Source organism: Gopherus flavomarginatus, chromosome 4 (assembly GCF_025201925.1).
Source record: "Gopherus flavomarginatus isolate rGopFla2 chromosome 4, rGopFla2.mat.asm, whole genome shotgun sequence".
Taxonomy (NCBI): Eukaryota; Metazoa; Chordata; order Testudines; family Testudinidae; genus Gopherus; species Gopherus flavomarginatus.
The window spans coordinates 187,815,088-187,959,266 of record NC_066620.1 but is presented as its reverse complement, the minus strand read 5'-3'; the positions used below and the strand labels follow the sequence as shown (position 1 = coordinate 187,959,266).

Here is a 144,179-nt window from a genome sequence, read left to right as displayed (position 1 = left end):
TGCCACCACTGAGAACAGTCTAGATCCATCCTCTTTGGAATCCTCCTTCAGGTAGTTGAAGGCTGCTATAAAATCCCCATTCACTATTCTTTTCTGCAGACTAAATAAGACCAGTTCCTTCAGCCTCTCCTCCTAAGTCACGTGCCTCAACCTCCTAATCATTTTCATTGCCCTCTGCTGGACTCTCTCCAATTTGTCCACATCCTTTCTGTAGCAGGGGGCCCAAAACTGGATGCAGTACTTCAGATGTTGCCTAACCAGTGCCGAATAGAGGGGAATAATCACTTCACTCGATCTGCTGGCAGTGCTCCTACTAATGCAACCCAATATGCTGTTAGCCTTCTTGGCAAGAAGGGCACCATGTTGACTCATATCCAGCTTCTCGTCCACTGTAATCCTCAGGTCCTTTTCTGCAGAACTGCTGCTTAGCCATTCAGTCCCCAGCCTGTAGCAGGGCATGGGATTCTTCTGTCCTAAGTGCAGGTCTCTGCACCTGGCCTTGTTGAACCTCAGATTTCTTTTGGCCCAATCCTCTAATTTGTCTAGGTGACTCAGGATCCTATCCCTACCCTCCAGCATATCTACCTCTCCCTGCAGCTTAGTGTCATCCATAAACTTTCTGAGGGTGCAATCCATCCCATCATCCAGATCATTAATAAAGATGTTCAACAAAACCAGCCCCAGGACCAGCCTCTGGGGCACTCCACTTGATACTGGCTGCCAAATAGACATCGAGCCATTGATCACTACCCATTGAGCCCAATGATCTAGCCAGCTTTCTATCCACCATATAGACCGTTCTTCCAATCTGTACTTCTTTAACTTGCTGGCAAGAATACTATGGGAGACCATATCAAAAGTTTTGCTAGAGTCAAATTATATCATGTCCACCGCCTTCCCCATATCCACAGAGCCAGTTATCTCATCATAGAAGACAATCAGGTTGGTCAGGCATAAATTCATGTTGACTGTTCCTGATCATCCTCCTCTCCTCTGGACCCTTTAAATCCAGCCCCTTTGTTCAGGCTCCCAAATAAGCCCTACCCTCTTCCTGGGGTTTATGCCACTTTACCTATGCCTGGTAGGGGAACCCAGGCCCACCCACTACTTCAGGTTTCAGGGATCTTCAGGGAACCTCAGGGAACCTCTGCCCAGCAGCCACATATTGCTCACCAAAATCCATCGTTGCTATTTCCCTGGGCCTCTTCCTACTGGGCCCTTGTATCTCCAGCCCTGCCTCAGTGACAGCATACTCAGGTTCTTCTCTCAGCATTTCCTGCAATGTAACGTCAGCCTGCCACATTTCTGTCTGGTTGCCAGGCCCCACTAGCCAGAGAACAGCACCCCTCTGAGTCCAGCCAGGACATCTCTTTTTATCTGTGCCAGCACAGCCCTGCTTGGCTGTTGCTAGCCACTTTAGCCTTGGAGGACCAGGCCTCTTTAGTCTCCAAAATGGCTGCTCTGGAGAATGGTCTCTACACGAGCTTGGAGGACCTACCTTTGCTGCTCTTTCCCTCTCAGCTTGCTGCTTCTTGCAGAGGGACTGTAATAGGACCACAGAGTCCCCAGCTGCAAAGCCTGAATACGCCCCGTCACATACTTACAATGGGGACTGAAGATGAAATCATTTGCCTTCACTGAGTGAGGAAATAAGAGTAAGTATATTCTTTAAAAGAGTGCTGGGCGTTCAGTGTTCAAACATAATAAGCCAATGAGTGTCCTTTAACTGAAGGATACGGAGGCCTTGACAAATCACGGCCATTATTAGAAGCATTGTGGTATTGGTAATGAATTCCAAACTTTTGTGATAGTCTGATTTAAGTATTTCTTCCAGCCCCAATTGCTTGCAAGGGAGTGGACTAATGGACAGATGAGCACTGATTTCTAGGAGAGCTCTCCAGTAAAATGGCTCCATATTTGTTCTACTGAGCTATAAAATAATCCCATGTCCGGCACTAGAGAAAACTTTTCTTACCTGCTCCTGGGTTCACAGATCAGAACAGCACCCCCCCACAGCATTAAAGATTTTTTTAATGATTTTAATGAAATAAACACTACTGGGAATTGTGTGATTATGGGACATGTTAACTTCCCAAATATAGATTGGAAAACAAATGCTACTAATAATTGAAGGGCCTAGATCAGGGGTCTACAACATTTCCGAAGCGCTGTGCCGAGTCTTCATTTATTCACTCTGATTTAAAGTTTTGCGTGCCAGTCATTCATTTTAACGTTTTTAGAAGGTCTCTTTCTATAAGTCTTTAATATATAACTCAACTATTGTTGTATGTAAAGTAAATAAGGTTTTTAAAATGCTTAAGAAGCTTCATTTAAAATTAAATTAAATTAAAATGCAGAGCCCCGCAGACCAGTGGCCAGGACCCGGTTAGTGTGAGTGCCGCTGAAAATCAGCTCGTGTGCTGCCTTCTGCACCCTTGCCATAGGTTGCCTATCCCTGGCCTAGATTTTCCTAGATGTGATAGCTGACAGAATTCTTGACCAAATAGTTGCCAAATCTATAAAAGATGATGCCATTTTAGGTTTGCTATTGATGAGTAGCAAGAACCTCATAGAAGTATTGGTTGTAGGGGATAACTTTGGTTGGAGTGATCATGAGCTCGTTCAGTCTAAACTAAATGGAAAGATAAACAAAAATAGATCTGCAACTGGGGTCCTTGATTTCAAAAGGGCAAACTTTAAAAATTTAAGGAAATTAGGGGATTGGACTGAAGAAATCAAGGATCTGAACATGGAGGAAAGTTGGAATTACTTTAAGTCAAAGATGAAGAAACTTTCTGAAGCCTGCATCCTAAGAAGGGGTAAAAATTCATAGGTAAAGTTTGCAGACCAAGCTAGATGAGCAAGCATCTCAAACAGGTGATTAAGATAAAGTAGAAAGCCTACAATGAATGGAAGATGGATAGATCAGCAAGGAAAGCTACCTCTTGGAGGTCAGAAAGTGTAGGGAAAAAGTGAGAAGTGCCAGAAGCCAAGCAGAGATGGACCTTGCAAGGGAAATTAAAACTAATAGTAAGAGGTTCTATAGCCATATAAATAAAAAGAAAACAAGGAAAGAAGAAATGGGACTGCTAAACATTAAGGATGGGGTTGAGATGAAAGATAAGCTAGGTATGGCCCAACACCTAAACAAATACTTTCTCAGGTTTTAATAAGGGTTATGAGGATCTTAGGGGTAATAGCAGGGTGGCTAATAGGAATGAAAATATGGAGGTGGAAGTCAAACTCAAACTGCTTAATGGAACTAAATCAGATGGCCTGGATTATCGCCATCCAAGAATATTAAAGGAACCAGCATATGAAATTGTGAGCCCAATAGCAAGGTTTTGTAATTAATCTGTAAACTTGGGGATCAGATCCTATGACTGGTAGATTGCTAATATAGTACCTATTTTTAAGAAGGGAGTGGGAAAGGATCCATGAAACTACAGGCCTGTTAGTTTAACCTCAATTGTATGTAAGGTCTCAGAACAAATTTTGAAAGAGAAAGTAGTTAAAGACAGAGCAGTAAACAGTAATTGGGATAAAATACAACATGGCTTTACAAAAGGTAGATTGTGTCAGACCAACCTGATATTTTTCTTTGAGAAGTTAACTGATTTTTAGACAAAAGAAATGCAGTATTAGATTTCAACAAGGCATAAGATACAGTGCCCTATGGGAAACAGTAGCATAGATAGTGGGGTGCAGGGGAAGCAGCTGCTTCCCCTCAGCACATTTTCAAAAAAGCCATGCCTTAGGTGGGGTTACCATGGTGCCAGGGGCAGGGCCCATGCTCTGCTCTGAAGCTTGGCCTGCCTGCTTGCTGCATACCCCTCCCCCGCCGATCAGCTGTGTCTCCCAGCAGGAGGGAAATAGCTGATTGCGTTGCAGGGAGGGGAAGGGAAGAGAAGAACTGAGCTTCAGCAAGCTGGGCTCCTGCAGGCAGGCTTTGCCGGCTTCCCCTAGTGTGCTGCATTGGACAGAGCATGGAGGGGGTGAGGCACACCTGCTGGTCTCCTGTGGGGTGTGGTGTCCCTGCTCGCCCTCCCTGCTCAGGCAGAGATGCCCGCCTCTCTGAGACAGTGGCCATGTAGTGTGCTTGGTTCCCCCTCCCTGGCATCTGGGTGACTGCGTCTTAGGAGGTGAGGGGTGGAAGGGAAAAGGCAGTGGGGAAGGGATGGGGGTGGGGGGATAGTCTCAGTTTTCCTCTCCTATCAGGGGAAATCTTCATAGCAGTACAATCTCTGCCTTGGGGGTGTGGATAGAATTGTCTCCCAAGGGAAGGCTGGAATGAACTATCTGCTGTTGTAGTATGTGTTTAGTTTAGTCCATGTGCTCTGGCAAACACAAGTCCAGGCACCATGTTGAGGGGTAGGGAGAGGTAGCTTGACTTTCCCTCTCCTATCAGGGGAAACTTGAATTGTCTCCTAAGGGAAAGGCTTGTGATCATGTTGGGAGGAGGGAGAGGCATTGCTGAGTCTCACGGTTGAATAATTCTCTGGTGATGGTGGTCATTAAGTTACTAATTGTCATTCACTTGCTGCACACAATGGCTGGGGATGGTTGTTTAACATCCACCCAGCCATTTGGTCAATGCCTTGTTTCTTGAGAGTTGCCTTCTGTAACTTCTCTAATTTCATTTCACTCTCCTGTGAGTACAAATTCTAGTTCTAAGGACCCGGTGCCTGGATCCCATATTGCCTGGCACTGGGATTGGGAATTAGTGCCCTGACATGCAACTCCTCCTATTGTGCCAGTGTAGATCCTGTTGTTAGTACAACTATTTGCAGGTGCCCTTGTGTTTAGCTGAAACTTTGGACTTAGTTTAGTGGGGATGGACTCAGACTGATAGCTAAACTGACACTACTATCCTGCTGTGTGGATCCCAGTGTGCTTGTATTGTGAATTTTTGGCAAGCACATGTGGCTATATTTATCTCATTGTGCTGATAGCGCTACTTCCTTGGTGTGATGATGACATTATGATAAGATGAATCGTGAAAATAGTATCTTGGTGTGATGGTGGTCACTCTGTGCTGTTCATGTGAATCTTGCATTTTTGTATGCTGGGTTGGTGTAGCCCTTTTGTTTCCAGGAAATTAGAGCCGCAAGGTGGGTGAGGTAATATCTTTTATTGAAGAAACTTTTGTTGGTGAGAAAGAAAAAGAGACAAGCTTTGGAGCTTTCATGGAGTTCTTTCTTCTTCCTGAAGAAGAGTTCTGTGAAAGCTCAAAAGCTTGTCTCTCTCACCAACAGAAGCTGGTTCAATAAAATATATTACCTCACCCACCTGCTATATAGTACGCCCCCTCCCCCTCCCCACACACACATATTACCTCATCCAGCTTTCTAGGAGTGAGTTTTCATGATGACATGGGAACTGCTCTGACTGGTCCTGACTTCTCTGTATCAGCCCCTCTAGCTTTCACTGCTGCCCAGTACCTGGGGGCTGGGTGCCTGCAGCGCTGAGACTCTGTGAGATCAGGGACTCACAGACCCAGCTGGGAGGGGAAGGACACTCCACCTCAGCCTCTTTCTCTTGCTGCCTCCTTTTCCCGAGTGCCTCATGATGCACAGAGCCAGCGTGGCTAGGTGCTGCATTGGAGAGTCTCCCAGTGCAGCCCCTCACCCCCTTTCCCCCATGTGAACCCCCAACAGACCCTGCCCACCTCTGTCCAATTGTCTCTCTTATGTGGGGAACTGTGCCCCCCACGCCTGTTTGCTGCCTGCTTCCGGGGGCCACAGATTGCAGAGCAGCCCCCTCAGAAGAGATGTGAGGAGCTGTCCCACTGGCTGTATGCGCAGCCCCACCAGAGCACTGCTTTGTGCCATTATATCCAAATTTGTGTTATATCGGGTCACATTATATCTATGTAGAGGTGTAATTTGATATGTCGGATGGTGCCTTTTTTTATGTGGTCGCTCCCCCTGATGTTAGAACCTGGCTATGCCACTAATGGGAAATCACTAGTTAAATTGGAGAAGATGGGGATTAACATGAGACTTGAAGGTGGATAAGGACCTGGTTAAAAGGGAGACTACAATTGGTCATACTGAAAGGTGAACTGTCAGGCTGGAGGGAAGTTACTAGTGGAGTTCCTGAGGGCTCAGTTTTGGGACCAATCTTATTTAACATTTTTATTAATGATCTTGTCACAAAAAGTGGGAGTGCGCTAATAAAACTTGCAAAATTGTGCGGTATTGCCAATACAGAGGAGGACTGAAATATCATACAAGAAGATTGGAATGACTTTGAACACTGATGTAATAGAAATGGGATGAAATTTATCAGTGCAAGGTCATGCACATAGGGACTAACAAGAAGAATTTTTGCTATAAACTGAGAATATATCAGTTAGAAGCAACAGAGGAGGAGAAAGATCTGGGTGTATTGGTTGATCACAGGATGACTATGAGCCACCAATGTCATGGGACCGTGGAAAAAGCTAATGTAATCTTAGGATGTATCAGATGAGGTATTTCCAGTAAAGACAAGGAAGTGTTAATACTCTAGGCACCGACTCCAGGGAGCACCCATGGGAAAAAAATAGTGGGTGCTTAGAACCCACCAGCAGCTCCCCTATGAATGGCTCTCCCTCCCCGCAGTGCCTTCTGCCCACTGGCAGGCCCCGCCGATCAGTGCCTCCCCCCTCCCTCTCAGTGCCTACTGCCTGCCACTGATCAGCTGTTTCGCGGCATGTGGATGCGCTGGGGAGGAGCAAGAGCACAGCGCGCTTTGAGGAAGAGGTGGAACTGGGTGGGGAAGAGGCAGGGTGGGAAGAGGTGGAGAAAAGCTGGGGTGGGGGCAGAGCAGGGATGGGAAGAGTGGGGCAGAGTGGGGCATCAAGGGAAGGGGTGGAGTGTGGGTGGGGCCTGGGCACAGCTGGGATGAGCTCCCCCCAGCAGATTAGAAACTTTATACAAGGCATTGGTGAGACCTCATCTGGAATCCTGTGTGCAGTTCTGGTCTCCCATGTTTAAGAAAGATGAATTCATACTGGAACAGGTGCAGAGAAGGGCTACTAGGATGATCCAAGGAATGGAAAAACTACCTTATGAGAGGAGATTCAAAGAGCTTGGCTTGTTTAGCCTAACCAAACAAAGGCTGATGGGAGATATGATTGCTCTCTATAAATACATGAGAGGGATAAATACCAGGAGTTATTTAAGTTAAGTACGAGTGTTGACAGAAAAACAAATGGATATAAACTGGCCACCACAAGTTTCGGTTTGAAATTAGATGACTGTTTCTAAGCATCAGAGGAATGAAGTTCTGGAACAGCTTTCCAAGGGGAGCAGTGGAGACAAAAAACCTAACTGGCTTCAAGACTGAGCTTGATACATTTATGGAGAGGATGATATGATTAGACTGCCTACAATGACATGAAGCCCATCGCCAATGGCTGGAGACTGAACACTAGATGGAGAGGGCTTGGAGTTATGACAGAGAATTCTTTCTCGGGTACCTGCCTGTTGGGTTTTGCCCAGATGTGCTCAGGGTCTAACTGATCACCATATTTGGGGTTGGGAAGGAATTTTCCCCCAGGTCAGATTGACGGAGACCCTGGGGGGTTTTCACCTTCCTCTGCCGCATGGGCCATGGATCATTTGCATGTTTAAACTAGTGTAAATGATGGATTCTCTGTAACTTGATGTCTTTAAATCATGATTTGAGGACTTCAGTAACTTAGCCAGAGCTTAGGTGTCTATTACAGGAGTGAGTGCGTGAGGTTCTATGGCCTGCAGTGTGCAGGAGGTCAGACTAGATCATGATGGTCCCTTCTGGCCTTAAAGTCTACGAGCCTAAGGTGAATCTTTGCTCTGGCTTCTCAGGGATCCCCTGGGACCAGCCAGATTTGGGGTGGTCCTTGAAGCATTTTCTGGTAGGAGTGGGAGGGAAAGGGCAAACCTCTTCCAGCACCCGCTTGTTTGGCTTTTATTGAAGGAGAAGATTCTCAGGACCCTAGTGTGACTCAAACTTTTGAGAGCCACATTTGAGCCTTTAGGCTTCAAACACCCTTTTCACCTTCTGAGCTTGAGTTTTAATATCTGAAATATACTGTACAATGGATTAACATTACTGTAAAAATATAGGACCAGATTCTTCCCTCTGCATCATCATGGTAACACCATGTACTCAATATTAAATTTGATACATTAATATATATTTGCATATATCATAAATATATCATTATAGTGATTAGCTGACTTTCCTAATGTCCATAGGCTCAGGGATGCTAATGACAAATGTAACGTGCTAATTTGTCAGAGACCAAAGTGGCATTTACCTATTCATTATACAGTCATTAGCTCATCTCTGTCACTTTGCTCCGTTTGCTGACTTTCTACCTGATTTCTTTCAAGAGCAAAGGAAAATAATATATTTTTATATGAAGAGGTTGAATCTAGGGGGCCAGGTTATCAACTGATGTAAATTGACCTAACTCCACTGCAGTCATTGGAATTTGGCTGATTTATACCATTTAAAGATCTGACTCTGTTTTGTGGTATTCAACCTTGTCCAGCCTAGATTTAGTAGCATCTGGTTTTAAGTATTCTCTGATTTGTAAGAGATTTGTTACCACTTTATCTGAAATGTTTTACTCTTATGTAATAAATGTAGAATTGTATTATCTGAACATAGTTTTTCACTTTAGCCAGTTGCTGTGAAGATGTATTTGTGTAAGCACAGCCGATCTCAGATAACTCTCATATAAAGAGATAATCATAATCAGTTTCATCTGTCGACCTTGGATAATCTAACTACAGGAAACCTTAACAGGTCAGCCCAGCTTCCAACATTCTTCTTACTAGTGTTTGCTTTTCAAGGCCATTATCTCTAATTTCAGAATCATTTAAGACTCTTTAACATCAGCTTGTTCTATTATTTGCAATTGTTGATTTCACTTGTGTTGTGGCTGGTGCTACAGTGGGCTATTGGGTAAATGGCTTTATGTGCTTGACTGTGTAAAAAGGGACTGATAAAATGCTGTGAGCATACATATGCTATTTGTTGTAGACAAAACCTAAGAATAACTTGTAAAGATGAGTACCAGATTGCCAGCATGCCTTAATCATGATTTAGTACCTTTGAAACTCCATTAAATGGCAGTAGAGCAATCTCTCTGCTTAAATAACATGCACAATATGCACATCTGATATGCATTGGCTTTGCTTTTAATTTCATAGATGCTATTAGATGATCCACCTACATGTATCATTCATTACTCCTGTCATAGATGGTACAAATGTCTCATTGTCATTGTACATTTACCCATATTAATAAGAACCTATTTAATGGTTTAATGGATAGGAGCTGTGAATCTCATACTGTGCTTGCAACAAGTCATCTTTATCTGACTTTTTGGTCACTTTCATGGCTTGTACAAAACTCCCATAAATGGATTGATTCTGACATGTGATGAGCCGTCAGCTCATTTCAAGCCCAAAATGGCAGGAAGTGAGAATGAGGGGTCAGAATTTATGACCAGAAAAACTGGCAGTATTGTTATCCCACTGAAAATCTGTTTCATTTTTTTGAACTTGTTGTTAATACTATTGAAACTTGGCATAGGTTATGTAAAGCAATTGTTTCTAATTATTTTGCCAAAGGTTCTAGTATCTCCACTATTATGTCTGATACATTAAAATCATCAACATTGTGGCAGAAGAAAGGAAATCAAACAAGGTCTTGGGAGTTATGGAGGCTGAGTATAAACTGACAAAAGATACTTGGGTTGTATATAAAGCATTAGTAAGTTAGAATTTGGGCAAGCTGATGAGACTAGGAAGGTGTAATTAAAAAGAAAAGATCATCACCACCATGGCAAATCTCAGGGTTGGTCTACACTAGGGGGGGATCGATCTAAGATACGCATCTTCAGCTACGTGAATAGCGTAGCTGAAGTCGAAGTATCTTAGGGTATGGCTACATTTGGAATTTCAAAGCACTGCCGCGGCAGTGCTTTGAAGTGTGAGTGTAGTCAGAGCGGCAGCCCTGGGAGAGAGCTCTCCCAGCACTGCATGTAAACCACATCCCTTTGCTGCTGCCCTGGTTACACTGACGCTTTACAGCACTGTATCTTGCAGCGCTCAGGGGGGTGTTTTTTCACACCCCAGTTGCAGCACTGTAAAGTGTGAGTGTAGCCAAGGCCTTAGATCGATTTACCTCTCGTCCTCATGGAGCAGGATCAACATCCGCGGCTCCCCCTGTCGTCTCCGCTACCACCGTTTGTGCTGGTGGAGTCGACGGGAGCGTGTTCGGGGGTCGATATATCGATCCCCGAGAAATCGATCGCTACCCGCCGATACGGCTGGTAGTCTAGACGTACCCTATAAGTGACATGGCCGCCTAGCAAATCGAGTGCCTTGCAGATTGACCTCTGGCAAGGTGCTTAAAGTAGCTTGATTGTATATTCAGTTTATGTCCATCACTGGCAATCTTGTTATGCCACTGAAGCTTTTGTTGCCGAAGTGATCACCAATCATGTAACAGCATTCCTTGGTATGCACATGTTGGGATTTGTTGGTCTGGCATTCTAATAATAAATCCACACCCAGAAAGCTGCCAAAACTGAATCAGTACTGAAGGATGCTGAATTGACTTTAGAATATCCTCATTTCTGACCTGATCCTGCCACTTAATATAGATCAGCTGACAGAAATAAGGAGAATAAAATTTTTTAATCCAGAGTTCTTCAGCCTTCCTCAGCACCCATGTGTCACTCCTATATGACAGAGTTGGTATAACTAGCTTCATGGCAAGTCTGAGGTCATGATGTCCCCACAGAGGCCACTGAAGGGATGGAAACATGGCAGCAGCTGCTGCTATATACAAATGTTCACAAGTTTCTAGCATCCTCCTGTATTACCTGTGACGCTACCCAAATATTTGGTAGCTGCTACCTGCTCACTGTCTCGTCCAGACAGGTTAATATTGACGTGCTTGTAATCTGGAGCTGAAGGCTGAGAGCCCCAGGCTTCATGGGGTTTGTCTAGATTTGATAATAGGAAACAAAAGAGAATATGATGATTTTTATTTATTTGGTTTATTATTCCTTGATTCATATTTCACTCTTCACAAACCTTAAAGCATCTAACCGAATTACAAACTGCAACCCATACTCATGAGACTAGCTGTCACTCACCAAAGCGATCCCATCAAAGTGAGTGAGACTGCTCATATGAGTGAGTTTTATCGGCATAAAGACCCTTAATTCAAATGGGTGATCTCTTCATGTTACACGCCACTAAAATATAGCCACCTCTGGAGTGGAATGTGGCCAGCGTTATAATGGTAGTACCTATGCTACACAACAGGTTAGAGCCAGGAAGTGACAAAATACCTTAGCCAGGCAACTGAGGGCTATAAAATTCTCGGAGAATGGGCCAGCCAGATATATAGTGTCACAGGATGTTAATATCCATAAATGTCCAGGATTTCCATTTTAACATGACACCTTCACCAGCACATTGTCCCTAGAAATGGGCTACCAAGGTTGGTTCTGGTTTTACTCAGAAGAGTGTTGTGTATAGAACAGCCAATGCTAACTAGTGTTTCCTGCATCACAGTACTTAGATACTGTAAAAATGGTGTGATACATAGCAGCTTTGGTAAAAGATTGCACCATATTTAGTGGATCCCATCTTATGGTAAGTTCTCAGAAGGAATGATAGTCTGATGGCTAAAACACTAGAGTAGGACTTGGTAGATCTAGGTCTATTCCTAACTCTGAGACTTCCTGTGTGACCCTGGGAAAGTCACTTAATCTTTCTCTGCATCAGTTTTCCTATTTTTCAAAATGGGGATAATAATACTTTCCTGCCTCATAAGAGAGGAAAATGAATTAAAGCTTAAGGGTTGATCAGGTAATATGGTGATGGAAGCCCAATGAGCATCTAGGGAGAGGTGGGATGGGTTAGGTCCACAAAAGGTTTTCAGTCTCTATCCGATGACAGGTGTCAAATATTCACTGACTCCAGTGGCTACTGTAATAGGTTCTAATTGTGTTAATTTTTAATTATGTTTCTAATTGTGTTAATAATTTCTAATTATGGTGACTGGCACCATAAAAAAATCCTTGAGTTTCTTTTTTTTTTTCTTGGAGGTCTCCCATCCAAACACTGAACAGGTCCAGCTCTTCTTAGTTGTGAGATCTAATGAGTGCACACCCAGGAAAGATGGCTGTAATCTTTTTATATAAGAATCTTGACGTTTCTGCATATAGGCATGGGTAGGAAACTACCTCAGAAAGTCTGATTTGGGTAAGCAAGGTAGCATTTACAATACATTTCTGTTATATCATTGCCCAATATTAATAATTTTCCACCTTCTTTCTGAGTTGAATTTCACCATGATTAGTAGTTTTGATTGATCTGAACTGGTTGCCTTTACCATGCATGTTCCTCAGTCAGCAGGAGTCACTTTAAAGGGAGCATCTTTGTACCATTGACTATAGCAGTGCTCCTTGAATCAGGGAAGGGAGCAATTTATAGATAAAACACTGACACCCAGCCCAGAACAGAATGAGCAGGGGATGCTTCAGAGATATGTATGTTTGCTGAATTAAAAAGCAAAGGATCACAAGACCTTCAGGAAGAGTATTTTATTGTTGCAAGGCCAGATTTTCAGATGGTTTTAATCGGTGCAGTTCCCTTGAAGTCTGTCTTCTAGATGAGTAAATGTGGATCTAGTAGTTGCTGAAGACAGGTAACCTAATAGAGTTGTTGGTGATTTTTCAGAGGGCTGGATGTTGATCCCTAGTTAAATAATATAACATTTATTGTTGTTAGTTTTTTTTCCCAGTGGTTTAGGTGGGATTCTCCATAGGTGCTGGAACTAGGGATGCTGGTGGTGCTGCTTTATCCCCTGGCTTGAATTGGTTTCCATCATATACAGGATTTACAGCACCCCCACTATACATATTGTTCCAGCACCCTTGGGGTTCTCTAAAGATGACCTGCAAAGGAAAAAGAAACTTGGGCTTGTGCATTAAGTTTGCTTCACTGTGATGTAAAAAAGTCTCTGAGGTAGGGGTTTTAAAAAAATAAGAATTCTGCTGGTTTTTATATTAAAATGTAGGTTTTGTCTTCCTTTCAGCCACTCCTGCTACCATGGCTGCATTCTATTTTTAGCATATTTGCTCAATCAGAGCTAGTGAGAGTATAAGTTGTAGAGCTGGGAATCACACCCCCAGCTTGAATTGTAACTCATGTTTGATTTAAGAACTTCTAACCCACATTGTTACAGCCCCTTAGTGTGGACATTCTTAAACCAGTTTGTCTTAAATCAGTTTCTATGTCAGTTTTTAAATCCATTGATCAGTTCAAAAACTGTGGGTAGAGATCTTGTATCGATTTTAGAGCTGGCTTGCACTGGCTGGCAAGCATATGAAAATCAAGAGTTAGGTGCCAAAAATCATGAGATTTAATAAATTTTCAGTTCTTTTTATTTCAGTTCTTTCTGGTTTATGAGGCTTGAGGGCACCCTCGGGTCAAGTTTCCAAGTTTTTCCTCTGCAAGCACAAGGCCTAGAAACCTCCTTTTAAAGTGTAAATCAAGATTCTCACCTAATCACATGGCTGCAGGGGTTGATGATTTAAGAAATACACCAAATATTGCAACACTTGTGATCAAATTGCAAAAGTTGACAGCATTGCCGGTATAACTGTGTGTGCAAATCAGGCCTAATTTGGCTTAATCTAGCTCATTATAAACCAGGTTGATATTGTTTTAAGAGTGTCCGGATAGCCTTTTGCACCAGTTTAATTAAATTGATTTGAAACTGCACCTCTAATTCAACTGGTGCAACTTTGCATGTAGATAGCCCTAAGCTAAGCAAATAAGAAGACAAAGGAGTGTTCAGGTGTCTTGGAGTACATCTACATTGCAATTAAAAACCTGTAGAGCCTGGGTCGGCTGACTCGGGCTTGCAGACCTTGGGCTGTGGGGCTATAAAATTGCAGTGTAGACATTCATGAGAGGGCCGAAGCCAGTCTCTGAGACTCTTCCTCCCCTTGCTGGGGTCTCAGAGCCCAGGCTCTAGCCCAAGCCCAGCTGTCTACACTGCAATTTTATAGCCGTGCAGCCTGAGTCCTGCAAACCTGAGTCAGCTGACCTGGACCAGCCACAGCCGTGCCATGGGTCTTTTATCACAGTGTAGATGTACCCTTATTTTTTAGCTATTTAATTCCAATGTCTAATGTATATTTTGGACTCTTTGTTAAAAAATTAAATGTTTCATCCCTTTACCTAAGGTGTAAGAGACCACACTGTGTATCTGAGATATCCAAGAAATCCTCTAGCAAAACTATGAATACCAAACTTGACATTGTTGGTATTACCAAGGTAAAAAAATAAGCAGGAAATAAAACTTAAAAAAAAAATTCAACCCTTTTTATATATCCTAAGTCAGCAAAAAGAGCTCAAACGCAATTTTTAAAAATCCTTTGCAAGTCAACATTAAAGCTGTTTACACTGCTCTACAGCCAAAATGCTTCTGAAATAAATGTAGTCCAACTTTACTAATTCTGGGTCACTGAGAACGAAAATGATGCTTAAAATTGTTGATTAGCTCTAGTTTTCAAGATATGCTATTGGGTCAGTATACATGACCCTTCACTTGGGAATGGAGGAGGATAAGTGAGTTATAAAGGGAAGATATCTCAATTTAAACCAGAAATGGCTAAAATACATCTTTGACTGGATCTATGAATAAATCTGACTGGGTTTGGACAGTACTTGCTTTTTAGGCAAAACAATGAATGATGCAATCTGAAGCTGGTATTGTATCATACATGATATGAATTGCATCATGTTATTCCTCGAAGTCATGGATGATGCAATCATAACGAAGCTTACATCACTCTGCTGAAGAAATTGCCCTATATCAGCTCTAGAAATCATACAGTGTGGTGCTCTCTTATTTGTCAGTGTTTGATCTTGCAAAGGGACACATTTCTGTTTAGCCAAAGTGAGCAGAGATGCCTCGTACTTGTGTGAACAGTGCAGATAACTTCTGCTATGTTTGTGGTGAAGTGACTTTTGCATCACAAAAGAGCAGTATAACCACTATGGTTAAGAAAGCCTTTCACCTTTTTTTTGGCGGCAAAATTGGAGATCAGGACAAGAGGTGGGCCCCATACATATGCTGCAACACTTGTGCAACAAATCTTCACCAGTGGTTGAACAGGAAAAGGAAATCTATGCCTTTTGCAGTGCCAATGATTTGGAGCGAGCCAACAGATCATCCCAGCAATTGTTACATCTGCATGGTGCCTCTAGTTGGGAAAGGTGTGTCAAAGAAGAAAAAGTGGACTGTACATTACCCAAACATTCCACCAGCTATATGCCCAGTACCCCACGGAGAAGGACTGCCGGTTCCTGATGCACCAGAATCATTCTCACTTGAGTCAGACGAGGAAGAGGATGAAACTTCTGGTCCTGAACCATCAATGTCACTGGACCCCCATTTTCTCCCACCTTCTTCCTCTGAACCACACCTCATAACACAAGGTGAACTGAATGACCTTGTCAGGGATTTGGAACTACCCAAGAGTAAGGCAGAACTGTTGGACTCCAGACTACAGCAGTGGAATCTCCTGGCAGGCTATCAGGGCAAATGGAGCCCATCAGTGCTTGCAGACGATTGCTGGACAGTGACAGGAGATGCTCCATTTAATGAATACAAGAGACAAGCTAAGAAGCGCCAAGTAGACACTGAATAGGACTAAACTATGTACATAATAGTTTTTTTTGCCTTTTGTTTCATAATAAATTTGATTTATATAACCCTTTTGCTGATTTTTAAAGTGTTATATAAACAGGACAGGTGAAATATTATCTTGTAAAGCAACCATAAACATATGAAAAGACCTAGGTTTACAATTTATGATTAAAACTCTATCTACACAATATACATAGACATAAAATGTAAAAACTTAAATATCTTAGAAACAGTAGCCAATCAGTTGTTTTAATTGTCATATTTGAATTCAGCACATCAAAATACCTAATAAATATCACATTTTATCTCTGAAGCAGACGACTTCTCAAAAATTGTAGACCAGTGTTATCTTTGCCTGAGTGTTTCCGTTCTCTAATCTTCCTATTTTTGTCTCTTTTGAAATGTATTTTGGTTCTGCTCCTTAATGATCTCCCTCCCTTATCCTACACCAAGACTAAATGGGCTGTGATTTTCTCATGGTTCATTTCCACACTTCCTGCTCCTGTTGACACGTACTCACTCATAGTGATTGTGTAGTTTGTAGGCAGAATGGAACTGCGGCCATGATGACTGTGGTTATATGCTATTTCCAGGAAGGGTGGCTGAAGTTAGTTTCCATGGGACTGGATGAACCAGGGGATGGATAATGGGTCCTTCCACCCTCTAGATTGCTGATTAGAGTCTGAATCAGGTCAGTAGAGATCAATATTGCCCATTGGTGGCTTTTTAGTAGTCTATGTGATATGACATTAATTAATCTTAATCCAATTCCATTTGTGGAACCACTACCACAGCTAGGACTCTTGGTACTCATCCTATGGAGCTCAGGTAAGAGGCCATGGATGGCATGGGCTTGTGTCAACTGAGCTACATTCCTCATCCCTAGATGAGTTCAAATCTGAGGCACATTGGTGGGGCAGTGTGAGGAAGCTGGTGCTCCTACTGCCTGTTCCATGGATGCAGCACTTCATATTCCTGGGGAGTCAATTTAGAACCTTTCATCACCATGAAATTCGGTATCAAAAGACAAAGCTGTGTACCTGCTGCAAGTGTTGGCTCTAGTGCTGAGTCTAGTGCATTATACACACTTAGCGTATGGCTACGCTTCAAACTGGGGATGTGATTTCCAGCTCAAGGAGACATACCCAACCTAGCTTTCATCAAGATAGGGCACTAAAAATCGACTGCAGCTGCAGCAGCATGAGCAATGGGAGAGGCCAGCTGCCACGGGTGCATGCCTAGTATCTTGTTTGGGATTGTACTCAGACAGCTAGCTCCTCCTCTTGCTTGCATCATCATGGTACACTCTAGTTTTACCATGCTACCTCAGTCAGTGTTTGCATGGGGATGTCTTCCCAGCTCAACATGTAGTGTATCTATGACTGAAAGCACCTCTGTATTCACACCCTCTGTACTATTGTAATAATCTTGTAACATGCCTTGTGAGGTCTCATTTGAAAACGAATAACTTGCTGGTCAATAATATCATGATGAAATCTATGTATCAACATCATATATCAAGTTATGAAACTCCCTTGTACAATGTTCTTAGCATATGTTCAAAACCACACAGCCCTGCCCAGGCAGAAGTCTCCTGAACAGAGAAATGTGTGTTTACCTCAATTTACATATAAATAGTAAGATCCTCAGGCCATCAGGGAAAAGGGATGGCAGGACATAAAGCAAATTTGCATTTCAGCAAACCCAAGTGAGAAAAAATAACATGTAGCCTCCTTCACCACCAGACTCCATGTCACCTTCTTTGCTGTTTGAATAAACTTTACTTTGAGCTGGTCTACCCTGGTCCGGGGGAGGCCTATGTAAGATATGTAACTTCAGCTATGGGAATAGTGTAACTGAAGTCAATGTATCTTATTTTGACTTACCTCCCGTCCTCACGGTGCAAGATAGATGGCCGTGGCTCCCCCGTTGACTCCACTTCTGCCGCTCGCCCTGGCGGAGTTCCGGAGTAGACGGGAGCGCATTCGGGGATAGATATATTGCTTCTAGATGAGACGTAATATATTGATCCCCGATAGAGCGATCACTACCCGCTGATCCAGTGGGTAGTCTGGATATACCCTTTGAGGGGACACCCTTAGAAGACTTCACTTCAAAGGTTAACTAGATTATAATAGACAGGGGTAGAACACTCCAAGCTATCTCTCTCACTTTCTCCTGAGAAGACAAAGGAGGCAGGCCTTTGATTTTGGGGGAAATCCTGACATGAGAATTTGGCCAGCCACAATTCTGGGAACTTGTGGTAAGGATTTTACCCTGAACCAAGTCTAGCTTATTAAGTTTTAGCTACTAGAAAGTGTTTTATCTTTATTTCTTTTGTAACCATTTCTGACTTAATATCTTATACTTGAATTCACTTAAACTCCTTTCTTTTATTAATAAACTTCTTTTATTTTTTAATCTAAACTGATCCAGTGCTGTGTTTAAACTGAACTGTTTGGTAACTCCAGTTAAAGTAGCAAATTGTTGAATATTGACCCTTTAGGAAAACAGACCTCTAATATCTGAACCATCCAGGAGAGGGCTGGTCAGGGCAGAACTCACATTTTGGGAAAATTTGGAATGGGGAGTGTGCTGGGGTCAGCCTGCAGGTAATAACCCAGGCTGGTGGAAGCTGCAGCGTGACTGGTGCATTGCTGACAGGCTGCTGGGGTCAGAGCTGCTGGACTAGGGCTGCAGCTCTATACCGACACTCGGGATGACCTGCGTGCTGTTAGGCTGTTTGTGAGCAGCCCAGGTTGGGAGCTACAATAGCAAAGCATTGTGAGGCACCCAAGGTTGCAGAGCAAGTGGTGACACAACCCCTCGCTGGTCTGGATTGCACCATGGAATGTGATGCTACCCTTCGGGTCTACACAGCCTGCGGAAGCAAGTCTTCCAGCTGGAGTCAAGAGACTCATCCTAGTGGGGCGCACACTAGCAATCTAATAGCTATGTAGACAGCACTTTGAAGTTGTGGCCCTAAGTTTCAGAGCCTGAGCTCCAGTCTGAGCCACAACTTCAAAGCACAGTTTATACAACTGTTTTTACAACACTAGTGCGAGCCCTTCTAGACCGAGGCTGTTGACCCAGGCTGGGAAGCTCACTTCTACAAGCTGAGTAGACATCTCCTTAGTGACCCCATAGAGAGGTAAGTGTGCTCGAGCAGATGAGGAGCTGGACTGGGAGTCAGGAAGCCTGGATTTTCTTCCTGCCCCTATCACTGACCTCTGTGACGTTCAGCAAGCCACTTCACTGTTCTGGGCTTATATTTCCCTCCCACCCTTTGTCAGCTTGGCCCATTTAAATGGAAAGCTCTTCTAGGGGGACTGTCTATTACTATGTATTTGTACAGCGCCTTACACAGTGGATCCCTGATCATGGTTGGTGCTTCTAGATGCTACAGTAATACAAATAATAAAACAAGAATCACCGTACAGAACTTTGATTTTTTTATTAGCTTTTATTACTGAATTCAAACTCTACTGTTAATAGATTTCTTTTGTGAAGCAACTGAACAGTTGATTCTCACATCCTTCAAGTGTCTTACCAAACCTTAGTTGGCTTGCCTGCCCGACATTATGTGGAGGCCTGACTTTGTTTTCCTGGAGGTGATCATGATCAGGGCCAGTCAGAGGAGGAGTGAGGAGGGCCATTTGTCTTGGGCCTCAAGCTTAAAGGGGGCCTCAAATTTAGACACCTGTTAATTTTTTGGCATTTAATAAGTTTCACAACTTGTTTTAATGCACATCCCTATCAAATGAAAATGTGACACGCTATCTCAGCTTAGAGCTGCAAATTTAAGCAAATAAGAGATGTGATTTGGTTAAAGACATCTTTTTTTGTTAACTGGTATATATTTTGTCATATTAAAGAGTTAAAAATGTTCATAAATATTGTGTATTTTTATCAGTTTGCCTGCATCAGTGGCTTTAGGTGAACGCACTTTCAAAAGCTGGCAGTGGCCCAGGCCTCTCTGGATTTCTGACAGGCCTGATCATGAGGTACTCTGCTCTTATAATCAATTCTTTCCTTTTCCTGGTCATAGTCACTAGTAATTTTATTTATTTATTTTCACTGCGTTCTCTGTGCCTTTGATCTTGTGGTTAAGGCATATGACTGAGAACTGGAAGGTTTGAGTTGTTTACTTGCTGTCACAAACTTGCTGTTTGACCTTGGCCAAATCACGCCATGTCTATTTCCCCATCTTTAAAATAGGTGAAATACTTAACAAACATGGCTTAACAGTTCATTGCTAGTTCCAGACCGTTTTTAAACTCTTGGATGGAAGGTGCCACAAAGTAGTAGTATTTCTTCGCATTATTTCTTTATAAGGCTCCTCTCAGTTCATTAAAAGGTCTCTCTACTTCATTTAACCTATCTGGAATGTGTGGCTAATGATGCTTTGCTATTCACATAGTGGTGCTTCATCTTTGGGTTTAAAAGTCTATTGCAAGCTTGGCCTTGGATATTGTGACCAAGCACATGTGTGACTTGCTGGCTGACTACTGTCTCCTAAGGCACAGGAGTGGGTGTGCCCCCCTGGGGGGGTGCAGAGGAATGTTCAACGAGGCACATCTGGGGCCTGAGGCCAGCCCTCATAGGGAGTGGGGCAGAAGTGCCATCCAGATCCGCTCCTGGCCCTGGTTGCCAGCCCCGCACCTGGGACCCCGGCCGCTGGCCTTGGCCCCCAGCCAAGGCTCCACTCCCACCTCCAGCCTTGGCCCCCTTACCCCATCTGCATTCCCCCCTTCCTGGAACCACAGCCCCTCTCCTGGCCTTGGGTCTGGTGGGTGTGGGGAGCACAGACGGGGTAAAGGGGGGTGTGAGGTAAAAGGTTTGGGGATCGCTGTCCGAAGGGTAATGTGGACAGGCCCAGGGAGTAGCACAGACCCATTAACCCAGTGAAGAGCAGATTCAGCCCCGAGGGCAGCAGAGTAGCTATGTTTGTGCCTGTGCGCTAACCCCAGGCAACGGTGATGACTCCATTTTCTCAAATCCACATATAGGTCTCCCTTGGCATGGGAAATGGGAATTTTTCCCAATATTTGTTCAGATTATTGAGCACAAACCTTGCCCTAAATATTGGTGCTGAGCACTGGCTTCAGCTATAAAATGGTGCTTGATGGAGAGTGTGACATTGCACTCCATATATTTATGGAAATATGATTGAGTGTGAATATAATGTTACTGGAATATGCTTTATGCAAAAGGTATCTTGTAAGGTATCATTACAAAGCTTATAATCTACTGAGTGTGTTCATCCTATTTGTATGAATGTATCATTCTTGTATCTGAAACTAGAAATATGAAGTATTGCTCTGAAGTCCTATTGTAACTATGCAAAGTGTGGGTCATTAATAGTGGTTTAGAATCTTGATTGTGGTTTAGAATCCATTAACCAGGACAATTGGTTGTAAATGGCTCTGTTTACTTGTAAGCCTCCCTGTGTCCATGTGAGTCAGGCTGGAAAGAATGGAGGCTTGGGGTCTCACAGGACATGTGACCATGTCACCTGGTACTGGAATCCATCTTAAACCTGGTGCTTTTCCATTTAGAAGGAGAGGTGGGGACCCAGAGAGACAAAAGATTCCCACTTTGTACCAAAACCATAGAAGGGGATGGAACAGAACAAAAGGGACTACAGTCATGAGAAATCCTCTAGTTATCACCTGAGCTGGAACTAACAAGGACTGTACCAGGGGAAAGGATTGGGCCCAGACTAAGAAGGAGTCTAGTCTGTGAAAGAAGTTTATTGGAACATTTCTGAGGGTGAGATTTACCTGTATTCAGTTTTGTAAATGTTTTAGGCTTAGAATTGTGTGCTTTGTTTTATTTTGCTTGGTAACTTATTTTGTTCTGTCTGTTATTACTTGAAAACACTTAAATTCTACTTTTTATACTCAATAAAATCACTTTTGTTTATTAATTAACCCTGAGTACATGATTAATACCTGGGGAAGCAAACAGCTGTGCATATCTCTCTATCAGTGTTATGGAGGGCAGACAATTTATGAGTTTATCCTGTATAAGCTTTATACAGGGTAAAACGGATTTATTTGGGGTTTGGATCTCACTGGGAGCTGGGTGCTGGAGACAGAAAACCTGCTGAGCAGTTTTGGTTAAAGTCTGCAGCTTTAAGGGTGTGGTTCAGTCCCTGAGTCTGTGTTGCACCAGAGTAGCATGTCTGCCTCTACAAGACAGGGTTCTGGAGTCCCAAGCTGGCAGGGAAAACGGGCTCAGAGGAAGTTTCAGCACATCAGGTGACAGTCCCAAGGGGCTCTCTGTGACTAAACCCATCACAGAGAGTAAATATAAAAATGAATGAACCCATGTCACAATTTTGCAGTATTCAGACCATGCACAAACTTCAATTCCTGGCTTTCTCTAGCAATTACATTTGCTCTCAGCCATTGGTGTTGATTTCTATCATTCTTGTTGCTGATGATGTGGACTTAAATCAACACACTAAAGATTTCTCATTCAAGACTTGATCTGAGTCATGTTCAGCAAATTTCCCTTCAAGAGTGTGGAGGGGGCACAGTTAGAATTTGAGCATTTCTATGGGTTTGTCACTTGCTACCTTTTTTTTTAACACTAGCCTCTCAGATTGTTTCCTTGGTACTGATCCCTTGCTGTCCTCCTTTAACTTGGGTCACCATTTGATGGTCACAGACATTTTGTAACCCAGAAAAACAGAGCCCTGCCTTACTGGGTGTTGCGACAGGCTCCACGTGAGGAGGTTCTCCAGTGTAGTGCCCCGTATTAGCATGCCCCACTTTCAAGCCACTTTGTCACCAGAACAAATATCCCTGATACCGTGAGGATCTTAGGGTATTTAAGGTGGAGAGTTGTTGACTAGAACTGTACTGGCATATACATACCTCCTGATATGTGCAGTCCCATGTCTATCTTTTGTGAAGTCTTTTCCCAGCAGAATGCAATTTTTCTATAGCACTCCATGTAAATATTTTTTGTAATATATTTTATGCTAATAAATTGTTTCATACACCAGATTCTTTAGTAGCCAAATTTCTTCAGTTAAAACAATATTTGAACTGAACAAACAGAGGCATCAAAGACCAAAATAGTGAAATTTAAATTTCAAAGGATACATTGACTGAAACAATCAATGAACAGCACCTTTTTATCTAAGACGTGCACAGAAAAGCAAGTGTTATGCTACTAGGAAATTAATAATCAACCCCAAATGTTGTATAACACTGTATTATTCTTGGCCAGAGGCAAACCAAGAAGTATTTTATATGGTTAGGTTTACGGGAATCAAGTTTGGATGGGCAGTAATATACCTTCATGTTCCAATAGCTCATCTTTGTCCTGCATGCTAAAGGATGATTCTGTCTGTCCACAGGCTGTGCGTAAGCTCCACAAATCTACAAACAGCTGGGCCAGTAATTTTCAATTATACTTAACAACTAATCCTTTGTTGATGCCTTGGCAGCATGCCTAGTATAATGCTGGAGCATCACACAATGACTATGAGATCTCGAGTCTTCACATTTTTAAAGGACTCCAGTGAACAATTATAAAAATGTGTTGTTTCAAGACAAATGAACTGCAATGACTCCAGAATGTAGAAGGCCATTCTGTTTCTCAAGGGAGTGTTCTGGTCCACTTTCGAGCCTGTGTTGTCTATGTCTAGAGCTTAGCAATCAGAGCTCAGACAACTCTGGACATGTACTATGTGTATGCCAGGCACTTCCAGTCACTGTGCATAACACTTCTGCCAGTCAGCACTGGCAGCAATAAGGGCCACGTTCAGCATCTAGGGGTTCCTTTTCAACAATACAACACAAAACAGGCTCAAGCCTCCAACCAGTGACCTGGGACAATTACACACCACCTCCTGGGTGCTAAGAGGCAATACTTCCCCTCTTGCAAGCACAGAGTCTGAGTGTAGCGAAGAAACTTTTAATAAAAAGGGGTGAAGTAACCCGGTACCAAATTGAGGAAACACTGCAAACAGAGTTCATAAACATAAACCATGAGCAAAACACCCACCTCGAAGTCAGTTGGACAGTGTTCTTTTCCCTCGGGTTCTTAAATTCAGCAACCCAAAAGTCCCTTTAACATGCCCATCCTTTCTCTGCACCCCACTCACAGTTGCTGTCCTTAGTCAGTGCAGACCTGGAGGTCAGAGGTGCAACTGCAGAGTTCACCTCCCACCCTGGGTGGAGGGTGTGTGTGTAAAAAGGTACCTTATTTTCTCTGCTGCCCAGGCACTCACTTGCTGCTTCTCTTTGCCAGCCACCCTGCTGGCCGATCACCATGCCTCTCTGTGGGGCTCCATGCTGGTGTCCGCCTTGCCAGTCATTTGCCATGCCTCTTTGTTGGCCACCCTGTCATCTGATCACTGATCCACTGGGATGTCTTCAGGACCCCTCACTTAATATAGCTTGCCATGATTTCAGCTATTAGGGGGAAGCCTCACTGCTGGTGCATACTGGGCAATCTTTTGCATCAGAGGCACTGTCCCAAAGCAGGTCTAACACTTAAACCTAGATATCGGTGATTTCAGCTCTATAATGGGTAATAGGACTCTCAACTGAATCTAAATTAACTCTTTTATTACACAGTGGTATCTAGTACAAGTGCCCATCCCCCACCCTCTCTCAACTCACAGGGCTGCCACTTTGGAACTCATGTTCCCTGCCTAGCGAGTGCCATTTAGTTGAGGGTGAGTCCCTCAATCAGAGCATGCCAAGCACAGTTCTGCTGCCCTTGATTCACACAACATGGATACCCATTTTTTATTACTCCTGCCCCCATAAAAAGGGAACTGGGGATATAACACCAGCCTAAAGTGATCATTTGGGCAAGCAGTCCCATCATGCTGAGCACGTATGTTGTGTGGGAGTGCCCATGCAAACAAGATCAGCTCTTGAAGTCCTCTCCCACAGCTCATCACCAGATGTCAGTGGAGAGCTCATTCAGACTCTGCTTACATATGCAAGATCTAGTGGCTGAGTTAGAAAGTGGCCTGCAGAATAAAGATGAACAGCATGGTCCAACCAGGGCACACTTGGTGGAAAATTATTTTATTTTTTGGTGGGGGAGGGGAAGGAGGAAGGCATCTAGTAAAAAAACAAATGCACGCCCACTTCCAAGTATTGGATAAAAAATGACCTTTCTCTCCCCCATTTTACTCTTCAGGTAGTGTTTGTGGCTTAGCAAGGCAGTGTGGTTCAGTGGCTAGTGCACTGAACAATAGATAGGGCACCGGACCTCTCAATACCAGGGTTCTATTCTCATTTCCACCTGCAGTGACTTCAGGCAAGTCACATCCCTTCTCAGTTTCCTCTGCCAATTCTTTTCAGATTACTAACTCTTTGGGGGTAGGGATCATCTTACTATTTGTTTGAATGGTGTCTAGCCCAATGGGGTCTCAGTTGTGGTTGATAGATCTCTCCTTTAAACATGCTTAACACAGACACACCCCGTTACTTCTGCCTATTAGTTGTTGGATGGAGTTTAACCTATAAAATCCTGAATGCCCTGGGATATGTCTGCCTGCAAGACAGTCTCGTTCGCGGTGCTAAATTGTTGCATGTACAATTGTCAGACGTACTGGGGCCCCTTCTATGTATGAGAGAGGAGGTTGGTGGCAAGGTAGTCTCCCGAGAATTGGAACTTTCTCCCTATTGGCCTGAAAGAGCCAGACTCTGTTCACCTTTAGGGGATACTGCAAAGTTCATATATTATTCTCCCTGGCTTTTGGGGAGGAGGGAGAACTCTGAGGTGCTGAGTGCTGAGAAGAGGAGTGGATTTCCCATTGTTTGTTTCTGTTTGCCTGCCTGTGGTTGGTTTGGCATTTAGGTGAAATCAGTGGACCTGTAAACTCAATTAGTTATTTTTCTAAGCATTTTTGTCCAGGGCACATACAGCCTAAAATAGAGACTTTTTGTTTTATCTTGGTTATAGAGCAAACTCAATCACCACTGTGGCTGTGAAGAATGTTGCACTTTTAGGGTTTTCTTTTCTCATTGTGCAAAAATGGTGCATGGTCTTTAGGAATGTTATATAACCCCAGAATATTAAAGTTAGTAAAGGCATGACCTAGACTGTAAACACTCTGGGGCAGGGACTGTCTGTTCTATCTGTAGAGTTAATCAAATATTTTCCAACTGAACACTTTTACATCGGAAAATACTGATTTGATGGAATTGAAATATTCAGTTGAGAACATGTTGATTCTATCAAAGCTTTCAATGGAAACCAAGCAGCAGGTTGCCTTCCTCACCAATTCCTTGGCAGCCAGCTTGGTGGTTCTCCCCAGCTTCCTGGATTGGCTGACCGGCAGGTGGGGTGCCCTACTCCTTGGATTCCCCAGCAAGTTGGCGAGGAAGTTTGGGGAGGAAGTTTGCCACCTGTCTGAAATTTTAAATAATTAAAGTTTTCAAAAATGTCCATCCCGTGGAAAATTCTGCATTTCCAATTTTTATTCTAATTCAGAACAGAATTACTTCTGAAAATGTGAAATTTTCCAGATGACAGAAATTCTGATTCCTGCATAACTAGTGATGTGTTTGTGCAATTCCTGGTACAACTGGTCTCTAAGTACTACTGAAACAGAATCAACACAAATGTTGGTTTTCTCCATTGTCACTATCTGGATAAAGCTGAACTTTAAAACAACAAACCTTCCTGTAAAAGGCTCATTAGGGCTGAGGTAGGTTAGTTTTGTTATTCAGGCTGACTGTTTCTCATAGCAAGAAATAGGAAAATGCAAAAGAGGCTAAGTCACACCGCAAGATGCCAGTGTGATATAATTTTAGTGTTAATAAAAAAAAAGGAGACTGTTTGTTCTAGGCAGAGGTATCAGTAACTTTTAGTGTTTGTTTAATATTCTAGCAAACAGTCTGATCCAAAACCCACTGAAGTCAGGGGGAATCTTTCCATTGACTTCCATGCTGTCTAGAACCAGCACTTTCTGATTATATGCAATGACAACGTCACATGATTTTTGAGTGCTGTGGAAGGTTTTTTCCCACGGCAGCCAGTTTATCTTCTGTTGAGTGACTTTAGAGCTGTGGAGATAGCTTGCAGGGGCTGTGGAAGGAAATCCATAGCATTTCTGGCTCCAGACTGCATGGAGCTTGCATTTCATCAGCAGACTTGTGGCTTCTAATTTCCATCTCCATTGTGGCTGGCAACTGACCTCAATATTGCAAATGATGTAACCCAGCCTAACAAGCTCTGCCACGTCACTCAGGCAAACAGAGCAAAGCAAGGAGATGATAATCCTTCTGCAAGGGAGTGAAAATTAGAGAGGAAAATGCTCCTTTTTGGTAAATGGCTTTCAAATAACAGCACCATGACAAGATTGTTTAAAGGCCTTTAAATCAGTCAAGTTCCCTTCCACTGTTTCACACTTTTTTTTGCTGCCAAGCTTTTTATTTGCTTTGTGTCTCTCTGGCCATTCACATGGTAGTTGGGCTTTGTGACTCCCAATTTCCACTTCTAGTTTAAGGTATTTAGTGCCATGGTTCGGGACATTAACTGGGGTTAGGGAGTCTGTTAGTGCAGTGGTTCTCAATCTGTGGTTCGCCAAGGGGCTTCCTGAAAATGCCAGCAACCATGGGCAGTGCGTGACTCCTGCATTGGAGGAGGCTGTGTGTGAGTGCTGGAAGCTCCCTAGAAGTGGGGGGACCACCAGTGCCCAGATTGTTGGAGAACAATGCACAGGAACACAAGCCTGATGTGTTTAAATTACTGAAGTAAATGCTGAGGCTCTGCATTTTTTTTTTAATTTATCATGTGCCAATCACACATCTGGTTAGACATTCGTTTAACATGGACCTTGTAATTCAGCGCGGGAAGAAAAATGCTATTTCATGCTATAAAAATGCTATATTTTTCAAAGCTGCAACTGTGAAATATAATTAGTTTGTTTAATTTCTATAATGGATACATTTGTAATTTCTAAGACGACTCCATCTACTCTGGCAGTTCTTGAAGCAGAAAATGTCTCAAATAAAATGGGAGAGAAAAAAAGCTAAATTGAACCCCCTTCAGAAAAACAAAACCTGAGGAAAGATGATGACAGCAACATTCAACTTGGTTTTTGCGTGTGTATGTGTCAGTGGAGAATCAAGACCCCAGTGTGTAACTTGTGGAGTCTTCCTTTCTAATGAAGCACTTAAGACAGCAAAACTTACAAGATATGTGAGCTCTTTGCGTGTGGAAAGCGTTGACAAGGTAGTGGTGTATTTTGAAATGAAGCAGGATTGCTTACTAAAACAAAAAAAGACTATACAAACTGTGTCAATTGTACAAGAAAAGGCTCTCATAGCATTCTACAGGGTTGCAATTAGAATTGGTAAAAACAGAAAGCCACATACAATTGCTGAAACTTTACTGATGCCAGCTGCAATTGATGTGTGCCATGAAATATTAGGGGAGGAAGCTGCTAATAAATTGAGAAATGTGCCAGTAGCAAATGATGCCATGAAAAGGCGAATTACAGATGTTGCAGCTGACATGAAAGACCAGTTGTTACACGGGATTCAAGCAAGTGGGAAATACAGCTTACAACTGGATGAATCTTTGGCTGTGCCGGGTGAGGTTCAGCTGTTGGTTTATTTGTGATACATCTGTGATGGGAAAATAGAAAAACTGCTGTTTTGCAGATCCCTACCAACAAAAATGACAAGTGATGAGATTTTTAAGTGACTGGATAATTTCATGAAGTGCAGCAACGTAGACTAGGGGCAATGGCATGGTGTGTCCACAGACGGTGCTGCTGCAATGACAGGGAGGCATAATGGGATTGTAAAAAAAAGGACATGTTGCACCACTCACAAAAGTGTAATGCACTGCATGCTTCACAAGGAGAACCTAGTCATGAGAACGATGCCAGATGACCTGAAAGATGTACTTGACAAGACAATAAAAGTTAACTACATCAAAGCACACTCATTAAATACATGTATTTTTTGAGAATATGTGCAGAAATGGGTGAATTGCACCACATCTCCTGCACACTGAGGTCAGATAGCTTTCAAGGGAAAGGTTTTGAATCATGGTTTTTGAGCTTTGTGAGTCTCTGAAGGTATTTTTGGAGGAGAAAATGCACAAATCAGCAGGAGATTCTCAGAGGAGAACTGGCTTGCTTGGCTTGCTTATCTTGCTGATATTTTTGATCACCTCAATCAACCTAATATTAGCATGCAAGGACGCCAGTCTGCTCTTGTCACGCTGTCAAACAAAGTGCCTGCGTTCATTGAGAAACTGGATCTACAGCAGAAACGAGTGCACAAAGGGAATGTGAGCATATTTACGCTCCTTCAGGAATGTTTGAACTTTGACAAAGTCAAGGCTGACCACCTGACTTTGTGCTATTATGACAAAACCCAGGGATTCCCTTCTTTACCAGTTCAGAACCTACTTCAGTGACAAGGTAAGCAATACTGAAATGATGTGACTCACAAATCCCTTTTTATCTACTGATGCTTGAAATGATTCCTAAAGAGGAGGAGGGTTTTACTGAGCCAAGAAACATCATTGATATGAAATGTGCCACGAAACCATGCCGGTTTGCTGAATTCTGATTGCACATGTCTGGTGAATTTCCTGAACTGGCTAACCGCACTCTGTGAGTCCTCCTTCCATTTGCTACCACTTACCTTTGTGAAAATGAATTCTCAGCCCTCATCTGCATTAAAAACAAACACCTTTTAAGAATGAATGTTGAAGTTGACCTTTGCACTTGCCTAAGTGAAATTACTCTTCAACTGGACAAGCTGTGTGCTGCCAGACAAGCCCAAGGATCTCATTAGTATCAGGTAAGCTGTCAATATTTTAACTTGATGTGTTTTTGTTGATCTGTTCAAATAATAAAAATTTCTCTACAGTAGCATTTGTGATTATGAAAGAAACAAATTATGAGCAACAAAATAATGAGGAGGGAACTGGGGGTCTGCAGGTTTGTCTTCAGTTTAGGAGTCCCTAGGTTAAAAAAAGGTTGAGAACCACTTTGTAAGTGGGACAGTTCTGTGCAGGATTCTGTAGCAGACTAGCTTGTTGTCAGTTTTGATTTATTCTTCCCAGTAACTCATATCTTAGTATAATAGGCACTGGTCTAGCATCTTGAGTAGTTTGGGTTGGGTTGATTCTTCCCACAATCAGAAAGTGGGAAAGAGCTGGCCAGCAAGATAAGAAGGAGGGTTGAGTGGTTAGGCCACTAGCTTAGCACTTGAGAAACCTGAGTTAAGTCCCTGCTGTACCACAGGCTTCCGGTATGCCCTTGGTCCAGGCAATCTCTGTGCCTCAGTCCCTCATCTGTAAATGGGGAAGATACTGCTCTACCTCACAGAATATCGTGAGTGAGGATAAGTTAATGAAAAGATTGTGAAGTGCTCAGATACTACCATTATGGGGCCATGTAAGTGCCTCAAACAGTAGCTGGCTAGAAAGTTGGACTTGTTAAGCCCAGCAAGTGATGGTATGTAGGACTGGATCATTTGAATTCAGTTTTTGATCCTCTGGTGCTTATCCCTTCTATCCTGTGTACTCTCTCTTTGCAGTGTTGACAACTCATGATATTTGGTGTTTTTCTAAAAGCCCCAGCTCCTGGATTCATATGATTGTATGACCATCTCAGCTTTCATTTTTTAAAAGTGAGCTTTTGCCCTTCACAGTTGCAGGGAAGAACTTGTAAAAGTGAACCCTAAGGGCTGAAAACCCAGGAGGCAAATAAAAAGAATAACTCCTCCTTAAAAAAAAATCATGATTTTTAAAGCCAGTCTCGTGATTTCTGGGGCTTGAATAATAATTTTTTCTCTCTCCTATTGCAGTCAATGGGGTGTATTTATTGATACTCTTTTGGTGTATTTCAGGTTTGAAATATTTTCCCAATGCTTACTATCCTGAGGACTAAATCCCCTTAATGAGAATGCAATATACCTTTGACTCACCCCAGCCCAAAGCCATCGCTGCTGCAGTTTAAAGGGCCAAAACATTTCTTTGACAGTTAGACTTTATTTTTTTTATAGATTTTAAGGCCAGAAGGGATCATGAAGAGCTAGTCTGACCTGCTATATAATACAGGCCACAGAATTTCATCGAGCAATTCCTGTATCAATCCCATATTATTTCAATTCTTATTTTATTTTGTTTGTTTATTTATTACATAGGACCAGCTTTTCAAAGGTATTTAGGAATCTAAAATGCAAAATCCCATAGAGGATTTACAAAAGTCCCTGAACAGGTTAGGCACTTAACTCACTTAGATACTTTTGAAAATCTGGCCCTTATGATGAGTGGATTAGTATAAGTGTGGAATAAACTACAGTGTGGACAAGAATTCTGATGCAAAGAAAAAGTGCAAAAAGAAGAAAAACTTTGAAAGGGACAGTAAGCTGATTTTAACTGACTGATCTTTAAAAATTCCATTTTCTGATATTGCACCCTTTAAATAACAGGTCCCTTAAAAAAATTAAGGGCAGAAAAAAAAGCTAACAGAATATTCGGAACCATTAGGAAAGAAAGAGATAATAAGACAGAAAATATCATAATTCCTCTTTACAAATCTATGGTACACCCACACCTTGAATGCTGCATGCAGTTCTGGTTGCTCCATCTCAAAAAAGATATATTAGAATTGGAAAAGGTACAGAGAAGGGCAACAAAAAATGATTAGGGGTATGGAATAGCTTCAGCATGAAGACATTAAAAAGCAGGGACTGTTCATCTTAGAAAAGTGATGACTCAGAGGGGATATGATAGAGGTCTATTATATCTTGACTGGTGAGACAGTGAATAAGGAAGTGTTATTTCCTCCTTCACATAACACAAAAAGAACTAGAGGTCACCCAATGAATTTAATAGGCAACAGGTTTAAAACAAAAGGAAGTACTTCTTCATACAGTGCACAGTCAACCTGTGGAACTCGTTGCCAGAGGATGTTGTGAAAGCCAAAACTAGAACAGGGTTCAGAAAAAAAGTAGATTAATTCATGGAGGATAGGTCCATCAATAGCTATTAGCCAGTATGGTCAGGGATGCAAAACCATGCTCTGAAGTGTCCCTAGCCTCTGTTTGCCAGAAGCTGGGAATGGGAGAGAGGGGATGGATCACTTGATTACCTGTTCTGTTCATTCCCTCTGAAACACCTGGCTTTGGCTACTGTCAGAAGACAGAATATTGGGCTAGATGGACCATTGGTCTGACCCAGTATGGCCATTCTTGTGCTCTTCTGTTGCCCTGTTTCTGTTAGAATGAGCCCAAGAGCCATGCTACCAACCATGCTCATGCCCATCTTTTCCTGTCTCCTGCTTATTGCCAGTTCACTTTCAGTTTGTACTCTGCTGCTGTTGTATTGGGTAAGCACCTTCCCTCCCCACTGGGAAGAGCATGCACCATCAGTGAAAATAACTATACACAAAGTACTGTCATATACACAAAGTAAGCACACTGGAATGGGGAGTGTAAATTGATAGTAAATTGAGAGGTTGCTTATAATAATAAGTACATTTTCAGACAGAAACGTGACATTCAAGTTGACAGGCTTTCAATATGATGAGTGACTTTGCTGTCAAAATTCCATCAATCAGTGTCCCGTCTGTATCACAGTCCTTGAGAGATGACCCATTAATTGATATCATTATCAATTCATTTATGCTACTGTTTCTAATGATGCCCAAAGCTTGTTTCTGAGTGAGTCCCATCTCACACAAAGCAGTAGATGTCAGCCAAATAGCTATTCTGGATAGCAGTCTGCTGAGCACTTGAAATTTTGAGTTAGAAAATGCCCTTTCCAAAAGGTCACCCAACCTGAAGTGTTGGCTTCCAATTTTAAATACGCATCACTCATTAATTAAGTACTGGCCATGTCATCATCAGAATCATAGGGCAGAGAAGTGTGATCCTAATAAATGAATTTCTTGTTTCCTAAGTTATTCTAATGCTTTGCCAGTTGGCCGTGAAAGTATGTCCAGAACAGAGCAAACATTTGGGACATCACCTTTCAGCAATAAAAACCTGTTACAGATCAGTAGCTGCTGGTATTCTAGTCTATAGGTGGCAGCAGCAGTTGCTGTGGAAGGACTGTATTGCAGTCCAATGGTTTGCTCACGTGTTTGGGAGATAATAGTGACTTCTGCTTAGTATCTTACTCTGGCTTTGTGCTTGTCTTCAGTAAGTTGTCCCTGTAGCTTCCTTTAAGAGATGGGGGCCATACTTATTCACTTGTACAGTATTGAACCTGACACGGTAGTAGATCGTGCCTCTGAAATAACTTGTTAATTGCTTAAAACTTTGCATGCATGGAGAAGGAAGTTACCACAAACCCAAAGTCCTTCATTTTCCTGCAGGAAGATACCTTCATCGCCTTTGACTGTAGTGGATTTGGCCAAGATTTTCAAAAGTGGCTCGTTGAGTGCCCAGCTTTGACTCTTTTAAAGGGGCCTGACTTTCAGCAGGTGGGTTTTCAGCCCTGTCCAAAAAGCAAGCTCCTTTAAGGCTCCTCAAGTTGGAGACCTAAAAGTTGAGGCTCATAAAATGACTAGTGGCTCTTGAAAATCTTGGCTTTAATCGTGTCTCGGAGTGCTGCACAATCCTTCCACTCTATCCACTTCCCCCATCACACATGAGGCAAAAAGCTGAACTTTGATTTCACAGCAGCAAGACTTCCTCCCATTTCCCTAGCTGTCCAAATAGTGATAAAATCTGAAAAACATTGAGGAAATTTGTCAATTTCATTTAAAAATTGAGTGCTTCTTAAGGACATGTAGGTTGAGATTACGAATCACAAAGTGCACATTAATGAGGCACTTAAAATCCATTTTCATTACTGTTACTCAACCAATCTGACATTCCATCGCTGCTGCACTGACAGTACCTATCCCAATGAAGCAGTTGCGGGTCAGCAAAGTCTGTTGTTTCCTAGAAGCCATTATCTGCTGCTTTTTTTAATCACTGTTCACCATGTTTTATTCTTGGGTTTGTAATTAATGAAAGCCAGCAGGGTTTTGTATCTGAAGCCTGTCTCCTCAGTTGGTTAACTTCAGCAATTATTTACAACCGGAGTTCCAAAAAGAGTGTAACCATTTAAAACCCATCCTGTAGCACTGGCCAAAACTGAGCTGCTTTGTCAGTATCTTGCTCTTTCTTTTATTCCCTAGGTTTTTATCAAACACAAAAGCAGAATCCAACAAACCATCATTAGCATTCGCCAAAGTTAAGATGAAGGAAAATAAGAGATTTCAGATCTGTCTTATACGGAATGAGTTCATTTCTTTTCTACACAAAATCTAATTAACAGCACTGCTAAATTTTGAGAAAATCTGAAGGCTTGTCTAGGTGGTAAGTTAGTGCGCACCAGATGGTGTGTAAATCCTAGTGTGCCCCAGTGTGTGTTGTGCACTAACTCTCTGTGAGGACTCTGGTGATGTGCCATAAAAGTTCCCTAGCGCACACTGACGTAGTGCTGTTTGAAATAGTACTGTGTCTCTGAGGTCTCAGCTGCTTCTCCATCTCACCCCTGTACCAAGGTCTGTGCCTTCAGCTCCCACTCTCCTCCATGATACTACTCTACTCTACAGATTTCCACTGACAGAAACAGTAATATGCTCGGCAGGGGAGAAGGAATGCATCAGGCCGGAGGAGCACCATTTGGCACTGCATGCAGGAACTGCATCAGAAGTGTTCCTTAAACCATCAATACAAACGTATTTGGATAGTGTTAGTAAAAGGAAGGCAGAGGTGAAAGTAAGCCAGTACGCCCCGGTACGGCGTACCAGCAAGAGTCGGTTTGCCTTACCCAGGTGGCCCAGCCTCCCCAGGCAGCAATTTAAAGTGCCTGGGGCTCCCAGAAGCAGCTGGAGCCCCAGGCCCTTTGAATTGCCACCAGAGCCCTGCTGCTGGAGCCCTGGGATAGTGGCAGCAGGGCTCTGGGAGTTATTTAAAGGGCCAGGGCTCCCAATGCCTCTACTGCCCTGGGCCCTTTAAATAGCTGCCAGAGCCCCTTCGCTGCTACCCCAGGGCTCCAGGGGCTATTTAAAGGGACCAGGACTCCCCTGCTTCTACTGCCCCGACCCTTTAAATAGCCCCAGAGCCCTGGAGTAGCAGTAAAGGGGCTCTGGGGGCTATTTAAAGGGCTCAGGGCTCCTGCTGCCTCTACAGTCCCAGACCTTTAAATAGCCACAGGAGCCCCGCCGCCACTCTGGCAGGCTCCAGCGGCTATTTAAAGGGCCTGGGGTGGTAGAGGTAGGAAAGGGCCCGGCCCTTTAAATAGCCCCCAGAGCCCTGGGGTAGCAGCGGTAGCTGGGGGCTCCGGCAGCAGTTTAAAGGGACCTGGGCGGTAGCGACAGCCGAGCCCTAGGCCCTTTAAACTGCTGCCAGAGCCCCTGGCTGCTGTTGCTACCCTGGAAGGGGAGGACACTCACTGGTACAGGGGGACCGGGGCTGGCTCTGACCCCCATCCCCGCCCCTTCCGCCTCAGGCCTCACCCCTTCTGGGGGCCAGAGCCGGCCCCAACCCAGCCCCATACCGGTAAGTCCCTATTTCTGCTTTCACCCTGCAGGAAGGCAGCACCTGGGCCTCCTGCTCACCCTTCCAAAAGTTCCCAGATGGTTTTTCAAGCCTTACTCTACAGCTATGTAACACGATAAGTTAGACAATTAGCAAATAGATACAGAAATCTTTATTGCTCTCAGCTCTTTTGATATAGATCAAGTTTAGTACATGCCTGAGATCAATGGAATCCTACAGTTTACCTTTAGTGGCTGTTTCTAGCATATACACCATATCACGTGCCGGGATGATTAATCCAGGTCCTAGATAGCTGGAACTAGCAGTGGTGCGTTAGAAAGTCCTTGTTTACGGTTTTTTCGTTTAACGAGCAGTAACCAAATCCTGAAATGTGTTTACATTCCCTGGAGATATGCAGGTTGGAAATGTCTTGAAATAGGAAACAGTGTCCCCGCTGAATGGGTAAATTGCATGAGATTAAAAAAAAATTGCTATCATCATTTCCGTACAGAGTTGCCAAATTCCTTGGTTTGACCCTGATTTGCACATCCTGCAGATGTGCTTTACTTGAATATCCCTTCTGGTGCTTTCCTGTTACATGGTTTGTTAAGCATACCACAAGTAGATTTACCTGAGTATAGCGTAAGTCCTGTTTTCTTAAAGGATAGCTGAAATAATTGGCTGTCAGAGAAGCAGTAGGAGGAAGTTAATACAGAGAGAGAGAGAGCAAAGCAAAACACTGGCAAAGCATACATTGTGTTCCAACCAAATGCAAACAATTCACTTTTTGACAGGGCAGTTTCAGGGGTTTTGTTGCAAGTGAACAAATCCGGCATGGTATTAAATGCATTCTGGTTGGTGCCAACTGCCTTCAACTTCCATTAAAGTCAGTGAACCCAATTCTAATCCCACACTGGTGTCAATCAGAAGTATGGTAATTCCAAACTGAAGTCAGTGAAGTTAAATATGTGTACATCAGATCAGAGTCTGGTCTAGTGAAGCAGAGGCATTCAGTACCTTGCAGTATTGGATCCCTTTGTAAATAGAATGTGAAATCCTATGTAGGTAGGGAATCAGATGTAACATTATGCTTTGTTGTATCTCAATAAGAAACTAAACCACACCATTAGTGGCACTCTCAATATGGAGACCTTATAAGGGAGCGGAGACATCCTGGGAAAGATTGAAGCTAGTTTTAGGTGTAGGCTGCTTTTAGGTTTGTTTTTGTTTTTTATTTATTTATTTGTATTACCATAGAGCCTAGGGGCCTTAGTCATGGACTGGGACCATGTTGTCCTATGTGTTGCACATACATAATGCCCCGACTCCGACTGGGCCAGACTTAGATATGATGTATGTGCATGTAACTTCATTGACTTTGGTTTGGAATGACTCCAGATTCTCACCCCTGTGAGATCAGATTGTGATGTTGCCAAGGGTGGTTGCTTACGATGCCATAATTAGCAGAGTCATGGCACCATTGCAGTCATTCATCTTTAGGCAAGAGGGACAAGAGGGTTTGCACCTCCCTGGGAGAACTCTGTTATAGCTGCACAAAGGATTCTGGAGTGGAGCTGATTATGGATTTTTTGATAAAATATTTTTTTATTGAAACTGAACCTTTTTGCAGAAATGTACAGTTTTGATAAAAAAAATTTCTGGTGAGGTTTCTTGGGCCCAGGATTTAAGGGGAAGGGAGAGACAGCCAGTGTTTCACCCCAGAATAGCCAATAGCCCAGTCAGTGGTCATAGCACTCCCCAGGACTGTGGAAGACCCAGGTTTAAGTCCTTGCTCTGCATTATTTGCAGCTCTCCCACATCCAGGTGAATTCCCTGACCACTAAAGTATTGGCTATTTTGGGACAACGCTCTCTGTTTCTCACCAAAAAATTCAAAAGGCCTGGTTTTCATTCCAATGTGGAACAAAAGCAACTATTGAAACCTTGACATTTTTCATGAAATGGAATTCTTGTTTTCCAGCCAGCCCAGCTGTGGAGCACAGTCAGCAGCACCAAATCCTGTCTTCACCCGAAACACTGGCATATTTTGAGCCAGTCCTGAGAGAACCAAAAAAAGAATGGTCTTAAAATGTTGCCACATCCCCTCTTTTCTTTTAAATTCTTCTGTTCTTTTCTCACATACTCTAAAAATGAACCTTTGTTTTAGTGAGAGAGAACATGGTACTGTGAAGAGGAGAGGGGGCAGTGTGAGAAGATGAGGGTGGTGAGAGAGCAAAGGGGATCAGGTTAGAATGAGCCAGTTAAACAGAGAGGGGAAAGGCTACTCATAATAATGGGCCCGATTCTGCCTCCCTTATTCATGTTGAGTAGTACCTTAGTCCATGAGTTCCAGTGAGACTATTTGCATAATAAGGGGTCTACTCAGCATGATAGAAGCTCCTAAAATTTCCTCTGTAAGAAGAAGGGAATACGGAGCAGGTATTGCTGCAGCATCAGCATCTAATTCTTTCACTTGGAACAAGAGTTTTCACCTTTCCCTGAAGCATCAGGTATTGGATACTGTCACAGACAAGATACTGAAATCGATGGATCATTGGTCTGATCCACTATGGCAAAGCTAGATTGCATCCGACTGCATGAGGAAAGGAGCGTCTCCATGGGGCTGGCCACTATGCTGAGCAGTGCTGCAATGACAAAGAAATTGGCAAATGGGAAAAGCAGTGATAGAATTGGAGTAGGAGATAAGTTAAGTACTACACACCTCTACCCCGGTATAATGCTGTCCTTGGGAGCCAAAAAATCTTACCGTATTATACGTGAAACTGTATTATATCAGACTTGCTTTGATCCGCTGGAGCATGCAGCCCCACCCCTTCCCGGAGCACTGCTTAAACGCATTGTATCCGAATTTGTGTTATATCGGGTTGTGTTATATCGGAGTAGAGATGTACTTTGTATGTCAAATGCAAGTCTCTAATTTGGATGAATCATGGTTCTAGAAGGCAGAAACTTTCATCATCTCAGGGTATTTGAGTTCAAGTCCTGTTCTGAGCCACAAGTGAGGGGGAGGCATAGCTCAGTGGTTTGAGCATTAGCCCACTAAATGCAGGGTTGTGAGCTCAATCCTTGAGGGGGCCATTTGGGGAACTGGGGTAAAAATCTGGGGATTGGTCCTGTTTTGAGCAGGGAGTTGGACTAGATGACCTCCTGAGGTCCCTTCCAACCCTGATATTCTATGATTGTTCTCCTCTTAGCCCTTAGGAAGCCTATCATAACATACTTTCAGAACTTGCCATGATTAGGATTCTTGGTTGCTAAAAGGTATAGGCCTGGAATAACAACAGCAGTAGGTGTGTGAATGTTAAGATTAAGGTCTTGTCTACCAGGGGGGAAATTGCACCAGTTCATTTAAATGGATTTTAAACTGATCTAGCTGAAGCAGTGCACACACCCAATATGGAGGCATATACCAGTGTAACATGAATTGGTAATTTACTAACTGTACAAATCCATTTAGTTAAACTGGTGAAACTTTTCTCTTATAGACAGGGCCTTAGAAGGCAGCCTGAGAGAGGAAGGATGGTTCAGTGATTAAGACACTATTGTAGACCTTAGGAAACCTAGCTTCAAGCCCCTGCTCTGTCTGCACAGGTTTCCTGTGTGACTTTGGGCCAAAGGTATTTAGGCACCCAAAGATGAATATAGACTTCCAGTGTGTACCTTCCAGCCACACCCTTAGGTTATGTTTACACTGCAGCTGGGAGATGTGATTCCCATCATATGTAGACAAATTTGCACTGGTTTAGCTCAAGCTAGCATGCTAAAAATAGCAGTGCAGACATTATGACACTGGTGATGGTTCTGGCTAGCTATCCATGGCCACCCGATCCCCTGGCTCTGAGCTCAGGTGGCTAGTCTGAGCCGACACTTGTGCTGCAAAATCCACACACTACTTTTAGCAAGCTAGCTTGAGTGAAGCTAGCACAAGTGCGTCTAACCATGTTGGGGATCACGCCTCCCAGCAGCAGTGTAGACATACCCTTAGGCACCTAGTGAATTTTTCAGAAGTGCCTATCTGCATCTTTAGACACCTAAGTGGCTTTGAAAATGTAGCCCTTGGTCTCTCTGAACCTCTATTCCCCATCTATAAAATGGCAATAACAGCACTTCCCTGCCTCACAGAGGTTGTGAGGATAAATACATTAAAGATCATGAGATATTGAGGATCATTAAAGATCATCATTTTGCAGAAGTTCTTCTGATAATACAGATAATACAGCAATCAGAGCCATATGAGAATCTTGAATACACACATAGGTGCATTGGCAAAGCTACATGGAAACATATCCATTGCATCTGCTTGCTCTATAGCTGGCTGTGTCTAGTGCTGTAATGGTCTTTACTCCCATGTCCCCAGATTATGGGGAGAAATGTCAGAAAGCTGGATACTTTGAATCAGGTCACTGGAGTGATGTGGCCCGATCTGAAAAATTGCTGCTGTCGGTGATGTTTTCTCACTTCCACACAGACCTTGATCATAGCTGTAAATGTGCAATATATTAACATGATTAAGGATTAGGTTTGTTTTTTAGGCTTTTGAATTAGTGATTTATCCTCTTAAATTCTGCTTAAGGTGATGATACAGTTCACTTCAAAATCACACACCTCATCTTTTCATTTTCAGCCACTGAGTCTTCTGTGCTGCTTACTTTGTGATGTTATTGTCACTCTGTTTCTGTTGCTCATTTTGCAGTGTAAAAACTCAATGTAAAAGAAAAGAGGTGCGTACATGTCACTGACAGCTTGACCGCAGCTTTCCGTCAGCTCTGAACAGAAACTGTTACTTTGCTTTACCTGTTGTATAGAAAATCCTATTCTCAATGGCCCTGATCCTATCACATGCTGAGGTCCTTGTGTGTGGTGCTGAATATCTGCAACTCTAATTAATAGTGTGGATTAGGGGTGATTAGTATATCACACATGGCATTCTGCATTTTCAGGGTCAGTTTCAATATCCCCAACACACACACATACTCTTTTTTCTTACATCTGAACTATTATTTGTTGTAAGGTGAGTTTTGTTGTACGTCACAGACTTTTGTATCTGACTCACATTGTTAATTTTGTGTGTATGTAAAATTTCACAAATTAATTAAAATGTTTGTATTCCTTACAAAGTGTGATAGACCCAGGCCAGTTGGGTACAGCAGAATAGCAGAAGGCAGATATACTGGCCACTGGAGTAACAGTTTTCTGTTCCGTTACTGACCAGAGCAGGGGCTGTTCTAGGCTAATGAGAACACCTGACTCTAATTAACCTGCAAAGAGTCAGGTAAGGCCATTAAGTTAATGTGACCACCTGACTCTAATTAAGGCCCCGCTGATACTATAAAAAGGGCTCACTCCAATCAGGCAGGGGAGAGCCAGGGGAGATGAAGTGTGGCTGAAGGGCTAGTTAATGAAGACACCCTCAAACCATTGTTAAGGGAGCCCTAAGGTAAAGGTGAAGAAGGGAGAAGCAGGAGAGCTGTGGGGAAATGTAGCAACTCTGGCAGTGCCCAGGGAAATGTAGCAACTCTGGCAGTGAAAGGTCGGCTGCCAACAGCTGCTACCATTAGGGTCCCTGGGCCGGAACCCGGAGTAGAGGGTGGGCCCGGGTTCCCCACAACCCCCACTACAGGAATATCTCCTGGGAGGGGAAGTCAGGCCCCTGTCAGGACAGGAGGCTAAACTGTTCTGAAATAAGCTCCCAGGGACAACAGAGACTGTGGGAGTTCTCTCACCAACCTCCTTGCAGGCCTATGATGAAAAGGGCTCAGTAGACTGTAACCCTGGCCCTAGAGAGAGAAGGGCTACATGGACGGTCACAGTGAACGACTGAGGCTAGCATAAACCGCTTAGAAGCGCAGGACCTACAGGAGCAAGGTCAGAGCTCTGCCACAAAAGATATCACTGCTCCTCACCTAATGGATTATTTGAACAGGTTCACAAACACTTGTATGTACTGAATGAATGTCTGGCTACCCCATGCAAATATTTCAGGCATATATATTTCCCTAAACCTGAGCAAAGACAAAGGACCTAATTCTCACTTGATTTAAATGGACGCCATGCGAGTTTGAAGAAAGTGTAACATTAAGGGGTCTAGTTTATCTTGCTAAAACAAGATGTGATCTCAGCTATTGGAGCTGACTGCAGGGAGTTGGGGGGAGAAAATACATAAAATGATATATAAGGACACTCTGGTTGCCAGGAATTAATGCCAGAATATTCTCAGTGGCTTAACTTCCCTTCTTTTATGGTCACAGAGCTAAGCCCGTGCCAGAGCTAGCTCAGCTCAAGCCATCAGTGACTATTGCCAGCCCCTGGTTATTTTTTGTCACACTGTAGCATTGGTTTCAGAGTGCTGCTTAGTCATGCTATTCTGCCGGAGCCTTTAATGGTGAAGATAATGTATAATATGACAGGAGCGTGGCTCAGTACAGTTCAGTTGCTAAAAATAAAAGCATGAGCATCTTTTACAAGAGCTGATACCATCACTTTGAATAGTGATAACGTCATTAGAATATAATGGGATAAATCAGAAGAACTTCAGCAAAATACTAAAATGGATGTGGGAACACTTTACAGAAAAAATATTTGCCTCACTATAAGTTTTCAGTTTCCAAACTCAAATTTCCATACTCTAAATTTGGAGTCCTCTCTCTCTGTGTCGCTCAACATCTCCTCCCCCTCCCACCTCGCCCCTGTACAATATAACATAAATAAACTAGTGGATCCCATAGAAAATGGCACATCTTAATCTTAAGACAATTTTCCTAAATTAATGTAGTTTGCTTAAAATGTGGTTCTAATATGCCTGTGAAAAAGGCAGCTTCTTATCCAGGATGGCCAACCTGTGGCTCTGGAGCCACATGCGGCTCTTCAGAAGTTAATATGGAGCTCCTTGCATAGGCACCAACTCCAGGGCTGGAGTTACAGGCATCAACTTTCCAGTGTGCTGGGGGGTGCTCAACCCCTGGCTCTGCCATAGGCCCTGCCCCCACTCCACCCCTTTCCACTCCCTCCCCTGCCCTCGCTCCACTCCCACCAGATCCTCTTGCACACCACAAAACAGCTGATCAGGAGGTGCGGGGAGGGAGGTGGAGGCACTGATCGGCAGGGCTGCCGGTGGATGGGAGGCCCTGGGAGGGGGGAGAGCTGATGAGGGGCTGTTGATGTATTACTGTGGCTCTTTGGCAATGTACATTGGTAAATTCTGGTTCCTTCTCAGGCTCCGGTTGGCCACCCCTGTTCTTATCCATCAGAACCCTGTGTATGTTCAGAGTCCTGTCCTACTGCTTTTTTTTTCTTCTTCACTGACATGAGCCCTGGATAATCAGCTGTGAGCTAAAACAGAATTAGTTGGATTCAAATCCTTCTGTGCATCATCCTAAATTTCAATCTGTTTTCCCTGTGCAAAATATTGGAGTTGCACAGGTGTCATGACCTACAGAGCTAGTGATGATGTGTAAGAAAAGAACCAGCTCGACTCTCAGATCTCAGTTGGAGTAGGACAAATGTAGGAAAAACACATATTTTTTTAATTTCACAAACTGGGCTCATTTGATCTGGAGTCACTGAGAGAACAAACAACAAGCCCTGTAATACCATTTTACAGAGTCACTTTTCAGAGTAGACTCACACTTCAACTATTTTCCCAGTATAAATATATTGCAGTCCACTGAAATGCAAAGCTATAATCCAGGTTTACTACCATTCCCTTTTTCCCATTTGAAAGTACCTACCCTCCAAAACACTAACCCACTAACCTGGCTACCCCTCTGATACTTGGTACCTACCCACCAGGGTTCTCATTGTCCCACCACCCCAAAGCAGTTTGGGAGTTTGCAGGACCTCTTCAACTGGGACAACTGGAGGGAGAGCTATTATTAACCGCAAGCTGTAACTCAGACCCTGCCATTTTCCTACAGTGAAGTCCTGCAGAGAAACGTTGTAAGGTATAACCCGCCTTTGTCCTTTCATTAAAACATTTGTTTTCTTCCTTGAATGGTCAATGTGGGGATCCAACTCTGCTCTTTCTTTAGGCCATCCATATAAAACAGTTAATTTCAGATTACGTGAGGGGGATTCTCTTCCCCAGTGGCGCTGGGCCTGCAGAATGGCCCTAGACTGGTCCCTCTCTTGAAAGGGTGGGGGAGGCAGTTCAGTGGATGGAGGAGGCATGGCCCAAGCACACTGCATTCTATATACTATGGACTGATGGAGCTGATGTAGGTGGCATAAAATTAAAACAATCCCAGGAACTGCTCCAGTCCTAGTTGACCTCCAGAATTCAGGAGGTGCCATGCTGATACACACTGACTCTTCCTCCCTCTTTTCCTCCCTCATGGGCTGTACTGAGCTTAGGTTGTTCGCAGTCCAAAACTGGAGCCAACATTATTTTAAACAAACTTTCTAGCTGTTTGTGCACAATCTCTACATGTATCTTTTCTGTACCTTTTGTATATTTGGTGGAATTTAAGCCAATGAAACACAATTGCTAGCACCTCCTCTCCAGTCTAAGTATAGTTTTTTTCTTTTTTGTGTGGGGAACTCAATGTGAGTGCAACTGGCTGCTCTCTCTACATTAGTCATGCACCTAGTCCTTTGAAAAAAACATCTGACAATACAAGTGGCCAGATTACTGCTAAATCACAGTATTTAATAAATGGGTGGTTTTTGTCTGTCTTCCCAAAAGCCAGACAATATCACTTCCCAGATGTGGCCTATCAAACAGATGTTGAATTATTGCATTTATTATGTTGGTTACTTGGATTGTAAACTCTTTGGGACAGACACCATCTTTTTGTTCCGTGTTTTTACAGGGCCTGGTACAATGGGGGGGTCCTGGTCCATGACCAGGCCTCTTAGGCCCTACACCCATAATAATATTCTATCTGAATCAGAAACTTTCCTCAATTTATGGCCAACGGAGTTAACATCCTTAAAGCAAACTTTTGACTTCGTGGAAGTCTTTGCATTAATTTTAAAATGGGAATTAGTTTGGGCCAATGATATTCATATTCTGTGCCAAATTTTCTTTCTTTTCTTGCCTCTCACCCTATAAAATCACCATATTCCTGCAGCACTACCAGGCCTACCACATGAAGGAAAATCACTACCGCTACTTTAGGCACTTTTTGTACAGCCCCGATGGTGATGAGAAAAATGTCAAACTGTTGCTTAAACCAATACTATTTTGTTGTGTAATTCAGGAGTCATGTCTGTCAGGAGAGAAAGAGCAGCCACTTTTATTAACAGCCTAAGCACTCAGCTCTATCTGAGTTTGCTCAGACTTTGGAAAAATCTCAATCCCATTGGACATGCTCAGAGAATTAATATAGTCAACTGGTACTTACATTATGTCCTTTGCATGGTAATTCCTTTATTGGTAATTTGATATCTCTAGTTACAAAAACTGAGGAGAGTTTAATGGAGGGGCAGGTAGCATTTTTGTTGGATTGTAATGGCAGGGTCTCTACTGGGTTTCATACAAGTGCTTAAATAGGGATATCATTATATCGGTCTTGTGATACTCTGGTATGGAATGCATACTAAATTAGAATTGGAGGATTATTGCTTCCTGGATCACATTAGTTGGTTTCCTTTCCATGACTGCAATGCCTGAAGAACAAGCTCCCACCCTGGAAAAAAGGTTTGTAGACAGATATCCTGCACAGCTGTATGTGAGAATATTTCCTATTTATTGTTTAAATAAAATCTCTGGAGTAAATTATGGAAAAAACCCACTGAAACAAATGAAGGTTATGTTATTTCCATGGATGATACCTTCTAACAGACACAGTACTACAGAGAGTAAGAATCTGAGAGCTTGTTACTGTATCTTTTTCTACGTTGTTTCCTTCTACAAAATCCTTTTCTTGGATTATATCATTCTAAACACAAACACAGAGGGCTTTATCTGCTCTCACACTGATGTCAGTGTGTCGTCACTCCAGATGGACATCAATGGACTTCCTCCAGATTTACTCTAGTCCTGTGCAACTGAGAGCAGCACCTGTCCCATTAGGCCAAAGTCTTCTGTTGTTTTTGTTTGTTGTTGTTATAATTTGCATTATAGTAGCATCTAGAGGCCCTAACAAATATCGGGGGCCCATTGTGTCAAGAACTGTACACACAATCAAATGAAAAGATAGTTACTCCCCCACAAAGCTTACTAGCTAAGTTACTCCTTTGACTTGGAAGGAGTTAGGCTAGAGATGACTTTTGCCTCGTTCCTCTCTCACTGGTCCTTATGTCTTCTCCTTCTTAGCCTTAATACAGTAATTCCTCACTTAACATTGTAGTTATGTTACTGAAAACTGCTTCTTTAATGAAACGATGTTAAGTGAATCCAATTTCCCCATAAAAATTAATGTAAATGGGGGGGGGTAGGTTCCAGGGAATTTTTTTTCGCCAGACAAAAGACATTATATGCGGTTTGACTCACAGCTGTAACTGAGTAAGTAAATATCCTCTGGCCCCAGAGCTCTGGTGAGGGTGTGGGCCAACAACACCCCCACTCCTACGCCTGCAAAGTCCTCCCCTTGCAAGCGCTGCGGGTTTGGGCTCGATACAGGAGCAAGGCAGAGCAGGCAAGCAGCAGCACATAGGAAGGGACACTGTGCTGCATCTTTCCCAAGCACAGGATAGTGATGTCTCTGCTGGCCTCTGAGCAGCAGATCACACAAATGCCTGCTCCAGTTAGCAGGGCCTGCTCAGGCTTTTTTGCTGCCCCAAGTGGCAAAGGAGATAAAAAAAACAACAACAAAAATGTGATCGGCAGCACTTCAGCAGCAGCTCAACCGGGCCACTTCATTTCTCAGCTGCAATTTGGCGGCCGGTCCTTCCCTCCAAGAGGGACTGAGGGACCCACTGCCGAATTGCTGCCAAAGACCCGGACATGCTGCCCCTTCCCATTGGCCTCCCCAAGCACCTGCTTCATTCACTGGCCCTCCCAGTTAGTCACTGAAGTCTCCCCTACCCCCTGGGGTGCTGAGGAGACCAGTCATCTCCTAAGGCAGGCCTGCACAACATGCGGCCCATGGAGGCTCACTGTGTGGCCTGCAGGGGGATTCTAAATCCCGTGCACACGGGGCTCTGCGGGCAGCCCAGAGCAGGGCAGCGGCTGAGATTTAAAGAGCTCAGGGCTCCCCGGGGCTGCGAGCAGCCCAGAACCCTTTGAATCCCGGCCGCGGCTCCAGCGGATGGGTTGGGGCTGAGATTTAAATGGCTTGGGCTCCCCTCAGTGGCAGGAGCTCTGTGCCCTTTAAATCCCTGCCCCAGCCCTGTAAAGCTCTGGGTTCCCCAGCCACCAGAGCCCCGGGCCCTATAATTTGCCCCTGAGGGCTCCCAGCCACCTCTTCAGCTGGGAGCCCCTGTTTGATTTACAATCAAGTATCACCTCCCCACCCTCAACCTTCCTTTTTGGCCCACAGCTGTTTTGGTGGGGCGGCGCTGAGGAAGGAGGGTTTGTTTCTGCAGTGCTGGGCGGTGCTGGGGCAGGGTGTTTCTGTGGGCCAGCAGGTGCTGGGGCGGTGTTTCCATGGGGCCGGGAGGGTTCGGCACTCAGCTGTTTTCTTTGGAGTAATGTGGCCCTCGCCGCTTTACGAGTTGTGCAGGCCTGTCCTATGGGAACCAGTCTGCTAGGTTGCATGGTACACTCGGGACACACAACACAGAGGCACTGGGCCTCTAAATCCCTGCAAATCAGGAGATAGCCATAGGCTTCAGGGGCCACAGGCACTGACTTTTCAAACTGCCCCAGGCCCCGCCCCCATGTTACACCTTCCTGTGAGGCCCCAGCCCTGCCCCAACTCTTCTCATCCCTGCTTCACCCCCGCCTTGCCTCTTCCTGCCCAATTCTGCTCCCCCCAAGTGTGCAGTGTCCTCGCTCCTCCTCGCTCCCTCCCAGCCTCCTTGCACACTGTGAAACAGCTAATTGCAGCAGGCGGGAGGAGTGGAGAGGGAGGGGGGAGGTTCTGATCTGTGGGGCCCGCTGGTGGGCAGGAGGTGCTGGGAGTGGGTTGGAGGGTGTTAGAACATTGTGCAACTTTAAACGAGCATCTTTTCTAATAGACAAGTAACTTAATAACGAAACAACTTTAACCAGGACAACTTTAAGTGAGGAGTTACCATACTGTATTTGCTTTGCTTCTTTCTTTTATTTTTTCACATTATTTTCACATTTCTTCAGCTCAGTGGAACCACTCTAGTTCACTGTGCAATGAGTAGACTGGACATGCACCGGGCACTCAGAGTGACCCTGTGCCTCCTACTCCCAGAAGAGTTGTCTCCGGGCCAGTTCTGTGATGCCCACTGTAGTGGAACAGTTTGAGGGGCAAGGGCTTTTGCCACTGGTTCCATGAGTATACAAATTCAGTAGGCTACAAAACCACACTCAGGTGTACAGAAGTTATCTAACCCAGGAGCTGGAGTATTGTCTGTGAATCAGCTGGAAGTCATTCTGTGTCCTGGTCACAGGTTATGGTGGGGAGGGTGCTCTGTCTACACGAACCCCTGTGTGTTTGACACACAAAGCCTTTCTGCAGGAGGCGGTGAATTAAATCTATTGGCGTAAAGCACTTGGGGTTGGGGAGAAATCGTTCCTGTATATTCTTTGATTCCTATTAAGAGTCTTGACCTTGGAACATTACATCTAAAATTCTGTGTCAAGTTTCACTCTTAATACAGAGTGGAAACAGATCTTTTATCTTAGCTATCTTAAAATGTTGGGAGTCTATTGGCCACACAAATTTGGATTTTGCTCATTTTGGCAAAATATTGTATCTAAATTGTGATAGTCCACAGTTCACTGGGGAAACAGATCTTTAAGTTACTTTACCTCTGTTTTAGTGATGGGCCTGATCTGTGGCATTTGGATCTGGATCCAAACATGTAACATGTGGTGGCGGTGGCGGTGGCCGTTGTACAGGTCAGGGGGGTTGATGTGACCCATTAAAGAGACATAGGGCTGCTATTATGTTTCGATGCATATCCTGAACCCTCTCCTTAGAGTCTGTGGGGATTTGGATATGGAGTTTGTTTCAGGCCCTGGTCTTTAAGCGTCTGAGCTAGGGATGGTTAGTGTGGTGTATGTAGCTTGAGATTGTGCTGCCTGCGTTTTCTGTGTACTGCACCTTTACATTTCTTTAAACTCTTCCTGTGTGCAGAGACAGCAGCCATTATATTCTCAGAGTTGCTGCAGCCCTTACCAAGGAGAAACACGCTGTGAACTGTCTCATGGAGACCTTACATTGGTTCTTTCTTCTTACTGTGTCCCTTCATCTACAGTAAAATACATTTAATAGAGAAAGTACCTGGCCAGTTCTTTGCGTGTGGCAACCTCACAGAATCCTGGTGATAAGGAAGGGTAGCCAGCTGCATGTCTAATCTTATACTACTCTATGTCTAGTCTTCTTTGCTCTTCCCCATTCAGAGGGCCTCTGGGTTTCCTTATTTAAACTGCCATGTCTCACTGGGAATTGCATTTATAATATCCAAAGGTTCACTGCAGGTTTTCTGCTTCATGATCAACTTCAAGCTGTTAGGGTCATCGTTTTTTGTCCCCTAAGGGCATACTGAAATAAAATGCCTGTTCTAAGAGGAGCAAGCTCTCTGCCATGCTTTGCAGACAAATCCACCCCACCTCCTAGTTTACACAGACTAGTAACTTTTTTTTTTAGCATGAATATTTCCTTATGCAAGAAACATAAGAGCCAATCAAATAAGGGGGTTTGACTTTGAGTTGTGTCCTAGAGGCTCTGTATTAGAACATGTCTGTAAGTGGTTTAATCAGCTGTTTCAGAGCTGTTGTTTTATATTTAACATTGTTATGCTTTGGGACAAAGATATAGTGGCGCCTCCTGTCTGACTACTTTTATGCTATTGAAAACAGAACTACTTTTTTCCTTCCCTAAAAATCAGCTCCAGTAGAGGTCTTTTTAAAGAACTAGATAATTTGCTGTCTACTCCTGGTTAATGCTTGATTTACACTGTTGTTACTGCACCTCATAAAAAGGGCTTTTCCCATCACAACATTTCTAGATACATAAACAATCAAGACTATCCGTTTGAAAGTTCCTTGCACTGTATCCCAATATTCTTTAGCTTTTGCTTTGATCTTGCGCCTGGAAAAAATCTTTTCCTTGAAACGGTGAAAGTTATTACAATTCTAATAATGCATCAAAGCTGATACAGCGTGTTGTTCAGCCAAACCTCAGCATTAGCTCATTTCGAGAACACAGATAAGTATCTTTTTTTTTCTCCCCTCACCCTTTCAATTTTAATTTCTTGTTTTCTTTTCTGTGAATCTGGTGAGTGTGGCTTTTAGTGCTTGTGGAAGCGAGAGATAGAGCGATTTGGCCAGAGCCAGGCACAGTGCAGTCAGATGCTATGTAAGCTTCCTCATATAGGTCTGCCAGTGCCCATCAGACCTGCCCTGCAGCACATCTAGACATCTCCTGAGCAGAGATTGTTGCTCATGCCAAATTGTGTGGCAGTTTGTGTGATGTGTACAAATGCCCAGTTGATAATGGTGCTTCTCAGGGTTACTTGTTACCACAGTGGCTGTTTGCTTGGTGCTACCAAAGTCAAAATCTCTAGAGGTGACATTTCGAACATTCATCCATGGCTTCACTGAGCGTCCTTTCAAAAGAACATATCAACGTGCCTGACATATGAACAAGTATCACTTTGTTCCATGTTACTTCACTAATGCATTACTTACCCTCATAGATGTTAAAGCCAGAATGGATCATCATGGTCATCTAAACTGGCCCCCTGCATGACACAGCCCTTAGAATTTCATGCAGTAATTCCCACATCAAGCCATCAAACTCAGTAACTTGTGCTTGAGCTGGATCATATCTTTTAGAACAGAGTTTCTCAAACGGGTTGCTGCTTCCGTAGGGAAAGCCTCTGGCGGGCTGGTGTGTTTACCTGCTGCATCTGCAAGTCCGGCCGATCGCAGCTCCCACTCCCGCGGATTGCTGCTCCGAGCCAATGGGAGCTGCTGGAAGCAGCATGGGCTGAGGAACGTACTGGCCACTGCTTCCAGCAGCTCCCATTGGCTCGGAGCAGTGATCCGCGGCCAGTGGGAGCCACGATCGGCCAGACCTGCGGATATGGCAGGTAAACACATCGATCTGGCCCACCAGGGCTTTCCCTACAGAAGCAGTGACCCCTGTTTGAGAAACCCTGTTTTAGAAAAATCTTCATTCTTGACTGAAAAAGTCCAAGGGATGGAGAGTCCTCTACATCCCTGGGTAAGCTGTTCCAAAGGTTAACTACCCTCACAGTATGTCTACACTGCAATCAGAGGTGAGACTGCAGCATGTGTAGATGTACCTGCACAGCCTGTGGTGCAGCTCGTGACCCTATGGCTTCTCTGCTAATGTTATTCAAGATATCTAGTTCAAAGCTAGTGTGAGTATGTCTACATATGCTCAGGAGCGGCACCAGGGTTTTTGGAGCCCTAGGTGGAGGTCCTTCCGCGCTCCAGGTCGTTGGTGGCAATTCTGCAGTGGGGGAGGTCCTTCCACACTCCCGGTCTTCAGGGCACTTTGGTGGCGGGTCCCGGAGCGAGTGAAGGACCCGCCACAGAATTGCCAACGATGACCCAGAGTGTGGAAGGACCCCTCGCTGCTGAATTGCCGCCGAGGGCTGCAAAATGCCATCCTCCCAAATCCTGGGGCCCTAGGCAACTGCCGGCCCTGCATATGCTGTAGTCATACCTCTGACTTCAGTAAAGACATACCCTGGCTGTTAAACATTTGAACCCTAATTCCAGTTTGAGTTTAATAAGCTTCAGCCACTGGATCTTGTTATGAATGTGTTTGTGCAGTTTGCACAATGCAGACCCTTTTAACATGGCTGTCATGCAAGCTACACGTAATACTTCTCCTCCCTTCCACAAATATTAGGTGCAAGAAAGGAGAGATCCATCTCCAAGCTAAAAGCAGCAATGTCCAGTGGTTACATGACAGGGCTGAGAGTTAGGAAAACGTAATTCTAGTTCCAGTTTAAACTCTGATTTACTGTATTTTAGGCAAATCTGACTGTGACTGAGTTTCCCCACTATAAATAGGGCTAATAATACTTACCGTACCTACCCTGCAGGGATGCTGTGAGCACTTAACCAACGGATTTTTGTGATGTGCTTTAAGATGGTTGGAGGGAAGATGCTCTTTTTGTGCCAAGTGTTATAATTTTATTATGGGAAAGGGGAGGAGGGAAATGACACTTCAAGAATGAGAGGTGGAAATGCTGAAGAACACAACTTAACTTCTGTCAGTGAATGTACTTGAGGGACGTTACTTGCTGTGCTTATGCTACTACAGGTGTTGTGCCTGTGGCACCAAGATGATTCTTTTGATAGACCTCAACTTTCTTCCTGTCCATATTACTTTGCAGATGGAGGCCCCAATTCAGCCAGATTCTTTAGTGTGTGAATTGTTCCATTGACTTCAGTTACCCTGAACCAGGCATGCATTTTCTATGAGCTAGATTCACAAAAGGATAAGAACATAAGAACGGCCATACCGGGTCAGACCAAAGGTCCATCTAGCCCAATATCTGTCTACTGACAGTGGCCAATGCCAGGTGCCCCAGAGGGAGTGAACCTGACAGGCAATGATCAAGTGATCTCTCGCCTGCCATCCACCTCCATCCTCTGAACAGAGGCTAGGGACCATTCCTTACCCATCCTGGCTAATAGCCATTTATGGACTTTACCACCATGAATTTATCCAGTTCTCTCTTAAACACTGTTATAGTCCTAGCCTTCACAACCTCCTCAGGTAAGGAGTTCCACAAGTTGACTGTGCGCAGCGTGAAAAAGAACTTCCTTTTATTTGTTTTAAACCTGATGCCTATTAATTTCATTTGGTGACCTCTAGTTCTTGTATCATGGGAATAAGTAAATAACTTTTCCTTATCCACTTTCTCAACATCACTCATGATTTTATATACCTCTATCATATCCCCCCTTAGTTTCCTCTTTTCCAAGCTGAAGAGACCTAGGCTCTTTAATCTTTCCTTATATGGGACCCTCTCCAAACCCCTAATCATTTTAGTTGCCCTTTTCTGAACCTTTTCTAGTGCCAGTATATCTTTTTTGAGGTGAGGAGACCACATCTGTTCACAGTATTCGAGATGTGGGCATACCGTGGATTTATATAAGGGCAATAATATATTCTCAGTCTTATTCTCTATCCCCTTCTTAATGATTCCTAACATCCTGTTTGCTTTTTTGACCACCTCCCCACACTGCGTGGACATCTTCAGAGAACTGTCCATGATGACGCCAAGATCTTTTTCCTGACTCATTGTAGCTAAATTAGCCCCCATCATATTGTATGTGTAGTTGGGGTTATTTTTTCCCCATATGCATTACTTTACATTTATCCACATTAAATTTCATTTGCCATTTTGTTGCACTTAGATTTGTGAGATCTTTTTGAGATTCTTCATAATCTGCTTTGGTCTTAACTATCTTAAATAGTTTAGTTTCATCTGCAAACTTCGCCACCTCACTGTTTACCCATTTCTCCAGATCATTTACTAATAAATTGAATAGGATTGGTCCTAGAACTGACCCTTGGGGAACACCACTAGCTACCCCTCTCCATTCTGAGACTTTACCATTAATTCCTGCCCTTTGTTCCTTGTCTTTTAACCAGTTCTCAATCCATGAAAGGACCTTCCCTTTTATCCCATGACAGCTTAATTTACATAAGAGCCTTTGGTGAGGGACCTTGCCAAAGGCTTTCTGGAAATCTAAATACACTATGTCCACTGGATCCCCCTTGTCCACGTTTGTTGACCCCTTCAAAGAACTCTAATAGATTAGTAAGACACAATTTCCCTTTACAGAAACCATGTTGACTATTGCTCAATGGTTTATGTTTTTCTATGTGTTTGACAATTTTATTCTTAACTATTGTTTTGACTAATTTGCCCGGCACCAACGTTAGACTTACCGGTCTGTAATTGCTGGGATCACCTCTAGAGCCCTTTTTAAATATTGGCGTTACATTAGCTAACTTCCAGTCATTGAGTACCGAAGCCAATTGAAAGGACAGGTTACAAACCTTAGTTAATAGTTCTGCAACTTCACATTTGAGCTCTTTCAGAACTCTTGGGTGAATGCCATCGGGTTCCGGTGACTTGTTAATGTTGAGTTTATCAATTAATTCCAAAACCTCCTCTAGTGACACTTCAATCTGTGACAGTTCCTCAGATTTGTCACCTACAAAAGCCAGCTCAGGTTTGGGAATCTCCCTAACATCCTCAGCCGTGAAGACTGAAGCAAAGAATCCATTTACTTTCTCTGCAATGACTTTATCGTCTTTAAGCGCTCCTTTTGTATTTCGATTGTCAAGGGGCCCCACTGTTTGTTTAGCAGGCTTCCTGCTTCTGATGTACTTAAAAAACACTTTGTTATTACCTTTGGAGTTTTTGGCCAGCTGTTCTTCAAACTCCTCTTTGGCTTTTCTTATTACACTCTTGCACTTAATTTGGCAGTGTTTATGCTCCTTTCTATTTGCCTCACTAGGATTTGACTTCCACTTTTCAAAGGAAGTCTTTTTATCTCTCACTGCTTCTTTTACATGGTTGTTAAGCCACGGTGGCTCTTTTTTAGTTCTTTTACTTTGTTTCTTAATTTGGGGTATACATTGAAGTTGGGCTTCTATTATGGTGTCTTTAAAAAGCGCCGATGCAGCTTGCAGGGATTTCACTGTTGTCACTGTACCTTTTAACTTTTGTTTAACTAACCTCCTCATTTTTGTATAGTTCCCCCTTTTGAAATTAAATGCCACAGTGTTGGGCTGTTGAGATGTTCTTCCCACCACAGAGATGTTAAATGTTATTATATTATTGTCACTATTTGCAAGCGATCCTGCTATAATTGCCTCTTGGACCAGCTCCTGCGCTCCACTCAGGATTAAATCTAGAGTTGCCTCTCCCCTTGTGGGTTACTGTACCAGCTGCTCCATAAAGCAGTCATTTAAAGTATCAAGAAATTTTATCTCTGCATTTTGTCCTGAAGTGAAATGTTCCCAGTCAATATGGTGATAATTGAAATCCCCCACTAGTATTGGGTTCTTAATTTTGATAGCCTCTCTAATTTCCCCTAGCATTTCATCATCACTATTACTGTCCTGGTCAGGTGGTCGATAATAGATCCCTAATGTTATATTTTTATTGGAGCATGAATTGTTGATGTAGGCATGTAGCTGCCACTTAGACACCTAAATCCCAGAATCAGGCCCAGCTAGGATTCACTAAGCCCCTGCTCAGCTGCTCCCATACACTGTAGGCACCTAAACTTGCTTAGTGCCTACATTTTTGCAATAAAAGTTCCCTAGACGCTTGTGTTCTTGCCTCTGAAACATGCACTTCAGCCCCTTGCCAGGTACCCAGACTCCTAGCTCCAGAGCAATGCACCTAACTCAATATGGTAAGTATGCTCAGATCTTGCCTACTGGATTGTGCCCCGGTAGGTGAGCTTCCACAGAAGAGCCCTGGTGCGGGGAGGAGGCCCTCATAACTTTTAGCCTGGTGGTTAAGGTATTCACCTGGGATGTGCAAGACCTCTGGTTCTAGTTCCCACTCTACTTATGGGGGAGAAAGGATTTGGACGGGAATTGTCTGCCACCTCTCAGGTGAGTGTCGTAGCTACTGGGCTATGGGATATTCTGGTGAGGGCTCCTTCAGTCTCTCCTGTTGAAGCTGTTCCACATCCCAGGTGAGTATCCTAACCACTGGGCTAACAGTTATGAGGGAAGTCCTCCCCCTCCTCAATGCCTAATGCCAAGAGAGGGTTGCACCTGAGTCTCCCAAGCAGAGGGAGGCACCTCCCTGCAGCCCAGATTTAGGCACCTATCTCTAACAGAGGGGTGGGGCTATGGCTGAAAAGCTACTGTTATAAATCTTTGGAAAGAATGGAGTGGAATGAAAGGCTATTGATTGCTGCAGGGGTACCTGTTCAATAACTCTTCCACAAGCTGCACAATGGACTCCATTACAGGAGGGCTACATATAGCCAGAAACAGTCTACACTCCCTGGCTACATACAGCCAGGTATTATAAACACAGCATTCCTGCATGTCGGAAAAGCAGACCATTGTGGAGACCACAGTCAGCATGTCTGTTATCTCCTAACAGGTGTAGCTAAGAAGTGTGTATGCTTACTCCTAACCATGAGCCTGGGACCAGTGCAACTGGGAGATAGCATCTCTTCCTGTCACAGTGGAAATTGGCAGAAGAACTGATACTAGATACCCCTTGTTTATAAAAGAGAGGGGACAATTGGTAGCGTATTCTCCATAAGGGTCTTGGGGCTCTGAAATGTCTGTCCCAGATCCAAAATAGTTCAGGTTTATTGATTTTCAGAGCACACTGCAAGGCCCATTTGTTTCACCCAGCCTTTGAAGAGAAGAAGAGGGACTGAGGTTTAAGACAACATAGGGGGATATTAGTGTATTTTAGTTATGTGCTGCTGCTGGGTAGAAGAGATGAGCTGACTGTATTGCAGGTTGGTTTTGTAATATTAAATATCTGGCAGGGCACTGTATAGGAGCCTATGGATGAGTGCTTTGTTTGCATTCTAAATCCAAAGGCAATACATAAATGAAATGTTCCATAAATATTTTAGGCAAGATGTTAAAGAGGCGGAGAATCATAGAATCATAGAATATCAGGGTTGGAAGGGACCTCAGGAGGTCATCTAGTCCAACCCGCTGCTCAAAGCAGGACCAATTCCCAACTAAATCATCCCAGCCAGGGCTTTGTCAAGCGTGACCTTAAAAACCTCTAAGGAAGTGGATTCCACTCCCCCTCCCCCAGGTAACCCATTCCAGTGCTTCACCACCCTCCTAGTGAAAAAGTTTTTCCTAATATTCAACCTAAACCTCCCCCACTGCAACTTGAGACCATTACTCCTTGTTCTGTCATCTGCTACCACTGAGAACGGTCTAGATCCATCCTCTTTGGAACCCCCTTTCAGGTAGTTGAAAGCAGCCAGCAAATCCCCCTCATTCTTCTCTTCTGCAGACTAAAAATGCAAAAAGCAAATGTAGGAACAAAAGGATAAGGAGGCAAATTCCAGATTATTAAATGTAAAGCTGGAAATAGAGCATAACTGCTCATCAGAAAGGCAGGGAAACTTAACACCGAGTGTTAGTGAGAAAAAGAACAATTTTAATGTCAAGCAGAAGAACACAGTCCACACAACTGCAGAAGACGCACATGGAAAAACAAAATTAAGCAATTCAGTGTATTGCATGATACAAGCTCTTGATATGGTACAGTAGCAGCCAAACAAGTCGAGACCAGCATAGCCAACATTATCATCTCTAGGGTAATGAATGAGCAGCAGGAACCAAATAAATTATAAAGAACTAGGTCAAATGCTAAAGAAAACTGACAACAGGAGAAAAAGTGACTATAACACAACAGCTGACATCTTAAAGGACAGAGCAACTCAGTGATGAAAGAACTAACCTAACTGTTTGCAACATATTTGCTACTGAATGCCACCAACATGAACAGACAAGGGAACTAGACGAAAGTGTTCCTCTTATCGGCAGTACGCAAGGCTTTCACTTCTGCCCTAGTCTGATACTGTGTTTCATCAGCCAAGAGGATGAGTTAGCTTACAATCCAGACTTTCACAAGCCAGACAGCATGAATGAGATAAATGAATGCCAGGAGTGGTTGGTGCTAAAAATAAGGTGTGGAGCTGTAGGTTCCAAAGACATAAACAATGCTCCCATTATCTCCTTTCTCCCACTCACTCCATCCCTATCCCATAGCTTATCAGATTTCCAAAGTGAAAATCTAGGAAAAGCCATCAGACGTTGGTTCATGGAAGGTGGGAGAATTCTGGAGTAGTCTGGCAAAGGAGAGGAGAAAGAAAGAGGATTGGATTAAGGAGGTGCACATAGGAGTGTATTGGCCTCTCTCTCTCTCCCATCATTATATTCCTATCTTCTCCATTCTTTGTGCTGAACTCTCTGCTGGGGTTAACCCAGACAACATCAAAATTGGATGACAGGTGGTAGGAAGATCATTTCGACCTCCAAGCATGTTATAAAAAAGCTGTGGTTGAAAGAAAACCCTGAAAGAGTGTGTTCTGAGTTTGTCTCAAGTAAAGGAAGAACTGACTGGCGGTTTCCAGAACTCCATTGATTAGGGTGAGTTTTCAGAATTGTTGATGAGGGAACGTAGCCTACGTAGAAATGCATGGGATTTTGTTTTGACTGGGCAATATTGATGGAACAAGGCTGCCAGCCCTTCAGGACATTTCTGGGAAGGTTGCAGGGTGTATAGCAGTGGCTTTGGGCAGAATCTTCCTCACCACTTCAACCAGCATCACTATTGCAGAGATTTACCCTCACTCTGCTGACCCTCTTTTTTCCTGGTCCTGACAGGGCCAGTTGAGGAGAGGGAGCTAGATGACACCACCATTTCCATGGCTGCAACCTGAGCAACTTCTGGGGTGTGAACCTAAGGTCCCTGTTAGTGCTTAAAGTGGTGGGTATTGCAGGGCGAAAGAGGGAGGAGAAGAGGATACCTGGTTCTCACAGGAGGGGAGAGGGCATGAGGGAGTGGAGCCACCCTAAGCTGCTGGGCTCTTTCTCTTCCCCCTGTGAGAATGGTATTGGCTTCTGAGGGGATGGGGGAAAGAGAGAACCAGCCTGCTTCCTGCCCCAGCCGTGATAGGCTGCTTTCCCCACTTGCTCACTTTGTGAGCTGATTAGCCAATCAAAGGGGTTCCCTCCCCCAGAGCCCCAGCTTGCTTCTTAGAAATGTATTTCCCAGATTGGGGACTGGTTGCAACCTAGCTTCCTTTAAGCACTGCTCTGTGTTGTGTGTCAAATTCCATCCCCTCCTTAGCACGCTGGCCTCTTTGCCTTCTGTCTAATAAGTGTGGCTTAGAGACCCATAAGTGACTATATGCAGATATTCCTTGATCTATATGCATTTATGACGGGACAACTTAGATGCTGGAAAATGTGGCCCAGGGAGCTTTAGACTAAAGCTGACTTAAAAAAAAAGAGGGCAAAATTATTCCCTGACACACTGAAGGTGCAATGAGTTGGGGAGTGGCTGAAAATAAGGTCCACGGGCAGGCCTCCGGGCACAGGAAAAAATGGTTATGGGAATGGGATCCTAGAAAACATACTGCAAAGCTCTTCCTGACTGCTGCGCTACAAAGGGACAGCATATGCTTCACTACCACTGGCTCCTAGCACTTTCTATTTCTTGTCATGCAGATACTTTACGACACATTAGCTGGAGGAGATAAGGGGAGGGGTTTGCTGAGTCCTTTATGAAGTTGTTTTCTGGTTTGTATTTTTTAAAGGCCCCACAAATCCTGTCCGCAAGTCTAGGACTGAGGAGAGCTCTTTTGGCCATCTGGACAGTTCTGTCCCATTTTGCTCTTTCACACTAAGTCAGTGAAAACAGGATGGAGGATTTGCAGAATGGTAGTTTAGGAGCCTCAAGCCTGGCACACAAATTACTTCTTCCAGCTGCTGGTTGTGGCCCAGATGGCTGCTGACTGACTAGCATATATGACCAGATCAAAGCCAGAGAAGAGGAAAAGCATCAATGCTTGAGGGACAGAAAGAATCCTGAAAGCAGATCAAGGAAGCAGAAGAAGTAGTAGGAGTTTGTCAGGAGGCCAAGGGTGCTGCAACTTCAGGAGCATCTTGCTGAAAAGGCGGGCGGGGCGGGGGGGATTTAATAACTATGCCAAGCTGCATCAATAATCCTGTGAGGAGGTGCAGTGCCTTCTTCCTGCTAGCCTCCCACTGGGAAGTAGCTATCAGGCATGAGGGTGTGGGGCCATGCCTGCCACACCATGTTGCTGCCTGTGTGTATAGATAAGGGAGCATGGGGACACCATCTTAAAGCTTGGTGAGGCTGTTGTTGGGGGACTGGTTCAGAGGAAGGTGAAAACTTTCTAGAATGTACCTCTCCAATTATGAAATTGTGTATATTAGGGAAAATATTCTGTCTTGCATTTGATTAGCTAAATGCCCTGAAGCATAGTAAAAGTGTTATTAGAGTTCATAGAATTAGGAAATAAATGAGAGAGTGAATTCTTGGAAGCCATAGATGATTGCTTCTTGGAACAGATTGTCCTTGATAAAGAGGAGTCCATTCTTGGTTTAGGCCTCTGCAAGTTATGAGTGAGGGAATTATCAGTGATAAAACTGCTGGATAACATTAACCTTACTAGAACCATGCAATTCTATGTCATTGCAATATTAAGGTTGTGACTTCATCTACCAGAAAATCAGGAAATTCAGAATTGAAGTTGCCATGATTCTGCCCAACTCTATCGATCAAACTTAAAGAATCCCCACAGTCCACCAGGAGCTGTCTTTAGCTCCCTCTGGTCGCTGTTAACAGCACTGCTCTATGCAGGGTGCTGGCTCTCCTTCCTCCTGCTAGGAGTCTGATCATCCCTCCTCAAGCTCCAGGTAGCTACTGAATTTGTTCTGCCCTGCAGCTCTTCTTATATGGGCCGGCCCGGCCCTGACTGGCTGCTCCTGGCAGTCCCTTTCCTATTGGCTGCTTTTGCACAGCCACCTTAGAGTTCTATTCATCCCTAACAGGCCAGTGTGGAGCAGGCACCCCATCACATAAGTTAATAAATAATAGCCAACATGGATTTGTCAATAATAGCAACCAATCTAATCGCTTTCTTTCACGGGATTGTTAGTTTAGTGGATAGGGGGAGAGCAGTAAATGTGATGTGTTTGGACTTTAGTATAAGGCTTTTGATACAATCCTACATGACATTCTCATAAGATAATTAGGAAAGAGTGGTCTAAATTACATTACTGTAAAGTGAGTGCATACCTAGTTGAAAACCTGTATTTACAGCAGTTATCAATGGTTTGCTATCACACTGGGAGAATATATCAAGTGGAGTCCCATATGGGTCTGTCTTGGATCTAGTACTGTTCAATATTTTCATTAATGACACCAAGCTGGGAGTGGTGGCAAGCACTTAGGAGGACAGAATTAGAATTCAGAATGATCTTGACAATTTGGAGAACTGGCCTGAAATCAATCAAATGAAATTCAATAAAGACAAATGCAAAGTACTACCCTTACGAAGGGTACATAAATACAAAATAGAGATTATCTGGCTAGACAAGAGTACTGGAGAGAATAATCTGGGGGTCGTGATGGATCACAAATTGAATATGTCAACAATGTGATGCTGTGGCAAAAAAGGCAAATGCCGTTCTGGGGTGTATTAACAGAAACCTTGTACGTAAGACACAGGAAATTATTGTTCTGCTCTACTCAGCACTGAGGAGGCCTCAACTGTAATATTGTGTCCAGTTTTGGGCATCACACTTTAACAGATGTGGACAAATTGGAGAGTCCAGAGGAATGAAAATGACAAGAGGTTTAGAAAACATGACCTGGGAGAAAAGATTGAAAGAATTGGGCATGTTTAGTCTTAAGAAGAGAAGCCGGAGGGGGAAACTTGATAATGGTCTTCATATATGTAAAATGTTGCTATAAAGCAGATGGTGATCAATTGTTCTCCATGTACACTGACGGTAGGACAAGAAATCATCAGCTTAGTCTTCAACAAAAGAGATTTAGGTTAGATATTAGGAAAAACCTTCTAACTAATTAAGCACTGAAACAGGTTACTTAAGAAGTGGTGGAATACCCATCAGTGGAGGTTTTTAAGAATAGGTTGGACAAGAACCTGTCAGCGATGATCTAGGTATACTTGGTCCTGCCTCAGTGCAAAGGATGGACTTCGTGACTTCTTGAGGTCCTGTCCAGTTCTACAGTTCTAAGACATCACTTGTATACATTTTCAGAGCAAAAAGTAGATGGAAATAGTGTTACCATTTTGCCCATTACTTTGGGGTATGCTCATTTACTACGGTTACTCTTCTGGGGGAGGGAGGTTCTGTAATTCTATCAGTGTACTGCTTGTGTCATTTGTGTTCTCACATGGAGCTCTACTTCTCCCTTCTGCAGTGGAGTTATCCTGAAGAACCTAGGTTGCCTAGGGCTGGGTTATTCCAGTCCCAGAATCAGTGTGTGTGTGTGTGTGTGTGTGTGTGTGTCACACTAACAGAGCATGTCTGAGAGGACTGGGTTAATCAGCACTCCCAAGCTGACCCCTTATATGCCCCTGGACTCAGCAGACTAGGTCAAACAGCACTTCCAAGCTGCTACCCTCATATGCCCCAGGTTCAGCACGTTCCTATCTCCACTTTCACATTGCAATTGTTCTGGTAGTAACCCACTTGATGAACAAACCCCATAGGATTTCTGGGCAGGGCAGGGATCTTTAGCTTAGATACGAATTGCTGCAGAGCGAATGGGGAAGCCAAAAAATACCCATGCTGGGGGGGGGGGGAAAGCAACCATCTTAAACATGAAAGTTATTTATTGCCAGATAATCACCATATAAGGGGAGCCAAACAAACAAAACAGTTATAATATTAAATTTAACTTAAATTTGATTACAAAAGTCAGGTTTAGAAAACTCTAACTGATCACACAAGTCAGGGTCAGAAGGTTATACAGAGAGAGAGAGAGCTGGAGTCTCACCACTCCATGAAGCATGAATCAATCAGGGGTCCCAGGTGGTAGTGGTAGATGACGGTCCAGAGTGCTGGAGACAGGCAGAGCCCCCAGCACGATCAGTCAGGAGAAGATGAAGTCCCAATGGAACTGATGCAGATTTTGGATCCAGGCATCAGAGCACTTACTTGAGCGGGAAGGGGTTTTTGTAGAGAAAGAACAATAGTTCAAGGGAGAACACTAGATTTGTTTGTGGGTAAACAGATGGCTCAAGGAAGTGTACCAAAGTTGTTTTGTTCAGGCTAGACAATAAGAACTGATCATTCCTGGCTACGGGCAGTGTTCCTTCAGGGAGCTCACAATGCAATTAGACAGCTTCTGTATTTTGGATACCAATAAAGGATTTATTACAGAATTGGTCTGATAACTACTGAGTTAGGTGTGTGCAGGCGTGGGTTCATTAACATCTGGAGCCAAGATCTCCCATCATGCACTGCTTCCCTGCTTTTCTGATCCCAGAGTTCAATGCAGTTCTTGCCTTGGAATCTCTGTTCTCCATTCTGTATGCTAATGGAGATGCCTCCCTGTCCCATCTTTGATACAAATGAGGCTAGAGGAGTTTCCTTAATCCTGTCACCCTTGTCCGGAGGGGTTTAGGTGTGTCTTCAACTGCCTTTTCATTGCTTTTTGTAAGTCTTCTGATCAGCTTTGGTTCAAGCAGAGGCTGTGGGGTCGGGAGGGAAGGTCTTCTGTGAGTCAGACAGGCTGGACACTGCACTCTGGTTACCCAAGAACACAGAGCTGATAGGTAACATTAGGCATCAAAATGTGTATTCACTGATTGATGCTCTCTTACTGGTCTAATATTTTTTCCCTTAGCATTTTGTAATACTGCATGGATCCATTTTAATAATAGATTATAAATTAATCTTTATTCTTTAACTTCACATTTTTCCATTTCTTGTAAGAAAAGAAAATGTCTTATTGTATCAAATTTCATATGCAATTAAATGGAATATTTCCTTAATAAATGTAGAATTAATTGGTAGAATTTACTTCCACAAGAAAATAAGTGTAATATTTTAGTTGAATTAATAACAGTCCCTACTTTTTGAGACACATAAGAAAAAGAGATGAGGTAGATATGCAAGTTCTACACACATATACGCACATTATGCTTCACAATATACAAACAGAAATATGATAAAAACATAAAACACTCTTGCTGAAAAGTTGCAATGTAACACTACTTTACTTCTTAGAATTCAGAACAGAGAGACAAAGTAGGCTGCTCCCTAAAACAGAGAGTTACAATTCAAGCCACCTTATTCCAGGCTGGCTGGCTGCAGACTGCAGATTGCATGCTTCTCGATACAGCCTCAGGCATGGTGGGGGTGCTGAGAGCCATTGAACCAAATTGTAAACTCTGTATATGATGGAAACCACTTGAAGACAGGGGGGTGCAGCAGCACCCCTAGTTCTAACGCTTAGGCAGAGCCCCCTAGCCAAGTAGAAACAGGAAAATCCATGAGAATTTAAGTGTTAGGTCACAATTTTAACACAGTTTTCAACCCACTCTGGATGTGTCACATGGCCATGGCCCCTTTAAGAGGGAAGAAGCCAGTGCACCTGTGACTAGTCAGCTGCCTCCCAACTGGGCTTAAGAGTGAGCACCTGGGCCCTCAGGAAAGAGACTGGAAGGATGGAGTGTGAATGTTTGCGTGTACACATGCACAAGAGAAAGGAATGAGTGAGCAAGTAGCAATAGCAGCAAAAAGCTGGCCAGAATTATTGGGAGAGAGCAACAGGAGACCTGGGAGAGAGAGCACTAATGGTGATGAGAGCTGGTACAGAGAGTTCCTGGGAAGAACAGAGGCTGAAGGAAGTTGTTAGGGGGCACTGTTTTAACCTTGTAAATAACTCTCATTTCTTTTATTAGTTAATAAATCTTTAGTTAGTCTATTACAGGATTGGCTGCAGATGTTGTCTTTGGTTTCAGCTCTGATTACAAATGACCTGGGTGACTGGTCCTTTTGGACTGAGAGTAACCTGAATATCATTGTGATTTTTGGTGTAAAGTGACCATCTATCCCACAGTCCAGCTTGCCTGGGTGGCAAGATAAACTGGAATGCCCAAGGGGACAGTCTGTGACTCCATGTCTGTAGTGTAGTCGTAGCTGGGTCAGACCCAGGATATTAGAGAAACAAGGTAGGTGAGGTAATATCTTTTATTGGATCAACTTCTGGTGCTGAAAGACACAAGCTTTTTGTAGAAGGGTTGAAAGTTGTTGCTGCTGTGAAGGCTGTTGAGCTGCTCAATGCTTCTGTCCTTGGAGCTCCAGTGTTATCAGCACTAGCAGAGAGCGCGCCTGCTAATTCAGCAGACCTTGATGTTACTCATAAAGAAAGACCACAGGCAGAGTTCAGTGGCAAAGGTTTATTTCCCTCAAGGCACAGTTCTAACGACTCGTACAACTTGCACAAGTACATGAACACAGGAGTGCCCCATGGCAAGGAGTAGCTCGATCTGCAGCAGGAGTCTCTGCTGTTCTTTCAGCCACACAAAGGGTTAAGGCAAGGTAACCTGATATTTATAGACTGAGACAAACAACTGGGATAGATGACTTGCCTACCACCTTATGTGTTTCATCTGTTCGTTACCTCCCAGTACTTCTTAGGAGTGCTTATGTTTTAGCAACACTAGCAGCACCTTTGCCTGGTTCATGTATTGAATAGTGGATCTGTAAGCATCTGCTTTAATGAATGGCCTGACTTTTTTGTTCACAGCCTTTGTTACAGGGCTCAGGTCTTGCACCAGGCCTGGTGCTCTAGGCTCTATCTCTTAACTACATTTCCCTGCTTTTTGTCTTTTTATGGGAAGGATGTTTACCCATCATCCCAGAAAAGCCTAATGTATGAACTGAAAATGACTCACTGGGCTAAATAGCTTCTTGGCCATTTTGTTTTACCCATCCATACACTCATGTCCCATCTGTCCAATGGTCTGCACATTCCTTCGTATGACTTGTGGAAAGTTTCCTTCAGTCAATTGATCTGAGTCTCATGTAATGGGCCTGGGAATGTTAGGGCTGAGGCTTTAGTTGAGAGGTGTAGTCTTAGAGTTGTTCTGAATTATTGGGATTGGCACTGTTACAGTGTGTTCCACAGTGCTATGTACATGAGGAGTAAAACAGGAATATGGAATAGTGACATCACAAATGAGGCCTGGAGCACTGGGCCTGGTGAAAGGCCAGAGGCCTGAACCAAAGTCAGCCAAAGCCAGGCTATGAGAAAAAGGCAGGCCTGTCAAAAAGCAGACGCTTGATTGTAAGTTCACTGTCTGATACATGAACTTGGCAAAAACATAGTTAGCATTGCTAAAACACCAGCACTCCTAAGAAGTACTAGTATTGATCATTCATGTAAACACATTGCAGAAGGCTAGGACAGGTACACCCCAACATAGAGATATGGTATAAACACAATCCTTGGTGATGGTATGGGAACACACTGACCTCAAATAAAACAAGGATGGGAGGTCAGGATAATGGATGAGGATGTTTTGTTCAAGCCAACAGGTACAAAGCGTAGGGTTGGAAACTAACGTCAGAAGAGTAATACGTAACATGTTTGTATCAATGAACAAAAGGAGATGTCATAGGAGGGACACCTTTGTCCAGGTAAGGGGGCAGCAGAAAGTCCTGCTGCTGACTGAGCTGGTCCATTGTGATGGGTATACATGTGTTAGTGTATCTGTAGCTCCTATGGGGCGCTAGTACCATGCTTTGCCAACAGTAAACCTGACCGAACGCCTTCACCACTGAACTGTGCTATCTGTGCAGGACTGGCACAGCATATGAAAAGCACACACATGTACACCAATTGACCACGGTTGCTATACAGTATTGTCCATCCATGTTATAGGTTACCCTCACTGCTGGTTGTCACCACCTGGTAAGCTTCACTGGGAAGGAGAGAGGAGCAGCTAGCTTCTCTGTTCCATTGGATTGGCCTGAATTATTGTGGCCAGCCCACACACTGGAATTGCGATGTCAGAACATTTCTGGCATAACAAGTGTGTGTGCAGTGCTCTGTAATACGCCAGTAGTTGACATAGATCCAGTTGTTCCTTGTAGATGCTGTCTTCCAGATAACCTACTGAAAGGACAGTAATTTATCAAATATTGTTGTCAGAATTCAATAGAGGTAATCTGACACTGGACAAGATTGTTTTGAATGACATGTGCCTTAGTTAGGATGCACTGTCTCTGGCCCCAAATCATGACTGATACTAACAAAAAAGTTGTCTATACAAATGGCAAATTACATATAGCAGTGCTATGCTGAGTTGATTAGACTCAAATGAAGTGAGGATGAATGCAGGGTACATCATAGCTCCAAATTTATACAGAAACCTTCTCCCTTTATATACACTACACATCTCATTATATTTCCTGTACATGACATCACATTATTTTGCAGGAACCAATCCTTGTGCACTAACTGTGGTTCAATTTTCTCTTTACCTTATCTCTACATTCTTATTTTATCCCTCATTAGCGAATTCATAGTAAATAGTTCCCTCTGTGTTTTCTGTCTTATCTTAGTTGGCTCAGACATTCTGTCTTCTTAGCCTACTGTCTTTATTTACTTATTTAACACAAAAATTATGTTTTCAGCCTAATAATTTATTTCCTTCCCTAATCCTATCTTCTCTCCATGTGTTAATTACTTATGTCAGGCCAGGCCCCAACTTGGTCGTTCAGGTCCTTCACCTCAGGACACACAGAGTTGTAAGCCTCCACCACATCATAGTTGCAAATTTGTAAGACAAAAAGGGAAGAAACTATTTCTTGCTGCTTCTTTTACTTACTTTTGTGAGCTTTGAGTTGGCTTCCTTGAACCCAGCTCTGCCCTTTACTTCCCAGGTCAAGCCAATCCAACACCAAGCACAGCCAGTACCACCTTGCCTTTAGGAAAGACTAGTAGGGAGCTTGATCTTGGATCATGACTTTAGATCCCACTTGGTGCTCGATTAGGTCTTCTTTGACATCAAACCACACTTGGTCTTCTGTACTTCTGCCTCATCAGTTGACACACTCCTTTTTCCTTGGTCTTATTACAACTGTTTCCCCTCCACCTCGAATCTGAACCAGGTGAGTTACTCCAGTAACTCCCTGAATTTTCCCTTGCTTTGTCTCATCTGACAAGTGCTCTGCCATAGTTATTGCTGCCATGCTGTCTAATAACATTTCCTTGACCCCTGCTATAGTGGTTTTTACTATGTGGCATCTCCAGTCATCCTGTGAAAGGGGTGCTACAAAAGACAGCTGTGGTGCCAAGGTCTGGAAGCCCTATTGGGAGTTTACCAGGTGATAATGCTCATTGGGCTATTCCTCCCCTGCCCCCACCCGACATCTTTTCATCTTTTCACTTCTTCCTTTAGTTTTTCTTTCTTAAGCTGCCAAAATGGCACCCCTGATCTTCCATGTTCCTGATCTCTCCTAATGTGCTTCCAATATAGTGGAAGTATTGTTTGCTACTTTTCCCATTTTAACAGGCACAGGTCTAGGTCTTAGTTTAAGTTTTACAGAAACCTGGCTCTCATTATGCGGTGGTGGTTGCAATGTGGTGGTTCCTTCCCATGGGCTGCTTGTTGGCAGTTAGTTTGAGTCATTCCACGGGTCCCCATTCCATCTTTTCTGTTTGCTAGGGCCTCCTTTCTTCCATTCTGTCCCATCCTTCAAGCACTATGTAAGTATCTGAAGCCCATTGTTGTCCAACAAGATTTATAGTAGGGGATGGCACTTCTCTTTTTTGCAAATTCTCGACAGCTGTTTCCAATTTTCTATTCTGTCCCTGTGCTTTCTAGTGCTCTGTTGCTTCTTCTAACTTTTTCTTTGTTTCTGTTACTTGCCTCGCCAAGTTTGTGATGTGTTGTCTAGGACTCCTCACTGCTATGGCCATTCATTGCAATATTCTACATTTATTATTACTTTTTAAAGCCTTGGTCTCTGCCATCACTTTACATGTTTTCCCACTATCCTTTTTGACCTCATGTGGACCTCTTTTGTTGGCTACCCAGTGCATCCATACCGCATCAAATTCTGTGGGGATATTTAGGGAGAAGATTAAGGGATCTCCTAGCTCAGAGTTTTCTGCCATCACAGGTTGCTTGTCACTTACCAAATCAGTGGTCTAGGTCACCAATGTAGAAAGGTGGAAAGTTTTTGCTGTGACGCTATCAAAGCTGCTAAGCTGTTACAGCTGCTCAGTGCTTCTGTCCATCGTGCTCTGGTGTCAGAGATAGCAGAGAGTGCAGCCTGCTAATTCAACAGACCTCAATGTTACTCACAGAGAAAGACCACAGGCATGGTCTGGTGACAAAGACACTCGGCTAGATTTATTTCACTCAAGGCACAGTCCTAATGACTCACACAACTTGCACAAGTACATTAACACAGGAGTGCCCCATGGCAAGGAGCGGCTCAGTCAGCAGCAGGAATCTCTGCTGTCCCCTAGGCCACACAAAGGGGTACAGTGAGATACCCTGATATTTATAGACTGAGACAAACAACTGGGATAAACAACTGACGTACTGCTTTGTGTCTCTCATGACATTTGTTTGTTACTTTCCCTTGTTCCTGATATCTCGGACACAACATCCCTGTTCATTGTTCTGTCAAACCATCTTATCGTGTACTAGATTAGGGTGTATATGTACTAGCATTCTGGAATATATTTACATAAATATCTAGTGCATAGTACTTCTTTGGAGTGTCTGTTTTAGCAACACTAGTTGCAACTTTGCCAAGTTTATGTACTAGACAGTGGACCTGTAAGCATCTGCTTTAATGAATGGCATGACTTTGGTTCACAGCCTCTGGTGTAGGCTTCAGGTCTTGCACCAGGCCTAGTGCTCTGGGCTTGCGCTCTCTCGCTCTCGCTCTCTCTCTCTCTCTCTCCTACACTTTAGACTCAGACAGAGCTCTTCTTCAGGTCTGGGAAAGGTACTCCCAGTGTCACAGCTAAATGCAAGGTGGATTGTTTAACATAGGTAGTTAACTCATATACTAAGAACCGTTCAAAGTAGAGTGGCCTGTTATTAAACCTGCACACCTCTTTGAAAAGATGAGCCTGGGAACTTAAATTCATAACTCATCTAGATTTATGGCTTATTACAACAATCTGTAACCCACTAACCCCTCTTTTTTGTCCTATGACTGCAGGGGTATTAACAGGTGTCCCTTAGAATATGTGCCAACTACTTATGCTTAACAATCTGTTCCATCTTGCATTTAGCTGTGATGCTTGGAGAACCTTTCCCAGATCTGAAGAAGAGCTCTGTGGGGCTCGAAAGTTTGTCTCTTCCACCTACAAAAGTTGCCTGGTCCCTGTGACTTTATGGTAAGTCTGTTATAGTGCTTTAGGAGTTCACACTTGTTACTGAGTTGGTGAAATCTAATTGTAGAACATACAACCAGATTGAGGTTTCTGCCCTGCTTTTTGACGGTCTGACTTGAAGTTGGCACTCAGCCATGAGCCACTGCAGACAGTGTGACACATGGGGCAGGGAATCAGGAGTTTTAATACTGGCTCCATTACCAGTTTACCTGGGCAAGTCACGTAACTCATCTGGTTCATTTTCTCCATCTAGAAAACAGTGATGTTTAACTATTTTATAAGAGTCTAGTGAGGATTGATTTATTATTTAATGTGTGTAAAAAAACTATAAAAGTGCTAAGTATTATTATTAAGCCAGAAGGGTGAGTCAGTGATCCATTTCCTATCTGAGCTTGCCTTCAGGGTATTGATGTTTTGGCAGATTACAGAAACTGAATTCCTGCTTATATTGTGCTCATATACCAGGGCTACAATTATAGGAGGAAGATGCATAGATTCATAAAGCTAGTAAATCTATATGGCCTTCACAGGCTGCACCTATTAGCCTCTCTGGGAAACAGACAATTAGGCTCATACCATTTAGGAGGGAGGAAGGAGGTCAAGTAGTTAATGCTCTGGCCTAAGACTGCAGAGATTTCCTGCTCTCCCACAGACTTACTGTGTGGCCTTGGATAAGTCAGTTCCCTGCCCATGAAGTGGGAAAATATACTTCCCTACCTCACAGCGGTGTTGTGGAGGTGCTCAAATGCTATGGTAATAAGAGCCATGTAAGTAACTAAGAGATTTCTAATAGATTATATTCACCAAGATTCTGATTCAAGCAAGCATCCTTATTCAACAAAGCACTTAAACATGCAGTTAAGCCCTGTAGACTTCAGTGGGACTTAAGTGCTTTGCTGACTAATACATGCTCATATGCTTTCTTGAATTGGGACCAAAGAGCAGGGCTTGGTCCTAGCTTCCATTATTTCTTCAACTGCTCATTGGCCTCCCCCATTCTCCCTTGCACACTGGCAGTATGTCTTTTCCCAGGGGAATGCTGTAGATTTCCCAGTCCTGCTCGCATTAAAAGCAATGGCATTTTTGCAACTGACTTAACAGAGAACTTGGATCACATTCTCACATAGGCTTTTCAGAAGATACAGTTGAGATTTTATTCCAAACCAGGAAACTATTTACTAGTAAAGACATAAAATTAATAGAGACTTCAACCGAAACTAAACTAAACTAGGCATCCTGGGTCAAATCTTTGAAGGTATTTAGAGCTCAAAAGCACAAAAATAATTAAGTGTCTAAGTCCCTATTTTTAAGCACCTAAGAGCAACTTTGGGGGGTGGGGGTGGGTGGAGGGAGAGACATGACATGAAAAACACCTTTATTCACATAAAATCCCATTAAAAACTATTTTAAAATGTTATAAAATTACAATATATGCACAGAACATGAATAAAATAAAGCAAAACGCATCTTAAGCGAACATTACACATGGATCACTAAAGCATCATCATCACCAAGTTCACTCAAAATCTTGTTAACACACCAAGTCAACCAAAAAGTGTCCCAGTTACAAGTCAATTTATAAAAGGTGTAATCAGTCTGCAGCTGGTCCACAATCAGTCCACAGAACATCACACCATTCTACTCCAGCCATTCTGTTCCAGTGAGATTTCAAACTGGCTAGTTTTGCCTGACCCAGTGAAAAGTTTGCCAGGCAGGAAGTTGGCTGAATGCAAGCTCTGTATCTCACTCCAAGAGCAAACATGGACTTGGAGAAAACCAGCCCCCAAACAGATGCTACAAAAAAACCAACCAACCAAAAAAAAAACAAAGAGGAATCAAACAGAGGCAATGTAGAAAAAACTGAGCCACCATCTCTGAAGCTCAACAGATGGGGCACCACACAGACACCTCAGAGGTAATATGGTGCACAAAATGATTAGTTGCTATAATGCTATGCAGGAACCTCCACTGCAAGTCACTGGAATGCTTAGAAAGAGGAGGTTTGTACAATGTCCTCTAAGCTGGGGACATAGACTCACCTAGAGACAGGGGCATCCTCCAGGATGTATTAGGGAGGTCAGAGAAGGTGGCATAATGCCGCATCTTGACACACATGCCATAGAACTGCTTCTTGGTCATGGTTGCAAAAAAAATCCATCAAACCCTTCCAGGTCAGCAATCTGCCAAGTTGCACAAGGATATCGTCCACAGAAAGGGAGACAACTAGTGAGAGGAACACAGGATTCCCCTCAGAAGAACAATCCTTGCAAAGCTTTCCGCAACTATTGAGCAACCTGCTGAGGACGCACCACCTGGAATTCAGTGGAGACCTTATCCAAAAGATCTTATCCGGATTCTGGTCTGAACTGCAGGAGCTGTTGCCGATTTCCAGCTTGACCTACTAGGAGCAAGAAGGTGGGGCAGCTTGGTCAACCCAGCCTGAATCAAAGCAGAAATCAGGCTGCTGGAGGAGAGAGCTTTAGCAGGAAATAGTGAGTCTCTTCCAAGAGCCATAAACTGGGAAATGCCTGGTCTAGCCATGCACTTCACAGAAGTTGCCAGGCATTAAAAAGACCATTACAAAAAGGAGGCAAATCTAGACTCTGTAATGGACCAGGTGCCAGTAAAAATAGATGAGAGTCAAAGCCCATCCATACTGCATGATGGAGGGGAGGAAAAGCTAGAGACTTCTGGGCCAGTGGGGAGTCGGAGTATAGCAATGACTGAACAGACTGGATGTGAAAGGCCACCACCCTGCTGACTAAATCAGTGAGCCTCTGGCCCTTGTCATCTAACGACAGAAACAGCAAAGCAGAGAACAACCAGTGGTAACTATTAAAAATGGTTAATATGCCTCTGAATCCAGTCCAAAAAGCCCAGGGGAGGGTCCAGAGATACCAGCTGGTGCCAGAACAGTAAGACAACAAGGTTGTTGGCAATCAAATCTTGTCTCTGAAAAGAGAGTCCAGGAAGGAGCCAGTGCCATTTCTGCAAACGGCCTTGCACCTTTTCCTCAGCCCGCTCCCACTTCCTTAGCATATATGGTTTGGATCTGAAAAAGACCCTCAACACCTTAATCCCAGAGGTGCCCCATTGCAATTGTTGGGGCAACAAAGGGGGGCCACTACACTGCCAAGAGCCCAGTAAGATTGAATTCCTCTTGGCCCAGTTAATGCGGGCAGAAGATGCCTGTTCATACACTTGTGCAAAGAGCTTGCGCATCACTGTCAGACATGATAAAAACTGAGCTATCATCAGTATAGGCCGACAGATGAACCAGGAAAGCAACTGTCACCCCAGCACAGAAAGGCCAGTCAGACGGCTTCCAAGGAGATGCAGAAATGGCTCCAAACTAAGACCATATACTATCTCAGACAGCGGACATCCCTGATAAATACCTCTTCAAACCGGGAAGCAGAGGCTAAAACTGTTAATCTTTAGGATGTTAAAAACGGTATGGTACAATAAAGAAATACATGATGAGAACACTGGCTTAATCCCAAAAGCTTGTAGTGTTTTTAAAAGATAACTATGGTTAATTCTATCAAAGGCCTTCTCCTTGCCCATTGAAGTAAGCCTCTCATCCAGATTACAAAATTTGCCAACAGTAAGAACATAATTAATTAAAAAACATTTATCAAAAATACAGCAGTGAGGAATACAATATGTTTGATCAGGGTGTATCAACGAGTCCAGACAGTCTTTCAGCTGGTTAGCTAAGATCCTGGATAAAATCTTATAGTCAGACAGGGAAGAGAAATAGGTCTCCAGTTCTGTAAATCACAGAAGTCCCCTTTTTTGTGCAGCCATGTCATCACAGCCCTACAGCAAATGAGGTTCAGCTCTTTCTCCTGGGTACACTCCAGCACCCCTAGAAAAATATCACGATCAAGAAGATGCCAGAAATGCTTGTAAAATTCAGATGGCAGCCGATCATTTCCTGGGGTCTAGCCTGTCAAGAGCTGCTGGACTGCAACAGAAAACTCCTGCAGTGATAACGGGGCATCCAGGCACTGTTGTACCTCACTGGTCAGACAGGAAAACCCCTGGGGCATCTCCTTCATTGCCAGCACCTCACAGGCTTCACGGCAGTATAGAATACTGTAAAAAGAAACAGCTGCTTTTAGGATCTCAGCAGGGTCAGCCGTCAGATGACCACCCTGCAGACAGAGGTCTAAAAGCTGTTGACGGTCTATAGACTTTTTCTCCAACCTGAAAAAGAACCTTCTGGGAGCATCACTTTCATGGAGCTGAGTAAAATGGACCTGAACCAGGACACCTTGCAGCTTATCTTCTAACAAGCACCTCAGAAGGTGATACTTCTCAGTTAAGGTTTTGTGCATTTGAATCAGATTTTCCATAGCAAAATGTGCCATGAAAGCCCAAGATATCTCATTCCAGAGCACTCATGACCTGATGCAAGGACCACATGGAAGCCTGGATATAATCTTGGCAGAACAGTTGGATATGGACCTTTCTGACATCCCACCAGTATCTCAGGGACTCATAAAGAGGCTTGTGTTGCTGTCAATGCTCCCAAAAAACATCAGCCCTCTGGGTGAAATTCAAGTCCTGTAATAATTGGTATTAAATCACCAATGGGAAGTACAGGCAAGAAGAAGAGACACATTGACAGAGACATAATGGTGATCAGACAAGCAAGTGGGAGACATGGAAGACCAAACAAACATATTCACACTGGCCTTCATGGTATAAAATTGATCCAGTCTAGCCCGTAAGACCTGGTTGGGAGTAGCCTTCAGTGAAGAGTACAGACTAACAGTGGAGTGAGAGAACCTCCAAACTACTAGCCCAAAGGTCAGCTGGAGACAATACATTTCCCTGGCTGATGGAGGGCGTGGTCTCCTCATGGTTCCTCTCTAAACCATAATCTACAGTGCAATTGAAATCCCCTCCCAGAACAATAATGGTATCAGGGTCACTGCTAAGCATGGCATGGGCAAGTGTCTACAGAAAGGAGACATGATCTCACCCCAGTGTAGGGGCATACACAGTAAAAAGATTAAAAACAATAATGCCAATATGTGTTTCCAGCTGGAGGAGCTGGCCATCCACAATCTCCTTCACAGAGAGGAAAAGAGAACAGCTATCTCAGGGGTGACACTGGAGCCAGGAGTCTAGAAAGTTTCCACTTCCCAATCCTTCAATCAGTTCTCCTGATTATCAGGTTCTGAGTGCATTTCTTGCAAAAGGACCACAACTACCCCATTTTGTCTGAGATAGTCAAAGAGTTGTGCCCTTTTTATGACCATCCTGACATCCATTAATATTTAGAGCTAAAATTGAGGCACACCATGGAGACAATAGACAGTGGAAGTACTTTTTGAACAAAGTGAGCCATGGGGAGACATATATCTTGAACAATCCCTGCACGTGCCCTTGATCAAATAGAAATAGTCCCACATAAACCCACCCCTTGGTTCTGTTCTTCACTCCCATTTCTAGAACCTGTCTCTGTTTCCTCTGCAGGGAGGTGCTCCTCAACCTCCAGGACTCACTTATGTCCAAGCACAAATGATAGGGTCACAATGGAGGATTCCTTTGGGGGAGCTGCTCCATGGACAACAGCAGACCGCATATGGCCTGTGGTGCTGGAAAACTGTTAGTAGTGGGGGTGCTGGAAGCCAGCCTCCTTATTTCTGTCTGGGTCCCCCTCCCCGCCCCAGCTGAGGCTGGGACCAGGGCTGTGTCCCTGGGAGAGGGGGACCCAGACATAAGTAAGGGGGCCGAGGCCACAGCTGGGGGACCCAGACATAAGTAAGTGGGGTCAGCAGCCAGGACCCAGTATGCGGGGCCAAAAGCAGAGCCCCTACCATGGGGCTGGGTGTGGGCCCCCGGGAGTGGAGCCCTGGGAGTGGGGCCAGGGGCCAGGGAATGGAGTCGGCAGCCAGGGCCCTAGGAGCGGAGCCCCAGGCACGGGGCTGGGAGTGGGATAGGCCGCAGGAGTGGAGGGGTGGGGCCAGCAGCCAGGACCCGAGCCCGAGGTGAGATGAGGGGTTGGGGAGTGGAGTGCAGGCGGAGGGCCAGGAGCAGGGCATAGGCACGGGAAGCACCCCCATGTTTTATGCGCGGAGCCAGTGGCTGGGGAGTGGGGTGCAAGGCCAGCAGCCCCACATAAAACCTGGGGTTGCTGCAGCACCCCTCACACTCCTAATTCCCATGCCTGTGCATATGGCAAGTGGGGGAGATATGGCAAGTGGGGGCAGTACAGATTAAGGCTGTTTCCTGCTGGTACCTTAATGTTTTAGCCCCCTCCCTAGTCCTCACTATCCTAGGGTCCCACATTTTTACCAGGGACTCTTGTATCCGCAGTGCGTGGACAGGAACCCCTCCAATGACCAATGTCACCACACAGGAAAGATTTTCAGATGTAGCAAACACTATAATCTGTTCCATCTATGTGGTGCTTTAAAACCAGGTTCCAGGGCTATTCCAAGTTATATAGAACCACATCAACCTGGTGCCAGAATGACATAACATGGCTCACATCTGGGTTCTTGCAGCCTAATGGAATCATCCTAACATCAGAACCTACTTTCCCATTATGGGAGAGAGCAGACACTAGAGTTTTATTGTGAGGGAAGGTGTGTGTGTGGTGGGGGAGACATTGGAAAAAACTACTTTCATAGCAGGAGTAAACAAGGGAAAAACTTATACAAAAGACTCCTTGATGCAGAGTCCCTCCTGTACCAAACAATTCACAAACTGCTCCTGTGCCAGGAAAATCATGATAGATTTGCTCTTTCAAGAGGCAGATTTTATATTAGCACAGCCAATACCCTTACCTACACTCAGCAACACAGTCTCCACAGTTCAGACAGCAGGCAAATACCAAACCCCGTGCTTGCGGGGGGGTCAAACTGCTAAACCCATCTGGAATGGAACCCAAAGAAAACCCCCCTTCCTAACAAAAAAGGAGGCACCAACCACAGGCGCCAACTTTTCAAACTGGTGGGGGGTGCTCAACCCGTGGCTCTGCCCCAGGCCCCACTCCTGCTCCATCCCTTCCCCCAAGGTCCCCACAACCCTGCCTCTTCCTGCCCAGTTCCACCCCCTCCCTCCATGCATGCTACCTCCCCTCTCCTCCTCCCTTCCCCCCCAGCCTCCCTGCATGCCACAAAACAGCTGTTTGTGGTGGGTGGGAGATGTGGGGAGGGACGGGGGAGGTGTGGATTCGCTGGGCCGTCCGCAGGCTGGAGACACTGGGCAGTGGATGGGGAAGTTGATAGGGGGCTGCCGGTGAGTGCTCCACACCCACCACTTTTTCCCCCCCTGGAGCACCCACCCCATGGAATCAGCACCTTTGCACCAACAACGCCCCTAAAACAAAGAAACAGCAAGTAACAGAATAAAACCAAACACTGACGATCAGAAACCCAGCTAACGTACAAAGCACATAACAAACACAACCTGCACTGAGACAGAGAGAATGAATTACTCTATATAGCTCAGTGTTTAATGCATTCACCTGGGAGGGGGGAGACCGAAGATATAGTCCCCCTAATCCAATAACTTTTTAATTATTTATCCAGAGTGCAACAGCTTCAACGAGTGAGATTGAGGGAGTCCCATATCAGAATATCCTATAGCTCAATGGTTAGCACACTCATTGGAGCAGTGGCAGATCCCTGTTCAAATCCTTTCTACCCCTCAGATGGAAGCGTGTCTTGAACTGGGAGGGAGGAGTCTACCACATCCCAGGCAAGTACCCTGACCACCGGGCTAAAAGTTACAAGGGAAGTTCTCTTCCTTCCCTCCAGGGCTTCTTGCTAATGGCATAGGCACCTATAACCAAGAAAGAGTTTTCAGCTGATAATCACAAGCAGAGATAGGCACCTGTGTGGACTTGGGCAGCTATCTGCAAGAGCAGGGCAGGGCCCCTCTCATCGTGGCATCCCCCATTGGCTAGTTTAGGCATGTCCCTGCCTAGCACGCTGGTTTTGTGGATCTCAGTCTGAGGTGCCTAGCTCTTCCCATTTGTTGTATAGGAGCCTAGGTTCCTGACTCAGGCTTTGTGAAGTTCAGTGATTTTTCTAAGTGCTCAAAAGATAGGTGGTGTGACACTCAACATCACAACACCTAATTCCTTGTGTGTATTCTGGCCTAGGTGCCTAAAGACGCAGCTAGGTGCCTAGGATTTTCAAAGGCACCTAAACAGATTAGGGGCCTAACTCCTGTCCTATCAATGGGAGTTAGGCACTTAACCTGTTTAGGTGCTTTGGAAAATCCCACTAGGTGCCTATGTGTATCTTTAGCCACTTAAATGCCTTTGAAAATCTGGCCCTTGATTCCTTATTTAGGCTCCTCAGTAAAAGTGAACTGATTTTCAATGCCGAGCATCTGCAGCTTCCACTGAGTTCCTCTAGGCACCCAGATTTGAAAATGGTCTTTATCTCTTGCGTGCATCATGAATATTCAAGTTCCATTCAAAAAATTATGAAAAACCAGTTGTTCAAGCATCTAATTAGTTTTTCTGTTTTTGAAAGCTCTGAAGTTAAACAGCCCTTTAAGGACCACGTTCTTAGGGAATTAGGATGACAATGCCCTTTTGAATTACTTGCCAAATCTGAACAACATGAATATACAACTTTGCCTCGCCTATCTCTCTGCTCCCATTTCCTCCCACTCGCCCTTTCCCTCTCTGCCCTGCTTTTAATCCTCTCTTTCAACCACTCCCTTTTATTTCCTTTTCCCACTCTTGGCTTTGCACCTTCTTTCAATCCAGCCCTTTTGCTTGGGACAGCTGCCCATTTCTTGCATGTCAAGAAAGTGCCCTCCCACTCCCAACTAAAAATCCCTTCATTAAACCCACTTTTTCCACAACGCTTTTCAACATTGAGCTCCATGTTTCCAACATCCCTTCACCCTCTCAGGATTGGACAGATGTCTGTGATGTGTTATATTTGTCTAAGGCAGGGATAGGCAACCTATGGCATGTGTGCCAAAGGCGGCACGTGAGCTGATTTTCAGTGGCACTCACATTGCCTGGGTCCTGGCCACTGGTCCGGGGGACTTTACATTTTAATTTAATGTTAAATGAAACTTCTTAAACATTTAAAAAATCTTATTTACTTTACATACAACAATAGTTTAGTTCTATATCATAGAGTTATAGAAAGAGATCTTCTAAAAACATTAAAATGCATTACTGGCACGCAAAACCTTAAATTAGAGTGAATAAATGAAGACTCAGCACAGCACTTCTGAAAGGTTGCCGACCCCTGGTCTAAGGGCTTGTCTATACTATGGGCACTACAGTGGCACAGCTCCGGCGCTGTTGCTATGCCACAGTAGCGCTGTAGTGTAGATGCTTCCTACAGTGATGGAAGGGATGTTTCCATCGCTGTAGGTAACCCACCAGCCTGAGTGACGGTCACTAGGTCAATGGAAGCATTATTCCATCCACTAGCCACATTTACACCAGGGATTAAGTTGGCATAGCTACGGCACTCAGGGGTGTGGATTTTTCACCACTGTAGCTATATCAATCTAAATTTTAAGTGTAAACCAGGCCTGAATAAGGAACTTAGCCTACAAGCAATGTTCCCTCTAATGTTCCCACCCATGTGTGGAATGAATTTTGTTATGTGCAGCAACATGGAGGTGATGTGTGACATAACACCTCCATGTTGATGCACATGACAAAATTCATGTGATGGGGGTGTGGCAGAGGGGTTCGGCGTGCAGTAGGGGGCTCAGGGCTGGGGCAGACGATTGGGGTGTGTGGGAGGGTGAGGGCTCTGGCTAGAGGTGCGGGCCCTGGGGTGGGGCTGGGAATGAGGGTTTTGGCTCCTCCAGCTCTCTCTCCCTGCAGCAGTACCTGGGCTAGGGCGAGGGGATAGGTACTTTTCCCCTGGCTGTGGCAGGTCTGGGCTGGGGCTGGGCTGGGGCCAGGGAGGGGCACCTTTCCCCCAGCTGTGGCAGTTCTGGGGCTGGGCTGGGTTGGGACTGGGGGAAGGGTGTCTCGCCCTAGCAGCTGCAGGTCCTGGGCTGGGGGAGAGGCATCTCTCCCCACTGCAACCCTGGGTGCCTTTGTGGCACTTAATAGACTGCTGTGCAGCCACACTGCTTAGAGGGATCTTAGCCCACAAGCTCTATCCATCCATTGAATCCAGTGGAAACTCAGCATGCCGCGACCTTGCAGGATCAGCCCTTAGATTGTTAGCTTGTTAGGACACAGATTTTGTCTTTTTAGGATCTGTAAAGGATGTGCAAGCTCACAGCCCTCGATAGGTAAAGCTGTATACATGAAGGGATAATATTCTTTGATATAGAATAATGTTCTTCCCATCCACATGATGCCCATCCATGTCTTTGCTCTTAGAATTTTGTTGGGCAGCAAGATCTTCCAAGTTCTAAAGAAGGAAGAATTACAGTACATCAGCAATAGAGTTATTCTAGAAGAGCTGTTCCTGATTAACTATTCTTGATGAACTCCATGTATGGATGCCCTTATTCTGGAAAAAAAATCAAGAATAGTTAATATGCTTTAAATTCACACCCCACCTTATTCCAAATTAACTTTGATATGTAAGCAGTGTCTGAATGAATGCTCCCCTGACAGCTAGCTGGCTGGGGGAGAGACTTCAGGAGCAAACTGTATTTAGAGGAACACACCTACTCTGCTTAGATATCCAGCAGCTAGAGAGGTGTTGCTCAAAGTGATCAACTTTGTCTGGGGTTGGGTTACAAATCACTTTAGTACTGAATTCAGGGGTAGTGAAATGATGTTATCAGTGTTATTGTCTTTATTATATGAATAAAGAGGAGCCGAACTGTGCTTATCCTGTCCCAAATGAACTCTCAACTGAAAGGACCTTATTAAGCCAGGGGCTTCAATGCCAGACCCCTGTGAAAGAAGGGTAGGGACAGGTGTCCCTGCCAGGAGGTGCTGACTCTCCCTAAGGGTCCCTGGTCTGATTTAACCTGTTCCTCCCCACTGTTCAAAGATAGGGCTGAATAGACTTCATTAGGAACCTTTTGTTATGTTAAGTACTTAATAAGAGCTGAAATCAGTTGTGGTGGGGCTGTGTTTCTGCCCAGCCTGCTGACAGCTAAAAATCACTGACTACTGACTGACCTACAGAGGTCATAGCAGAGAGGCAGGAGATGGCTGATGGGTGGCTGGTGAAAGTAGCGAGCAGTCAGACAGTGAAAGTGGCAAGCAGTCAGCAGGGTGGCCAGGCGGCAAGGAGAAGTGGCTGGCAGGGTAGCCGGATGGCAAGGAGAAGTGGCTGGCAGACCCGCCAGGCGGTGAGGAACGGTATCTGGCAGAGTGACCAGGCGGCAAGAAGCAGCAGGTGGCAGGGTGGCCAGAAGCAGTGGTTGTCGAAGCGGCCAGCCAGAGGAAGTGCTCAGATGGCAGAGCAAGCCAGGTGTCTTCTTCCCTGGATGGGAGGTGAACTCAGAGAGATGCACTCCTGAACCCTGGATCCTAACTGACCAAGGACAACCACTATGAGGGGAGTACGGTGAGGGAGCAGAGAGGAGCACAGAAAAGGAACTTTTGGTTGTAGAACTCAAAAACATGAGGCTCACAGTTTTAGGTTTATGAATCCTGCTTGTGGCATATTCCCTAATTAGCGTTGGTTGACTTCCCTCCTTTCATTAAAAGTTTCTTTGCTACACTCAGACATTTAGATCGTGGGCTGTCTGTAGCGGAGCCTGTTGCCTCTCAATGATGCCAGATCAACTTTGCTCAATTTACAAGTAAAACAATGGGTTTTCTACTAGCCAGCTCTGCAAACTGCCTGGAACATAATCATCTCTTATGATTCTATAGCTGTCATCTAGATAACAATTCTGTTAGTGAGGCAGGAGCCAGAAAATAATTCAGTTCATTCTCTCGTGGCTGTGTTGGCTTTGCCATGCTACCTCGAGTAAAAAAAATGTTTATTTTGGTCAGTGAAGTAAGTGGGTTCGACAATAGTGGAACAGATCAGCTGAGTAGGAAGATACCATTTTTACAGTCCTTTCTCGGACCTTAACCTCTCTTTAAAATGTCAAAGATATATATGTACAGCCTGAGTAGATGATAACTAATAATAACAATCTACAAATATTTGAAGTAAAGGTCTGATAACTGGGGGAAAATGAAATGAAACTGAGAGGCAAAATTTAAGCCTAACACCATGGAAAAACACCCTGACCTTAAGATCTCTTAATTATGGAACAGGCTTCCTAGGGAAGTGATGAAAACTTTGGAACATTTAAGACCGGACAAAGCAGTAGTAAATGTATTAGTTTGCTAGAAGATGATAATGGCTACAGTCAGTCACAGGACTGGCTAAAGTTGATGCATCTTCATTCAGGCTATCTGGAAGGAGCAATTGAATGACTCTCTGTAGTGATAGCTGGAAACAGTAGAAGCCATTCCTCCTCTTCCTCCCCTGCCCTGCCCCGCCCTGCCCCCCAAGGCATTGACTGTCACTAGTATGGTAAGGCCTGAGCAGAAGTTAATCATGCGGGCTGAGGGGCTTCCCTGGGAAGTGATTGCAAACACAGGGGCTAGGGGATTGATTGCAGCTCTGTGTGTCAGGTGTGAGTGGCGGAAAGCCAGTAGAGACCGAGAGAAGCATTGGAGAACATGCTCCTCAGGGCAGAAAACTTGCTAGAGAGGCAGCTTGGATTTCTGAACAAGGAAACTGCCTCTTGTTTGTTTCTGCTGCATTTAGGGAATTTTGTGTACATTATTTGTAAATAAATAGGAATGCACTGAAGAAACACCTGGCTCTTGTAATCAGTTTCTTTTCCTAACAGAAACAACTCAGCAAGCTCCCCAAATATTGGCTAACAGCTTGGCTCCAAGGGGCCAACAGTACAATAGGATCCTTTGGCTGGAAGTTAGACTAGATGATTGCTGCCAGGTGTTTTCCATCTTCCACAGCTATCACTCTGTGAATATTTAAACCTTGATTTGAAAGGGCTCGCCCTAATAAAAGTTCCTAATAAACTGCAGGTTCAAAACTCAGATATCCAAACATTTAGCTTTGTTTTATTTGTTGCAAGTCCCCATTGTCGGATAGCTATATTAATATAGAACTAAATTTATAAACTAGTTGAACAACTAGCTGATGACATTTGAAGGAGGTAACAGAGCACTAACAGTAAACAGAATTAGATGATGGATTAATTTACTGAACCTCTTATGGATGCAGACTTATACTAGATACTTTGAAATATTTTCCTAGTGTCTGGGAGCTGATGTCTGCACTGGAATACAGCACTGGAATCATTCATTCAGTTTTTCAAAGTCATTTAGTGCCCAGCAAATGTGGCATTTTTAAAACTGTATTGGCACCCATCTAATACAGATAGACTGAAGTCCAGCGAAAATGCTGACAGACACAATACAATAAGGAGTTACATAACACACGTCAGTCAATGGTGAGTCATTGATTATACAGCATTTCAGACTAAGTCATGGCAGTGAGTCACCATGTCCCACCCTTATTCAGATTCACCCAAATATACACTCCTGCCTGTTGATTCATAATTTACATTCTGCTTTGTTTTCTACTTCTGTCAAGCAGAGCTTTCAAAATAAAGGTCAGTGTAGCGGGGTGGTCACCCGCTCCTGCTCTGAGGGGTTTGAAGACAGTCCTTGGAGAGGGCTGGGGTTGAGAGAGAAAACCCTAGTCTGATTGGGGAAACAGCCGCAGCTGGGGCCATGCCCCAATCAGGCCCCAGCTGGCCTGTATAAAGAGGCTAGGAGCCAGGAACTCACCAGTCTCTCTCTGTTTGTAGAGGGAGATGGGTCTGGCTGCAGGGAGCTAGAGACGGGGTACCTGAGTGAAGCAAGACTGGGGAAAGGTAGAGCAGCCAGGGAGCTCCAGCCTGGAAAGCCCCAGGCTGTGGCCTAACAGAAGGCAAATAGGTACTGGGGGTTGCAGAGGGCAGCCCAGGGGTAGGCAAAGGCAGCAGATCCAAACCCAACCTTGCCAGTGATGAGTAGGCTGATATGGCAGTCTGCCCCAGGGTGTGGGGCTAGATGATGACTGGCAGTGGCCTTAAACTGAGGTGACATGGGGATAGTGGGGGGGTTCCCTGGGGAGGGGAGACCCAAAGAGAAAGGGATTACTGCCAGGGAGCAGCATCCCAGGTAACAGGGCACTGGGTCCAGGAGGGACACGGGGGCCAAGCGGTAGCAGGACACTGGCCTGCAGAGGGCACTCCAATGGCTGGAGAGCTAATTCCTGCAAGAGACCAGCAGGAGGCGCCACAGGGATGAGTCCACATTGCTACAGTCAGTCAATTATACCAAGTACACCAGATCATCTTAAGCAGGGCTGGTGCTTCCATTAGGCGACCCTAGGCGGTTGCCTAGGGCGCCAGGATTTGGGGGGCGGCATTTTGCGCACTCACCATAGGGCGTACAGGAGCTTCAGGTTCCGCTCCCTTGGCACCGCCGAAGAACGACCCTCCGCTGACGTGCCGCGGGAAACAGCGGCAGGCAATTGAGCCACTGCCGACGTTTCGGCAATGACTGCCACTGTCGCCTGCAGCATTTCAGCGGAGGGTCCTTCGGCGGTGCAAGGGGAGCAGAACTGGAAGCTCCCATGCGCCCCATGGGGAGCGCGCAAAATGCTGCCCCCAAATTCTGCCTAGGGCACCAGAAACCCTGGTGCCACTCCTGGCCTTTAGAGGCAAAATCTTAATCCATCTCACTCCGTTTTACCAAGCTGCCCTGTCAGCTTGTAGTGGCTGCTGCTGGAAGGGATGTGTGGGTGTGAGTGTGCGTGTCCTCACCTGAGAATTCACTCCCCTCTTCAAATAAAGTAATCCATGTTTATTGACCTTTTTAAAGCCCACTTTTTGGAATGGGCCTGTGAGGAGGGCTGAGGTGTTTGAGGTCATGCGAGAGCTGAGGGGTTGGGATGTGTGAGATTCTCTTGTGGGATGGCTGCTTTCTGTCAGGTGGGATTGCCACTGTTTTATTTTTTGTTTTATTCATTGTTCTGGACTGTGGAGGGGAGTTTGAAAAGCACCTGCAACTGGCCTAACTCTGCTCCTGCTGAAGTGAATTGCAAAATACCCATGAACTTCAGTGAGAGCAGAGTTAAGCCAATACTGAGTGCATTTGGAAATCTCACTCTGTATTGTTAACCCTTGCCAGAGCATCTAGAGCCAGGGATGGGCATGTTTGAAGATTAAAAGAAATAAAGCAAATAGATTTTCTTTTTCCAAGTCATGTCCTTTTTGTTCTGTTGGCTGAAGATACAGGACTGGGAAAAGAGAAGTGGAAGAGCGAATATGTGTCTATAAGGAAACCATAGCACTCTTAACTGTGTAATGTTAAAGCGAAGTTCTTCTTTGAAACATGGTTCCAGGAGGATGCAGTCTCAGTGACTTCCCCAGCAAATTTGCTTTATGTACAAGTAAAACGTTTATTTTTTGTTACTACTCACCCAGCACACTCAACCTGATTTTGGAGAATCAAGCTGGGTTCTTTCTGGCTCGTTGTCATTACATTTTTATTACTAGTAATAAAAACTCCATGGGCCAAGTTCTGGTCTCTGTTAAACCTGAGCAGTTCCAGTGTCTTCAATGGGGTTGCATGGTGCACCTGAGGGCAGCAGTTGGCCCCATAATTGAAATTTAGTTACAAATGAAGTTTGTGATGAATGAACTAGAAAAGACTCACTTCCCCATAGCTGTTGCCTCTAATGTGCTCTCAGGAGTATAAAATAGCAACAGCTTATTTGTCAGTAAAATCAGCAGAGATGTGTTTAAATACACTGGGGGCGAATCCTGGCCCCAAGCAAGCCAATGGCAAAACTCCCAGTGACTTCAGTGGGGTAGGGATTTAATCCAGGGAGCAAACCCAGGGAGTTAGAAGGTGCCATTTTTACAGTTGCTGTTCAGAGCAGAGCTGCACTTTAAAACGGGAGCCTCAGCGTCTGTGGCCTTCTGTTTCTCTTCACTCACTGAGAAGGGTGGAGGGGAGCAAACCAATGGAAAAAACACACTAAGGGAAAAAGAACTACCCTCTCCTGGCTGCCTTTCTCTAACCTACCTCCCAGGGGGTAGTGAGGTTTGTTTAACATTTGAAAAATGCTTTGGGATCATCAAATAAGTTACACTATTATAGCCCCATTGTTCTAAGCACTGTATGCTTTGTTTATTCATTCCAATACGTGATGATTTTGGCCATAAAATGCAATCTGATTGTCTCAGGAGGCTTTTAGCCAGTGATTACTACCAAATAAATGTGGAAGTTGGAACTACAAAGCCTGTTCACCAGGCAGGTCACCATGCCACATCCAAATGTGCTTTGTCAAACAATCCTGATTATAAAATCCCAAACCTTTACAATTAATGAATCCGTATTGTGAGGCTCTCCTGTTCCTCTCTTTGCTTTCTTCTCTCACCTCAGCAACAGCAGACTGAGCAATGCTTTGTGAAAGAAAGATGCTGCTGTCCTGTAGTCACTCACCAGATCAGGAGCAGGGCTCCGGAAGAATGTCTTGCTTTGGTTACTCATTGAGCCATGACTGTGGCTTCCCTTTTTCAAGCCCTGCTCAAGATGCTGCTCCCCAGCCAGCTGAGTTGCTGGGGGGCAGGCGTCACCTGTTTGGGTCACGTCTACACTGCAAACTTACATCGGTATAACTATGTTGCTCAGGGGCGTGAAAAATCCACCCCCCTGAGCGACACAATTATATGAACCTAAACCCCTGGTATAGACAGTGCTATGTTGATGGGAGAGTATCTCCCATCGACGTAGCTACCGCCTCTCACAGAGGTGGATTAACAACACCGAAAGGAGAAGCTCTCCTGTTGGCATAGGAGCATGCTCATTAAACAGCTACAGTGGTGCAGCACCACCGCTGCAGCTTTGTAAGTGTAGATCTGTCGTGAGTGTGTAAGACCTAGCTCAGAGCAGAGCTGCTGAGGGGTGGATAGCAGAGAAAATGAGGGACAAGGCTTTTCAATAGTAGGGATTTAAACACTAGGGGGTAGATCCTCAGATGATGTAAAAGGGAGCTACGACAATTTCTGCTGGTCTTTATTAGCCATAAGCAGCATTTCAATGTGTCTTGTACTGTCTCATTGTTCAGCTGTGATTAGACTGTGCAGTTACCATTCAAAAAGTATTGTCAAATGGCAGACATTCACCCTGTGGTTAAGGGCCAGATGCACCACTTATGTGCCACTCCAGGTCTCAGAACTGGGCTCAGGAGGAAGAATTGAAGCTTGTGCTGGCCCTCTGCACAGGAATGAATTAATTTTATTGATCTTTATTATTTAATATTCATTTGTATTTAATTAAGTTTTGTTTTATATGCCATTTTACTTTACGCCTATTCTCCCGGGTGGATTAATCTGTCATTAATGTATTAGATTTTAAAGGCTTCTTCCCCGCCCCCCCCCCGCCCAACACCCCATTAAATAATTTAATAAGTTCAATAAGAAGCACAGGGTGTGTTTTATGCAGCCAGTCTACTCACACCCTGGGTGTGTTGAGGCACAATAAGTGCACACCCAAGTTGTGTACATGCACACATACTGGCCTGGCCTGTTGCTGACATCCTTTCACCTCCCAAGACTGACTGAGGTTATTATGCCTTGCAAGAGGTGAAATCTAGACTTATCTCAAAGAAAGCTGTTTATTGTGAGCAGAGCTGAAACTAACTAGCTTAGGTCAGTTGAACTGGATCTTTGCTGGTTTCCAGTGGTCAGCTATAATCCTAGGTTCTTGAGCTGGTGTAAGCACCGATGAGGTGTAAGATATCTGGATCCAGCTGCTGTTTTTAGTGTACTTTGTTTTTCACATGTTTGAGCCCTGTGCTAAACCAAGTAATGGATTTCTGCAGTAGAAAGCAACTACCACTCACCCATTGTTGCAGATAGATCCTACAACAATGCACTGAGAGACATTGATTTTGATTAATATTAATGGGGGTCTGTCAATCTGTGCCCGCCCCCCCAATACAGAGGAAGGTAACTCTTGTGCAGTGTGAAAGACTCCCTGTGATGTAGGGCTCCTTATTCCACCACCCCCTGATGTACAGGGCATTCCCTGGACATCCCTACACCATGGCAATTTCCAGCTGCCATAGTAGACCACAGGGACGAAACCTGGTTTTAAATTAAAACAGCCCTGAGACTGCTCTGTATTGGGGGCTGGCCCAGTTCCTGGCTTATTTGGGGGACTGTAAAACCACCTTTGTCCCTCTCCTTATGGGTGATGAGCAGCTTAGATGCAGACCAGGAGTGGAACTACTGATTTCTTTTGCTCTTCATTTCATCTTCTCTTGCTCTGCTGAACATGCTCTTCTACTGCCTGGCCACTTTTATACTTCCCAGGTGTCTGGTCCTCCACTTTTTCTGCCTATATCTTCCTGCTCTCTGCCTTCCCTTCTTCTCCAGCCATGCTGTGAGGCATCGTCCCCTCCCCCATACATACTGTTACCTTCGCCCTTGGACATTCCTATCCTGCTGGCAGCTCTCATCCCTGAGGGGGCCTTCTGTTTCCTCTCAGATAGCAATACCTGGTAGCAGAAGCAGCTATGTTGGCTCCACCCCTTTCGTTTGCCACTGCTTTTACAAGCCTCCTCCAGGTGCTTCATTGTAATGCCGGACCCTGGTTTGGGAACTGCTGGCTTAGAGCATTAAAATGGAAATAATTTTTAGAATCTAATTCATGTTTCACCAGATCTCATGTATGCTTAGTTCTTGCTTTTCCCTTCATGGAGCAGTGAAATTATACCGGTGTGTTTCTAGTCAGTTTTGTGTGCCTTGCACTAGCACATATTTCAATGTTTGAGTTGCAAACACTGCTAGGAGCTGTTTAAATTAAGAAAAATGTTTTGATTGAACAATTATTTCAGACTAATTCTGAAAACATTTCTAGTAATGTTAAGTTTTGTTAAGCTTAGTGGTTTGAGCATTGGCCTGCTAAATCCAGGATTGTGAGTTCAATCCTTGAGGGGGCCATTTAGGGATCTGGGGCAAAAAAATCTGTCAGGGACGGTAGTTGGTCCTGCTGTGAAGGCAGGGGACTGGACTTATGACCTTTCAAGGTCCCTTTCAATTCTGAGTTACGTATATCTCCATATATATTAAAAAAAAGCTTTGAAATGTTTATTTAGACAAAGCAAATCTGAGGTCTGCTTACCATATCTAGTGCTTTCAGCTAAGGATCTTTGAAAGATTAGTTTGCAGGCATTAAGCTTTACCACAGCCCTCTAAGGTAGTGAGGTATTATTCCTGTTTTATAGATGGGAAACACTGCGGCACAGAGAAGTTATGTGACTTGTCCAAGATCACAGAACAAGTAGTAGCAGAGCTAGGAATAGACCCCAGAATTTCACTGTTTATTTGCCTTTATAGGTAGTTGTCATCATACAGATTATACAGTATATTATAGAGATGCTATTATAAGAAATGTGATATTGCTCAACCATATGTATTACCTATGAATAATGACAATAAAAACACAGAAAGGACTCAGAAATACAATATCAACTTTACCATTGGATCATATATTGACTGTGACAAATAAAATTACTATTTTATGGGGTTGACAGTGCTTACTGAATAGCCACCTCTTTTCTTGAGTCACCCAAGTGAAGAGAATGTGGGAATATGAAGGAAAAGCATAAAAGGTTAAATAAATTTTGCATTAACTTAAGAAATGTATGTGCATAAAAAAAAAAATTCCTACCGTCCACCGAAGGGTAATTCATACATGTGAAAACACAAGAGCCTAGAAAGCTGCTAACAGATGCAGAACATAACCACTGCAGCATGATCTCATTCTAAGACCTATATTTCCCTCCCTGGGAGGGCATCTCTCCTAGTGGTACTAACAGGAGTTCTGCACAGGTATCCAGAAGAAACTAAACAGGCCTAATTCTAATCTTCCTTACATGTGCAGGGCCCCAATCCTGCAAACACTTATGCACATGCTGAACTTCAGGCACGTGTGTTAAGCACAAGCATAAGTATTTGCAGGATCACAGCCTAAATCGGGAGTAACTGTACTGATGGCAATAGTTAAACTGGAAGAGAAGGGCGTAAGTGTGACTAGACTTCAGCTATATACTACTAACAATGTGCCAGTTGTGTGAGTTTTGGCTGATTCTTATCTTGCTTACCCCAGTTTTATACCTGTGTGACTCCACTGACTTAAGTGTGGATTTGTGAGGGGGTGTATAAAGCCCACACTGGGACAGAAGGGGTTAAGGAGCAGTTCTGAGCCCAGGTGGTTCCATTCTGCTGCACCTGCAGAGCCTGTTCCAAATGGAGGAGGAGCTTAAAAGAGAGCCAGACAGCTCAAAAAGGGGGGTGGGTAATTAAGGTCTATGAGACTATCCAATTTTTTGGCCATTATGGCAGCTGAATTGGCAGGCATGCGTTGGCACTGGCCTGGATAAGCTGAGCTACAGCTTCTATCCTATCTGATTTTTTATTGGGTATAATGGTGATCAGAAAGGGAAAAGACAGTTACGTTTCGTAACTGGTGTTCTTCAAGATGTGTTGCTCATGTCTATTCCACAATAGGTGTGCATGCTCGCAACATGCACCGGTGCCGGATGTTTTCCCCCAAGCAGTACCTGTAGGGCGAGCACCTTCCCAGTTGAAGAGTCACTGTGTGGAGATTGGCCAGCCCTTCATGCACTCAGCCAAGGCTACAAACAGCTGTGAGGACTTTCTGAATGACTTGGTCCACTCGAGGTAGAAAGCCAGAGCCCTTCGCATATTGAGTGTGTGCAGACGGTGCTCGTCACTGGACACGTGTGGTGTGGGACAGAGGACTGGCAGGAAGATGTCCTGGCCCATATGGAAGGTGAAGACCACCTTCAGGAGGAATGCAGGGTGTAGGCAGAGCTGGACCTTGTCCTTATGGAAAACTGTGTATGGAGGCTCAGATGTCAGGGCCCTAAGCTCTGAGACCCGCCTAGCCGACATAATCGCCACTAGAAAGGCCACCTTCCATGAGAGGTGGGACCAGGAACACGAGGCCAGGGGTTCAAATGGAGGCCCCGTGAGGCAGAACACCACCAGATTCAGTTCCCACTGCGGAACCGGGCGGCTAGCATATGGGAAATTGTGGTCCAGCCCTTTGAGAAACCAGCCCATCAGGGCATGGGAAAATATCGTGTGGCTCTGTACCAGTGGGTGGAAGGCCGAGATGGCTGCGAGATGCACCCTGATGAACAAGGGTGCCAGGCCCTGGGTTCTAAAGTGCAGGAGGTAGTTCAGGATCAGCTGGATTGGGGCAGCCACCAGGGAAACCCCCTTCTCAGTTGCCCATGAGGAGAACCGTTTCCACTTTGCCAAGTAGGCACGGCGTGTGGAGGGCCATCTGCTCTCCAAGAGGACACACTGGACCCCTTCTGAGCATGTCCTTTCCTCCCTACCTAACCACTGAGCAGCCATGCCGTGAGGTTGAGAGCTGCTAGATTGGGGTGGAGGAGGCGGCCCCTGTCCTGCGAAAGCAGGTCCAGGCAAGACGGCAACGTCCGCGGCTGGGTGATCACCAGGCTTGTGAGGATCCCGTACCAATGCTGCCTGGGCCACGCTGGGGCGATCAGCAGGACCTGGGCCTTGTCTGTCTTTATCTTTTCCAGTACCTTGCTGATGAGAGGAAACGGATAGGAACCAGCCCAACCAGAACAGGAGGAAGGCGTCTGAGATGGCGCCCCTCCTCAGACTCCCCCTGGAGCAGAAGCGGGGACAACGCCAGTTCTGCTGGGTCGCGAACAGGTCCACTGGGAAGTCCCCCACAGTTGGAAGAGCTGGTGAACCACTTCTGGGTGGAGAGACCACTCGTGCTGGGCAGGGCCAGATTAACTTTTTGTGGGCCCGGTGCCAAACATATTTGTGGGCCCCCCAGGGAATTATTGTAAAAGGGGCCGGGGGTAAAAGCACAATGGGGCAGGAGCTAGGGTTGGTCTCTGGAGGAAGGGAGGGGTCAGGGTAAACTGCAAGCGCAGGAGGGCTGAGGAGGGGGTAAACAGGATCCCACTCCCCCCCGCACACATAGAGTGGGTACCTACCTGGTTCTAGCCCATTGTCTTTGTCTCTCTCTGCACTGAGCTGCCCCTCCTCCCGCAGCAGCAGGACAGGTTCTCTTCTAGCCCTCTGAGGTGGGTGTTGGGAGTGGGAGGAGTGGAGGCTAATGTGGTTACTCCTATAACCAGACATTTAGTTTCCAGTCAACACTGCTAACCAGACACTCAGGTCTCGTTTTCTACTGGAGTTTCCAGTCTAAAACTGGATACCTGGCAACAGGGCTGCCAGAAAAGCCTGACGGGGGGAGAGGGCAAGTGATGGGTGGGCTAGGGAGTGGAGGGGAGCTAGTGGGCAGGGCCATGTCTGCTGTACTGCCCAGGTAGGTTGGAGACTGTGGGGATCAGCTGACACAGTATTCAGGGCTGGTGCAAGGATATTTTGCACCCTAGGGGAAACTTCCATCTTGTGCATCCCCTGGAGTATCGCTTATTATAAATTTTCAAAAATGAATACAGTGGAGTCACATCTTACGTGGGGGTTAGGTTCTAAGGTTAGCATGTAAGAGGAAAATCGCGTATAGTGAAAATTACCAAAAAGTACAGTATACACTGTATACACAAGAACAGGAGTCCTCAACCTATGGCATGCATGCCCAAGGTGGCACACAAGCTGATTTTTTTTTTTTTTTTTAATGGCAGACTGCAGGTCCCAGCCACCGCTGAGCCTGCAGCCTGCCTGGGGTTCCGTTCACACAGTTGCCAGCCAGGGTCCCAGCCGGCGACTCTGCTCAGCCTCCTGCCGTTCACCCAGGCTGGCTGGTGGCCGAAACCCTGGCCCTGGGTTGGGCCAGCAATGGGCCAGCAGCTGGAACCCCAGATTGTCAGTGGGCTGAGCAGGGCCAGCGGTTGGGACCCCAGCTGGCAGGAGCTGGCCCACTACTGGCCCTGCTCAGCCCACTGCCGCTTGAGTGAACAGAACCCCAAGTCAGCAGCAGGCTCAGCGGCAGCCAGGACTCGCAGCCTGCCATTAAAAAAAATCGGCTTGCATGCCACCTTTGGCATGCATGCCATAGGTTGAGGAATCCTGTTCTAGTGTATACTGTATATACTGTACTTTATGATAATTTTCACTATACGCAATTTTCCTCTTACGCAACTGGAAACTCGAGGACGAATAAACCTTTTTTCCAAACAAGTCCAGTCTCCTTGTGTCTTTATTCTTTGAGGTAGTGACCGGCTGACCGTACTGCTCCCTGTGGTTGACTGACTCGACCACAAGGGAGTGGGCACTGGGTGGACATACAGGTACTCATGTCCCTTAGCTGGTACAAAGTACTTGCGCTCTGCCCTCTTAGATATGGGAGCCAACAAGGCCAGCATTTGCCACAGGGCATGCAAGAGCTTTGCCGCCCCTTCCTGGAGGGGCAAGGCCACCCTGCCCGGGGTGGAAGAGGACAGCACATTAAACAGGGAGTCCGAGGGCTCCTTCACATCCTCAGCTTGGATATGGAGGTTAGAGGCCACCCTTTTAAGGAGGTCCTGGTTGGCCCAAAAGTCCTCCTGTGGGACTGAGGGGGGCTGGGCCGCTATCGCCACTTCCTGGGAGGGCGAGGAGGCTGGCACCAAGCTTTAGGTGTCTGAAGGCACCAGAGGTTCCACCACTTGGTTGGCCTCCAGGCGTGGCACCGAAGACGTACGCTCCACCGACGTCTTATGTGGGGCCTGGAGAGGGAGGCCAACGGTGTCTCGAGGCCCCAGCCACCAAGCGTAGACCCACATGGGACTGCGCCGGGGGCCATGGTGCCCACTGGTACCACTGGGCCAGCCACGAGGGCTGGTGCCACTTCATCTGCTGTGGCACCGAAGGCCCAGGTTGCTCCGCCTGGCTGGCTTGGCCAACGGAGGGATGGCTCCTAGCCGAGGTCAGGCTGACGAACGAGTCTCTGCTGCATCGAGACCGGGAGGAGCGGCGGTGCTGAGAACAATGTCATCCACGGAACCATGACCTGGACCCCGGAGGACTGGTACCAACAGTAGCTACTGCTCCTGGAATGAATCCGATGGGCGGACCCGAGATGGCGCAGTGCCGGCAATCAACGCCCAGGACTACAGAGGGGGTACTGTGGAGAAGACTCCGAATGGGACTCTGAGCGGGAGTGGCGACGACGTCTATGCCATGACCGGCTATGGTAACCCCTTCTGGACTGTGACCTTGGGCAACGTCCTCTTTGGTCCCATCGGTGCACGCTCCCCGACATGGAGCAGTGCCTGGAGTTCCAGGCCGATGGCACCCAGCCGGAGAGCATGCCAGGCATTGAGGGCGATCCACATGGACTCTGCTCTGGACGGCAAACGGTGCCAGGAATGTTCCCTTGACCGCGACTGGTACCACTATGTGGGCGACTGCGAGGAGCCCAGCGGTGGCTTTCCTCTGGAGTGTGGGATGAACGTTGGTGGTGCTCCAGGCACTGGCAGGGACAAGACATCACGGGCCGCTTGCAAGGCCTCCGGTGTGGAAGGCATCCGGATATCCAGAGAGGCCTGGGCTGATGAAGCCGGGCTGCTTTGCTCAGCGTGAGTTGGCGGCCTGGAGGCCGAAGGGGATCGAGGACTGCCCAATGCAAGCCTAGCCTCTGCCCCTGGTGCACTGCAGTACCACTGCGAAGAGGGCGTCTTCTTGGCCCTCTTATGCCCCAAGGATGGGGAGCGGTACCGACTGGACAAAGGTGCCTGGGGATAGCCGTGCGCCAACATCTCGGTGCCAGGTGCCATCTAGGAGCGGCGTGTCAGAGCCAGGGTCAGCACTGACTCCATCAAGATGGCCCGGAGTCAAATATCCCTTTCTCTTTTTGTCCAGGGCCTGAATCACTTGCAGATCTTGCAATGATCGCTGATATGGGTCTCACCGAAATAGCGTAAACAGTCTGTGTGTGGGTCACTCCTCGGCAAAGAACGCCTGCAAGTGTTGCACAACTTAAAAGCCGGGCCCCAGCCTGGGCACTCTAACTAACTGAACTAACTTGAAAGCCAAGTAACTACAGGTAGTAGAAGAACACTAAGGACTAGCTGCAGACAAGCTGGAGCTGCCAAGTTCCAATGCATCTTCACTGGCGGCAAAAAGGAACTGAGGGTAGAAGAGTGTGCAGAGCCCCTTATAGCACGTCAAGGCAGTGCTGCTCCAGGGGTTGCTCCCCCTACGGGTACTGCTAGGGGAAAAACTTCCAGCACCAGTGCACGTGGCGAGCACACACACCTACTGTGGAATACACATGAGCAACACATCTCGAAGAAGAACTTCAGAAAGCAGGAATGACTTAATCAATAAAATATTGTTCTTAACTATGGAGATAGTACCATTAGATATACCTATAGCGATAGCGTGGATTCTGGTGCATGTTGGGATACCTGGCAATGAAATGGCAGCTAAATCAGTGAAAAATCCCTTAAAAAATGAGGTTGATATAAAGATTCCTCTGAGTACCCAGGACTTCAAAAATTTGATAAAGAAAGAACCTAAGAAGGAATGGCAAGAAATATGGACCAAAGAGAAAAATGAACAAAAGTTCTATGAATATGTCCTAAACTTGAGGATAATATTCTGCTTCACAGCTATGACAGAAGAGACACAGTAACCAAATTTAGAGTGTGAACAGGTCACTGTGTCCAAATTGGTAATTTATATCTACTAAATATGCACATAGACAAGTCGTGAGCAATATGCAAAGTTAGAGAAACCATTGAACATGTGCTATGGCGATGCAGGGAGACTTATATGGAAAGAAAGATTCTTTATGAAGAACTGAAAGGATTGGTGAGAGTACTAGGAAAATGGGGCAACATTAAAAAAGCACTACTGTTTTTTAAGGATACAGGACCTAGCACCTAGTTCTTGAGCTGACCCTCTGCAAGGGAGTGACTCTCACCCCAACCATGTACAGGATTTGGTGATAGTGACATGACTGGAACCTTACAGAAGTTAGACCCATAACAGTGCCAAGGGGTAAAACAAAATCTCTGTAATATTTCAGGCTGCATGTTGCAGACTCAGCCATCATTGCCTTGGGCTTGCAACTGGAAGAGTATCTTCACCACCACAAGGGCTAGAAAGATTTTTTTTTTAAATTAAAGCTTTTAAAACAAATTAAATGCTGACTCTCTTGGAGTCAATGTATCCATTTTCCCTCCTTCACTCTGTAGATCCCAAGAACGGTAGGTAGGAGATGTCCAATAGTAGTAAGGAGCCAGTGAGGCAACCCAAAGGCTTTGTGAAGATGTCCTGGTTTCTGTAGAATGCCTGAGGTAATTTTGGATGAGTGACAGAATTGTTCTGCGCTGAAGAAAGTCTATGTACACCATATATGGTCCAAACTTCCTGGAGCTAGGAGCAGAGAAATTGGCATACTGGATCAGACACAACTACCATCTAGTCCTGTATCCTGTCTCTGATAGAAGCCAGGAGATACCCACACTGAACAACCTGGGGTTAATGAGCTAATGTGGATTCAGATAGCTCTGCCCTGTTAACACTTGTGTGAAATGTCAGGATTGGAGGGAGGCGCTTAAGAAGCAGAGCTCCAGCTCAGTCGATGGCAGGAGGTTGGCTAGGCTGACAGACTGGCTGCTGAGATGGCAGACTTTCAGACCCCAAATGAAGTCACTCTGGAGGCTGAAGAAGAGCCTCTTAGAGCAGGAGAATGGATACAAAGCAGGAGGGGAAAAAAGAAAAGAGTAGAAGCAGAAGCAGGTGATGACATTCCCAGAAAAGCAAATCTGAGGAAGGAAATAAATCAAAATGTCATAACTGTAAGATTACTTCCCAAAGAAATAAGATTAGTTGATGTTAACGCTGTGAAAGTAGCTGACTGGATTAAAAAAGGTACAGGGGATATAATAAGAGCCAGGAGGTTGTGAGATGGGGATCTTTTCACTGAATGTAAAAACAAAGAGCAGACTAATAACCTGCTAAAAGCTAAAACACTAAGGAAAGTTAAAATAAGTTGCCAGCTACCAAAGAATTGGACTGAAATGAAGGAGGTAATATATGGAGTGCCATTAGAACTGACCAATGATGAGGTCAAGTGTAGTAACTATGGTAGTAATCACAGTCTGGCATATAGAGGGTGTATTGCATCAAGACAAACCAAAGAGATACAAAAGACAAAAATTGTTAATAACATATCTTATGTGTAGGGCCCTACCAAATTCATGGTTCATTTTGGTCAATTTCATGGTCATGGATTTTAAAAATTGTAAATTTCCTGATTTCAGCTATTTAAATCTGAAATTTCACGGTATTGTAATTGTAGGGGTCCTAACCCAAAGAGGAGGATTTTTGAGGGCGGTCACAAGGTTACTGTAGCGGGGCTGTAGTACTGCTCCCTTACTTCTGTGCTGCTGCAGCTAGGCAGCTGGAGAGCGGAGGTTGCTGGCTGGAAGCCCAGCTCTGAAGGCAGAGACACCGCCAGCAGCAGCGGAGAAGTAAGGATGGCATGGTATGGTATTGAAGGCAGAAGCGGAGAATTAAGGATGGCATGGTATGGTATTGAAGGCAGCAGCGGAGAAATAAGTATGGCATGGTGTGGTATTGAAGGCAGCAGCGGAGAAGTAAGGATGGCATGGTGTGGTATTGAAGGCAGCAGCGGAGAAGTAAGGTGGCAATACCATACCATGCCATCCTTACTTCTGCACTGCTGATAGGCAGTGGATCACATAGGCTGCGGGAGCTTTGCTTTCCAAACAGCCAGATGTGATGCCGCCCCCTGCTGTGACCACTCCCTGTGTGCGGCTCCAGTCTTCTGGCTCCAGTCCAGCTCCTCAGTGCTCCGCTGAGGCTGGGGCTCTGCACCGCCCACCTTCCCATGCCTTGGAGCTGGGGAGGCTGGGGCCGGCCACCCCCCGGGCTGAGGAGGCTGGGGCCATACGCTGCCCACCCTCCTGTGCTCTGGAGCTGGAGAGGCTGCGGCTGGTGGCCGTCTGCCCCACCACAGGCTGAGGGGGGTGGGTCTGCATGCCTCCCGTGCTCCGGGTCCAGGGCCATGGCCACCAGCCCTCCCAGTGCTCCTTGTGGCTGGGGGGGAGCAAGCTGCAGGATTTGTCTGATGGCTGCAGTAGGGAGGGCGGTTCTGGGTTCCAGTGGGTGGGGCGCATGGAGGGCCTTGGCTCTGGTGGGGGGTGTAAGGGGTGAAACCTCAGGTGTAAGGGGTAGGGGCAGGCTTGGAGCTAGCCTCCCCCAGCCAGCAGTTCACGCATCACCCATGGTGCTGCTGCTGCTGGCAGCTCTGTCTTCTGAGCTGGGTTCCTGGCCAGCAGCCGTTGCTCTCCAGCTGCTCTCCAGCCACCCAGCTCTGCAGGCAGCAAAGACGTAAGTGGGGCAATATCACGACCTCCCCTAAAATGGCCTTGTGACTCCCCCGCAATTCCTTTGTGGGTCAGGATCCCAAATTTGAGAAACACTGGTGTCCCCCATGAAATCTGCATAGTATAGGGTAAAAACACACAAAAGATCAGATTTCATGGGGGTAGACCAGATTTCATGGTCCTAGATGCATTCTTCATGGCCGTGAATTTGGTAGGGCCCTACTTAAGTGGAAGCTGTATGGAGACTCTCAAAACATCAGGTGGAGAAGGAAATGAAAATCAATCCAAGAAAAGAGGAACTGCAGACACAACCTCACTCTATAAAGAATATGATAAACATTATGGAAGGAATAGGCAATAATATGCTAGTAGTGGGGAAAAGAAAGGGTTATAGTATTTATGATAGAAGTGATACATCACATGTCACAAATGAGGGGAAAAATCAGAAAAAATGAAGGGTAGTGGAAAACTGTTTGTATGTTAGCAATCTGTCAATGGATTGAATCCATGCGATTTTGAATGAGGTTAATGGTGAAATATGACTAATATGGGGATCACAATCTTTTGTTGGAATATGTAGAGTGTGATAGCACATGGTCAAGAACTAAAGGAAAATATACTGAAATGAAATGAAATGAAAGCTAAACTACATTTCATATGTAGCCAGGAACATGGTTGGTTAAAAAACTTGCTTTTAAAATTCTCAGGTATATTGCCTTTAGACAAGACTGAAAACTAGGAAGAGGAGGAGAGGTTTGTACTTTCATAAGGGAAAGGGCAAACAACCTGGAAGTAGAGAACGAAGACGTCTCAAATATAATATCTATAACTAATGTGGGAAATTAGAATGCTCCGAGTTACAAGAAATGGCGAAGAATGCCGTATATTATATGTGGTGACCTAAACGGTCATAATAAATTGTGGGGCAGTATGACAATGGATAACAATGGTGCATGCTTTGAAAGGTTCATTGATGAAAACAATCTAGCAGTTTGAAATGATGGCACCCCAACTAAATTTAATGCAGCAGATGTTAGTTTTTCTTGCTTAGACCTGGGAATTATAACAGGAGGTACTGCAAGGAGATGCAATTGGGAAATAAATAAGGAAGAAGGAATGAGGAGTGATCATTTCCCTACATTTATTACTATTCAAGGGCAAGGTAAGATTGCATGTAATGAAAAAGTACCCACCTGGAATTTTAAGAAAGCTAACAGTAAATGTACTGAATTTGTGAATGATCACTGTGTGAGTGATGACACAGAGAATTTCAGTGACAATGTGCTAAAAGGGTTAATAGCAACAGCTACTGTAGCCATACGTAAAATTCTGAAGAATCCCAAAACTGAAACTCACTTCCATGGTGGAATGAGAAGCACAAAAAGTGCAGATAAGTATGCCCAGAGGTCGGTGATGGGATGTTGGATGGGATGGGATCTGAGTTACTGCAGAGAATTCTTTCCTGAGTGCTGGCTGGTGAGCCTTGCCCACATGCTCAGGGTTTAGCTGATCGCCATATTTGGGGTCGGGAAGGCATTTTCCTCCAGGGCAGATTGGCAGAGGCCCTGGAGGTTTTTCGCCTTCCTCTGCAGCATGGGGCATGTGTCATAAACAGATAGCTAAGGGTTAATGTCTCTTTCACCTGGAAAGGAGTAACCTGAAACACCTGACCAGAGGACCAATCAGGAAACAAGACTTTTTCAAATCTGGGTGGAGGGAAGATTGTGTGAGAGTTCTTTGTTCTTGTTTTTTGCCTGTACTCTCTCGGCTATGAGAGGATTTTTCTGCCTCCTGCTTTTCTAATCTTCTGTTTCCAAGTTGTAAGTACAAAGATAGGAAGACCATAGGTTTTTTTTTTTGTATTTACATGTGTGTAGTTGCTGGAGTGTTTTGAATTGTGTTCTTTTGAATAAGGCTGTTTATTCATATTTCTTTTAAGCAATTGACCCTGTATTTGTCACCTTAATACAGAGAGACCATTTTTATGTATTTTTTTTTACATAAAGGTTTTTTTTTTAAGACCTGTTGGAGTTTTTCTTTAGTGGGAAACTCCAGGGAATTGAGTCTGTAGCTCACCAGGGAATTGGTGGGAGGAAGAAGTCAGGGGGAAATCTGTGTGTGTTAGATTTACTAACCTGACTTTGCATTCCCTCTGGGTGAAGGAGGGGGTGGGGGGGAGCTTGGCTCTCTCTCTCGGTACCTATTTCCAGGACTGAAAATAGGGAGGGTGGAATCCCTCTGTTTAGTTTCACGGAGCTTGCTTCTGTGTATCTCTCCAGGAACCCAGAGAGGGAACGCCTGGAGGAGGAAGGGAAATGGTTTATTCCCCTTGGTTGTGAGACTCAAGGAATTTGGGTCTTGGGGTCCCCAGGGAAGGTTGTTGGGGGGACCAGAGTGCCCCTAAACACTCTAATTTTTTGGGTGGTGGCAGCTTTACCAGGTCCAAGTTGGTAACTAAGCTTGGAGGTTTTCATGCTAACACCCATATTTTGGACGCTAAGGTCCAAATCTGGGAATATGTTATGACATGGTGGCAGCGGTGGAAAAGATAGAATCCAAAAGCCAGTAGAAATATTATTTTCTTTTTCTCTGCTAGGGCTTTTAAGCAGAGAAAAACAGTTTGGTTTTAAAAGGAACCAGAGAGAATTTTTTTTTCTCTGCTCTCTCTTGCAGTTTCTGGCTTGCATATTAAGCAAGGAACCATTAAGGAACTATTACAGTTCTTTTGTCACACAATAGCACTCCCATTAGGAGGCAATTACCAGCACAATACACATGCAAATAAAGTGGTTTTTCTGGTTTACTTTACATTTAAAAGATTAGCTAGAGGAAGAAAGGGAAAAAGGCACTGTTGCTAGGCAGACCCCAGGAGGCAACAGAGAACCTGCAGTTCAGAAGATAAACACCGGAGGGCACCCCAACACAAAAAAACATGAACCATGCCTAACAAGACAAAAATGAAGGCCGAAAAACAAATCAAAGACGCTGAGCACAGGCAAGAGATGGAAAAAAAATACAGGAACTAGAAAAAAAACAAACCTATGGTCTTCCTATCTTTGTACTTACAACTTAAAAACAGAAGATTAGAAAAGCAGGAGGCAGAAAAATCCTCTCATAGCCGAGAGAGTACAGGCAGAAGACAAAAACAAAGGACTCACACACAAACTTCCCTCCACCCAGATTTGAAAAAGTCTTGTTTCCTGATTGGTCCTCTGGTCAGGTGTTTCAGGTTACTTCTTTCCAGGTGAAAGAGACATTAACCCTTAGCTATCTGTTTATAACAGCATGGGTCACTTGCTGGTGGATTCTCTGCAGCTTGAGGTCTTCAGACCACAATTTGAAGACTTCAATAACTCGGACATAGGTTAGGGGTTTGTTATAGAAGTGGATGGGTAGGGTTCTGTGGCCTGCTTTGTGCAGGAGGTCAGACTAGATGATCACACTGGTCCCTTCTGACCCTAAAGTCTATGAGTCTATGTTGATTAAAGAAAGGAATAAACCCTATATGAAGGGGGGGAGGGGAAGTGGAGCTCTGATGAAGTATAAAGGAAGTAAGGCAATAGCATAAAGAATTATATTTTTTAAAAGTCCAGGAAAGAGTTAGACGAAGTACTGCAGGTGGATAAATAAAGATACCAAGAAATCAGAAATATACAGGAAAATTAGAAGAATGAATGGAATTCAGACTAAGAGTAGTCACATCCCAGCTCTTATTGGGACTGACAAAATAATTTGAAGTTCTGATAACAAGAGAACAGAAGTTTTGGCAGCAACTTTTTGAGGGGATGAGTAATGGTGAAAATCAAAATGTAGTTTTCAATCATATTAAAAGACATTTCATTGAAGAGAGTCATGATTTATTATGCAGTTGAAGTAAACATGAAGATACTATACTGAATGAATGGTTTTGTATGTGGGAACTTGAGAAATCTATTGGTATCAGCAAGAATATGTCTCCGGCTATGCAACGGAATGTTTAAATGACTCTCTAAAAGCAGTTTGAGGTTTCTCGTGGAATTGTATAACTCTATATGGGAAAAACATATAATAGTGTGGAAACATGCAGTAGTAATTCCAATATGAAAACCTGACAAATTATCCACAAAAGTTGATACTTATAGACCAATTGCCCTTGCAGCCTGCCTGGGTAAAATTATGGAGAGAATGGTGAATGAAAGATTGGTTGCGTATTTCAAAAAGTATGGCATGATAGATAAGGTGTAGAGTGGTTTTAGGAGATGAAGATGCACCACTGATCACACTGTTAAATTAGAAATAGAAATTTTCAAAAATAAGATATAAATATTTTGAAAGGCATACGGCATGAGGTGGAGGGAAGGCTTGTTGTATGAAGTAGGTGCTCTAGGGATAGAAGGAAGAATGTATGGGTGGATTAGAGAATTTTTTAATAAAAGGACCATGCAAGTCAGAATTGGGAAAGTTATGTTGAATATATATAATTTTTAAAATGGTTCACCACAGGAAAGTATCAGCCCAATCTTATTTAATATTATGATAAATGATCTGCTAAAATAAATAAGTGCTGGGGTAGGAGTCAATCTATTTGCAGATGATTGTGCTCTATGGATTGGGAACAGAAATACTGAGGTGGCAAAAAAGAGAATCAATAATGTGTTACATGAGATCTCTGACTCGCAAAATGCAAGAGGTTTCGAAATTTCCATTGCTAAAATCAAATAAGTTATCTTTACAGAAAGGGAAGGTGCAAAGGAATATAAACTGTATCTGTATGGAGAACAAATAGATATTGTTAAAAGCTTTAAATTCCTAGGAGTAATACTTGATACTAAGTGTCAGAGGGGTAGCCCTGTTAGTCTGGATCTGTAAAAAGCAACAAAGAGTCCTGTGGCACCCTATGTGTCTGACGAAGTGGGCATTCACCCACGAAAGCTTATGCTCCAATACATCTGGTGCCCCAGGACTCTGTTGCTTTTTATTTGATACTAAATTATTTTGGAAAGATCATATAGACTATGTCAAAGATAAATGTACAGGGAGGATTAATCTGCTTAAAAGTCTTGCTGGGACTAATTAGGGGAGCAGATAAGAAAACACTACTGATAGTATAAAGAGCCTTAATCAGATCAGTTATTGACCACAGCTGCCAAGCTTTTGGGTCAGCATCAAAACTGGAATTTAAAAAATTAGAATTAATATAAGCCCAGGCACCGCAAATTGTGTGTAGTGCATTTATTACACAACCTATACGCATGCGATAGATAGCTTCTAGTTACACTACAAATGAAACTAGTGAGCCTAACTTTCTGGGCCAAAGTACCAAACAAATATATGAGGCTAGTTGGGAACTAAGAATGTAAACTATAGCACATGATGTTAGAACTCTACATGCCGTTCAAGTTAATGTATGGAAAAGTGTGTTGAAATTGAAGGACATGGAAAAGCTAAATAAAGTCAAAAATTTTACCTATGCAAAAATTAGTTATGAAAGGAAAGTTCTGTGTCCAGACATGGATTTGCATTTATTTTATAAACTTTAAGATTAAAAAGAGACAGTTGATATTAAAAATGAAGTATAACTAGTATGTAAATGATAAGGATGTAAGCAGAGTCTGAATGAGCTCTCTCCTGACATCTAGTGATGAGCTGTGGAAGAGGACTTCAGGAGCTGATCTTGTTCTCATGGGCATACCCACACAGCGTAGGTGCTCAGCATGATGGGACTGCTTGCCCAAATGATCACTTTTGGCTGGTGTTGGATCCCCAGTCTCCTTGTTATTGAGGCAGAAGTAATAAAGGGTTGTTATCCTTGTTGTGGAAATCAAGGGCAGCAGAACTGCACTTGGCATGCCCTGATTGAGGGACTCACTGTCAACTAAATGGCACTCGCTAGGCAAGGGACATGCGTTCAAAAGCCCAGTGAGTGGAGAGAAGGTGGAGATAGATGTTTGTTTTTGTAGTGTAGGGCCTGCCTAAGGGCCCCTGACACCATTTGATCCTTTGTCTTTCCACTGTGAAATAATGGAGCTGATTTAGATTCAGTTGAGAGTCATGTTACACACTGCAGAGCTGACATCACTGAGGATCCTCTAAATAGCTGAAATTATTAAGAGCTGTGTTAAGAGATGAGACCTGAAAATGTCTTGGCAGATTGGTGATCAGCTGGCAGGGAAGCCAGCAAAGTGGCTAGTGAAGAGGTGTGGTGATTGGCCAGCAGCATAGTTAGCAGAGAGGAACAGAACACCAATCAGCTAGCAGGGTGGCTGGCGAAGAGGAGTGGTGAGTGAATGCCTGGACAGCAGAGTGAGTAAGGGCTTTCTTACCACTCCCACCCCCCAGGGAGGGAGGTGACCTCTGCAGATGCACCTCTGAACTCTGGGCCTGCACTGACCCAGGACAAAAACTGTAGATGGTATGAAGAGAAGAGGCTTTTGGTTGCTGGACTTAAGAACCCGAGGGAAAAGGACACTGCCCAACTTACTTGGGGAGGTGGGTCTTTTGCTCATGGTTTATATTTATGAACCCTGTTTGTGGTGTTTTGCCAGTTTGTTGCTGGGTTACTTCCCTTCTTTTATTAAAAGTTTCTTTGCTATACCCAGAATCTGTGCTTGCAAGAGGGGAAGTATTGCCTCTTAGAGGCACCCAGGGAATGGTGTGTAATTGTCCCAGGTCTCTGGGTGAGGGCTTAAGATGGTTTTGTGTTGTATTGTTGAAAAGAAACCTCTAGGTACTGAACCCAGCCCTTGTTGCTGCCAACTCTGACTGGCAGAAAGGTTATAAGAATGGCCATATTGGGTCACACCAAAGGTCCATCTAGCCCAGTATCCTGTCTTCTGACAGTAGCCAATGCCAGGTGCCCCAGGGGGAATGAACAGGACAGGTAACACTGCTCTACAGCCAAAATGCTTCTGAAATAAATGTAGTCCAACTTTACTAATTCTGGGTCACTGAGAACGAAAATGATGCTTAAAATTGTTGATTGGCTCTTGTTTTCAAGATATGCTATTGGGTCAGTATATAAGACCCTTGACTTGGGAATAGAGGAGGATAAGTGAGTTATAAAGGGAAGGGATCTCAATTTAAACCAGAAATGACTAAAATACATCTTTGACTGGATCTATGAATAAATCTATGACTGGGTTTGGACAGTACTTGCTTTTGAGGCAAAACAATGAATGATGCAATCTGAAGCTGGTATTGCATCATACATGATATGAATTGCATCATGTTATTCCTAGAAGTCATGGATGATGCAATCATAATGAAGCTTACATCACTCTGCTGAACAAATTGCCCTATACCAGCTCTAGAAATCATACAGTGTCGTGCTCTCTTATTTGTCAGTGTTTGATTTTGCAAAAGGACACATTTCTGTTTAGCCAAACTGAGCAGAGATGCCTCGTACTTGTGTGAACAGTGCAGATGACTTCTGCTATGTTTGTGGTGAAGTGACTTTTGCATCACAAAAGCGCAATATAACCACTACGGTTAAGAAAGCCTATCACCTTTATTTTGACTGCAAAATTGGAGATCAGGACAAGAGGTGGGTCCCACACATATGCTGCAACACTTGTGCAACAAATCTTCGCCAGTGGTTGAACAGGAAAAGGAAATCTATGCCTTTTGCAGTGCCAATGATTTGAAGCGAGCCAACAGATCATCCCAGCAATTGTTACTTCTGCATGGTGCCTCCAGTTGGGAAAGGTGTGTCAAAGAAGAAAAAGTGGACTGTGCATTATCCAAACATTCCATCAGCTATACGCCCAGTACCCCACGGAGAAGGACTGCCGGTTCCTGATGCACCAGAATCATTCTCACTTGAGTCAGACGAGGAAGAGGAAGAGGATGAAACTTCTGGTCCTGAACCACCAATGTCATAGGACTCCCATTTTCTCCCATCCTCCTCCTCTGAACCACACCTCATAACACAAGGTGAACTGAATGACCTTCTCAGGGATTTGGAACTACCCAAGAGTAAGGCAGAGCTGTTGGGCTCCAGACTACAGCAGTGGAATCTCCTGGCAGGCTATCAGGGCAAATGGAGCCCATATTGCTGGACAGTGACAAGAGATGCTCCATTTAATGAATACAAGAGACAAGCTAAGAAGCGCCGAGTAGACGCAGAATAGGACTAAACTATGTACATAATAGTTTTTTGCCTTTTGTTTCATAATACATTTTATTTATAGAACCCTTTTGCTGACTTTTTAAAGGGTTACATAAACAGGACAGGTGAAATATTATCATGTAAAGCAACCATAAACACATGAAAAGACCTAGGTTTACAATCTATGTTTAAAACTCTACTATCTACACAATATACATAGACATAAAATGTAAAAACTTAAATATCTTAGAAACAGTAGCCAATCAGTTGTTTTAATTGTCATATTTGAATTCAGCACATCAAAATACCTAATAAATATCACATTTTATCTCTGAAGCAGACGACTTCTCAAAAATTGTAGACCGGTGTAATCATCAAGTAATCTATCCCCTGTCGCATATTCCCAGCTTCTGACAGAGAGAGGCTAGGAACAGGCTCTAAGTGGAGTCAGTTTTGTTAAATATATACAGATAGGTTCAAATAAGAAAAGACAGGAAGAGTAGAGAAGGCATATTTTATACCAAAATTTGGAATTAGACCATCTAAAAGACTATCCAATTTTGTAGCTGTCATGACAACTGAACTAGTAGCAATAATGCTAGCATTAAATTGGATCTAGGATATATGACCAGCAGCAGCAGTCATTTCTTCAGAACCAAACTCAACCCTTATATTGATTAAAAAAGGGAGTCTCAGTAAGTAAAAGTGATTTAATCAATGGAATTACTCTAACAGAGTATCCAGGGGATACATGGAGCATTAGTTTGGATTCCAGGGCATATTGGGACAAGGAACGAAATTGAGAACAAAGCCACTAAAAATGCTGTAAGAAGTGGAAGGCTTGACATAGAAATAACCTTGAGTAAACAGGAAGTCAAAAGCCTAGTAAAGAAAAAATTAAAAGAGGAATATTAAAAAAAGTTTAAAAAATAATAAAAAGATTATTATTTTGTATTATGCCCCAGAGTTGAGCATAACAACATACTTCAGGGCCTGGGTTGGAAAAATGAAGTGATTTTTGTTTAGAGCATTAACTGACCATTGTGGCTTAAGCAAAAATTTTTTTTTAATAAATAGACCCAAAGATGGACTATATGTGCTCTGGAAGGTGGAAAAAACAATTGATCGCTTTTTATGGGCATGTAATGGCTTTGATAAAGGGAAAAGCTTTCTGAGGAATTCAAATATCTTAATGTAACAAAAGTTACATTGTGTTATTTAGTAACAGTATCAGGGAAATGAGGCATTATTAGAAAGGTGTTGTTATATTACCTGAAAGACATAGGACAGAGCAAGAGAATATTAAACTGTAAAGTAATTAAGAATGATAGTTGGTGGCAGCTATAGATTATTCAGTCAAGTCTGCTTCACCATTAAAGAAAGAAAGAAAGAATTGATGGCAGACCATGGAGGAGGGCAAACCTTCAGAGCTCAACTCCTGAAGAGAGGTCTGACTGCAGGCAGGAGCCCCCTAGCAAACTGTTGCACAACAGTCTCTGCCCGGGGAAAGGGAGGGCCAGATGTTGATGCAACTTGAATGGGAACCTCTATTACCTGTGAATACAATTTATCTGAATGCTTATTCCTTGACCACCCTGGAAGAGAGACATTAAAGTGACCTGGCCAGAGGGTCAAGTCACAGGAAGAGGCAGACCACCACAGGTCTGGAGTGACCATTTGCAGGAGATACCTGACAGGGAGCGAGATGCTATGCCTGGCCACAAGGAGGCAGTAGTGGTGAGTCAACCGCTTCACAGTTAGGGCCGGCTCCATTGCCTCCCCAAGTGGCAGAAAAAAACCAAATAAATAAAAAGATAAAGCCGCAATTGGTAGCATCTCAACCATGTCACTTAATCCTTCGGTGGCAATTCCTTCGCTCTGAGAGGGACTGAGGGACCTGCCGCCAAAGACCCAGACGTGCCACCCCTTTCCATTGGCCATCCCAATCACCTGCTTCCTGCGCTGGTGCCTGGAGCCGGTCCTGTTCATAGGCCAGCCCAAGATGCTTCAGAGGAAGGTGTAAGCACTCTGCAGTTGTGGTGTAACCTGCCTCACACACACTTCTCTTCCTGGTGTCTAGTACTTAGAGGTTGGTTCAAGTCCTGAAGCCTGAGGTTTAACATCATTTCCAAAATTTTTGTTGTCATTAATCATAATTCTGAATTTTCTTGATATCTGTATAAACATCCAATCCCTTTTTTAATCTTGTTAAATTCTTGGCCTCAATGAGTTCTACAGTTTTATCACACCTTGTGAGTAAAAGTATTTCCTGTATAAGTTTTGAAATTGAGTCTAGCTTTATAGGCAATGTTATGGTGGAGGTTGGGTGAACCCTCATTGAAGTTGGTGGGTGTGATAACTGTCTTTTATTCAGGATAAATGTAAGTAATTAAGCTCCTTCCTGGAGTAAATTAGCTGAAACAATAGGAGCCACCACCCAAAACATGGGCCACATGCAAGGCTGGTCAGAAGAAGAGCTACGTGGGCAGAGGGGTTTTGCTGGTATTTGATGGAAGTGTCTGAATCTGTGAGCAAAAGAACTCAGAAGCAGCCAGAGAAAAGCAATCAAAAAGCCAAGCAGACAACAAGAAAAGAACTAGAAGTATGGCATGGACAGAAAACTGAGAGCGCTTTTTGGACAGAGTTCTGGCTAGAAAGAGGTTTGGAAAGTGAGCAAAGAAACTGTGCCCAGTTGTTTGATTCCTACTGTGTTCAGGGAAACAGGACTTTGTGTACATTTTTTGTAAATAAACAAGATTGCGTCAAAGAAATACCTGTCCATAGTCCATTTTTCCTCCTGACAGAAACAACCCACTAAACCCTGAGTATTGGCTAACTGCTTGGGTCAAAGGGGGTAACAGAGTGTAACAATCAGCAATAACACATCAGCTTAATCTTTTTCCTCAAGCTTGGCTTTTTCCAAGGTCTTACCTGCAGGATGTCCTCTATGTTAGATCTCTTCCCTCTCTGAGTGATAGGCTGGAACTAACAAAATCCACTTGTAAGCATAAGTCAGAAGAAATTACTATGGATGCAGGGTTCCAGCACTTACTTTTAGGGTGACTCCACAGAAGAGTTCTACATTTTTATACTAAGTCTTGATAGGCACCATCCTGTTACAATGACGTCCATTCAAATGCTTTAGATGACCAGACATTATTTAGGGGCTTTCCAATTTTCAGATTTTCCTCCCACAATCACTGATGTAACCAGGAAGTTATCCATATACAATTACACTTTCCCTCAGGACAAAATGGAAACTAATATTGAGCAATATCTTGATTTCACAATCAAACAGGTGGGACCATCTATTTTGTGCCTTAATTGTAGCACTTCCATTTTGGGTTGCAATGCTGAACTTTTTCTTGCTTTCCAGTGTAAGTGAAATGATTATTCATTATTTTTACAGTGCCCAGAAGTGTGGTACAAGCTCTACTAAAGCATATAAAAAGGCATGGGCCCAGATTCTCAAAGATATTAGGTGATTAACTCCCACAGACTTCAGTGGGCAGTAGGTACCTTTAAGGATTGTTGGGGCGCACTAAAAGGTCTCTAGTGCACTTTCACATTAAAGCCCACTAGGGAACTTTTAGTGCACACCATCAGGGTCTACGCCAACCAATTAACATGCAACATGTTAGTGTGCTTTAGAAATCACACCCCAGTAGCGCATGTTACCCCACTGTATGGACATGCCCTAAAGTCCTGATTCTGCAACTGACTATGCCTAGGCACTGGTCTCAGATGGTTCATTGAACTCATTGGGTATTTGCATAGAGGCAAGGATGTGCCCATACACAGTCAGCTGCACAATTTTTAGATTTGGTGCAATGGCAGGGGAAAAAATAAGGGGTTTGGGGGAGAAGAGCTAATGAAGGGGAAATTTAGTATTGCTATTATATGGTGACTCCACTTTGAAATAAGCACATAGTAAGACTCCAGCACATTTTTTTTTAAATTAACTCACTTTTTGCTGTTGGAATAGCAGTAAGTTTTAAGAAAGGCTTAGGAGGCTGATCCAAAGCCTAAGGAAATCAATAGAAAGACTCCCATTGATTTCAGTGGGTCTTAGATCAGACCCTAAGACCCAATTCAGGAAAGAACTTAAGCATCTGCTTAGGACCCTTGAAATCAATCGGACTCAAACACAAGCTTAAAGTTAAATATGTGTGTTAGTGCTTTCCTACACTGGGGCTACAATGAGGAGAGGATGATGTCTGGCAAGTGGAGATTGGTGTTAGTGGGGCAGGGAGGGAGGAATCCATGTATAGGAGTGGCCTAGAAGAGGCTGTCAAGGCTTGTATCCTTGGTAGCATGGAAGAAGTGGGGGAAGGTGCACAGCGTGATAGGAGGCAAGGTTAGAGATACAGGCCAGGGCAGAGCCTTGAAGCAATAACATCAAGTGTGAATTGACATGCAGGGTAATTGAGAGCCTGATAAAATCTCATGCTTAAATTTCCAAATGGGGAATTCATTTATCAGTAAAGATTTTTAGGATTGCGTCTAGACAATCAGTGCAGGTAGGTAAGGAATGATAAATGCTTCAGCAAAGAAATACACTAGCAGCAGGGAATGTGATTCTGTCACAAAACCACTCCAAGCCATCTCTGTAAGTGCTGGGTTATGGACACTGGGGTGTTTGAAAACAATATTTATTGTCCACATAAGTCAGAGACATTCTATCCTTTTTTTAAGAGCAGCCTCATCTCTAGCTAGTCTGGACAACAGTAACAGAAGTGAAAATTCTTTTGTCCAGATGCTTATCAGTTAGTTTTGATACACGAGGATGAGGCAGGTCATATAATCAACTTCACGGAGGAAACTTCTAATTATATCATGAACAGATCTGAGCTCTTATAAATTAAGTCAGTTACTGTAAGTACAGACATAACACTGTCTCAGAGATCACATCATTTGAGGGCACATTACAAGGTTCCCCTGACTTGAGGTCCTGCCTCTTTCTCTGTACCATAGTGCTGCAGCTGGGAAAGGCTGAGGTGCTGGAGCAGGTTTAAAAGAAAGGAGACTGGTGATAGAGGGTTCTCTGTGAAGTAGGGTGACCAGATGTCCCAAATTTATAGGGACAGTCTTGATATTTGGGGATTTTTCTTATGTAGGTGCCTATTACCCCCCATCTCCTATTCCAATTTTTCACACTTTCTATTTGGTCACCCTACTGTGAGGGGTGCTCAGATTTATAACCAACTGCCTCCCTAGCCCCCCTCTGCCTTGGTCCAAATCAGCCTGGGTCTGCTACATTATGCAGCATGCCCTGAAGAATCATCCATTTCCTCAGGTTTTTGGTAAAGGAGGGCTTAATGGGCGTTGGAGGCTGGTGTGAGGGGTGCCTGAGTCTTTTGTGAGGGGAGGGAGGGTTAGCCACTTCTTTTCTTATTTGTCTGTAACCTTTGCCAAAGGCATCTAGAGGCACCTTTCTGTTACATTTGATGAAACATTAATACAGTATTTTGGTTTAGTTACAGGCTTATTATTCACTATTTGTATTACCGAAGCAGTGCCTAGGAGCCCCTGTCATGTATCAGCACTCCATTGTACTAGATGCTGTACTAACACAGAACAAAAGGAGCCCCAAAGAGCCGAATTATTCATGATTTTGATACTTTACCGGGTGGGGGGTGTCATTTAAATCCACAGAGCTTAGGAAATCGCCACCCAAACTAATTATTTAACTCTGGAGTTGCCACTGTGCGGGAGAGAACAGGATGATGATGTCAGCCTTCCTATTTAGCTGTTCTCCCAGGAGAGAAATATTTACTCCCTTTAACTGTTCTTTCCTCTGACAATCACTAGGATTGGGAGCAATGTCAATAATGCACCTATTTCTTTTTTAAATAGAAAAGGTGGAAGGGATGAGAATGGAGAATGCTAAAAGCTTCATGGAGAGGGGTATGCACCTGTGTAACCCACATGCTTGCTTTGCAGCACTTAGTCATGTAAATAAGGGAAGAAACAGTTGGGAAGTTGTATAGGTCTTATTTTTGTTTTGGGGGATTCTGTGTGCCCACAGACTTGCCAGAACTGGGCTCTGCTGGACGGGCCAGAAACACCCAGAAATTGGGTGAGGTGGGAATTAGACATATTTCTTCGCTGTTTGAAGCTGCTTGGGTGATTTCCATTGTGGGCAAGCAGCCTGGCAGGATATAAGTGGAGTCACTCTCTGAGAGTGAAAGGGGTAGGACTTTGTTTTGTCAGAAAATGCCAATTCACTGGACTGAAATGTTATGTTGAATCTATTACAGATTCCACTAAACTTTCACTGAAACACAGGCAGGTTTCCACTGAAATCAGAATGAAAGCAAATTCAAAAATTCTGACAATCTAAAATCCACAAGTTTCAGCCAGCTATAGTCTGCTGTAAGGTTTGTGTTCCAAGAACTTTCCCAGCCTGTCAGATTTAGATTTTGGCCTGGTCTACACTACGCGTTTAAACCAATTTTAGCAGCGTTAAACCGATTTAACGCTGCACCCGTCCACACAACGAGGCCCTTTATATCGATATAAAGGGCTCTTCAAACCTGTTTCTGTACTCCTCCTCGACGACAGGAGTAGTGCTGAAATCGGTATTACCATATCGGATTAGGGTTAGTGTGGCCGCAAATCGATGGTATTGGCCTCCGGACGGTATCCCACAGTGCACCAATGTGACCGCTCTGGACAGCAATCTGAACTCGGAGGCACTGGCCAGGTAGACAGGAAAAGCCCCGCGAACTTTTGAATTTCATTTTCTGTTTGGCCAGCATGGAGAGCTCACTATCACAGGTGACCACGCAGAGCTCATCAGCACAGGTAACAATGCAGTCTCCTGAGAATCGAAAAAGAGCTCCAGCATGGACCGCATGGGAGGTACTGGATCTGATCGCTATATGGGGAGAGGATTCTGTGCTAACAGAACTCCGTTCCAAAAGACAAAATGAAAAAGCATTTGAAAAAATTTCCAAGGCTATGATGGCTAAGGCCACACCAGGGACTCAGTGCAGTGCAGAGTGAAAGTTAAGAAGCTCAGACAAGCCTACCAGAAAACCAAAGAAGCAAATGGAAGGTCCGGGGCAGGACAGAAAACATGCCACTTCTACGCTGAGCTGCATGCAATTCTAGGGGGGTCCACCACCACTACCCCACTCCTGTCCATGGATTCCGAGGTGGGGTTGGTAATCTCAGCCATGCCTGAGGATTCTGCGGACGGGGAAGATGAGGAGGAGGAAGAGGAGGACGAGCTTGCAGAGAGCACACAGCACTCCATTCTCCCCAACAGCCAGGAGCTTTTTCTCACCCAGACGGAATTATCCTCCCAGCCCTCCCAAGCCAGTAGCCCAGACAATGAAGCCATGGAAGCGACCTCTGGTGAGTGTACCTTTGTAAATATAAAACATGGTTTAAAAGCAAGCGTTTTTTAATGATTGATTTGCCATGAGGGCTTGGGATGCATTCGCAGCCAGTACAGTTATTGGAAAAGTTTGTTAACATGTCTGGGGATGGAGCGGAAATCCTCCAGGGACATCTCCATGAAGCTCTCCTGGAGGTACTCCTAAAGCCTTTGCAGAAGGTTTCTGGGCAAGGCAGCCTTATTCTGTCCACCATGGTAGGACACTGGACCACGCCATGCATATAGCAAGTAATCTGGTATCATTGCATGACAAAGCCTATCTGCCTATGGTCCCGGTGATTGCTGGCATTCAAGCAACAGCCATGCTTTATCTCGCTGTGTTATCCTCAGGAGAGTGATATCGTTCATGGTAACCTGGTTGAAATTCAGGAATTTAATTAAGGGGACAGAGATGGCCATTCCTACTGGCCTGTTTGCCTGTTGCTTAAAAGAAATCCTTCCTTGCAGGTAGCCAAGCGGGGGGAGGGGAGAGGGGTGATTAGCAGTGATCTTCCATGATACCAGCCATGTGGTCGGGGGAGGGGTAAAGTGACCATCCCAGAGAATTTGATGGGGGGTGGTGGTTTCTGCTGCTGCATATTAACAGGAAAGAAGCAGCACTGAATGAGCTTTGCTTGGTATTTGGGAAAGGAGGGCACTGTGTATATGAAGGCTGCAGAAGCCGAAAGACAATGGCTTACCATGGCCACATGCAAGCTGAATTCTGCTGCCTGGACCTGTGTCTGTGAGATCTCTAACACCAGAGCCACAGGCACTCAATATTAAGATTCAGAATGTGACCTTGTAGTGAAATCACATGTGCTATGTAAGGTGAATAGTGTTGTTCACTGTGAAAGAGTATAATCATTGTTCTGTAAAATGTATCTTTTTAAATGCTTCTCTCCCTTTTTTACCTCCCTCATGCAGCTGCAATTTTTTCAAGCCTCCCTACTCTATCCCGAAGGCTGTCTCAGATAAGGCGGAGGAAAATAAAGACGAGAGATGAAATGTTCTCGAAAATCATGGAAGTAACCTGCAATGAAAGAGCTCATCTGAATGAGCGGAAGGACATGGTATCAAATTACAGGAAAGATGCCAGTGAACGTGAGGACAGGAGGGATGAACGTGATGAGAGGTGGCGGCAGCAAGATCAGAGAAGGCATGATGAAACGCTGGGGCTGCTGCATGATCAAACTGACATCCTCCGACATCTGGTGGAGCTTCAGGAGCAGCGGCAGGATCACAGAGTGCCGCTGCAGTCCCTGTGTAACCACCCTCACCACTCACCATGTTCCATATCTTCCTCACCCAGACGTGTAAGAACGCATGGGGGAAGGCTTCGTGCACCCACCCACTCCACTCCCGTGGGCAGCCCAACCAAAAGGCTGTCATTACTTTGAAATATTTTTAGTGGCCTTTTCCTTCCCTCCTATCCTCCTCCCAAACCCCACCCGGGATACCTTGTCAGTTCTCTCCCTCTTTTTATAATGACTTTTTAATAAAGAATACATGATTTTTAAACGATAGTGACTTTATTTCCTTAAGCAAGCTGTAATCGAAGGGGGAGGGTGGGTTGCTTATAGGGAATGAGTCAATCAAGGGAGGGGGTTCATCAAGGGGATAAAAACAAAGCAGTCACACCGTACCCTGGCCCATGATGAAACTCATTTTCAAAGTTTCTCTGATGCACACCGCTTCCATGGTGTGCTCTCCTAATCGTCCTGGTGTCTGGCTGAGCGTAATCAGCGGCCAGGTGATTTGCCTCAGCCTCCCACCCTGCCATAAAGGTCTCCCCCTTACTCTCACAGAGATTGTGGCGCACACAGCAAGCAGCAATAACAATGGGGACATTGGTTTGGCTGAGGTCTGAGCGAGTCAGTAATGTGCGCCAGGGTACCTTTAAACGGCCAAATGCACATTCTACCACCGTTCTGCACTTGCTCAGCCTGTAGTTGAAAAGCTTCTGACTACTGTCCAGGCTGCCTGTGTATGGCTTCATGAGCCATGGCATCAAGGGGTAGGCTGGGTCACCCAGGATAACTACAGGCATTTCAACATCCCCAACTGTTATTTTCTGCTCTGGGAAGTAATTCCCTTGCTGCAGCCGTTTAAACAGAGCAGTGTTCCTGAAGACGCGAGCGTCATGAACCCTTCCTGGCCATCCCACGTGGATGTTGGTGAAACGTCCCTTGTGATCCACCAGTGCTTGCAGCACCATGGAAAAGTACCCCTTGTGGTTTATGTACTGGGTGCCCTGGTGCTCCGGTGCCAAGATAGGGATATGGGTTCCATCTATCACCCCCCACACAGTTAGGGAATCCCATTGCAGAAAAGCCATCCTGTATGACCTGCACATTTCCCAGAGTCACAACCTTTCGTAGCAGCAGCTTAATGATTGCTTTGGCTTCTTGCATCACAGCAGTCCCCACAGTAGATTTTCCCACTCCAAATTGATTCCCGACTGACCGGTAGCTGTCTGGCGTTGCAAGTTTCCAGAGGGCTATTGCCACTCACTTCTCAACTGTGAGGGCTGCTCTTATCTTGGTATTCTGGTGTTTCAGGGCAGGGGAAAGCAAGTCACAAAGTTCCATGAAAGTGCCCTTACGCATGCGAAAGTTTTGCAGCCACTGCGAATTGTCCCAAACCTGCAAAACTATGCGGTCCCACCAGTCTATGCTTGTTTCCTGGGCCCAAAATCGGCGTTCAATGGCTAGAACCTGTCCTATTACCAGCAGGATCTCCAAAGCGCAGGGGCCCACGGTTTGAGAGAATTCTGTGTCCATGTCCTCATCACTCTTGTCGCTGCGCTGCCGTAGCCACCTCCTCCTTGCCTGGCTTTGCAGGTCCTGGTTCAGCATAGACTGCACGAGAATGTGCGAGGTTTTCACAATGTCCACGATTGCGGTCTTGATCTGAGCAAGGTCCATGCTTGCTGTGCTATGGCGTTTGAACAGTTCAGCCAGGAAAAAAGGCGCGAAACGGTTGTCTGCTGCTTTCACGGAAGGAGGGGTGAGGCTGTACCCAGAACCACCCGCGACAATGTTTTTTGCTCCATCAGGCACTGGGATCTCAACCCAGAATTCCAAGGGGTGGGGGAGACTGCGGGAACTATGGGATAGCTACGGGATAGCTACCCACAGTGCAACGCTCTGGAAATCGACGCTAGCCTCGGTACATGGACACACACTGCTGAATTAATGTGCTTAGTGTGGCCGCGTGCACTAAACTTTATACAATCTGTTTTACAAAACTGGTTTATGTAAAATCGGAATAATCCTGTAGTGTAGACATACCCTTCCTCATCCCACTGGAGAAGAGGAGGTCTAAAATTGCTTCAGGCTGTGGAAACCACAGACTTTTGTTGCAGACACTCAAAAGGAGTATCAAGGAGACTGTGGCACTATCATTTGTTTCTGAGACTTTAAGGATCTTGCATGTTCTACAGAGCGTTTGGATACCACTTCAGAGAAACTAAGAGAAAAGCCCTAGGGGAATGTATGCATGTGATTGAACTTGTGATAGAAACAAGTATTAATACTTGGGGAGCGAGGGCCCTTAAAATTTTGTCAGTAACAACTCTTTCAAATACAATATCCACAATTGTTTCAAGGGCAATAGCAGAATCGTACATATGTAGGTCTGGAAACGACCTCAAAGTCATCAAGTCCAGCTCCATGCTCTGAGGCAGGACCAAGTAAATGTAAACCATCCCCGACAGGTGTTTGTCCAACCTGTCCTTAAAAACCTCCAATGATGGGGATTGTACAACGACCCTTGGAAGCCTGTTCCAGAGCTTGCTACCCTTATAGTTAGAAAGTTTTTCCTAAATTTCTCTTGCTGCAAATTAAGCCCATTACTTCTTGTCCTGCCTTCAATGGACATGGAGAACAATTGATCACAGTCCTCTTTATAACAGCCCTTCACATACCTGAAGCCTGTTATCACTGTCATCTTTTCTCAAGACTAAACATACCCAGTTCTTTTAACCTTTCCTCAGAGGTCAGGTTTTCTAAACCCCTTTATCATTTTTGTTACTCTACTCTGGACTCTCTCCAATTTGTCCACATCTTTCCCGAAAGGTGGCACCCAGAACAGAACATAGTACTCCAGCTGAGGCCTCACCAGTGCCAAGTAGAGTGGGACAATTAATTCCTGTGACTTACATATGTCACTTTGAGTTAATACACCCCAGAATGATATTAAATCTTTTTGCAACTGCATCACATTATTGACTCATATTCAATTTGTGATCCACTATAACCCCCAGATCCTTCTCAGCAGTCCTACCACCTAGCCAGTTATTCCCCAGTTTGTAGTTGTGCATTTGATTTTTCCCTTTCTAAATGAACTACTGAGGAAAACTGTTATGTATTCACATATATGTAAATGTTTTCCTTTAGAGATTTGGTGTGGCTCTCATTCTATCAGAGACTTAACTCCCATATAGAGTCCTGAAAAGACTGAGGGTATGGCTACACTTGGAGATGTGCAGCGCTGGGAGTTAGAGCTGTGTTCGTACAGCTGTGTAGGGAAACCGCTGCAGTGTGGCCACACTGACAGCCACCAGCGCTGCAGTGTGGCCACATTTGCAGCATTTGCAGCGCTGTTGGGAGTGGTGCATTGTGGGCAGCTATCCCAGCATTCAAGTGGCTGCAACGTACTTTTCAAAAGAGGGGGGTGGGGTGGAGTGTGACAGGGAGGGTGGGGGAGACAGAGAGAGTGGATTTTTGGAGCTGACACTGTTCTCAGCTCCCTGCCTTGCAAGTTCTAAGGACTGGAAGATACACAGTGCCTACCTTCAATCATTTTAAAAGTTTTGACCTTTCCCCCACCTGTCTCTTATTCACTAAATACAAATTATGCACTCCTAAATAGTCTTTAGATCATATAAGCAGCTGCTCAACACTACCCCTCCCCTCTCTCTTAAAGCAAACAGCTGTGAACATTCCAAAGCAATTCTCCTGCCTCCGCTCGCTCGCTCGCTGGAGCAAAGAGCAGCTGTGTTTGTTTTTTAGCTAAGTAACTACGGGGAGATCAGAGTTCAGCCATTCTTCCGGTTTGTTGTGGACAGGAATTCTGGGATACCTCCTAATACCCTGGAGGCCAATAACAGCGCTTTTGGTGGCTACACTTGATGACCAGTGCTGCATCACCAGCGCTGGAATCGCTACACCCCAAGCAAACCAGGTGTACAGCCAGCGCTGCAACCAGGGAGTTGCAGCGCTGGCCGTGCTTTGCAAGTGTGGACACAGAGTAAGTTGCAGCGCTGTAACCTTATCACCAGCGCCGCAACTCTCCAGTGTAGCCATGCCCTGAATTTTTATCTGTACCACACCAGAGAGGTGAGCTGAGGTACAGGCAGGGGGAAAAAATATACCATTGATTTCCCTAAACCCATTACACCAGCCAGAGGCTCCTGGGTGAGGCAAGAGTAGAAGATAGTTGAAGCCACTGGTGGCTACTAAATAATTTTCACACTTTCTCTACAAATGTGGCTGATATCCATCCTGGGTGGGAGAGGTGACGTGTAATCTCCGTTTCAGTTAGCAAAGGTTTTGGGGATCAGAGGTGCTGTATATATACAAAATATTACATGGATGTGTATCCGTGCACCAGCTCATTTGACAAAGGCCACTAGCCATCACATGTTAATGGCCTGATCTAAAGCCCACTGAAGTCAATGATAGTCTTTCCACTGACTTCAGTGGGCTTTGGATCAGTCTCTAACTCGAACAGGATCCAGTCCAGGTATCTAGGGGTAAGAGGATCTATATCAGCATGCAGCCCACGGGGCTATTTCCTGCAGCTCGCCAAGCGGCCAGTGCCTCCCCCCCCCCCCCCCCGACCTACCTCCAGGCCAGGGGTGGACAAACTACACCTGTGGAATTGCATCCCTCGAGCCCTGTGCCACTCCCTGAAGCAGCTGGCATCATGTTCCTGTAGCTGGGTGCAGGGGAGGGGAGAGAAGCAGAGGGCTCCATCCATGTGCACCGTCCCGCGCCCCCCCGCCGACAGCAGCTCCCATTGGCTGGGAATGGGGAACCGTGGCCAATGGGAGCTTCAGGGGAGGTACCTGGAGGCACGGCAAGCAGCGTGCAGAGCCCTGCATCCCCCCTCCCCCAGGGGCCACAGGACATGGTTCCAGCTACTTCCCAGAGCGGGTCTGGGGCTCCTGGCCCCAGTGTGTGCCGCTGCAACCCCAGATCCTGAAGCCCTCCTGCATCCCGCCCCCCAACTCCCTGCCCTGAACCCTCTGCCTGCACCTCAACCCCCTGCCCTGAGCCTCCTGCCACATCCCACACCCCTCCTGTACCCCAACTCCCTGCCCTAAGCCCCCTCCCTGAACCCCAACCCCCTGCCGCACCTCAACCATCTGCCCTGATCCCCCTGCCTGAATCTCAACACCCTGCTGCACCCCAACCCCCTGCCCTGTGCCCCCTGCTGCATCCCACATCCCTCCTGCACCCCAACTCCCTGCCCTGAGCCCCCTGCTGCACCCCACACCCCAACCCCCTGCCCTGAGCCCCCTGCTGCATCCCACACCCTTTCTGCACCCTGAGCCCCCTGCCTGCACCCCAACTCCCTGCACTATGCCCCTGCCACACCCCTTATGCACCCTCTGGGGCAGGGAGGGGGCAGAGTTGGAGTGGGAACTTCAGGAAAGGGGTTGAAATGGGGGCAGGGAAGGGGTGGGAAGGGGTGGGACCTCATGGAAGGGGTGGAGTGGGGGCAGGACCAGAGGCAGCGAGGGGGTGTGTGTCAGTGATGCAGCCCTCGGGCCAATGAACTAGCCCTCATGTAGCCCTTGTGGTCATTTGAGTTTGAGATCCCTGCTCTATATCTCATTACTAATCTCCTGAACCGTCCTGTCTCCCCAACAGATTTACTGCAAAAAAAATAATCTTGTCCTCAATCTGATCAACTGGCAAAAGTTCCGAAAAGCCCTGAGTGTCTGATGTGACTAATGTCTCTACAACCCCTTAGACACAATACCTTTACCATAGCAATTGCTGCAGCATATGATGTACATCCATCCTGGAGATTCCTGCAAACTTATGGAAAAGTGACGTCATGTTCAAAGGTCTTGGAAGGAAGAAGTGCTTGTATTGCTGATGGCTATGTAAATTCATGTGTCTCATAAATCTGATGCTGAAGTGTGTTTTATGTCAAAAATATAGAGTGCCACACACAAACTGTGTTCTCTCTGGTGAAATGACGCAAATCCTAGATCTTATTTTGATGCAGACAGCTAGCAAGAACACAACTTACCTGCACTCTTATCCTCCTACTGGCAGTTCTGAAGTGGGGATTCTGAGTCACAACTCAAGAGATCATGCCCACACCACAGCCCATGTCCTTGTTAGTGCTGCCATCAGCTTGAGGAACAGATCAAAGGTGTAACCTGAACCTCTCTCTGTGGCAGAGGACTGGGGTTTTAGCATCTTTGTTGACTTTGTTTTTACACATATACACATATGTGTGGGCCAACCTGTTGTGTTTCGCACCGTCCTCCCCCTCTTCCCGCCCCTGCACACACACACAGTTGATGCCTCTGTCCCACCTCACTCATGCTATTCAATTCAGGCCTTATGGAGAAACTACAGAGATGCTTCCAAAAGACTGGTAGAAGGAAAAATGAGGCAGCACTCACTCTTCTGTGCTCCATCCAGCCAGAGACACTATTCCTCTTTCCTTCCACCTCCGTGACTGAAGAGAATGATAGAGGTCTGAGTAACTATGGTGGAAAATCTGTTGGTGAGCTGCTTGCCCCTGAAATCTTAGCTCCTTCCCCTATGAGCTTCAAACCATAGGGCTACACTTGGAATGGTACAGAGGGGCCCAGCACTGGTCCCATGTACTGAGGGGAATGTCACCTTCAATGCATAGGCTGCCAAAGATGAAGGGCTAGATTCTGACCATATGCCTGCAGAAGGATAATTACTCATCCTTATAGCCCCCGGTGAGCTACCCAGAGCTTGGGTCTAGGTATGAAGGAGAAAGCAGGACTGCTTTCCTTTTTTCCTGTTGGAGCAGGTGGGCAGAGAGTGGGTGGGGAAATGGGTGAAGCCTTGCCCATTGGCCAGTGCAGCAGGGGGGAGTAGTTTATTAGTACAGGTCTATACCAGCAGGAAATTACTACCCCCTGGCACTCCCTTCAGGAACAAGGAGGAAGCAGGTGATGGAAACTGTGACTCAGATAGGTGTCTCTGAGGCACAATGCCTCCAGGGAATGACCACTCCTGGGTTGATGCCGCTTATGCATCACCCTTTGCTCAGAGCGGAGCCTAAAATCAGGATCTAGCCTGAACAGGAGATGAAATAGCAATCAAATTAAGATGAATTGCAATAAAAGCCATTTCTTGTCCGGTATTTTGATTCAGAGCTGTAATTTGTGGCACTCTGTCTTCTAAATGGCCTCCTCCCTTAAGAAAGTAACTAAAACTCAGTGGCTAGGAACTATGAAAACAACTCTGCATGCTAATGTCAAGTTACCTACTCCCTGAAAGATCTCTGGGACCAAGGCTTAAGGATGTTATGTTTAGAGGATGCTTTCAAAACTGTAGTAAAGTCTGTGGTTACATTTGAATCTCTCTGTTAGTGAATCCGTCAAGAAGGGATTTGCAGGGCTTAGTTTAAGGGTAGAGCCTGCTGCTTTAAGGGGATTGTCCACTCCAGGTGCAGAGTCATTTGGGAGAGATAAAAGGAGCCAGGGAGAGGATTGTCTGCTATCAGTACCATTCAGACTCTCGTCCAATGTAGTCAGTATAGAGGGGCAGAGAGACATTGCTGGCAATGCAGGATAAGAAATGACTATTTTATTATTATTAATAAAATGAGTATTGTGGTAGCACCTAGAGGTCCCAAGTGAGATCAGGGCCTCATTGTGCTAGGCACTGTACCTACATATAGTAAAAGAAGGCCCTGATCAAAGACTTACAGTCTAAATACATGCGACAGCCACAGGGCGAAAAAAGCATTATCTCCTTTTTTACATGTGGCGAACGGAGGCACAGATAGATTGAGTGACTCAACCCGGGTCACCCAGGAAATCTGTGGCAGAGTCAGGAATTGTATCAGATCACCTGAGTCCCAGTCTAGTGCCTTAATCCGAAAACCATCCTTCTGAAACCAGCAATAAGAGCTGACTTCAGGGCCCTTCCATGATGATAAAAAACACAGTATCCTCTTAATCAGGATCCAGACAATAGGCTGGCCAACAAGATATCCCAGTTAAGAATACTCTATTTATTATAGTAACAGGGCTGTAGGGATCAATTAGTTAATGGTTTCATGTTTTGCAGTGATGAAAGTATCCAAGGATAAGTAGTAGAGTACTGTATATAAATAAGGTATGTTGGCTTACAGGATTTGATTACGATCACACCCTTGAAAACTTGCCAAGTTTTCCTTTGCTAATTAGATACGGTTACCTTAGTATTTGCAGCCTTCCCTTGTATTTCCCCATTCCTACAACCTGAATACTTTGAACATTACAGATACTGAGGTAAAGTTATTCAGTGTAATTATCAAAGACAATTGGTAAAATTTTAATGGCAACTATTGCACCTAAGTGTAAATCTCTTGCTTTCAAGGGATCATACCTTTGTCACAAAATGTAATTTGACCCATTATTATGAGGATAGATGAGAATCACACTGAAAGTCTTCATAGTATTTTTCATATTTCAGAGTAGCAGCAGAGTTAGTCTGTATCCGCAAAAAGAACAGGAGTACTTGTGGCACCTTAGAGACTAACAAATTTATTTCAGCATAAGCTTTCGTGGGCTACAGTTGTATATGCTGCTGTATATACTGAAATAAATTTGTTAGTCTCTAAGGTGCCACAAGTACTCCAGTATTTTTCAGGCTACTGTAGAATTCAGGGCCTGATTCAGCTATCTTCACTCACATGGAATAGTTCATTACTCCACAAACAGTCCTATTGATTTGAACAGGGCTAGTAAATTATTATTCAAATTGAGTTAGGGTGTTAGAATTCGGCCCTAAATGGTTCTAACATGCCTTTCAAAAGCCATTTAACTTTTCACACTCAGATGCTCTTTTATATGAAAGAGTACAAAAATGGTATAAAAAAGGTATACAATGGAATAAACTGAAACACAAAAGATATTCGATACTAATCAGTTCATCATTATGATGTTCTACAGATCCAAATACATATGAAAAGAGCCCCTAGGCAGCAGTCTTTGTTGTAAAGTATTCTGTTAACAGTGCTTTGAATACAGTCCCCAACTTAGGCTGACACTGCAGGAGAAAGGCTTTGAGTTTTGATCTATGCAAACTAACCTATTGAAGCAAGCAGTGGGAAAGGATTATTCTGTATAAGCAGCTTCATTTGTATTGTTAAACCATATCAGCAAAATAATCTAGTTGCTATTATTTCCTAGACTCCTTACATGTGTGAGGCTGAAATCCCTCAACTGGATTCCAAGTATGATATTTGATTTCTTAATGTGATACAATGAAGCCTTCAGTTTATCTTTAATGACTCCTTTACCTATAGAACATTCTGTTTTGGTGTTCTCTCTCCTATAATTTTTCAGAACTTGCTAGAATTATAGGGAGAGATCAATACTATAGATATAGCTCTGTGCAAAGGATGATGTGTAAACTGCTTCGCCCCAGGAGTAGCTGTGGGAGGCACTGGAATTCAGAGACATGCTTCTAAGTTGCTATTCCTGTCCTGCTTTGTTCTTGCTTTTGGGATGTATCCTAATTTATTACAACCTCTGCACCAACTCAGCTGTGCTGGCCACATATAGGGAGCTTCAGTCAAGGCTCTACCTATTCCTAGGCCATTTCCTAGCCACCTGCTCTTGACAAGTACCCTTGATTACTGCTATGTATCCAGATCCAAAGTCTATCTAGTCACATAGAAATCTAAAGGAGATTCTTACTGCCCTGTGTGCTTGTCTAGTGTGAGTCACAATCTAGCCCATCATGATTTTTCTTTAATTAGTATATATTAACATGAATGCATTATTGTCTCTTGAATTAAACTGCATTGTGATGGAATTACTTTTCTGTTTAGAAATCTCATATGGTCCTTTTAAAAATGTTGTGCATGTGAGTGACAGTATTCAAAAATATATCTGTGACAATTATTTCTTTGGGAATGTAGCGGGATGGTCAGCCCGCTCCTGTCCTGAAGGGCTTAAAACAGCCCTGGGAGAGGGCTGTGGCAGGGGAAAAGCTGGGCTGATTGGGGGAAGCTGCCACAGATGGGGCTATGCCCCAATCAGACCACAGCTGGCCCTATAAGAGGGCTGAGGGCCAGAGACTGAGAGACACATTCTCTCTAACTTTTTGAGAGCGAAGGACCTGGATCACTGGGAGCTGAGATGGGGATCTAGGGTGGAGCAGTGCTGGAGAAGGGCAGAGGGAGCTGGGAAGCTCCAGCATAGCAAAACCCCAGGCTGCAGGCCTAGTTAAAGGCCCTACAAAAGTGTAATGGGGCTGCAGAGAGGCAGCGCAGAGATAGGCAAAGTCAGCAGGTCCTAACCCCCTTGCTGATGATGAGTGGTTTACAGACTGCAGTCCGCCCCAGTGAGCAGGGGCTAGATAATGACTGGCAGTAGCCGCTGAGGCAAGGTGGGGATAGAGGGTTGGGGGTTCCCCTCAGAGGGGAGACCCAGAGATAGTGGGTTGCTGCTGGGGGCAGAACCCTGAAGTAGTGGGGCACTGGGGTCCAGGAGGGACAGGGGCATAGGCAACGAATTATATGGGCCCATGGTGCCTGTGCTCCACCAATATTCAGGAACATGGGCCCAGCTCCACCAATGTTTGGACGTATATTTTCAGAGCTGTTCATAGGGACGGGACAGGTCTGCTTGGACCCATTTTGGGCACCATCAAAAATTATACAAACCTGGCGCCATGGACATGGGGGCCAGTGGCAAGTGAGCCACCAGCTTGCAGAGGGCGCTCTGACCTGGAAAGAGCTAATTCCTGAGATGGCCAGCAGAAAGCGCCATGCCGGTGAGTCTTTGCCCTGCCACAGGTTAAAAAAGAAGTAATTGAGGGAAAACCACATTAAAAATCTCCAAGTTAGGCTAACTGTACTGCGGAGGCCTAGGGCATTAAATAGAATAACTGACAATGTTGCCACTCCTCAGAGTTCTAAAATATTAGGAAACATTGGAAATATTGGGCCTATTCTCACTGGAAAAGAGGCGAGCTAATGGAAGTGACCTAATAGAAGTTTTCATGATTAAGGAAATGACACTGGCCCTGCATGGGAGCTTTGCCTGAGTAAGGACTGCAGGACGCAGCTCACTCAGTAGAGACTCATACTGGTAAGAGGTTAAAAAGCTAGAGGATGTAAGATAAAAATTAGGAAACTCTGAAACAAATAAGAAAATCAGGCAGAATTCATTCACACCAAAGATGATAAGCATATGGAACAGGGTGCTGGAATAGGTAACTGAAGGTGCAAATGAATTCAAGAGATTTGCATTTGTTTCTAGAGAATAAGGGAATTAAGGAGCATGATGGAAGAGCACAATGTTTGGATTAAGGTAAACTAAAAATAGGCAAGTATATTGCACTGGACAGTATTTTCCTGTTTCTGAAATTTATTGTCACTGTTAGCACTGGTTGGTCTGCTCCAAGCCTTAATGGCCCAGGGAGTTTATGGGTCTATTACAGGCAGGGGCAGCTCCAGGCCCCAGCACACCAAGCGCGTGCTTGGGGCGGCAGCCTTTGGCGGCTTGCCTGCAGAGGGTCCGCTGGTCCCGCGGCTTTGGAGGCATGCTTGGGGCGGCAAAATGCCCAGAGCCGCCCCTGATTACAAGAGGGGATGGGTGAAGTTCTGTGGCCTGTGATGTGCAGGAGGCCAGACCAGATGATCACGATGGTCCCTTCTGACCTTAGTCTATGAATACAATGCTGATGCCTTTCCCCACCACAATGAAAGACTCCAGCAGTTGGGGGGAAGGGGGGTCTGCCAGTCCCTTTCCCCACTGTCTCCCTCCTGCCAGAGCCTTTCCCCACTGCTGGATTCTTTCACTGCAGTGAGGAATGACTCCAGCAGCCTTGAGTGTGTAAAGTACATAGCATAGGGTTCAGGTATGTAGGGCACTCTACTCACCTAAGCAGTGTCTCACCATTTACACTGCTATTTATACCGATGCTATCTGTGTCAAACTCTATAGGCCACTACACATGTAGATTTACCCTGGGTCTCCTCTATCTTTATTTGTCACCACAGCACTGACAAAATTATGTTGAAGCTGAAGAGACCTCCTTATCTTAAAATGTTTTATTCAATTTGCCTCAACATTTCAAAAAGATCCTAATTGAGGACAAGATCTTGCATGTGAAGTTTTTGTGTGTATTGGTTTAGTGTTGGCAAAGTTAGTGGGCAGTTAAAATGAGACTTATAATGGGAAGCTAGCTGCTAACTGTCTCTCCAATATAGATGGTACAAAAGTATTAATTAATTCATGTTTGTTAAGTACTTGAGAACCTATGATGAAAGGTTTTATAGAAATGCAAATATTATAATTATAAATTCTTTATGAGCTCATATGTTTTGCCTTAGAGGCACAGTCTCATTCTGAGGTGTGTAGTTATATATGTAAATCTCTGAACATTATGATGAAAATATACCTCAAAGGGCCTGACCCTTTTTTGTGAGCTGTCATTCTGCCCACCAAACTCCCTTTGACTGCAGTCAGTTCTGCACATGGGACAGCTGTAGGACTGGCACTGCATTTTGTGAAATGAAAAGACTCTTGTATGCCTACTGGCATCACAATGAGGCAAGCTTTTATTTTTACTTAATACAAATTTTCCCGTTGCTCCTATTTTAGTCTGTCTTACTAATAGGGAAAATGAAATCAGGCCACAAAATTCAGATCTGGATTTTGACCACTTCTAAGCTCATGGTATCCAGGGTTTTGGTTCGACTGGAAATATAAAGATGTGGGATGACATCCTAACTCCATTTAAGTCAGTTATAAAACGCCCTTTGACTTAAATGGAGCTAGAATTTCACCCATAAGCTATTAACATAATTTGAATCCATATCCTGGTTTAAATTGTGAACAGCTCCCCAAGTGTGGGACATTAGTTCTTGGATTTTGCTTCAGGCCCATCTCCAGCTAATAATATTGGATGAATGTAAAACGGAATGAATTGGGCCTATGGATATTGTATAGTTAAAGCTACTTATAGAAAATTGTAATTTACATGCCTCATTGTTTGTTTGAAAATGCTTTACATGTTTTATGAGTGAGTGTCATTTGGTGATTTCAGTTAGTTATTTTCCTTTAGACTCATTTTCCTCCTTTTTAAGGGGCAGAATTAGCCCCTATGTTCTGCCCAATAACTCTGCTGGAGCTGGTGAACTCCATGCAGTTAAGTGGGAGGCTTTTTATGGAGAAGAAGGAGAGCTACTCCACAGAGGTTACTTCAGCTTCATAATGCTCATCTCCATCTTTGGGTCTCAAGGCATCATAATAGTTATTTAGGGTCAGGTTCTGGTAGCTTTACCTATGCTGAGTAATTTCTAACTCTGTGTGAACCAGTATTGAATCATTGCGGTTGCCTTTAGAGTAAGGCGCTACTCAGCATAAAGACATACTCAGAGTCTGACCATCAGTACTGTGTGATAAAAGCATTGCACATCAGATGCCACTCACCCCAACTGACTACAGTTACTGTCTACCAGAAGAAGTATGGTCTATCGGTCTGAGCATAGCAGTGATGTGCTGGCAGAATTTTCATTCAGACATTTTTTTCATCTCTGTTCCTGATATAGGTATCATTCCTCTTTTCATACATATAAAACAATCCATCAATTCTGTACTCTGTCCCCTTAGTCAAATGTGTTAGTACCATACAATATCCTGAGCCTCAGATTTCAAACTGAGTAAGATGAGGTCCATTGTTTGTCAGGATTTGAGGCACTATAAAAAGCCTCAGCATTATTATTATAATAGCACTGAAGCCAAATCTTGAGGTTCAGAGTGCCCCCTGTGAGGTTCTGAGCTCCTTTAACACCTAACCAAACGAAGGCTGAGGGAAGATATGATTGCTCACTAAAAATACATCAGAGGGATAAATAACTCCTCTCCCTTCCTGGTAAGTGTGAGTGTTGATAGAAGAACAAATAGATATAAACTGACCATCCGCAAGTTTAGGTTTGAAAATAGATGACGGTTTCTAACCATCAGAGGAGCGAAGTTCTGGAACAGCTTTCCAAGGGGAGCAGTGAAACCTAACTGGCTTCAAGACTGAGCTTGGTAAGCTTGTGGAGGGGATGATATGATGAGACTGCCTATGATGAAATGCGGGGCGGTCCATCAGCGACTGCTGGTAGTAAAACCTCCCAATGGCTGGAGATGGGACACTAGATGGAAAGGGCTCTGAGTTACTACAGAGAATTCTTTCCCAGGTATCTGCCTGATGAGTTGCCCACATGCTCAGGGTCTCATTGATCGCCATATTTGGGGTCAAGAAGGAATTTTCCCCCCAGGTCAGATTGGCAGAGACCCTGGGGGCTTTTCGTGCTCCTCTGAAGCATTGGGCATGAGTAACTTGCAGGTTTAAATTACAGCAGAGCTTCAGAGTTACGAACACCAGAGTTACGAACTGACCAGTGAGACACTCTGTACCTCAGGGGAAACACCCTGCACCCCCATGTTCATCCTTATGATTGTGTGGTATCCAATGCAAAGTTTATCATGTCAGGTGTCTTTGGAAGGCTCATGGTGCGCTGAGCATTGTTGTTATAGGTTGTAAGTTCATGTATATAGTTATGAGGCTGAAAATGTGTCTTCATGGCTTAAAACAAGCCCAGGCAAAACTCTCCAGGAGCAGAGGGGCAGTTCACACCTCATCGTAGCATGTATGGGATAACCCCAGCCCAAACTCACAGGAACAAAGTACACTGGCCTAGGCAGTGACAAAGGATCTGTTGGACTCTCAAGTGAGTCACCCCCTTTCCCTTGGTCAGTTTGGGACTGTGATGAGGTAATGCTCACCTGATTCGGGGGGGGGGAGGGGGGGCAAAGGGGAAGAAAGAACTTGATAAAAAGGAGAGACATTTGCCATGTGCTCTCTCTCTTCCACTTACATCTACAGACACCACCACCAAGCAACTGAAATGCTGGAGCACCCATGGTGAAAAAATGGTGGGTGCTGAGCACCCTTCAGTTGCCCCCTTCCCAGCACCTCCTGCCTGCCAGTGGGCCCCACAGATCAGCACCTCCCTTTCCCTCCCTGTGCCTCCTGCCCGCCACGAAGAGCTGTTTCGTGGCATGCAGGAGGCTGGGAGAGAAATAGGAGGAGCAGGGATGCAGTGCACTTGGGGGAGGGGGCAGAATTGGGCGGGAAGAGGCAGAGCAGGGATGGGGCCTTGGGGGAAGAGGTGGAGTGGCAGCGGGGCCTGGGACAGAGCTGGGGGTCGAGCAATTAGGAAAGTTGGCTCCAGTGTACAGTACAGTACTGTGTTAAATGTAAACTACTAAAAAAAAATAAAGGGAACATTTAAAAAACATTGACACAGTAAGGAAACCATTACTGTGCTTGTTTCATTTAAATTAAGATGGTTAAAAGAAGTATTTTTCTTCTGCTTAGTAAAGTTTCTTCTGCTTAGTAAAGTTTCAAAGTTGTATTAAGTTAATGATCCATTGTAAACGTAGGAAAGAACAACCATAATGTTTTGTTCAGAGTTATGAACAACCTCCATTCCTGAGGTGTTTGTAACTCTGAGGTTCTATTGTAGTCTAAATGGTGAATTCTCTGTAACTTGAAGTCTTTAAACCATGATTTGAGGACTTCAGTAACTCAGCCAGAGGTTAGAGGTTTATTACAGGAGTGGATGGGTGAAGTTCTGTGGCCTGCAACATGCAGGAGGTCAGACTAGATGACCATGATGGTCCCTTCTGACCTTAAATCTATGGGTCTACTGAGTTCAATACTCCACACCTGACAGAATCAGGTCCATTATGGTTACACATATATGATGTCAATTTTGTTTAATAGGGATTTTTTTATCTATGAGCATGAGTGAGTGAAAAATGAATCCTTCAGTGGCATGAAATTGTTGCTGTATCAAGATGAAACCTTTTTGCTGACCCCTGACACTCATCAGTGAATGACGCAATTTGAATGTTTAAGAACAGCAACCTGCTAACAAAGACAAGTTAAAAAATAAAACTGCACCGCTGCTATTGAACTTTGAGCAAAAGTTTCCAGTTACATCAGAAGTCTGTCTGATACTTGATCTCCCTCAGACTTCCTGCCATTGCCAGCAGTTATGTTCGTTTGTCTCTGACTCTCAGACTACGTCACATTTGTAGCAATGAGAGGAAAGAAACAGAATTCAAACCATATGAAAATATGCTAGAAGGCATTGTAAAAATATCCTAGAAATGATGTTTCCTTGGTAGGTATTTCTTTGAATGATGGAAGGGATTTTGAGTTGTCTTTTGTGCTATGGCCAAGATTTCTTTCATTCACAAACTAAAAAAAGAGGAAGAAAATACATTGACTTGTTAGGCACGTTGGACCTGAATGTCATTGATCCACATTAGTATTTCTATTTGCTTAGGGACAGACACGGCTCCTGCCCCTCCTCCAGGCACAATGGCAGTGCCAGGAACTCAGCACCCGCAAGAACTGGATCCTTGGTGTACACACTAATTCAAAGGAGGCAGGAAAAAGCAAGAGGACGCAAAACCATTGTCCTGTACTCCTTTCTAAGTCAGCTGGGTGATTGCAGCCTCGTACTGCCCCTTATGAAGCTTGTGATAAGATGACTCCAACCCCACCGGCCAAAGCAGGGCTGTGTTTAAATCCTCACAAAATGTAGCCCAGAGGGGAAGGATTCTCTTCTGCATCTCACATAAAGGTCTGGGAACCAGGAAATCTGATTTCTATTCCCACATTTGCCACCAACTTCGTGTGTGACCTTGAGTAGGTCACTTAATCTCTCTATGCCTCAATTTCTCTGTCTGTTAAATTGAGATATTTAATCGCAATTAATTTTTTTAATCACTTGACAGCCCTAGTAATCGCACTGTTAAAGAATAATGGAATATCATTTATTTAAATGTTTTTGGATGTTTTCTGCATTTTCAAATATATTGATTTGAGTTACCACACAGAATACAAAGTGTACAGTGATCACTTTATATTATTTTTAGTACAAACATTTGCACAGTAAATAACTGTTTTTAATTCACCTAATACAAGTACTGTAGTGCAATCTCTTTATCATAAAAGTTGAACTTACAAATTTAGAATTATGTACAAAAAATCACTGCACTTAAAAATAAAACAATGTAAAATTTTAGAGCCTGCATGTCCACTCTGTCCTACTTCTTGTTCAGCCAATCGCTCAGACAAACAAGTTTGTTTACATTTGCAGGAGCCCCCTTCTTGTTTACAATATTACCTGAAAGCGACAACAGGTCTTTGCACTGCACACTTGTAACTGGCATCACAAGATATTTACACGCCAGGTGCTTTAAAGATTCATATGTCCCTTCATGCTTCAAGTACCTTTCCAGAGGACATGCATTCATGCTGATAAAGGGTTCCAGCTGATAACAATCAAAGGAGTGTGGAGCAATGCATATTCATTTTCATCATCTGAGTCAGATGCCACCAGCAGAAGGTTGATTTTCTTTTTTGGTTGTTCAGGTTCTGTAGATTCTGCAGCGGAGTGTTGCTCTTTTAAGACCTCTGAGAGCATGCTCCACACCTCATCCCTCTCAGATTTTGGAAGACACTTCAGAGTTTTAAATCTTGGGTCAAGTGCTGTAGCTATCTTTAGAAATCTCACATTGGTACTTTCTTTGTGTTTTGTCACATCTGAAGTGAAAGTGTTCTTAAAATGAACATGTGCTGGGTCAACATCTGAGACTGCTATAACATGAAATATATGGCAGAATGTGGGTAAAACAGAGCAGGAGACATACAATTCTCCCCCAAGAAGTGCAGTCACAAATTTAATTAACTCTTTTTTAAAATGAGCATCAGCAGCATGGAAGCATGTCCTCTGGAATGGTGGCCGAAGCGTGAAAGGGCATACAAATATTTAGCTTATCTGGCATGTAAATTCCTTGCAAGGCCGGCTACAAAAATGCCATGTATTTTAAATGCCTGTTCTCACTTTCAGGTGACATTGTAAATAAGAAGTGGACAGCATTATGTCCCATAACTGTAAACAAACTTGTCTGTCTTAGCGATTCGCTGAATAGAAGTAGGACAGAGTGGAATTGTAGGTTCTAAAGTTTTACATTGTTTTGTTTTTTTGAGTGCAGTTATGTAACAAAAAATCTACATATGTAAGTTGCACTTTCATGATAAAGATATTGCATTATGGTATGTGTGAATTGAAAAACACTATCATTTTTACAGTGCAAACATTTGTAATAAAAAAATATAAAACGAGCACTGTACACTTTGTATTCTGTGTTGTAACTGAAATCAATATATTTGAAAATGTAGAAAAGCATCCAAAATATTAAATACATTTCAATTGGTATTCTATTGTTTAACAGTGAGATTAAAAGTGTGATTAATCGCGATTAATTTTTTAATTGATTTTTTTTTTAGTTAATTGTGTGAATTAACTGCAATTAATCGACAGCCCTAATATTTACCTTATCTCATGGGGTCTTGGACAGTTTAATTTCTTAATGTAAAAGCACCCTGAGAGCCTCAGCTGGAAAGCATTACAGAAGCGTTGCTACTCACACCAAAGTCTAACATCCTTCACCAGAAACACAATTGAGTATTTCACAGCAGCCAGTAGCGCACTTCCCCTGCAAGCTACCTTAGTTCCAGCTACGTACACTTACTCTTCTGCTAGCCCATACATTATTTTATTATTATTATTGTTATTATCTATAACAGTGGTTCCCAAACTTGTTCTGCCGCTTATGCAGGGAAAGCCCCTGGCGGGCCGGGCCGGTTTACCTGCTGTGTCCACAGGTTTGGCTGATCGTGGCTCCCAGCGGCCGCGGTTTGCTGCTCCAGGCCAATGGGAGCCACTGGAAGCAGTGGCCAGTACGTCCCTTGGCCTGCATCGCTTCCAGCAGCTCCCATTGGCTGGGAGCAGCGAACCGCAGTCACAGGGAGCCGTGATCAGCTTAACCTGCAGATGCTGCAGGGGCTTTCCCTGAACAAGTGGCGGAAAAAGTTTGGGAACCACTGATCTATACAAAGCCTGAAAGTGTGTTTGGTGCCTTACAAAACAAGGCATGATCCCTGCCCCAAAGATCTTACAATCTAAGATTAGTGAAACACAACAAGAAGACAGCAAAAGGACAGGGTAGAGGGAGGGGAACACAATAAGAATGTATGGTAGCGTATGAAATACATTCTTCTGCCACAACAGCATTAACTTCCTCTTCTGCCAGACAACAGTGGCCTATGTAACTCTTAAATCTAATGTAGTCTCTAAGGCCTTATGGAAGTTGGGAAGGCTCCATCTCAATATCCCCCGGGATCCCATGTGACATTGAGTCTGCTCTGCAGACTCAGGATTTGGACTTCACCAAGTTTGCCAGTGCTTCTGTTTCTATCATAAGCAGCATATTACAAGTTCTTGTTATCTTCAGAACACTTTTCTAAGTCTTTTGACAGCTTGGCCACTGGAGGAAAAAAAAGAATAATTGGCAAGCTTCCTTTGTTGTTGACTATTGAGCATGACTGGTAATCTCAGGTTGGCAGCCAGCACTGAGACCCAGGGCATTTTTCTGGGGGAGGACAAAGTAAGAAGCAAAGATTGCATTTTATGACAGTTTGTGTTTCTGCATTTTACCAGTTTAGGCCCTCTTCTCATTTATATATTTGAATAGTTCCCCAGCAAAACCTAACCTTTCCCCTCAACTCTCCCTTAAAACCAAACACTTTCAAGGGAGTTGAGAGAATCACCCAGCAAATAAGGTTTTTTTGGAAGAAAATAATGCAATATGTCCAATATTGGACTGCAATTCTAAAGCAGCCAATATAGCATCAGGAGAGCTTAGCAGTGAACCAGCACCTCAGCTAACTACAACCCATTGCTGTAATCTGGATCTCTTTCTCTTGTATCCCTTGACTTCCCTCGCCAAATAAGATTGCATTCCCATGCCCCTTCACATATTCCTGCCTTCCTATCCAGTATAATTACTACTTAATATTCATTGCCTTTGCTCTCTCATCCAGAGATCAGGTCTCCCCCCACCTAATTACAATTGCTTGTCATCCCCAGTTTCTCTCTGCATTCAGATCATCTAATGAATCTGTTAAAATGTGGCCTATTCATCTGTCATAGCATTGATATGCCCCACTCTGAATGGCACACCCATTTTAAGTGATATAGCAGAACCTTCTGAGATACATTAGCACAGCTGCTGGTCAGCAAACAACGGCTTGAAAAATAACAGATTGAGGGGCCAGGTGAGGCATCAGTTATGCAACAGGCCAACAATAAATAGAAGTGACCTCAAAAGTTTGGATGCTTATCAAAAATGACTTGAGATGGGTCCTGCTGCCTTCTAAAGCTCAAAGGAGTAGGCCCAAGTTATATCTGTGATCATCTCTTTTGGCCTCAACCTGATGAGTATTTGTTTTCTGACATCACCTGCCATTTAGGGGCCATATTAGGTCAGCAAGCAATTGTACTTTTGCTGTAGTGAGCCCTAAAGTGACACCCCCATGGCGTTCATCTCAGTCCATCCTTCCTGACTTCTAACACATTAAACAAAGTTCCCAGAGATGTTTTCAGCATTACAACTATTCACCCCATGCTTTTTAGGGGGGAAAGGAGGGGGGTTTGTTAGCTATCCCTTAACTGATGATGTTTTGATATATATATAATTTTTGTGCAGTACCACGAATGTCTGTATGGAAAGGAGCACTTCAAAAATAAATTAATGGTGATGTTTCATGCAGGCTTGATTCCCCCCCACCACCACTTCCTGGGTTTAATCATTTATTAAACCTTCCTAAAATTAAGCATGTGTGTGCATGCACACACAATTTCATAAAATTCTATTTTGGAGATTATTTTGTTTTTTCTTCAGTTGGTTTATTTTTTAACCAACCTCAGTAGCATCCCCAGACCTTTCACTGGCTTCTGCTCAAACTTCTCTTCTGTTTCTTATCTACTTGCTCTTATAATTATTTTTCTTTATTTTAGTCTTTGACAGGGTGTACGAGGCATTCGCTGACCCTTGCTGGAGGCCCCACTCTCTTTTCACACCCTGCCCTAAGAAAGTGTCCTGCTGGAAGAGAAAAGCAGCAAGTTCAGACATCAAGGGGGATGCATAGACTCCCTCCCTGGGAGGCAGCAGACCATTGTGGAACCAGGACGGGGGGGGGGAGGCTAGAGAGGAAGAGTCCCTGTGATGCTATGCCCTGACACAACTGGGCACTCTGGTGGTGAGTGCACACTATAACACAATCCGTAAATGGGACTCCTCTGAGATCCTATTCTTCAGCATCACTCTCAAAAGACCTCAGGAGAGCTGGGTGCAGCTCCTTCCACCTTCCAAGAGGCTCACTCAAGCAATGAGACACTATCCTTCCTGACTGTGCCTGAGTATCTCTTGCCTTGCATCCTGTATATGTCAGTTCCACCTTCGCAAACTGGATGCAAAATGCTACCTGATTAGCATTTCCCACTCACTTGCACCAATGAGCAGCATTTTACATCAACTTTTCACAGGTGTAACCATTCCTACAAGGCACAATGTAGCAGAGAATCAGGCCCACTGCTTCAACAGTACCCCTAACTGACGGCTTGCTGGGCTGTCCTTAGAATTTGTGGCACCCCATGCAAGAATCCTAACCTGCTTAAGACGGAGGAGTCAATCTGGGCCAAGTATATCTGCTCCTTTGTTCTCATTACTAGTCGTTTCTACATTTTACTCCTGAAGACAGTGGCAAAGCTCTGACTTTAATGAAAACAGGAGCAGACCCTTTGGGAATTAGAAAAATGCTCAACACCTGAGCACAGATCACCCTGATTTGTCTTTCTGTAATAGCAATTACTTGTAGATTTCATGCTTTTCTTAGAAATAATCAGAGACTTAAAAAAAAAATCTGCCCTGTGGTTACTGACTTTGGAATCAGTCTTGTATCCACTAAAGAAAATGGCAACACTCCCACTGACTCTATGGGAGCAGGACTGGATCCTTTAATTTCATCTGAAAAAAATGTTTAATCTAGGACTCTTTGAAAATAGGAAGAGAGGGAAAAGAAGTCCCAGTGTAAATATAGTGTCGCTCTGAATGGTAGCAAGGGCAGTCACTCCAGGAGGAAAAAATTGTTACTTTTAAAAGAAGGATTATTCATGATAATATATGTATATGTGACTTTCAGCCACCCCCCCAATTCTTTTTTTTTCCTAGTAACAAAAAGCCCACCACCAACACACACAAAAAATCAATGCCAGTAATCCAATCCCATGCAAGCAGCTCTTCAATAACCAGCCAGTGCACCAGGAGACAAAATAACTCCACTAAGGAAACAGATTTCACTGTCAAGACAACAGGGCGAAAAATTTGTCAAAGTTCTAAGAAGTGTCTTGCATAACATCCTCTAGAGATGCTGTTAGGCATTTCCCTTCCTCTGCCTTGTTATGGCTATGGCAGGCATCTCTGTGTACAGATGACAGTTTTGACATACATAGCATGTGTTAAAGCTATCCTGTATATGCCTATATTTCCAGAGATATTCATCCTAAGTGTAACTTAATCAACTTCAGTGGAATTACACTGAAGATTAATTTGGCCCAGAGTGTCAGCCCTGACTCTGAATTTCCCTTCTTCAGTTTGTGCCAAAAATGTACTGTGTCACTTCATTTTCATTTTGTGTGTGTGAGTGACTCTGCTCCTATTAAAGTCAATGGAACTTTGCCACTGATTTCATCCTATGTTAGATCATGCTGACCTTATCATTACAATCCCTTTATGTAATGAAACAGATCACTTGGATAGTTTAAATTTTCTTTTGTTTTGCAACTATCAGTGGAGGGAAACTGTCTCTGTTAAATTTAGTTTCACAACAGGTGAGCTAAATCCTGAGATAGGATGAGCAACTCTCAACGAAGTCGGACAATATTTGGCTTAGCCTTAAATCTCCTCCAAACATTTTTAGTACTATATACATTCTTAAGCAACATATACTTTACTCCCCTACTTTTAAAATTAATATTGGGTCAAGTTCAGAGATAGTGTTAAAAGGGTTGGTGAAGGGTCTGCTTATACCAGAACTGAATTTGGCCGGAGTGCAGGAAGACATTTCCTTCCATGTACTGCATACTTCAGTTAAAGATTTAGGCCCTGATTCTGCAAAGACACATGTGCTTAACATATGCACAGTCCCACTATGCAGACTCATGGCATAAAATATGATCTGATTTAAAAAAACACACACCCACACAAAGAAACAATTTTGTGCATTGTCTTACGTGTGAAATGTATCACAAGTGGATCTAAGTGTCATAAGATTAAATAACAAAATTACAAGGTTCAAATCATACACTTTAGAGGGAAAATTAAGTAGCAGCAAAACATTTATATTCACTAAACCTAAAATTGTTGGTTCAATAACATTGTTAACTTGCAATATAGCAGCTTGACAATAATTGCATCATACGTCTACTGCATTTTTCAGCCTAAAAGATTGCATATAGTATTGTGAAACTACAACCGCTACTGGGGTGAAAAGTAGCAGCGAATGAGTGTACACCACATAGTAGGGGAAGGGACATTTTTGGCACAGGAAACCAGAACACACCTCTTCCCCTGTATAAGTCTCTTTGATGTTTACTCAGAGACAAGAAGTAAAATTTTCACTCAGGAGCCTAAGTCTGTGAAGTGCCTAAATCCCCTTTGAAAATGGGATTTAGGCTCCTAAGGCCAGATCCTCAAAGATGCTTACCTCCCACTGAAATCAATGGGAGCTAGAAACCTAAATACAATGAGGATCTGGGCATAGGACAAATAGGTTCTGGTTAAAACTTTCAAAAGCATCTGTCTTTAAGGTCTCAAGTGAAAGACAACACATGGTGCTCAATTTATCTACTCTTGAAAGGTAAATAGGTGAGCTGACCCTTCCTGCATTCGAATCTAAACTGCCCCAGCTGAGATCTGAATCTAAGTTGATTTTAAAGGGGTTCCCAGTCAATGACCACTGCAAACCGATGTGAACTACAATGGAAATCCCAGTGCCAGGAAGGGGGGATTGGGAGCTCTGTTATGAAACCCTTCCCGGAAAGAGGGAGCAGGTGGAGGAATTGCAGCAGAGGGGCAATAGCAAAGGCAGGGGTGGCAGGAGCGGGTGCACAGGAAGGGGAAGAGCACCGAGGAAGAAGCAGACGAGAAGAACGCGGAGGATGGAAGCACCAGCAGGGAAGAGGAGGGGGGAGGAGGAGCCAGCGGAAGGGTGCCTGCCTGGTCTGGTCCCAAGGCCTTAGAACGCGGGCCCCGAGGGGAGGAAGGAGGAGGCGTGGCGCACCCCGTGCGCGTGTTCGAAAACTCTAACGTCACAATAGCGGCCAGCGGCAGCGGCTCCTGCCCGGTCCCAGCCGATCGGGGCTGGTTTGAGCTGGTGCGTTGTCATAGCGACGCAGTCTGGCCTATAAATAAGGCTCTGCGGGCGCTACGGCTTTTGTCAGTCAGTGCTCTCGAGCCGGCCGGCTGGTAGCGCCTTTGGCGGCTCCTCCAGCCCGGCTCCTCCTCGGGCGGCGCGTCCACCCCGGCTCCAGCCGCCGCCGAGCTCCGCGGGGCCCGTCTCTGAGGAGGAGGCACGGGACTAGGGGGCCGACCGGCTGCCGGGCGAGGCGCTGCACCATGGCGGGCGCTGACTGAGGTGAGGGGGCCGGGCGCGCTCTGCCGGGGGAGGCGGGTAGGAAGCCGGCCGGCCGCTAGGGCCACGTGTCTCTCCAGCCCCGGCGCGGAGCCGGCCTGGGGGCCGCGCCGCGCAGCGGCGATAACCCAGCCGGAGGCGCAGAAAACGGGTGTCCCGCGCAGGGCGGGGAGGGGCTGCGGAGCCGCCAGCCCTGCCAGGAGAAGGGGCTGCGCGGACGGCCGACCCCGCGGCGGCTCCCGTAATGGCCTGGCGGAGGCAGCCCTCTCCTGCGCCGCGGGCTTGGACCCGGACCTCGGCTGGGGCGGGCACGGCCTGGCCACTGCAAGGGGGTCGCGGGGCTGAAATGGTACAAAAAGCCCCGCTGAGTGCAGTAGATCCCGCTACAGAGCAGAGGGCACGCGGGCTGGCCTGAACCGCTTACGTGGAAGGGGACTTCGAGGTTTTCCTCTAAGCTTAGTTCGGCTCCATTTAAATTGGCCCACAAGTGAGTGCCTGAAACCATCTGCATTTTGGAAAACATGCAAAGCTGTTAATGAGGGGAGCCTGCCTTGGGCCGGGGGTCTCGTTTAGCTGCTGTTCTAGTCCTGGAGCTTTTGTACTTCGGAGCGAAGCAATTAGACGTTCACTTGAACTCCTAGGTTTATAGTGCTGGAGGTGAACTTCCTTTGTGAACTATCAAACCATGTCCGTACTCCTTGGGGGATGTATGTAGGACGTGTTCTCTTTTACAAGAATTAGTCAGTAAGAAGCTGCATGCAGAGACAGTCTAAAGTGATGCTACAGACTCCCTGTGTGTTAACTCAAGCACGAGCTAAAACTGCCTGTAGAACAGTTTGTGATCACATGGAATTATAGCTCTAATTTCGTCATAGTAATTGTTGAAAGAACATTAAGGTTGTAAAGTCAAGATGCAAAAGTCAGGAAATACCAGAGTTAAGGTTGCCAGTGCAAGCAGTTATAAACGTCATAAGATTATGACCCTTTGTGTACTGGGATACAGTTTTCATTACATGATACGCTATTTTTGTCCATAGTATCCTTGCATCTTTCAGTGCATATGTCAAACAGGGCTCGCTAAATGTGACTATTTGGCATTTTATAGCAATTAAAGGGAGCTGTGATTTGAACATAGATGTCAGTTGCACATAATTAAAAATCAGGTGTCTGTTTGTCTCAAATTGGGCACTCAGAAAATGAGTACATAATTGACCACCTATAAAAAGTTCAGTTTAAGTGACTTGCATAGGAACTCTGTGGCAGAGACAGGGGGAAACCCTTATCAGTTCTCCAGGGTTGCATTCAGCTGCCTTATTCTTCCAGAAGTCCTCTGCCTCATTTGTTAAACACCTTCCAAACTTCTCCTTAGATGAGGCAGCAGTCTTACTACTCAGCCCCAATTTATTTCCTGTCCATTGAATGACAGAAGGTTCTGGGAGAGGTGTGAGGCTAATGGTAATTAAAGACTCCCCCTAATGCATACAACACTAGGGCATTTCCTGAGTACTAAATTTTGCAGCCGCAACCCTTTTAACACAGTGTTTTATGTATTTTTCTAAGCTTTTTTTTTTAAACTGTCATGTGGAATCATATCAAGCTCTGTCCAAGTCATTAACAGGGTTGGGGTCTTTGGATTCACAGCACAGATGTCTACCACTTGAGTTATAAAATAATTGGTTGCCATCCTCCATTTGGACCAGCCTGTAGAGATGCATGAAATACATATGCTTGAAAACAGAGACTTGGGAATTATAAGTTCAGTTCCAGATTTTGGAAGGGAGTGTTCTCCAGTGGCTTCAGCTCTTGTACTCTAGCATTTGAGTGAGGCTACTCCTTCTTCAGTTGCCTTGGGTGCATGTGGGGGAAGCCATCTCCTGTCCTTTTTTTTGTCCCACCAACTTGGCAGCCATGTGGAGCAATTGCAGGGAAAAGTGTATTCAATCCCTGGTCTGGAACATATTATGTACAAACAATTTTTAGAGAATTTAGCTGGCAGCCTCAGAGTATGTGCAGATAGCAATTTTCAGAGACATAACTTGGCCAGATGTTTGTTGCATATAAGCTACCTGTAGACGGGCTTGAAAGAGATGAAATGATGGACATATTTAAAAATACTTGGTTTTTTTTATATAACTTGCTCTACTTAGTATGTACTCTTCAATGTATGCCTGTTTCTACAGTAGAAAAATGACAATTAAACTTGATATGGAAGCTAGGATTTTTTATGTAATCATTCTCTTTTTTCTTTGAACAGTTTCAATGCAACATCATACAACTGCTGCACAGAGGACAGAAAACTTGCCTTGATCTATCAAGACTCTGCTTTTCTGAAGCACATCTTTGAGTGCACAGTTGAAAGAATTTGAACAAAGCTGATATTTCTTAGTTGTCCATGTAAGTTTGTGGATCTTGACTATCATTTAGTGTTCTGTGTGTCTCTTTGCTAATTTGAATGAACTAACAAATACTACTTTTGATATCCACAGTTTGTTGCACTTTCACTCTTAGAAACAATGAACAGCTTCAGCGATGAGGAGTTTGACCTCACCTTCCTTGATGAAGGCTTTACTGCTAAGGATATTCTAGACCAAAAAATAAATGAAGTTTCTTCCTCTGTAAGTATATGCTAGCAAAAGAGTGCATTTTCTTAAAATACAATTTTTATTTATTAACTGTAGTCTAAAACTTAGAGATGGTACACTTTCTGCTAAAAAAAAAAAAAATCCTATACTGTAACTTTGCAGAACACTGAGCTAGGGGGCATAACTGAAGATGACCTGATATTTTTTTCTTTTAGGATGACAAAGATGCTTTCTATGTTGCTGACCTTGGGGATGTCCTAAAGAAGCATTTCCGATGGTACAAAGCACTCCCCAGAGTAACACCCTTTTATGCTGTCAAATGTAATGACAGTAAAGCTATAGTGAAGACACTTGCTACTCTTGGTGCAGGGTTTGATTGTGCTAGTAAGGTAAGATCTTCAGTTTTTGATGGTATCTTCATATATGGATGTTATACTTTCAAACAAAGCTGAAACAACTATGAGTGTTTCTTGTTTGTCAGTGCTGCATCTTCACACTCTTTCTGGATGAGATCCATTTGTTTTGTTTCTAGCTAGTAATGTGTAATCTATTTCTTCTTTTTCCAGACTGAAATCCAGTTAGTACAGAGCATTGGTGTACCTCCAGAACGAATAATATATGCAAATCCTTGCAAACAAATCTCTCAAATTAAACATGCTGCCAACAGTGGTGTGCAGATGATGACTTTTGACAGTGAAGTAGAGCTAATGAAAGTTGCGAGAGCTCATCCAAAGGCAAAGTAAGGGTTTTTTGGTTTTGTGCATCTTAATGGACTTAACATGTTTAAATTCACCTATCCTTATCAGCTGTGTGCCTAGGTAACACAAACATTCAACTTTATTTCTAAGCTTTTAACACTAACAATTGTAAGAGAACACAGAAAGTTTTCTGTCAAGCGACACGTTTTTGTCAAGTACCGTTTTGTATCATACTGGCTTACAAAGAACAAGAACAATACAAACTTGCATGTTAAATTAGGTCCACCTTTGTCCAGCCAACTTTGCTGTAAAACATTAATTTAAATTTGACTTAAAATAGATCTCTCAATGGTTCTCAAACTGTGGGTTGTTACACCAAAGTGGGTTGCAACCCTGTTTTTAATGGGATTGCCAGGGTTGGCGTTGGACTTGCTGGGGCCTGGAGCCAAAGTCTGAGCCCCCCCTGCTTGGAGCCAGAGTTTTAGCCCTGGGTGGTGGGGTGCAGGTTACAGGCCCCCTGCTTGAAGCGAAAGCCCTTTGGCTTTGCCACTCTTCTTATCCCTCTTTCCCAGCCTGGGATATGAGGCTCAGGCTTTGGCTTTGTTCTCCCACCTGGGACTGAGGGACTTGGGCAGGCTCAGGCTTTAGCCCTCTCATAACTACCACGACCCCAGTTTTATTGTCAGAAGGGGGTTGTGATGCAATGAAGTTTGAGAACCCCTTAGATAAGTTTACAAACCCCATTCTCCTGACCTGAAACCTATTTCAACCAGATTGTCTGCTGCTCTAAAAAAATCTAGAGGGTTGGCACTAAATTGGACACTGTTTCTAGGCTAGTCTTGCGCATCGCAACTGATGACTCCAAAGCGGTTTGTCGCCTGAGTGTTAAATTTGGAGCTACCCTCAAAACTAGCAGACTTCTTCTGGAGCGGGCAAAAGAACTTGACCTTGACATTATTGGAGTCAGGTTAGTAATAACTTTGATCTGTATATACAAACTGTCAAAACACTCATCTAGAAATTTACATATTTATAAAGACCTTGATTACAGTGCAGATGACTTGCCAACACACAAGAACTGACACCTTAATCTGCTACTTATATTAATTTTTGTCTAAATAGTTACTTAAATCTTCCAAAAGGCAACTGAGATTTGCATCTGTCTTCCAGTTTCCATGTTGGAAGTGGCTGTACTGACCCAGAGACATTTGTTCAAGCTATTTCTGATGCCCGTTGTGTCTTTGATATGGGAGTAAGTATGAACTTCCTTGCCTAAGAGCATTGCTTCTGGACCACTGTTGTATGATACTGACCATACAGCTGACTTGTCAGAATGAAATGCCACTTGAACAAAGTAATCTACAACTGTGGAACCAAAAACTTAAAATAAGAAGCTTTATAACCTTTCCTGGACAGTTAGTATTCAGTGTCATATGGTCCAGTTACTTTTTGAATCTTGGTAATCCTTTGATAGTTGACCCAATATTTTTAAGTTTTGCGGAAAAAAGACTTACATTTTATGACAGTTTAAAAAAGACACATCTTTTTGGGTAAACCATTCCCTGTTTTTACAAAGCACTAGTGCAGGAGGACCAGCAAGATGAAAAACTTGCTTCTGACAAAACAGACTAGTAGCAGTAAAATGAATTTATTTTTAAGAATTTAGTCGTCAAATTGAGTTGGTTTTGACCTGTTACACTATTCAATAATCACTTCTTTGCTTGACTGTCCCATTTTAACATGTTCATGTTGCAGATAGAGCTTGGTTTCAGTATGCATCTGCTTGATATTGGTGGTGGTTTCCCTGGTTCTGAAGATGTCAAGCTTAAATTTGAAGAGGTATGATGATTTCTAATTAATACTCGTTTTATCAGATTGTGGAGATATTTTGATAGAGTAAACTTGGGCAGACATTTATTTACCTGGTGTCTTGCTTCCCTTTGATTTTGTATTAAGACTAGTAGAATCAAGAACAAAGATTCCAAACTGAAGTAGTAATTTCTTCTGTTAATTGCAAAATCAAGTAGATGATGGCCTTAGCCATTTAAA

At 44.4% G+C, this 144,179-nt stretch overlaps 2 protein-coding genes across 6 annotated transcripts in view; both read left to right on the top strand.

Moving 5' to 3' along the window:
- The first annotated feature begins 56,968 nt into the window (after nt 1-56,968).
- Nucleotides 56,969-119,942, top strand: LOC127049752 (uncharacterized). Of its 4 annotated transcripts, none has more exons than XR_007774042.1 (3): nt 56,969-57,414; nt 69,101-69,205; nt 119,894-119,942. XR_007774042.1 is itself a non-coding variant. In XM_050951012.1 (2 exons), exons 1-2 carry the CDS (start codon nt 112,777-112,779, stop codon nt 114,410-114,412), a joined length of 687 nt encoding a protein of 228 aa, XP_050806969.1. In that variant the 5' UTR covers nt 112,674-112,776; the 3' UTR covers nt 114,413-114,533. The 4 variants fall into 4 exon arrangements, 1 of the variants encoding a protein (XP_050806969.1); XR_007774041.1 differs by lacking the exon at nt 119,894-119,942 and adding an exon at nt 113,940-114,533; XR_007774043.1 differs by lacking the exons at nt 69,101-69,205; nt 119,894-119,942 and adding exons at nt 57,652-57,754; nt 113,940-114,533.
- An 18,634-nt stretch (nt 119,943-138,576) lies between these two features.
- ODC1 (ornithine decarboxylase 1) overlaps nt 138,577-144,179 on the top strand; it is a 12,193-nt gene continuing 6,590 nt past the window's right edge. Inside the window, exons 1-8 of one of the 2 annotated variants that reach the window (XM_050950840.1) lie at nt 138,577-138,853; nt 141,105-141,244; nt 141,337-141,465; nt 141,648-141,821; nt 141,999-142,171; nt 142,963-143,097; nt 143,301-143,382; nt 143,886-143,969. In XM_050950840.1, coding sequence (XP_050806797.1) covers nt 141,364-141,465; nt 141,648-141,821; nt 141,999-142,171; nt 142,963-143,097; nt 143,301-143,382; nt 143,886-143,969 — 750 coding nt within the window. In that variant the 5' untranslated portion in view covers nt 138,577-138,853; nt 141,105-141,244; nt 141,337-141,363. Of the gene's footprint in view, nt 138,854-139,206; nt 139,338-141,104; nt 141,245-141,336; nt 141,466-141,647; nt 141,822-141,998; nt 142,172-142,962; nt 143,098-143,300; nt 143,383-143,885; nt 143,970-144,179 lie in introns of those variants that run through there. The other variant, XM_050950841.1, reaches the window with a different exon arrangement.

Excerpts from the sequence above, each read along its gene's own strand:
- LOC127049752 (XM_050951012.1), top strand. The coding sequence starts at position 112,777 with ATGGATTCCGAGGTGGGGTTGGTAATCTCAGCCATGCCTGAGGATTCT. Across the intron at positions 112,991-113,939 it reads AGCCATGGAAGCGACCTCTG|CTGCAATTTTTTCAAGCCTC; the intron begins GTGAGTGTACCT and ends TCCCTCATGCAG.